Source organism: Lutra lutra, chromosome 6 (genome assembly GCF_902655055.1).
Source record: "Lutra lutra chromosome 6, mLutLut1.2, whole genome shotgun sequence".
NCBI classification, from domain to species: domain Eukaryota; kingdom Metazoa; phylum Chordata; class Mammalia; order Carnivora; family Mustelidae; genus Lutra; species Lutra lutra.
In genome coordinates this window covers 58,657,816-58,801,994 of record NC_062283.1, presented here as the reverse complement: position 1 = coordinate 58,801,994, position 144,179 = coordinate 58,657,816, and the positions used below count along the sequence as shown (strand labels likewise).

The 144,179-nt window shown below is 42.4% G+C and overlaps 1 protein-coding gene across 1 annotated transcript; it reads right to left on the bottom strand.

Moving 5' to 3' along the window:
- Nucleotides 1-34,702: 34,702 nt before the first annotated feature.
- Nucleotides 34,703-100,606, bottom strand: TNFRSF21 (TNF receptor superfamily member 21). Its single transcript, XM_047733589.1, has 6 exons — nucleotides 100,072-100,606; nucleotides 81,567-82,215; nucleotides 79,539-80,033; nucleotides 57,111-57,376; nucleotides 37,494-37,722; nucleotides 34,703-36,150 (listed from the first exon to the last, which is right to left on the bottom strand). The coding sequence occupies exons 1-6, from the start codon at nucleotides 100,156-100,158 to the stop codon at nucleotides 35,921-35,923; spliced, it is 1,956 nt and encodes a 651-aa protein (XP_047589545.1). The 5' UTR covers nucleotides 100,159-100,606; the 3' UTR covers nucleotides 34,703-35,920.
- Nucleotides 100,607-144,179: the final 43,573 nt, after the last annotated feature.

Sequence of the window (144,179 nt, the reverse complement as noted above, 5' to 3'; positions counted from 1 at the left end):
AGGCACTGCATCTGCTTGGTCCTGGTTTTTACCAAAAAAGCTGTAAAAGTGTACATCTCCACTATAAAGTCAGAGAAAAAGAGAAATGCAGTTTAACAAGCTCATCCATGATAGTGCTGACTAGGAAAAAGGTTTCCTGTTGAAGCCTGGGTCACAGCAACAGTCATTCTAACCTTATCTTGGTTGCAAAAATGTCTTTCCACCCAGTTGTTCCACCTGTGGAGGGTGGAGTTGGGGGAGTTGTTGGCAGAGGGAGGGCCCAGGGCAGGGAAAGTGGACAAACCATGAGTGGTGTCTCGTCTGCTCATTACCAATAAGTCATTAAGGGTACCTTAATTCACAGTGTTTCTCATCCCGAAGAGCAAACCTGCCCACCATGTAGTCATCAGCCTGCTTACTCATCCATGTGAAGCCATGGAAGGAGTTAGGAAATTGTCCCATTAAAAACCACGCTGGTAATCTCAATATTAAAGAGCTTCATGCATGGTGTTCCCTGGGGGGAGGACACCCCTTTAGGAAATTGGCTCCTTGTAGGCTGGGTATTGAATGAAAACTTTCCTGGTCAGAGAAAGGACAGTCCAGGTTAGCAACCTAACCAAAGAAACTGCCATTTGCCAGAATCTGCTAGGTGTCATGTACTCTGTATCTTTGAAAAGTGGGCAAGTTTCTTCTTTAATTCTAATGTTAAACTCTCTTAAAATATTTTTACCCTGGGGATGCCTGGATGGCTCAGTTGGTTAAGCATCCCACTCTCGGTTTTGGCTCAGGTCATGATTGTGGTGAGACGGAGGCCTCCATAGGGGGCCCACCCACAGCATCTTTCTCCATCTGCCCCTCCCCTTGCTCTCTCTCTCTAAAAAAAAATAATTGTTTTTACCCTGACCACCCTGAATGTGGCTCAAAGACCCATGTTTAGCAAAACTAATTTATGGGGACACAAATTAGAATATTATTATACCTGGGTGGAGAAAAGGTTGACTAGAAATTGCATGAGGTAATTTTCTGGGGTGGTGAAAATAGTCAGGTCTCATTTGAGGTATTGGTTTTAGAGGGCATACATTTGTTAAAACTCATCAAATAGTACATTTAAGATCTATGCAATTTAGTGTATATAATTATACCTCAATTTTGAATAAAACTTCTTTTTAATTCCTGCTTTCTGATCCTACATCTCAGAGCCAGTTCTTGCCACATGCCCTTGCAAATCATCTCTCATCTGAGCCTGGGCTAACCCTGTGGCCCGGGAAAGAACTCAGCAAATTCTACAATCCCTGCAAAGCAATCCAAAAAACCTCTGGTAGTTGCAGTCCAGTTTCCTACGTTTGCTATGTAAATTCTTCCTAGCTATTCATTTAAGGTTTTAATCTCAATATTTTGTATTTTAACAAATTTTTGTATTTTAATCTCAATATTTGTATTTTAACATGTGTTAGCCAAACTGGCCCAGAAGTACGTGATTATACAGATGTTTCTTAAATGAGACTGATCCAGGTGATGGATTTTTCCACTTGCTTCGACTATCTCATCCTTTTCCTTTATTCACAGAACCCAAGTTTTGTTCAGGTAGCAATATTTGTAGTTAAAAAATATTCATCTCCTAGATCCCTCGCAGTTATAGGTGGTATATGACCCAGTTTTGGCCAATAGGATGTAAACAAAAGTCTACTGAATAAGAATTTAAGAGAAACTATTGTCTTCCTGATAAAAAGGGTCAGATGGTTGGCAGATGTCTTTTCTGTTCACTTCTCTTGGATCACCCCATCTCTAGAATCCCAGTGAAATGGCTAGAGGAGGTATAGATACCTTGGACCATGGACCATAATATTCATGGGAGAGGAAGGAAGAAGAAAAACGCTGTTTCATTGAGCAGCTGTCCTTGTCTTGAACTTTCTGATTGTCATCTCTTTATTACATGTAAAACTATCTCCTGTTGGGTTAAGCCACTGAAGTTGGGTTACTTTTATATCCAGCCAAATTCCAATTCTGTACTTAATATTTAAATTTTTCAACTAGAAAATTTAAGTTTCAGTAACCCATGATTATGCAAAAAATTTAAGTATGAGACTCCAGTGATGACATCTAAGTGTGATGATGTCATAAATATGAGACCCAAGTGATGACATCTATGTGTGATGATGACATAAATATGAGACCTGAGTGATGACTCTACTATAGACTGTGAGCTCCTTGAAGACAGGGACCATGTCTAATTATTGTTACACCTTTTCACGAGCACAGTACAGGAGCACGGTGTGTGTCCAGTTTATATTTGCTGGATGGAATCTCCCTAAAACCCCAAACAAGGAGCCACAATTCAAGAGTACCTATCTCCCAGATCCCCCAATTTGTTTTCTCTGTGGGAATCTGACCTAATAGAGACAGACCTAGTATTTAAGAACTTCCTTCAACCAAACTTGAATTCTTCCTGAGGCTATGTAAGGATTCTCTTGACTCTTTTCCTCTAATTTACTGAGATGTAATTGACCTATAATATTATATTATATTGGTCAAAGGCATACAATACAATGATTTGATAAATTTTTAATAAATCTATATAATGCAAAATGATCATCTCCAGTTTAGTTAATATCCCACACCTCACATAGTTAAAAATTTTTTTCTTATGATGAGAACCCTTAAGATCTACTCTGTTAGCAAGTTTCAACATACAATACAGTATTGTTAACTACAGTCACAATGTTGTACATTGCATCCTGGGATTTATTTATCTTATAATTAGAAATTTTTACCTTTTGACCACATTCACTCTTGATCTTCCCTTATTCAAGGCAGAGATCCTCCCATGCAGAAAATTACAAACTCCAACCCAGTGCAGATTCTGGAAGCAGGTTATTTCCCTGATGGTACCACTAGCTCACTGTAATGTTCTGGACTTCCCAGGTGAGGATTACCTTGAGACCATCCCCCGCCCCAGAAATGAGCATTTTCCATGCATTCTTTTTTGTGGTGGGGACAGAATCTGAGCTTCTATAGTCGTATAAGAGCTGATCTGTCCATCTTCCCCCAACTCTTGGCTCCGTGACTTCATGTTGTAGATTGAACTCAGCCATCATGGGAATATTTATACTGAGGTAATAGGTAAATGCTACAAATCAGTACCTAATCTTTGTCCCAAGAGCTGGTTATTGAATTTTTACCAACACACCACTCTGCTTATCCATCCATGGTTCCCATCTCAATTAATCACTCTAATGCTGAGAATGACAGGGCCTTCTATAGGTATCCCCCAGTTTGCAAAAGTTTGCATTAGGCCACTTGACTTTTACACAAGACCTATATTAGTCCTTGTTTTTCTTAACTGAAAGAAATCCAAAGAGAATTTTTGTATTTACTAAAAAAGGAGAAATGCAAAAATAGCATTCAACGTTTGTTTTTTTTCAACAAGCTGTTATGAAGACAGCGAACCCTGGGCAGGAAGAGTGGTCCCGCCAAGCTCCTTCCCCAGGAACTACACTCAACATCCCAGCACCAAGCTAACAGAACTTTGAACTGTGTCTGGGAGCATCTGTGCTTTATTTCCATTTACCCTTTCCATGCATTAGCAAGATGTGTCCTGAAGTATCAGAAAGGTCTAAGAGAGATTATCTGGGGCACCTGGGAACCCTCAAAAAATTTTGCATATAAATTAATGGTGATTGTTTCCTCCCTTTATGCCATTCATATTAGGAAAGATTTCATAGGAACTTTCCAGTTATGGGTAGCAGGGAAACCTGTATTTGGATGGTGGGTTACCATATTTAATAAAGTGATATCACATAAATGATTTCATTTGACTCTCACAGCAACCCTAAGAAGCAGACAAGGAAAGCATCATTCACCTCCTACATTAGTTTCACTGCTACTATCACAGACTTAGCAGGTTAAAACACAAATATATATAATCTTCCAGTATCTGTACATCAGAACTCTTAAATGGTTCCTAAGGGACTAAATCAAAGCTTCAGCAGGGCTGTGCATCTCTGGAGACTCAGGGGAGAGAATCAGTTCCTTGACTTTTCCAGTTTGCATCCCTAGGCTACCTGGGTTTCCAGGCTAGTGGTCCCCTCCAGCTTCAAAGCCAGCAACCCTATCACTCCAGCCTCAGCGACTGTGGTCTCATCTCTTCTAATGCAGACTCCTCTGCCCCTCTTTCACCTATAAAGACCCTTGTAATCACAACGGGTTCACCTAGTTAACATGGGATAATCTACCCATCTCAAGACCCTTAATCACATCTGAAAATCACCTCTTACCATTTAGTGTAGCATATTCACAGCTTCCAGGGATTATGATATGGACATTTGAGGGAGGTCATTACTCTATTTATGACACACCCTTTTATTACCCAGGAAGCCAGCTCTGAAAGATAACTCAGATTCATGAAGGTGTCAGTGGCAAGGAAGCATTTGGCCAAGGCCAGTGCTCTGTCCAGTGAAGTGTGCTGCCTCTCTTTGTAAATATTTGTCCAACAGCTGCCTCAGAAGAGGGCACAATTTGGGGCAATGGGTAGAGCACAGCTAAGGATAGATAGAGCCTCTGGGGGACTGATTTTAAGATTTATGAGCCCTCCCAGGCCCAATCTTCCACTAACCAAACATTCTTAATTTTTCCTTCCCAGCATCCCAGGGAGACTTGGAGGTCAAAGTACAGTGACCTGAAATCCCTAAAAGCTGGATTTTCTTTTTTTTTTTTTCTTTTTTTCTTTTTTTTTTAAATTTTTTAAATTTATTTTCAGCGTAACAGTATTCATTGTTTTTGCACCACACCCAGTGCTCTATGCAATCCGTGCCTTCTCCAATACCCACCACCTGGTTCCCCCAACCTCCCACCCCCCGCCCCTTCAAAACCCTCAGATTGTTTTTCAGAGTCCATAGTCTCTCATGGTTCACCTCCCCTTGTTGGTTGAGATATAACTAAGGGCTTGCCAAGACACATGAAGACATTTCCTTCCACCCACTCTAGCCTTTCTCCAATTTGATTAACCCCTTTCCTTTCTGGAGGAAAAGGGTTGCCTCCGTCCTCAGAATGCATCCATTGCCCCCTACTCTTTCCTACACAGCAACCATCACCTCCTTCAGTCAGATGAAATAATGGGTAAGTGGGGGGAACCTTTAGAATATCAGAACACCGTAAAGGCATCTGTGCCACTCACACGGATCAGAAGGTGACTGCCTTGGGAATCCAAATTGGAAGAGGGAGTGAAGTCTTTGCTTGCTCCTTGGGCACTGTGTCAGACATAGAAGGTAGCCTATAAGATCCTGGTTTAGGAAGCCTGTGTCCTCCTTCACGTTTGCCTTTCAATTCATTGCATGACTCTGAGCTAAGCACCTGGACGCAAGGAGAAATTCACCCTGGGAGGTCCTATGCCATCACGTGATTGATGGTGCCAGACCTAGCATCAGACCCCCCTGAGTTCCAAACCCTGTTTCCACCACTGAGTGGAAAGTGAAGTTGGACAAAAAACAACCTCTCTGTCTCGTTTTTCTTATAAATAAAATGGAGATCCTAATAACATCACCACCCTTAGATTATCGTAAGGATTAAATGACATAATGTAATTAATGCACTTAGCACAGTGCCTGGCACATAATAAGCCCTTGATGAATGTTACTGTTGTAGCAGATTTAGTGATTCTCAGAGTGTGGTCCCTGAACCAGCAGCATCAGCCTCATCCGGGAACTTGTTAGAAATACACATTTTCAGTCCCATCCCAAACGTAGTGAACCAGAATCTCTGGGGGGCTGGGGCACAGCAAACTGTATTTTAACAAACACTCCAGAGGATTCTAAAGCTACATGTTAAAGCTTGAGAACCACTGACGCAGATGGCTCTAAGATCCCTTCCAATTTTGGGATTCTATTTTTTCCTGCAAATGTATACATTTACCCAAGGCCCAAGGAAATCATTAGTATTTACCCACATCATTCCACAAGCATTTATTAAAACTTCTCTTCACACTGGAATCTAGGGATAAAAAGCAAAGCAAGAAATAGCCTGTGGGCTCAAGAAGGTGACAGTTCATCTCACTACCCTTAATTTACAGCTATAAAAATATGACTTGGTACATGTTTCTGCAGTTGTTCATGATACCTGAGTTTCACTGTATGAAAATGTTTTTTTTTTTTTTAAGATTTTTAACTATTTATTTGACAGACAGAGATCACAAGTAGGCAGAGAGGCAGGCAGAGAGAGAGGAAGGGAAGCAGGCTCCACGCTGAGCAGAGAGCCCAATGCGGGGCTCGATCCCAGGACCCTGGGATCATGTCGTGAGCTGAAGGCAGAGGCTTAACCCACTGAGCCTCCCAGGCACCCGGAAAATGGTATTTTTTTAAAGTATTTTCTTCAGGTTACAAGCAGAACAAGATACTAGCTAAGTGACCTTGAGTCTTGGTGTCTTTATTTCTAGAACAGGATTAATAATACCTATCTCACTAGTTTGTTGTGAAGATTAATATCATTAAATGTGATGACATGTATGAAATGACAGTTTGTTATCGATGTCCAGTAATGCTTAGTTAGAACTTAGTTTAAATCCAGTTCATAATTAAGTATTGTTGATTAGTATTGATTTGGATTTACGCTGAACAGTACTGATACACAGAATCTTAAAATAAATAAATAAATCCATTATATGTTGAAATCCAGGTCCTGAGTGCTGTAAGATGTGTTCATGTCTTTCACTTTCTCCTTTCTAGAATTCAGGCAGTGAGGACCCTGAAGTACAAACAGGTTCTTTGTATTTCAGAGATAAGTCAAAGAAGTGGCTGGTGTTTATTCAAAGGCAGCCCTGAAGGCCAGGAGTCAAAGCAAAGTTCAGACTCAGTTACAGGCTCCTCAGCTGCTTATAGTAAAAACTTTGAAATCCCTTTGGAAACTTCCCTTTTAATTCTATCTCAGAAGATTTTATCTAACCAGGCAGTCCACAGATTCTAGAAGAGTTTCAGCCCTCTTTGTGTAAAAGCCAGTATATGCCTTGAGCTTGAACTGGAAATGGGGCTCTTTTTGGTTCTCCAAATTTAATTCAACAAAGATTGAAGAGCTGAAAGACCACAAAGGACTGCTTTTGAAGTCTGTGGCTTCTTCAAGCAAGAAGGCTTGCTCAGGGCACAAAAACTTTCTGCGCATGCAGAGAAGGTACCCCACAGTGACACACGTCATAAGCACTCAGTAATTTTCTCGGGGGGAAAAAGAGTAAAGGTAGTATGACAGCGGTGTTTAAGAGAAAGACACCGGGGACACCTGGGTGGCTCAGTGGGTTAAAGCCTCTGCCTTCGGCTCAGGTCATGATATCGGGGTCCTGGAATCGAGCCCCACATCAGGCTCTCTGCTCAGCGGGGAGCCTGCCTCCTCCTCTCTCCCTCTCTGCATACTTGTGATCTCTGTCTGTCAAATAAATAAATAAAATCTTTTAAAAGAAAGAAAGAAAGAAAGCCACGGGCCCCAAATGGCTTCACTTAGGCCAGGTAACCAGACCGGGGCTTGATATCTAACCTAATGTCAGTTTCAACCTCCCAGAGGAATGTAATCTTAAGGGGTCAGTCAGGAATTTTCTGATCAGCTCCATTAGTCATATGTCATATGAGCCCTCCCAAAGAAAGAAAGATGAGGTAATCTACCTAATAAGACCCCCTGCCTTTCCAAGGTGACTTTGCATAGAACATCATTTTATTTTATTATTTATTTTGCTAATAGCTTCTTTGCCCTACACTCCTACCTATAAAAACCTTCCATTCTGTACAACTCCTAGGAGCTTCCTCTTCTTGCTGCCTGATTCACAAATCACTTAATAAAGCCAATTAGAGGGGCGCCTGGGTGGCTCAGTGGGTTAAAGCCTCTGCCTTCGGCTCAGGTCATGATCCCAGGGTCCTGGCATCAAGCCCCTCATCGGGCTCTCTGCTCAGCAGAGAGTCTGCTTCCTCTTATCTCTCTCTGCCTGCTTCTCTGCCTACCTGTGATCTCTGTCAAATAAATAAATAAAATCTTAAAAAAAAAAAGCCAATTAGATCTTCAAGTTTACTCCATTGAATTTTTGTTCTTTAACAAAGGGACAAATAACTTGTACAGAGAACAATATAGAAAGAGCTACCAAAAAGTTTGAGAGAAGAAGATCAGAGTGGGCTGGAGCACCCAGCATTCTCATGTAAGAGAAAACTGAGGCACAGAAAGGTTAAGTGAGGTACCCAAGGTCACACAGCTAGTAAGTGATGGAGATAAGATTTGCTGCAAGTTGTTGGGTGCCAGTTCCCATGCTCTACCTCTATAAACAGTTCGTATTTTAAGTTATGTACTTCATTTGTAGTGTATAAAAATGTAAGTATGAACCAGTAATTTCAGGGATATTACTGTTTAGAAGGATAAGAAAACAATAAGTACATTTAAAGAAAATAATAGGAGGATGGTTCTCCAGAAAAACTAGAATCAGGAAGGTGGAATGTTGATGACTAAATATTATCTTGATGAAGCATGTAATTAACTATGATAAAAGTTGACAGACCCATTATTTACATACCGGGGCAAATAGCTGATGAGATGCACTATGATGTCAGGTTGACTTGACCCAATGGAAATTTATTGACTGGTTAAACCTTGCTACTCTAACCTTAGGGACTCTTATTCCATTGTTAATAAATTCCTTTACACTTTGTGGACCTTTGCCCTGAATACTTTCATCTTTTCCTCCTTCTTCCGCTTAATTCCATTCCTGAAAACCTAACTCTCTCTTTAACCTGGCTTTTCACCCTCTTGAATAGAGTTTACTTTCTTCTTCCATTTCTCCTTTACCTCAGAGTCATGAAGGGGGCACGTTCTCATAGCCTTCTACTCCCCTGTTGCCTCCGGATCATCTTTGTGTTGCTTTTCACTTCGTACACTTAACTGTCTCTCCTCTCTTGAAACCCATATCAGATTATCACCTTCTCTCCATCATTGTTCTGCTATCTACCAACTTTCAAATTATTTTTCCGTATTCTGAAGATTCTGATCTCAACAATATTTGAATGTGACTACTTTCTCCTTTTCGAAAAACTCTTTCTTCATTCTCTGCTATCTTTGTGTCCCTCCACCAAAAAGGTAGGATTTCTTCAAGGTCCCATGTGCAGCCCTTAACTCTTTTCCTTTTGACTTCTCTCTCTGGTGAACTTCACAACTTCAACCATTACCTCTTTTCAAATGTCTCTCTAATCCACGTCTCTTGCCCAAAATTTCTCAGAACTACCGGCTGGAATTTCCAAACATCTCTATGCTATCCCCATAACATCCTACCAGGTCCAGCAAGTTATCTCAAAAATGAGCTCATTCATCCTTCTTCTGGCTCTCCCTCTGCATGCCTTCTCTCTGTGAAAGGTAGATGAGAATGATCAGAGTTACTTCCAATGCCCTTCTCTCTTTCATCGTTCCAATATACATTTGGTCACCATGCCCTTTCAATAAATCACTATTCTGTTTTTACAGTTGCCCAACCAGACTGTCCCATATGCTTCACCTCATGGGCTATACCAGCCAACAAAACAGACTACTAGGCTAATGCTAGACCATGTCATTTTCAGGCTGAGGGCTCTTCCAAGTATTTTGCCTATAAAATGGAGTTAAAACATTTTAGTTAAGTCCAAGATTCTCTCCTGACCTATTTTTCCCTTCACCTATTCTTACATACACCTTCTTTTAACCAGCCCAAATTTCTGGATGGCCCCTCAACCATTTATTCATTCAAGAAATATTTATAAAACACTTGGTAGCAGCCCAACACTGTCCCAAGTGTTAGAAATATCATGGAGGACATGACTTCTGTGTTTAGATTTAGATGATACAATCAGTGAAACAAGGCCTGGTAAGTACTGACCTAGGACATGAGCACTAACCTAGGTACCATGAGCAATCACCTGGAGGTTCCTAACTGCACAGGGGCAAGATTTGGGGAATAGGGAGGTAGGGAATGTTTCCTAAGGGAAGTAATAACTCAGCAGAGATCTGAAGCTGAATAAGAATTATTCAGATACGGTAAGGGGAACGGTTGTTATTAATACAGGAGAAAAAGTATGCAAAAAGACTTGGGCAAGAAAGGATGGCCAGAGAAAGGGGACATGAGAATAGGGATCAGAGTAAAATGAGGAAAAACAAGGTGTTGCAGAAGCCAAGGGATGAGTGAGAAGGCAAGTGGATGACAGTGTTGCCAAAAAGTCAAATAAGATGAGGACTAGAGTGTTCATTAGTTTTAGAGTGGAAATATCACTAATAACCTGTCCAGGAGCCATTTGAGCAAGCGATATAGGCAAGGGAAGATCACAGTGGAGAGAGAAATATATGGAAGGTAAGGCACTTAAGACTAGACTTCTAGACAAATCTTTATGGAAATTCAAAACTCACTCCATCTTTATGCCATTTGTTCATTCTGTACCAGTTTCCCATTATCCTGCCTCTTCCCTATTTCACCTATACTGTTATTCCCAATTCTCTTCCCACTGAAATGCTGGCTATCTTTCAAGACCAAATCAAAGACTATCACATCTTGAGCTTCCCTGCACTCCTGGCATTTCGAATGGATTACTCAATACTTGCCACATAAATTGTTGCTGCATTAGCAAAGTGTGTTCACTGATTACATGGAATTTACCTTGTACATCTGTTATAGCACTTGCTACTTACTAACTTGTGGTCTGTTGAGTTGCACACACCTGTTTCCCTGACTACATCACCTGATGGCGAGATAGCTGTATGTTAGTCATCTTTGAACTTCTCATGGTTTCCAACTGAGTGCATTGGGCACTGTTGTCATCTAAATTGAACTCAACTGACTGTTCTCTCTCTTGCATTGATGTAAGCACATGCTATGTATGACATGATTTTTGTCCTTGGACACAATGATTTCTAATAGTATCTATAATGAAAGTGGAAAATCTCAGTATTTGCTAGGGTTATCTTTAATCTTTCAAAATATGTCCACTATTATTCACATGTTTTGCATGTTCCAAATGCTATAAATCATTACCAGCTTGGTTTGCTGTATGAATGAATACACTACAAAACAACTTTCTGATTCAAGTGAAACAGCCCACTCAACTTTTCAGCTTAGTAGCCATTCATTAATGAGGTTGAGTTAATATTCACACATATCTCTCTTTTCAAATAACAACCTAGGAAATTGTTAAAACAAGCCAAAATAGAAAAGGGACATTGAGCTTTTGCCTTTCTAAGGAGTGATACCAAAAGAATAAGTCATATTATTAAATTCTAAGTGCCTGATGATCATTTGGATATGCTAATTTGTGGAAGGCAAGGACAACAGTTAGAATGATAGATGAATTTTTTTCTTGTAGATGGAAAGGCTTGCAAAATCTTTCAAAAATTTTAGTGGTTAGGGAAATTAAGATCCACTTAAACTCTGATGAATACAATTGATAGACTCTGTTAAAAATATTTTAGAATTTCTATTAACCATATTTTATAATTCTTCTGCAACAGAATATGGAACTTGTAGTTACCTCCCTTCCTCTCAAAGCCCAACCTTTTACTGCATTTAGTATCACGAGATAACCAGCTCATTCCTAAGTCACATCGTAGAATTGGGATTAAGTACAAAGCTCAATTTCTTTGAAAAACAAAGTTCTGAAGCAACTACAGAAAAACATTAATATCTAGCAAAACTGGATAGTGGATATCCAAGTTATTGCAATGTTACTCTCTATTCTTTTCTTTTGGTGTGAAATGTTTTTTACCTTTAGAATGAGAGAAAAATATCCATGCGGTCCAAAATAACTTGAGAACTCAATGACTGAAAGAATTTCTTACACCAATTCATAACTATCCCATTTCTCTACTGTTCCATGAATACTAAGATCAGAGTTAGTGTCTTCAATTTCTAGAGGAAGAAACAAATTTAGTTAAGAGAAATCAAATGATTCTGGAGCAAGAGCAGGTCCAAGCTCAAGTCAGAATTAAATGTCCTGCTGCATCAAAGGACGATAGGCTGCCTCCAAATACTGAGTGGCACAATAGACATTCAATTAGTATTTATTTGATTAATTTGTTACTTGTTTAACAGGAATAAGAGCCCAGCCCTTAGGGAAAGATGGCATATGTCACCTTCCATTCATTACTGACCATGGCTATGTTGGGCGGAACTCAGGAGACCCTTATGTGACTTCAATAGTGGTGACAGTTTAATGTGGAGCCAATCATATTCTCAGGGGTCCCTCCATTTAGAAAGTGCCTGGCCCAGTGTTATGGGTACTGCTAATAACCTTGGTGTGAAGCAAAGTTAATAAATCCAGGACTAGAAAGAACTACAGAACCTAAGGACAAGAAAGAGCAAAATTATCTCCAAAAACATCAGCTTCCTCCTATTGCCAGCGTTTCTGTGGCAATGGGCATGATTGCATGGTGCTGACTTGGTTGGTGAAGAGTCCACCAAACAAGGAAAGGAATATGGTGGTCCTAGCACAGCTCTTTAATTCTGCTATGTTTTTTAGTTCAACACAGCAGCATTTATTAAGCACTGAAATCTACAGATCATCAGCGGTAAGACACTACAATTTTTTCTTTTCTTTCTTCCCTTCTCAACCTCAATGTGTTATCTATCAGTCTCTGTCTCTGTCTCTTTCTGTCTCTCTCTCTGTCTCTCTCTCTCTCTCTCTCTCACACACACACACACACACCTAATATTGCTAGCAATTTGTCCTGCCCACAGGAAACCGATGTTCAAAATCTGTGAGGCATCACTTTAAACAATTGTAGTGACTGGAACGGACGAAGAAAGGTCAACCATACTCCGAGGCAAGACATTGGCTGAAAAAAACAAACTGACCTGTTGTCAATGCTCATTGCCTCAAAGCTGTCTTAGGATTCCTTAGCAGTGCTGATAACCAAGTCACTGCAATCAACTGTCCCATGAGAACCTTAGTAAAAACACACACACACCTTTCCAGAGGCGGGCTGTTCAGTGGGCTCATGCCCAGTGTCCTTGACAGATGCTTCTTCTCTCTCCAACATCTCTCCAACGTCATCTCCCTCTACCCATGAAATTGCCTCAAACCGACAAGTCAGGCTTGTCACAGACCTCCTCTTTCTGACATGTGCCCTGCCTCCTTTTCTTCTGGGAAATCTCCCTGTGACTACTCCACTTACCAAATCCTCCCAATCCTTCACATCTCCATTACAGGTCCATTCTCTGGAAAATGTCCCTGGGCCTGTCTGCTCCTCATCTAGGAGGAGGACTCTTGTGGCGTCTCTTCTTCCTGTGAATTTACCACAGAAACCACTATGTAAGGGTGAAGGTTGGTACCCATCTCCTTAACCAGACTGAAATCTTCCTTCCACCCGAAATCCTGGCTTGCGCACCTCTAAGACAGCACTCTGGATGTGCATCTCTTGTTGATTGTTGGGGCTGTGGGCTAAGAACAACAGAGAAGAGTCTGGAAATTCAAGGGAACGGAGCAAAAAGACCTGGCAGTGGTGTGACTTAGGGATCACACAGGCAAGTTCAACATAGAATTTCTCTTAGTTTTGTCTCGGCCAAGGGGTTTAACACAGGCAGAAGGATTCATGACAAGGGCCAGGTAATTTGTTCACTGAAGCTTCTTGGGGAAAATGTTATTCTCATTCATCCTTCCTGGAGAGAGAGGAGTCAGAGTTCACAGGAAGCAAAACATGTGTGTGTGTCGGTCAGTGTGAGCACATATGTGACTGTTGCTTGTAGAGGGGTTTCTACATGGTGGTCACTTTCGTGTACCCACACTGGGCAGCCACAGCCCCAGATGGAGCCAGGATTCTACCCAGCTAACAAGCTGAGAATGGGAAGGTGCTCAGGGAATCCTGAAGGCTGGGGATCCTGAAGCCCCCTACCCCCACCCCCACCCCCACCCCCGGTAGCACCAATGGAGAAGTGGGACCTGGAGATGGTACGGAGCTTGGATCAGGCTAGGGCTGAGCAAGAGCTATAACTCAGACCCACTCCCGACCTGCCTTGGGGTGGGGCACAAATGCCTGCCAGGAGCCTTCTCTGTCACCCATAAACCACTGCCAGTGAAGGAGAGTGGGTGGAATGAGACTCACCTCTCATTAAGTCTCCATCCTAGGCTTGGCAGGACACAGTGTCTTTCTAAACCTTGCTGCTGGAGCTGGCAGCACGATTTCTCCTCAGAGCCCCTAGAGGGTTAGAGAAGGCTGAAATAAGTACAGTGAATGAACAGGTGGGAGAAGGCCACACAAGAGGAGACGGGGATATTAGCTGAGCCAAAGAGGAGGCCAGGTCAGCTGTGGCCACATGACTGCAAAGGGCCCTGGTCCAGTTGAGCAATGTGTTTTCTCCTCTCTGTGGGGGAGAAAAGCCAGAGAAGGCAAATTCAGGGAGTTGCCTCTAAAAACCCCAGCCTCCTGAGTCCTCTGGTCTGCTTCAGCTAGAAATGTCAGGTGAGAGGCTAGGTGGCGGAAGGATGAGACCCAGAGACACACAGCAAGGTCCCCTGATCATTCCAGCCTTCTTATGAAGACTGCCATCACCACAACTGCGAGACCAAAGCTGGGCTAAACCTCAGAATAAGGTAGTTCCTTCAGGACTTCTTGTCAACCCTTGGTCTGAACCTGCCCAAGACCAAGTCATCTTGTGCCTCAGCCAGCTTAATCCTCCTGAAAATGCTTTCATCTCACTCCTCCCCGGATCAGAGCACTCCCTTGGCTCCTGTCTCCTGCTTCAAGTCCAAACTGCTCTGCCCCCAGTCCAGCTCTTCCTCCCCACCCTTGCATGCCCACTTTGGTCAGAAACACCCTTTACTCCTCCTCATGCTTTCTGTGTGCATTTCTCTTTTGCCTCATTCCCTCTTCTCTTACCTGAGGAAATTCTGTCTTCTCCCCCTGTCTAGAAATGATCTGTCTGTCCATATATGTGTGGCTTAGACTTCCTTCCTCTAGGAATATTTCTCTATCAGTCCACATTGACCTCTCCCTTCTCAAAATATCCTTGCAAAATCCACTGTACTCCAGGCAATGTCAAAGCTCTGTAGAAAGTTCACGCTAACTCCTGGGGGGAATCAAGACTCGAAACTCTGAATGCCAAGTCAACTGTACCTGGATTCACAAGGGCTTCTGCTAAGCTGTACTGCACCTGTGTACCCATCAGCAAGACCTGCACAAGGATACCCAGCAGCCCCGGTGCAGATCCCTCTTCTGCTGCCCACTAGCTGTGTGACCTGAGGCAAGTCCTTACCTTCTTCCAGTCTCAGCCCCTCACTTGTAAAATGGGGAGCATTGTGTCTACCCCACTGGATTGTTCTAAGAGCTAAATATAAATGCTATAAAGGGCTGGGCATTAGAATCCATTGAGCGGTCACTAAATCCTTGGCTGTTACTGTCATTAGCCTCCTCTACCTCTTCAGTGAACAGTCTCTTGAAAGAAGAAGGGGCATTGGTAAGATAACAGCTATGTCTCCTTCCTTCTCTTCCTCCTTTGCCATCCCAGCATCACATCTTATAACCGGAATTTCAAAGGCCCCAGAACCAAAAATCATTTAGCTGTGGGGAAAAATTATATCTGAAGGCTAGAGTAGTCATATTTAGTCTAAGGCAATCTAGGCATCAGGTATATGCCGGGGGCTGGGGGGTTCCATTCCTGAACCGAGGGTCTGGGAAAACCAGGATTCAGGTTGAGGAGGAAGCAGGAAACATAGGGACATTTGCATTCATCATGGTAAGTATCTTGTACCTCACCACATATCTGACACATTTCACATGTACATGAAATTTTGTGGAAGACAGGTATAAACATCCAATGAGTATTTAATGTAATCTGCTGGATTATTGAACTGGAGCAGAATCTGTGGTTCCTGATGAGAGTTTATTTTGTATTTTTTGTTATGAATAATTTACACAGAACTAGAAAAGTTTAATAAGCCCCAGTGTACCTGTCACCTGGCTTCGATAATAATCAGCTCTTGGGCCAGGCATGTTTCATGTATGTCTCACTCTCTCCCTGCCCAAACCCTGCCCAAATTATTTTGAAAGAAATCCCAAACACCATGTCATTTCATGATGAGAATATTTTTATTTTTATTTTTTTATTTTTTTTAAAATATTTTATTTATTTATTTGACAGAGAGAGAGATCACAAGTAGGCAGAGAGGCAGGCAGAGAGAGAGAGGAGGAAGCAGGCTCCCCGCTGAGCAGAGAGCCCGATGCGGGGCTCGATCCCAGGACCCTGAGATCATGACCCGAGCCAAAGGCAGAGGCTTAACCCACTGAGCCACCCAGGCGTCCCTCATGATGAGAATATTTTTAAGAGAAAGGGAAGGGAGAAGGGACACATACTTTTTAAGATTTTACTTATTTATTTGCCAGAGAGAGGGAGAGAGCACAAGCTGGTGGAGCAGCAGGTAGAAGCAGACTCCCCACTGAGCAGAAAGACTCGATCCCAGGACCCCAGGATCATGATCTAAGCCAAAGGCAGAGGCGTAACCTACTGAGCCACCCAGACACCTGGGACACATACTTTTTACATAAAGTTTACTTTTCCTAAAACAAGGGATGGGGATGGCTAAAAAGGAAAGCAAGACACCCAGTTGCCAGGATGGGCAGAAAGTGACTAATTCTACACCATTTTAATTGCTTCTCTGCCATGCATTTATTCCATTTATTCTTTATCATTGTTATATAGGCTGCCCTGTAATTTGTAGCTTTAATAGTCTCACTTGGCTTTGCCTCACCAACTGCAACTGAATTGGAAACACCTGCTAGCAAGGGCCACATTTTCTTCTCACTGAATTTAATATTGTATGTTCTGGTGCTCCATATGACATCTGGCCTACCTATCTCCATTCCTTCTTAATGTTCGGTCTTCCTCCTAACCTTGTAATGACTCCTAAGCTTCCTCTTGTTAATTCTATCAAATGGAATTTACTGGGCACAGCTCCTGCCACGCAACCGACAAAAATACGATGGGAACAGTTGGCGGACCACTGGAGTCTGAGAGGTAGCAGGAAGCTGGGAATGCAGCTGAGTATTGCTGGGGAAGGATGAATTTGCCCACAAAGGAGGAGGTTGGAGGCAGTTGAAGGTGCAGGTAGGGCATTTGAGGCAGAAGAAGCAGCCCTGACAAGGGTCAGTGAAGGAAATTTGGGGGCTATATAGGGGACTGCAAAATATATCATTGGGCTGGAACAATAAATTGGGGTAGACAAAGAGGGGAGAAGAATGAGGGTTGAAAATGTAGAATTATGCACTGTCCAGTCCGTGGAGGACAGTATTGACTGGATCCGGATGGGAGCTGGTTGGAGTTGGGCTGGGGAGAGAGAGGAGTCCTAGTAGGATGGAGACACAGCCATAATGCCCTCCCTAAGCTCCTGGATTCACCATGGCACTTTTCACCTTCTGCAACATCTCCTGTGAGAACATGGCCTCCCGGGACTAGCATATCTCTTGGACAATTTACTAAAGACTTATGTGTCTCCCAAAGAGGCTTCCTTGATATAGAACCTAGGTGCCTAACTAGGCATAGTATTTAAGCAGGCACATTTATTTAGTTTGCAAACACTTGTTTTCTCTAAAAATGTTTTCAAACAGAAAACAGACCAGACCTTATTCTTTTCATATATTTGTTTCACTTGTGCAACAAAACAACCGCTAATTCATATGAAAGGGTGGTAATGCAGACCAATTGTTTTTACTGCGCTTATCATTAGGTTCACGGTATTGGCAGTTGCACCTGTGGAAGTATATTTGGAAATACTCGCCTCATAACGCAAGAGCTATTTACTCACAGAGCTGAGACTTTAAGCAAGAGTCGTAGAGCTAGAATGAAAGCTAGAATTGCCATTTGGCAGCTGAATTGTGGCCCGTGGATAATCATTGCCATGAAATTACCTATTCTGGCTATCGTCACTGCCCCAATTTGCTTGGTACTTTGCACTTGAGTAGCTGCCCTTGACTGGTTTCAGAGCTCAAGGGGCTGGAGGGATGTTTGTTAGTTTCCGAGGTGATGAATTTGAATGGCAGTGAAGTATGCGATAGGGAGTTCTGGAGTGAGAACTGTGATTAAGTGACCTCTAATGTTCCTTCATTTACATAACCCCCTGTCCTTGGGCCGCAGATACCTGAGGTTATACTACACGTATAATCATTTTCTTCTAAAATAAAGTTAACCAAACTTCAGGCAGGTGAGTCACTGACCAGTTGGAACTGTGGAGGGGAGAGTTGGACCACGCTGAGATCTGTTTTCATACTTTCTGAGATTTAGAACCATGTTTCAGGGCAGTGCCAGGTCCCCTGCATCCAGACATGACTTCACTTCCACTCATTTGGCCCCCATTTGAGTCAGGGGCTCACTCCCCTAGTTTCCTCAATTGTGGCCCGTGGTTTCCAGTGCGCTGACTGTGTTGCCTTGCTGGGCTTCTGTTCACCCATCCTTCACCATCATCTTTAAGCTCAATTGTGTCCCCCAGGTATAGATCTAGTCTTAGAGAAGAAGGGCTATTTGGGGGTACTTGGAGCCTAAAATCCTCTTTAATGCCCCCACTCTCAGATACCACTATGGCAGATTTTGCCCCCATTTTCCATCTTTGCAGGGCTGCTGACCTGTCACATGCTGCTAGCCTTCTGGATACTAACACCCTTCTCTCTGGACCTTGGCTGATCTCCCACCCTACTCCTGCTCAAAGCCACCACTGGGTTTTAAACTGTGAGGCCTTATAAATTGTCCTTGTGACCTCTAAATTCTAGATCCCTGAGACAAATCCTATCTAGAACCATGCCTCCATATATCTCCGAGCTAGCCTCCCATGTGGACCTTCAGCCTGACTTGACATCTCAGCTTATACTCAGAACCACACAGATTCCCAGTCTGTCCCAGCCCCTGCCAGGCCAGGGGCCCCACTTAGGATCCTGGCCTTGGCTTCTGTTGGAAGTGAAGGTAAGATCTCAGGCTCTGTCAAAGCCTTGCCTCGGTTATCAGCACCACATTATTTTTTTATCACTTTCTAATTGGCTTTGCCGGCTATCAGTTTTTTTGCTGGTCTTTGACCAGAGCTTGACCTGACCATTTCATGCCTCTTGCTTCCGTGGAACTCTCAGGGCTTCTTCAACCAGCAGGTTATTGCCTTACTCCCACAGCTGGCTCACATGTGCTCAGACTGTCCCAGCCTTAACCAACCGCTACAATGGGCCCAGATCTTCTGATCCCAAATCACTGCTCTTTCCATATGCCACAATACTATGAGCTATTGCAGCATCTCCTACACTCTGCTCTGTAAAAATTACTATTCCAGGAGACAAAAGGCATTTGTAGAACAAGCAAATGAATTCACTAAAAGGCATTTATACATATGTGTTTTTGTGGTCATGTGACTTTGGAAAATGCTGTGTTAAAAAATATTAAATGGGTTACTTCATTACAAGAGTTTTAGGCCCCCTAATATGCTACTAATGGAGATTGTAATATTCAAGGCATGGGAGGAGAGAAGCAGAGTATGTGGCTTTTTTCAAACTTATTGGCCTACAGAGTTTTTTTTCTGTGGATCACTCTAAACATGTCACCAGACTTAAGCTTCTTTCTTTGACACTGACCTGGAGTCACCTGAACAAATCTCTTTCAGACTTAACATAACTAGAGCAGGGGAGTCAAGACTTCCTCCAAAATTAGAATAAAACTGGACCCTTACTTTACACCATTCATGAAAGCCAACTCAAAATGGAGTAAGACCTTAATATATGACTTGAAACTATACGACTCCTAGAAGAAAACACAGGGGAAAACTTGACATCGGTCTTGGCAATGATTTCATGGTAGCACACCAAAAGCACAGATAACCAAAGCAAAAATAGACAAGTGGAGGCACCCAAGTGGCCCAGCTGGTTAAGTGACTGTTAATTTGGGTTCAGGTCGTGATCTCAGGGTCCTGAAATCGAGCCCTGTTTAGGGCTCTGCACTGGGTGTGGCGCCTGCTTAGGATTCTCTTTCTTCCTCTCCCTCTGCCCCTTCCCTGGCTCATGCTTGCTCTCTCTCTTAAAAAACAAACAAATAAACAAGCAAATGGAACTGCATCAAACTAGACAGCTTCTGCACAACAAAGAAAACAGTTAACAGTGAAAAGGCAACAAATGGGATGGGAGAAGATATTTACAAACCATTTATCAGATAAGGAATTAATTTCCAAAATATATAAAGAACTCCTACAACTTAGTTGAAAAAATAACCCTAAAACGGACTAAAGACACAAATAGACATTTCTCCAAAGAAGCATACAAATGGCCAAGAGGTATATAAAAAGATGCTCAGTGTCCCCAATCATCAGAGAAATGCAAATTAAAACCACAGTGAGATGTCACCTCAAACCTGTTAGGAGGTTATTATCAAAAAGTCAAGAGAGATAAATGTTAACAAGACTTATTGTGGTGATCAGTTTGCAATATATACAAATATTAAATCACTATGCTGTACACCTGCACTAACATAACACTGTATGTCAATTATACCTCTATTTTTAAAAAAGGCAAAAGATAATATCTTGGTGAGGATGTGGAGAAAAGGGAATGTTTGTACAATATTAATAAGAATAATTGGTCAATAAATTGGTCATAGCCCTTAGGGAAAACAGCATGGATATTCCTCAAAAAAATAAAAAAAAAAAAAAGAATGACTATAGGATCCAGTAATCCCATCTCTGGGAATTTATCCAAAATAATTGAAATCAGGATCTCAAAGAGATACTAGCACCTTCGTGCTCATTGAGCCCTATTCACAATAGCCAAGATACGGAAACAGACTAAATGTTCATTGAGAGATGAATGGATCAGGAAAATTTGGTATATACATACAATGAAATATTACTTATATTTTTAAAAAGAAGGAAATTCTGCTATGAGTAACAATATGGATGAAACTTGAGTTTATGCCCAAGGGAAATAAGCTGGTCACAAAAAGACACTGTATGATTTCATTTATGTGAAGCAACTAAATACTCAGATTCATAAAATCAAAGAGTGGAATAGAGGTTGCCAGGGGCTGGAAGTAAGGAGGAAACTGGGAATTACTAATCAAGAGGTATAAATTTTAATTAAGCAAAATGAATAAGCTCTAGAGATCTACTGTATACATTGCACCTATAGTAAATGATACTGTGCTCTTAAAAATTTGTAGTGGAGGTAGATCTCATATTTAAGTATCCAATAAATGAAATTAAAAAAAAAATGAAATTACAATAATTAAAAAGAAGTGAAGATATTAGAGGCAAGATGATGGAGGAGTACCAGATTGAAATGACATCAAGTCCCAGGAGTTCAGCTAGATACTTATCAAACCATCTCAAACACTTACAAACTCAACAGGAGATAGAAGAAGAGCAGCAATTCTAGGAACAGAAAATTCACCACTTTCTGAAATGTAGGACCTGCGGAGAAGTGGATCCGAAGCAATAAGAAGATAGACTGCGGTGGGCAGGGCTGGCTCCCAGCAAGCTGTTGAGCAGCAAAGCACAAAATCAAAACTTTTATTTAAATTTTTTAAATTTTGGGGGGGATGTTGAACCAACCTTGCAGCCCTGGAATAAATCCCACTTGGTCATGGTGAATAATCCTTTTAATGAACTGTTGGATCCTATTGGCTAGTATTTTGGTGAGAATTTTCACACCTTTGTTCTCAGGGATATTGTTCTGTAATTCTCCTTTTTGATGGGGTCTTTGTCTGGTTTTGGGATCAAGGTAATGCTGGCCTTGGTAATGTTCCTTTAGAGTATCCTACTAAAGAATGAATGGGTCAACCAGAAAAATTAAAGAAGAATTGGAAAAATTCATGGAGAGGCGCCTGGGTGGCTCAGTGGGTTAAAGCCTCTGCCTTTGGCTCAGGTCATGATCCCAGGGTCTTGGGATCCCCGGGTCCGCATCAGGCTCTCTGCTTGGCAGGGAGCCTGCTTACCCCTCTCTCTCTCTGCCTACCTCTCTGCCTGCTTGTGATCTCTGTCTGTCAAATAAATACATAAAATCTTTAAAAAAAATTCATGGAAACAAATGAAAATGAAAACACAACTGTTCAAAATCTGTGGGACACAGCAAAGCCAGTTCTGAGAGGAAATTGTATAGCGATATAAGCCTTTCTCAAGAAACAAGGTCTCAAGTACACAACCTAACCCTACACCTAAAAGAGCTGTAGAAAGAACTGCAAAGAGAACCTAAACCCAGCAGGAGAAGAGAAATAATAAAGATCAGAGCAGAAATCAATGAAATAGAAACCAAAAGAAGAGTAGAATAGATCAACAAAACTAGGAGCTGGTTCTTTGAAAGAATTAATAAGATTGATAAACCCCTGGCCAAACTTATCAAAAAGACAAGAGAAAGGACACAAATGAACAAAATCATGAATGAAAGAGGAGAGATCACAACCAACACCAAAGAAATACAAACAATTATAAGAACATATTATGAGCAACTATACACCAGTAAATTTGACAATCTGGAAGAAATGGATGCATTCCTGGAGACATATAAACTATGAAAACTGAACCAGGAAGAAATAGAAAACCTGAACAGACCCATAACCAGTAAGGAGATTGAAGTAATCATCAAAAATCTCCCAACAAACACGAGCCCAGGACCAGACAGCTTCCCAGGGGAATTCTACCAAACATTTAAAGAAGAATTAATTCCTATTCTCCTGAAACTGTTCCAAAAAATAGAAATGGAAGGAAAACTTCTAAACTCGTTTTATGAAGCCAGCATTACCTTGATCTCCAAACCAGACAAAGACCCCATCAAAAAGGAGAATTACAGAACAATATCCCTGAGAACACAGATGCAAAAATTCTCACCAAAATATTAGCCAATAGGATCCAACAGTACATTAAAAGGATTATTCAACAAGACCAAGTGGGATTTATTCCAGGGCTGTAAGATTGGTTCAGCATCCACAAATCAATCAATGTGATACAACACATTAATAAAAGAAAGAACAAGAACCATATAATACTCTCAATAGATGCTGAAAAAGCATTTGACAAAGTACAGCATCCTTTCCTGATCAAAACTCTTCAAAGTGTAGGGATAGAGGGTACATACCTCAATATCAAATAAAAGAAAGAACAAGAACCATATAATACTCTCAATAGATGCTGAAAAAGCATTTGACAAAGTACAGCATCCTTTCCTGATCAAAACTCTTCAAAGTGTAGGGATAGAGGGTACATACCTCAATATCATCAAAGCCATCTATGAAAACCCCCCACGAATATCATTCTGGGGGAAAAACTGAAAGCTTTTCCGCTAAGGTCAGGAACACGGCAGGGATGTCCATTATCACCACTGCTATTCAAAATAATACTAGAAGTCCTAGCCTCAGCAATCAGACAACAAAAAGAAATTAAAGGCATCTGAATCGGCAAAGAAGTAGTCAAACTCTCCCTCTTTGCAAATGATATGATAGGTTACATGGAAAAACCAAAAGACTCCACTCCAAAACTGCTAGAACTTGTATGGAATTCAGTAAAGTGTCAGGATATAAAATCAATGCACAGAAATCAATTGCATTTCTTTACACCTACAACAAAACAGAAGAAAGAGAAATTAAGGAGTCAATCCCATTTATAATTGCACCCAAAACCATAAGATACTTAGGAATAAACCTAACCAAAGAGACAAAGAATCTATACTCAGAAAACTATAAAGTACTCATGAAAGAAATTGAAGAAGACACAAAGAAATGGAAAAATGTTCCATGCTCATGGATTGGAAGAACAAATATTGTGAAAATGTCTATGCTACCTAAAGCAATCTACACATTTAATGCAATCCCTATCAAAATCCCATCCATTTTTTTCAAAGAAATGGAAAAAATAATCCTAAAATTTATATGGAACCAGAAAAGAGTTTTCCATATAAAGTATCATGTCATCTGTGAAGAGAGAGAGTCTGACTTCTTCATTGCCAATTTGGATACATTTTATTTTTCTTTGTTGTCTGATTGCTGTTGCTAGGACTTCTAATACTCTGTTAAACAAGAGTGGTGAGAGTGGGCATCCTTGTTGTGTTCCTGATCTCAATGGGAAGGCTGTGAGCTTTTTACCATTGAGGATGATATTTGCTGTGGGTTTTTCATAGATAGATTTTATGAAGTTCAGGAATGTTCCCTCTATCTCTATACTTTGAAGGGTTTTAATCAAGAACTGATGCTGGATTTTGTCAAATGCTTTTTCTGCATCAATTGAGAGGACCATGTGGTTCTTCTCTCTTCTTTTATTGATTTGTTCTATCACATTGATTGATTTGCGAATGTTGAACCATCCTTGTAACCCAGGGATGAATCCCATCTGGTTATGGTGGATAATCTTTTTTTTTTTTTAAGATTTTATTTATTTATTTGACAGAGAGAAATCACAGGTAGGCAGAGAGGCAGGCAGAGAGAGAGAGAGGAGGAAGCAGGCTTCCTGCTGAGCAGAAAGCCCGATGTGGGGCTCGAACCCAGGACCTGGGATCATGACCTGAGCCGAAGGCAGCGGCTTAACCCACTGAGCCACCCAGGCGCCCTGGATAATCTTTTTAATGTACTGTTGGATCCTATTTACTAGGATCTTGTTGAGAATCTTAGCATCCATATTCATCAGTGATATTGGTCTGAAATTCTCATTTTTGGTGGGGTCTTTGCCTGGTTTGGGGATCAGGTAATGCTGGCTTCATAAAAAGGGTCTGGAAATTTTCCTTCTATTTCAATGTTTTGAAACAGATTCAGGAGAATAGGTGTTATTTCTTCTTTGAAAGTTTGGTAGAATTCCCCAGGGATTCTATCAGGTCCCAGGCTCTTGTGTTTTGGGAGGTTTTTGATCACTGCTTCGATCTTGTTACGAGATATTGGTCTATTCAGGTTGTCAGTTTCTTTCTGGTTCAATTTTGGGAGTTTATAGTTTTCCAGGAATGCATCCATTTCATCTAGGTTGCTTAACTTATTGGCATATAACTGTTGATAATAACTTCTGATGATTGTTTCTACTTCCTTGGTGTTAGTTGTGATCTCTCCCTTTTCATTCATAATTTTATTAATTTGAGCCTTCTCTCTTTTCTTTTGGATTAGTGTGGCCAATGGTTTATCGATCTTATTGATTCTTTCAAAAAACCAGCTTCTAGTTTCATTGATATGTTCTACTGTATCTCTAGTTTCTATCTCATTAACCTCTGCTCTAATCTTGATTATTTCCCTTCTTGTGTGTGGAGTTGGCTTAATTTGTTGTTGATTCTCCCATTCTTTAAGGTGTAGAGACAGCTGGTGTATTCTGGATTTTTCAATTTTTTTGAGGGAGGCTTGGATGGCTATGTATTTCCCCTTCAGGACCGCCTTTGCTGTATCCCATAGGTTTTGGGCCAAAGTGTCTTCATTCTCATTGGTTTCCATGAATTGTTTCAGTTCTTCTTTGATCTCCTGGTTGATCCAAGCATTCTTAAACAAGGTGGTCTTTAGCTTCCCGGTGTTTGAGTTCCTTCCAAACTCTTCCTTTTGATTGAGCTCCGGTTTCAAAGCATCATGATCTGAGAATATGCAGGGAATATTCTCAATCTTTTGGTATCGGTTGAGCCCTGATTTGTGACCCAGTATGTGATCTATTCTGGAGTTTTCATGTGCACTTGAGAAGAATGAGTATCCAAATAGCCAAAGCAATGTTGAAAAAGAAAGCCAAAGTTGGTGGCATCACAATTCCAGACTTCAAGCTCTATTATAAAGCTGTCATCATCAAGACAGTATGGTACTGGCACAGAAACAGACACATAGATCGATGGAACAGAATAGAGAGCCCAGGAATAGACCCCCAACTCTATGGTCAACTAATCTTCAACAAAGCAGGAAAGAATGTCTAGTGGAAAAAAAACAGTCTCTTCAACACACAGTGTTGGGAAAATTGGACAGCCACATGCAGAAGAATGCAACTGGACCATTTCCTTACACCACACACAAAAATAGACTCAATGTATGGATGAAAGACCTCAATGTAAGACAGGAATCCATCAAAATCCTTGAGGAGAACACAGGCAGCAACCTCTTCAACCTCAGCTGCAGCAACTTCTTCCTAGAAACATCACCAAAGGCAAGGGAAGCAAGGGCAAAAATGAACTCTTGAGACTTCATCAAGATCAAAAGCTTTTGCACAGCAAAGGAAACAGTCAACAAAACCAAAAGACAATTGACAGAATGGGAGAAGATATTCACAAATGAAATATCAGATAAAGGGCTAGTATCCAAAATCTATAAAGAACTTATCAAACTGAACACCCAAAGAACAAATAATCCAATCAAGAAATGGGCAGAGGACATGAACAGACATTCTACAAATACATCCAGATGGCCAACAGACATGAAAAAATGCTCCATATCACTCGGCATCGGGGAAATACAAATCAAAACCACAATGAGATACCACCTCACACTAGTCAATTAATGCTTAAAATTACAAATCAGGAGACGACAGATGTTGGAGAAGATGCAGAGAAAGGGGACCCCTCCTACACTGTTGGTGGGAATACAAGCTGGGTGCAGCCACTCTGGAAAACATCATGGAGTTTCCTCAAAAAGTTGAAAATAGAGCTACCCTATGACCCAGCAATTGCACTACTGGGTATTTACCCTAAAGAAACAAGTGTAGTGATCCGAAAGGGCACATGCACCCAAATGTTTATAGCAGCAACGTCCACAATAGCCAAACTATGGAAAGAACCTAGATGTCCATCAACTGATGAATGGATAAAGAAGATGTGGTATATATATACAATGGAATACTATGCAGCCATCAAAAGAAATGAAATCTTGCCATTTGCAACAACGTGGCTGGAACATATGCTGAGCGAAATAAGTCAATCAGAGAAAGACAATTGTCATAAGATCTCTCTGATGTGAGGAATTTGAGAGGCAGAGCAGGGGGTTTGGAGAGTAGGGAAGGAAAAAATGAAACAAGATGGGACTGGGAGGGAGACAAACCATAACAGACGCTTAATCTCACAAAACAAACTGAAGGTTGCTGGGGGGGAAAGGGGGTGTGGAGAGGATGGTTGGGTTATGGACATTGGGGAGGGCATGTGCTATGGTGAATGCTGTGAAATGTGTAAGGCTGACGATTCACAGACCTGTTTCCCTGGGGCAAATAATACATTATATGTTAATAAAAATAATTTTAAAAAAAGAATCAAACAAAACAAAAAGTAGTGAACATCTGAATTTTAAATTCTTACTCTTTTTGCCTGTTTCTATAACTATAAATTCAGGTTTGTACTACTAGACACACATACTAGAATGTCTAAAATAAAAAATGCAGAAGGTATCGAGGACTTGCAAGGATACAGAGCTACTGGATCTGTTATGGATCATTCTGGAATACACAACAGTCCCACCACTGTGAAAACAGTTGGTTGGTTTACTAATAAAGTTAAAAATACACTTAGCATTTTATATAACAATTCTACATCTGAATATCCTTAGGAAGTGAAATTTGTTTCCACATAAAGCTTGTACACAAATGGTGCAAGCGGCTTAATTGGTAATAGCCAAAAATTGGAAGCAGTCCAAATGTTTTCCAATGCATGAACGGTTATATGCCCTGCAGAACATCCCTACCATGGACTACTACTCAGCAATGAAAAGGAACAAAGTGTTCAGGGGTGTAACAATCTGGTTAGATGGCAATGGAATTATGTTGTGAAAACAAGCCTATCTCAAGTTACATTCTGCATGGTCCCATTTATATAACACCTTCTAAATGACCAACTGGTGATGGAAAACAGTGGTCAGGGTTTAGGGCGGAGGGGAAGGTGTCATTATAAAGAGGCAGCAGGAGGGAGCTTCTTTGCGGTAATAAAGTAGTTCCTGGGGCACCTGGGTGGCTCAGTGGGTTGAGCCTCTGCCTTTGGCTCAGGTCATGATCTCAGAGTTCTGGGATCGAGTCCCGCATCGGGCTTTCTGCTCGGCAGGGAGCCTGCTTCCTCCTCTCTCTCTCTACTCTCTCTCTCTCTCTCTACTCTCTCTCTCTGTGCCTACTTGTGATCTCTCTCTGTCAAATAAATAAAATCTTAAAAAAAAAAAAAAAAGCAGTTCCTGAGGTGCCTGGGGCTCAGTCAGTTGAGCTTCTGACTCTCGGTTTTGGCTCAGGTCATGATCTCAGTGTCGTGAGATCCAGCCCCCTGACAGGCTCTGTGCTCAGTGTGGAGTCTTCTTGAGAATCTCTCTCTCCCTCTCCTTATCCCATTCTCCCATAACCCTGCTCACACACACACACACTCTCTCAAATAAATAAAATCTTGAAGAAAAAAAAAGCAGTTTTGTATTCTGAGTATGGTTGTGGTTTCATGAATCCACATATGTAATAATTGCATAGTACCATATACACACCAAATAAATAAACAAACAACCAAAGCACATGTAACACTGGTATGAAATGAGTAAGGTCTATAGCTTGGTTAATAAAATTGTGTGAATGTTTTCCTGGCTTGGGTAATACTATGGCTATTAAAGATGTTATCATGGGGAAGCTAGGCAAAGGGTGGGTAGGAGCTCCCTATATCACTTTGGAACTTCTTGTGTTTCTTAAATTATTCCAAACTGGGAAAAAAAGAAAAAGAAAAAAAAGAAAGAAAGAACAGGGAGAAAGCCGAAAAAGAAAGCAATTCGACTTTGGTTGAATCCAGATGAGAGGCTCTGGAAGGGCAGACATCCAGTCCACTTTCTTTGTCATTTAGGACCATGCCTGACTCACACAGTTCTAGGACAGCTGTCCTGGCTCTGCCACTTAACTAGCTGTGTGATGTGGGGGAAGTCACAATCTATCTGTTCATTGGATTGCCCATCAGCAGAAGGGAAGTTCTCACAGTTCCTGTATCATGAGATCCAGGTGAAGATTAAAGTGAATTACACTAAGTGCTTTGGGTACTTTATTGGAGGAGGAGTTCTGTGATGGGCACATATGTTCTGTCCTCTGAAGATGTGATACGTACAAAGCAGTCACAAGACTGGCCTCATGTCTCATCATGATCATCAGCCAGGGTAGAAACAATATGAACTCCTTGCTTGTAAAATAATGTCTGCAACACCTAGGTGTGGTAGGAAAAGTGGAATGCAGATGATTACACGTATCTCTGCTAAGTGTTCACTAATTTATTTAAGATCAGAATTCTACCTTACCAAAGCCACTTTCAGCCTTGGTTTTAATTATCTTTAGGAAAAGATATTGGGGGAAGAGTCGGGAGGGACACTAAGCAATAACTTCAGAACATTCTCCTTACTCTTATTTAATTGCAAAATAAACACCTCCCATAGCAGCTTGTCATGTAGGGAGCACTTGTGTCCGTGTGGGGGAAAAATTAGTTTTGCCCTTTGCTTCTGCCAGACCTAGTCACGTAAGTAATTGCACTTCAACAAACCGAATAATAGGAATGTATTTTTTAGAGATCACGTTAAGAAAAACAAAAAGAAAAAGTAACATTCCTTTTATTTCTCAAATTGCTTCCTCTTTTCAAGCTATGTCACTCCCCAGATCTTTGAAATATATGAGACTGCAACTGTCAGCCCTTTGTTTTTGGTAGTTTTCTTTGAAGACCTCCGAGGTGCCTGGGTGCCTCACTGGCTAAAGCATCTTGCCTTTGGCTTAGGTCATGATCCCAGGGTCCTGGGATCGAGACCCGCATTGGGCTCCCTGCTCAGTGGGAAGCTTGCTTCTCCCTCTCCCACTTCCCTGGCTTGTGTTCCCCCTCTCTCGCTGTCTTTCTGTCAAATAAATAATATCTTAAAAAAAAAAAAAAAAGACTTCCACCAAAAAAGCTTTGTGATCTTTTTCCTTAATTCGTATTCAGTTTCTAACTCTCCTAATACCTCCTTTGTATTTCTATCATTTCACTTAGATACATTGGATTATAATGTCCATAGGTCTGTTTCCTTTCTGACATGTGAACTTGAGCTCTGGGCCTGCATGCTTTCATTTATTCAACATATGGTAACAGAGCACCTACCGCGTTCCAGGCACTGTTCTAGATGCCGAGAGTCAGCAATGAACAAATACCCTGGTGTGGATGGTAGCTTCTGTCCTGTATGGAATTCTTCTTTGCATTCTTAGCTTGGGACATAGTGCCTGACCCACGGTGGGTGCTCAAATGTTTCATGGATGGATGAGTGGAGTGGTAAAATGAACGCTTCTGTTGGTGGGGACCCTGTATTTGAACAAAATGAGCCAAACCCTAGTGTGAAATCAACTCTTCTAATTTCTTTCTTTCTTTTTTAAGGATTTTATTTATTCATTTGAGAGAGAGAGAGAAAGACAGAGAACAAGCAGAGGGAGAGGCAGCGGGAGAGGGAGAAAACATTCCTTGCCGGAGCTGAGAGCTGATGTGGGGCTCAATCCTAGGACCCTGAGATCATGACCTGAGCCAAAGGCAGACGCTGAACCATCTGAGCCACCCAAGCACTCCAGCTCTTCTAATATCTAAGGAGAATGAGAAACAATTGTCATAGGACTATTGGAAATGAGCTATCCTTTTGCCTCTTCCACCTCCCTCCAGATCTCCAGTTTGGCTTCCGGCTATGGAAACAGCAAGAGAGGAGTGAAAACCAGACAAAGCCAGTGCAGAACTGGAGTATCTCCTCTGTAGGGAATCAAGAACCACCCAAAGACTTTTAAGAAATCTCTGACCTAGGGGCGCCTGGGTGGCTCAGTGGGTTAAGCCGCTGCCTTCGGCTCAGGTCATGATCCCAGAGTCCTGGGATCGAGTCCCGCATCGGGCTTGCTGCTCGGCGGGAAGCCTGCTTCCCTTCCTCTCTCTCTGCCTGCCTCTCTGCCTACTTGTGATCTCTCTCTGTCAAATAAATAAATTAAAAAAAATTAAAAAAAAAATAAATCTCTGACCTTTTTCCTCCTGAAGCTATTAACTGCAAGTGATTCCTATATTGGGAAATATAAAAACATGGGCCAGAAAATCCCTGCAATGTTCCATGTCCCTAAATTTCTAAGTTTGAAGTCTCTCCATTTCAATTTTGCATTAATTATGTCTGTTTGGGAGCCAAGTCCAGGAAAAGAATCTAAAATCACAGAGGTTGGGGTTGGTGGTGGGCAGAGCCGGATGCCGTCTCCCTTTGCAGATTTTATAAAAATGCCCCTGACAAAACTATTACTGACATTTTAAGTCTGGTTCACATGACTCTTACCTTAGTCTTCGCGAGTATACATTCCCTGGATGCTTCAGAAATATTCTAAAAATAATTTTTATTTATAGTTTTTAAAATTCCACAACATATGCACATGGTGTAAACCTCAAGAGGCTGCAAAGAACAAATCATGAAAAGAACATGTCCTTCCTTTCCTCTTCCTGTCTCCTGGGTAGCCTGTTCTTTTCCCTGGAGGTATCTGCTGTTTTTGATATGCCATTGTAAGGTATTTTATGAATATCTGTATTTTGGAAATAATAAAGACGCTGGCATCCAACATGCTTCACATAGTCAGCTACTTGAAGTCAACTAGGGTAAAAACTGTTTTGGATTTCTAATTCAAATAATTCTTGTTCAAATCGTTACCTTCATTTTCTATCTCCTTTCAAGAGAAGAGGTAAAATAAAGATCTTGAAATAGCGAAAGAGTGCTGGCAGGGACTAAGGTCATTATGTAGCAGAAATGAGCCTCACTTCCCACCTGAAAACCACATGATTTCTCCCTAATGTCCAAGTTTCCTTACGAAGGTAAGGGCCACAAATTTTTTTAACCAAGAGATGGATCACGTCTCCTTTGCTCAAATCCAAGTTTAAGAAAGGTGCCTGATGCACCTAAAGGACAGCACAATAAGACTGATGCTCCCAGAGCCCAGGGGCTACAACAATCTGAGATTTTATGATACAGTCAGTGCAGTTTATGACTCATCAGATCTTACTTTATTTTTTGAAAATTGGCAAACCTTCAATCCAATATATATAGAAACACAAATCAGAGTAACGTCACATCCCAAATATTCTTGGTTAATCACACCTTATACATAATGCTCAAAGCCATGAAGAATTGATCAGTTGCATCAATTAGTTATTCATTAGTGCAATGAAACTTTAAGATGTTGCCCCATCCATGCTTGGTAGTATAGCAATTCTTAACAGTTACATAGAATTTTACAGTAGGGGTTCAGGTCTGAAAGTAAGTGGGACTATGTGTAGCAAAATCACTATTGTGGATTTCCGGGTTAACTCTCTGTTAAGATTTATCCATCAGATCTGGGGTGAGGATTGGTAAGTGTTCTCCTCACAGACTCTGAAATCAGTGGTCATCCAAGTTGATTACACATTGGCATCTCCTGGGGAGCTTTAAAAAATGCTCATGCCTGGGTCCCAGGCCCTTAGACTCTGGCATAACTGGTTGGGAGTTTAGCCCGGGGCACTGGATTTCCCAAAGCTCCCCCTGCTGATTTTGATGCGCAACCAGGATCAAGAACCATTGCTGTAGATCTTGACCGGGACTGCTGGATTCTGAAATCTCTTTGGTTCTTCAGAAATTGTTGACTTCTCTCCTTTGGAATTGGTGTCATCTTCTCCTATATGGGCACTACTCTGCATGAAACCGAGGCACAGTCTTGGGCTCCTCGGTGTGATCTAGAGACCAGTAGCATCCACATCACCTAGGTCCCCACCCCTCTCAACAACTGAAATTATCTGCATTTTAACAAGATCCCCCAGTGTTTCATTTGCTTATTAAAGTTTAAGTAGTGTAACAAAGTGGCGTCAAATTATGTATGCATTGTAACAAGCTCCCAGGTGCTGTGGCGGTCCACAGTGGCAAGGATCTCAAGCCCTTATCCCACCACGAGTTTCCAGAAAAAAAGGTGTGAGATGCGGGTTCTCTCCTTCACTGCAAACCTGAATCCAACTCTCTGGGACCCAGCCTTTACAAGACTGCTCATTCCCAGGTGATTATCTCCATGCAAGGTTGAGAATCACTGAAGCATGTCCAACTTCTCCCCAGAGTAGGAGTCATTTTCTCCTTTGAAAAGCAGCCTGATCTAATTGTTTAAAAGCTTCTCTGCATTTAACCTAAATTGGCCTAGAGGAAACAATATTACTCTCTAAAGAAAAAGAAATAGTCTCTTCCTTAGCCCTGCAAATAACTGAAGATAATCTTTCTCCCGCCTAAATGATCTTTGCCGTGAGGTTTATATTTCTTAACAATTGCTCCTGATTCTGTTTCTTACTCTTCTGGTGATCCCTCCAACCCCCACATTGGAAACCTTGTAGTTCAGCATAGCCCTCAAAGTCGGGCAGAAAAAACCTCCAAAGTGAGCCACAAAACTATATAAATCAGACTGTTGTAAACTCTGACTCAAACATTTTAGAGAGAGAGAGAGAGAATATAATGCAGCTTGGGGTTGCTTACATTATGTTAATTCAATATTAAGCTTCTGTTTAACCACAACTTCTATGTCCCTTTCCCTTGGATCATCAAGAGATACTGCCCCACTTCTATACTTTTGCAATTATTTACTGAATTTTAAGTATCAGGCTTTCCTTATAAGCCAAATAAATTTCATCAGTGTGATCTTGGTGCTCACTGGCTCAGCCTGACAAAGTAGTTCTGGTTATCAGTCCCGAGTAAACAGCCTGGGATTCAGATTCAAGTCTGATCTGTACAACTGTGTTGTAGAGCCTTAAGTAAGCTCCTTAGCCTTTACAAGCCTATTTTTTATCTACAGAATGGGTACAACAATGGTACCTGTAAGATAGTTATAAGGTTTCAACGAGACAATGTAAACAACACTTTGTAAAGTATAAAGCTGCATAAATGGTTAAGAAATAATCCCCAAGCTATGAATAACTTACAAACTTAATAACCACAACACTGATTTATGTTTTCAGCCCCCACAAAAAGAAGTAGCAGTCTTGAAACCATCTGAAAAACACACTCTGTCTCCTCCCCCACTATCTCTAACCCATTCTACTTTGCTTTTATGTTTGTAAAGGGTTTCTGCCATCTGTTGACAAAAGAGGAAGGGAAACCTGGCCTGAGAACCATAAAACCAAATGCCAGAAGTATTCTCTAGAAACCAGCCACGTGGAAGTGGTTGAAAGCAGAAAAGCTCTTTAATGTCACTGACAAGGGAGTCAAAGTGTTCAGACAGGCCATCTACTTCTACTTTCCCACTGAAAGAGGAACTCAAAATTGCTGATGGCCTGGCCATTGGAATTCTGCAGAGCTGGGGTTTCTCAGGCTAAGGCAGTTATGTGATCAAATATAAGATACAATGTAATATAAAACAATACATATAAGATGATGTAATATATTCCTTCAACATAAGACTTTACCTGGCCCAATGGCCAAGAAAGCCCCCCGAAGCTACTCAGGGAGAAAGAAGGTTCACACAGAAGCCTGTGAACTGGTCTAGACTCCTCATGAGTTGTAAACTTCCTAGATGGACACAAGTAAGAATATACTCCTGCACCTGGTCCTCATTTCCGCCTCTCCACCTCCAAATCCTCATTTCCTAAAATAGGGATGAACTCCAAACCTAGGAGCCTCCGATTTACCCTCAAAAGACTCATGAATGTTTGGTCCTCTTTAACACTTGGTCATCCTTCTCTACGTACCTCCAGATACTCTTCCAGACACAAAGCTTTGTTAACTTGCATGATTTACAGATCAGGAATGCTGAGATTTCTGGAATATACACATTCTTTTCCAAGAGACTCATCAAAGGGTTACAACTTGAGTACATGTAGAAGGCAAGTAGTAAACACACTCAAACTACTCAAGTAACAAACACCTAATATTTATTAATAAATTAGTACACTTGAAGGCATTTTTCTGATATCTGTCCCTCACCACGACCCACAATCCCCGCCCACACAAAGGGAGTCCACACCACCTTTGCATGCGAGTCTGCCAACTGAACATTAGAGAGCGCGCAGGTTTATAAATGGGAGCAGAGTTGCAAATATATTGGACAAGAGTTCTTACAGCTGCAGCCGTTTTTAATTAAAGTGATTGAAGGACGAAGGAGACCCACCAAGACCAAGGCCTTGAGGTGGACTGGACCTACTGGCAATGTGTGTATAAAAAACAAGACATCTTTTAAAGCAAAGCTGGGCAAATTCCCTATGGAAAAAAGGTGCCACTGGCTCTCAGTTGTGACTTTCCAAAGTGCAGCAGTATGTTCCAGAACAGCTCAATTCCTAAAAAGATGAAGTTCAAGTTCTTTGGTGGCCCAATTGTCAAGCCACTTAAATAGCAAGTTCTGATGGCTTGAGGATTTCATGTCTCCAGCCCAGAGCATATTAGCGTAAGAGGAGCACAAGTAATCAAGCATTCTACACGGTGCTCAAGTGAAAACCATACGATCAGCAACAGTGTGGTCAAGTTTCAGCCATGAATATGAACTGTACACCAAGGCATATTAAAAAGAGAACTCAAAGTCTAATTGTATTACAGTAACTCAACGGGGTATTACATTTCTTCAACCCTTAACAAAATTTGTAAATTACAATTAATAATAAAAATAGTAATCATTAATAAAAAAAAACCCAGACGTGGATGTTGAGACATGAAGACTGCTTAGGAATTCACAAGATGCCATTATACTTTTAAGAGGTTAAGAGCCTCACAATCCAGTGTGCAAGGAAAGTCACACTGCATTTGGGGTCCAATAAGTGAATTTAAAGTGCACAGAACAATTCGGAAAATACATAAGAAATCGAAACGAAGAAAATATGGAACCCAAAAAACTTTAGTGGTGGGTATTTTTCAACAGTTACACCTCGAGAAGGCTTATAGACTAATGTCCTAGAAGGGTTAAAAAAGGAAAGAACTCAAAACACTGGCCAGATACTCTGTTAAACACACACACACACACACACACACACACACACACACACTCACACACACCCAAAAAGCTAGAAAAATGAAAACAAAACCAACGAAAAACCACCCTGCCACTAAACCGAGTCACTTCCAAAGCGTAGCAGACCTCGGGTTCTACAACAGGTCAGGAAGATGGCTATACACAGAGTCCAAGAGGGTCTGACTGGCTTCCTGGCTCTTGACTCCGATAATCTCAAACAGCCGGTCCAGCTTGTCCTCAGCCTGAGGAATCTCTTCTATCACCCGCAGCTCCTCAGGATTCAGAATGTGGAGCATGTCGTCAAAAATAGGCTGCAAGTCACAGGGGTCCAGGCGTACCTGCCGCAACACTGTGTCCTTCTTTTCTGCGGGGAGGAGAAGGGAGGGAAGGGGACAGAGGTAAGGGACGGTACTGGGGAAACCGAGGAGAGGAGGAGAGCTAGGAGGGACAGCTCCCCACCTAGAAGGCTGTCCCCACCCCCTACCCTCAAGGTGAGTAAGGGAACCTCTGGCACATTTTAAACAACCCAGTAGTTTTTGCCTTGCACTAAAGATAACAAACAAGATTTGAGTCCTGGAGATCAAACAGGGAACCACTTGACTGGGTTGTTGATTGTCATTAGCATGACTTTGCCTCAACTTAAAAGATATCTAGATTCTTCCAAAACTCAGGAGAATGCTGGAATACTACAGAAACTTAAATAAAATGAAAACACAACGAAACAACCCTCTCCCATCTGTAATGTGTTTACTAAACAAAGACATCAGTCCACCCTGGCTCTCAAAAATTCCAGATCAATGTAGTCTGCTCATCTGACTGCTAATGACACTGCCAAATTTTAAAACTAAACTGCTAAGAGCAAAAGCACATAAATAAGAAAATACTGCTTCTTGGGCCAGACCTCACACAATGTGGTGAAGGACTGTGACTTTTATTACTATTATAAAAAAGTTTTCTCCAAAATATAACATGGAACATAAAATACAAACTAAAATACAAATCTTTCATATAAATATAAAAGAGATAATCTAAATAGGTAAGGTATAGAAAATAGAACATATTTTATAAACATAAAATATAACCCTTTCACAAAAGTATAATTGGAATTCCCCAAACCGGGAAATTCTGAACAAAAATTTGTCATCAATACAGTGTGCGTGCCAATCCCTATCATGCTATTAAAAACCACAAGTGGCAAATTATTTACTAATTTTACTAATTATTACTAATAATACTAACCTACAATGCTTAAAACATTGCTATTTGCAACGATTCTTAAGAGGATTAATTTTAATTTGAGTTACTGAAACCTACACTTCTGACTCTCAAGATAGGTTATACTTTAAATCCTTGGATTCTACAAACCTGGTAAATAATTTTCAACAAAACTTGCCAGACTGCATTTTATCAGACCTTCCTGAAACACCTTTGATAGAATCATGAGGATAAAGGGCGACCAATGCAGACTGTCCGCCAGATAATCAGAGCTGTAAAGACCTTCAGGGTGGGTGGTGGCTGACGAGTGACATGGTTTCTCTCAGGCCCAGGAGACCCATCATCCTGGGGTCTATGATACATCTTCCTGGGCAGGTCACCCAAAAGACTCAGCTACCCCTGGACTGTGCAACTGTTGAGGGAGAAACCTCAGGGTCTCCTCTGGGGGAGGCTTACAGAATACGCCTTGTAACCATCCTGCCAAGCCCATACCTTTGGTAATAAAGGAGCCCGTCCTGCTCAGTGCCGAGGAGCCGCTGGATGTGGAGTCACAGCGAAGAAGGGGCTCGGACTCATCCACGAAGAAGCCCTTGTTCTTATCCAGCGGGGAAGGCTCCACCGTCAGCAGAGTGGAATTCTCTAGTTTCGTGTTGGGGCTGGGAATGGGGCTCGGGCTAAGGGGGCCGGGACTCATTGGGAGAGCCAGCTTGTCAGTTTCCAGCTGGGGGAGGAAACAAAGAAAAATGTTTTTTATTACATACTTCAAAAATTAGAGAGAAAAAAAATGAAACTGAAACCCCAGGTGTTCTTTTTGTTCCATTTGTTTTATATATAAATTCTGCTGTTTTGACAGTCCATAACTTACATTATTGCTAAATACACACACACAGAGACTTTGAAACCCTTCAAATATATAAATGGAGCTATGTGTAAGCATTAAAAATTAGGAAGCAGGGACACCTGGGTGGGTCAGTCGCTTAAGGGTCTGCCTTCTGCTCAGGTCATGATCCTGGGGCCCTGGGATCGAGCCCTGCATCAGGCTCCCTGCTCAGCAGGGAGTCTTCTTCCCCCTCTGCTTCTCTCCTCTCCTGCTTGCTTTCTCTCTCTCTCTCTCTCACATAAAATCTTACAAAAAAAAAAAAAAAAAAAAAAAAGGAAGTATATATGCACCAAGCTGTTACCTCAGAGGAGTGGAACTGGGAACTGGACAAGGGAGTAAAGAAGAAGATCTCCAACTTAAAATATAATTTGATAGAGTTGGAAATGGTCTTAGATAATACCTAGCACATTCTCCTCTGTATGGATTGAATTATATCCATCAAAATTCATATGTTGAAGTCAAAACTTTCTGAACCTCAAAATGTGACTGTACAGAGAGACAGGGCCAACTAAGGAACTTTAAAAAGACGGGATTGGGGACGCCTGGGTGGCTCAGTTGGTTGGACAGCTGCCTTCGGTTCAGGTCATGATCCTGGAGTCCTGGGATCGAGTCCCGCGTCGGACTCCCAGCTCCGCGGGGAGTCTGCTTCTCTCTCTGACCTTCTCCTCGCTCATATGCTCTCTCTCAAATAAATAAATAAAATCTTTAAAAAAAAAAAAAAAAAAAGACGGGATTGGGGGATAGTTGGGTCCTATACCAAGATGACTGGTGTCTTTATGAGAAGCCATTAGGACACAGACACACACAGTGGGATGACCATGTGAAGACAGAGGGTGAAGGCTACCATCTTCTACAAGCCAAGGAGAGAAGCCTGAGGACACCTTTACTTCAAACTTCTAGCCTCCAGAATTGTGACAAAACCCGTCTCTGTTTCAGTCTGTGATACTTCATCATGGTAGCCCAAGCAAACTAATACACCCTCTCTTTACAAGTAAGGAAACTGAGGTCTAGAGAAATGATGTGACTTTCTTAATGACAGGCTCCTGCCCAGTAAGGGGCAGAACTAAGGCTAAACCCTAGGCTTCCTGACTCCCTCTTCAGAGCAGCTCTCGAGAACACCAGAGGCAAAAGCATCTGGATGGAGAGAGTGAGGACCGCCCCCAGGGAGCCAGGGTACAGCTCCAAGGGATTTAATGGAGGCCTTCATGAAGTTTGCATTCTGGAGGGGAGGGTCAGAAAGACAGTAACAAGTAAGCAAACAAACAAGGTTTCAGATGGAAATGGTGAGCTTCATGAGCATCAGCTGGAATGTGGAGAATAGATTTTAGGGGGGCAAGAAACAAAATAGAGATACCAGTTAGGATGCTGCTACAGTGACTGGGAGAAGTAAAAACCACAGCTTGCACCCAGTTGTGGAATGGGGAAATAATAGATCATATCTCCCCATTTTACAGGTGAAACCACTAAGGCCCAGAGAGGGCACACAGCCATGGGAAGAAGGCTAGTGCACAACTCAAGTCGGCTTGATACCTCTACTACGCTTGTCATTTGCCGCTAGGCTTTCAAACTCTGGCAGGCACTTGTGGCATTGACCTTAATGGACCAAGTCCATTGACCTTAATCTTTTTATTGTCTCTTCTGGCAGGGATGCAAATCCGGGAGCCAGGTGGCCAGATCCCATGGGGCAGGGTTTAGGGAGTGTTGATCACCACTCATTAGAACCCTCATGACTTCACTCACACGTGACAAGCAAAACATTTTCGAGTTCCTCAATCGGGAAGACATTGACCCTCATTTCAAAGTATTGGGTTGAAGGGTTGTAAAAAACACAAAGCAAACACAACTCTCTCTTTTACAACCTTTAAGGCCTGAGAAATTCTTACAACTGACTGCAGATTCCAAAGACCACCGATTACTGCACGTGTCTACCGTTCCAACAGCATTTGTCCTCTGAACCACCACCCATATCCTGCTTCTGCCTTCCGTGCAAGTTTAAGACTTGGGTAATGCATTCCCAGCTGCCCCTTCCAATCCACAAAGTTTTATGTATGTGCTTTTAAATTTTTTAATTCAATAGGGCCCTGGCATGTGCCCCTCCTCCCTGAAACGCACATGGCCATTCATGCCAATACACATTTTTTATTCACTCAATTAGACAAAGAGCACTTGTCTACACTTTGGTTCTCAGGAACAACATTACATTGGACAACATGGTCAGTCAATATAGTGCACTGTTCTTGCTTAAAGAGAGAAATTCCTGCCCACAAATCACATGCCAACAGACTAAGGAGTCCACCCACCCATTTCCTGAATTTAGTTCAAAACTTTAAATATTTAATTTTTCCCCCACTTTTGCCAAAGGACCCTATCCATGGAAATTAAGTACATGATTTCCAATGTCATTCAGAAAGACAGACTGTTGCAGAATGCTCTCTTGTAATTAACAATGAGTCGAGTGAATATGAAACTGCCCCTAAGAATGGTTTTAGTGTCACCACAGTGGGGTTAACAACCATAACCAAAGCCCAAGATCATGTGACAATCATCTTTCTAGAAAATCTATTCAGCTACTAAGTATAGGCATTCCCTGCTTTACCCAGGATACACAGCAGCCAGCTGCATTCCAGATTTTTCAAGTTATCTGCAGTTTTTTCTTATAGGAAAAGAAAACCTGGCTCATAGATACTTAATTTCTTTCCTCCCTTTACCTTACTATTTATAATATCCATCAAAATTGCATTGCAGCACAGCAACTCAAGCATTGTACGACCTCTGATAGCTCTAATCGGAAGTAAACTCATCAGGACATGTGGAATGAATTAATTCTTTATTGATTCAGAAAGTTCACTGTTGAGTTCACAGCAAATAAAGAATACCTCTAATAAGATTTAGATACTGAAAGACAAATATTCTAAACAAGAAAGCCAGGAAAGGGTCTCATCCTCTTGCAAAAGCTATAAGCATGAACTTACCCAAACATTCACAAAATAGATTACAAGTGACTTAATTTATTCCTTATGCATCTTTGGGCTTCCAAGTTCTCCACAGGGAAATATTAACTTTCATGATTATAAAAACAATACATGTTATTTTTAAAAGTAGTTACCACTGATAAGTATGTTTTCCCTTTGGTAACTTGAAAATGTTATGGCTGCTGTGGCTCCTACTGGTAGCCAAGGAACAGGAGAGTCTGAAGATCACCTACTTGGCTGAGTGCCTCTCTAGACTTTTCTGAAGAGTTCACAGGCCCAAAGGGGCAACACTGCCCCCCAACTTATTGCAGTGAGGTAGATACTAAGCCTTAAGAGAAAGGCCTCTCAGGAAACTTGGCCAGTGGGGGCCATCTATCCACCAGATAATCAAAGTCCCTTTGCAGGAACTTAAAAAAGCCAATTCTTTTTGCCTTCCAGCCATGAGCTCATCATGCTCACTTGGAAGCCTCACTGGGGAAATGAGGTAGAGATGGTAAGACACAAAGAAAGGGGAGGAGGCAGGGATAATGAGGGGAGAGCTCCCCAGGGAGCCAATACCAGACAGGTGGTTCTATTGTGTGACCTTAAAGAGCATGTGATTTATTTTGGCCCAACGAGCCCCAAAATGTCCTCCTGATTACTCTCCATGCAAGTCCACTTAGTCCTTCCAGATACTAGTACCAGGTGATAGGGGAAGAGAGATAAATGGTTCACCTCAACTCCACGGCTGGGTCACACCTAAACTTCCTCTGCTGACCTATTTTCCTTTCTGATTTCCAGAACCACTGAGCACATGGAACCAGCCAAATGGATGAGGTCAACAAGGAACTGATTGAAATTTGGGGGCTTGAACACCCCTGGGCTACAGAGGTTTGTAGTAGTGTTTGTGAGAACGGTGACTGAACTTGTATTTGGGCTACACTGGAATGAGCCATTTCCAGCTGTGCCCCTGCAACCCTGTGTTCCTACAGGTTCCAAAGCCAAGTGCCCACTCTGGTGCTTGGCTAAATTACAGCTCGAAACTGAAGCTCAAAAATAAGTCTTCTCTTTTAATATCAAACCAAAAAGCACTTCCCCGTTGACCGGCCCTTCCTAAGAGGATACACTGTGGAAGGCTGAAGAGTTTTCTAGTCCTGGGGGAAAGTCCTTGGCTTCCTTTACCACCAATAATGGGTGGTAAAGGAACATTCTTGCAAACCTTGGTCATGGCAAAAGTGATTTACAAATGAAATGAGGTTCTAGGACTACCTTTCCTCCCTCCTGTGATCTAGCAGCTTTCCTAAGTATACACTTAGGGAAATCTTTTCCAGCGTGCATTGGATGTTCCGCATAGCCAACTCCTAAACATCAAAGTCATTAATATCCTGGGATTTCACTGCAAGGGAAGAAAGGAAAAAGACTTCTAACTAGCTGTGTGGTTTTAGAAAAACCCCTTCCCTCCTTAGACCGGTTTCCTCATTTCTGAACAAAAAAGATTAGACCAGGTCTTCTCTGTTCAACTTACGTTTCATTTATTGTCAGCCCTGCTAAGTCATTTTCCCCACGCCCAACCCACCCACCCCAACTCCCTCTCTCCTTCCAACTTACCCCCAACTGGTTCACTCAACTAAGGTTTACCACTGAGTTATTTTCAATTACTACCCAATTACAATCTCCCTGTGGTTGCACAATCTGTTTTCATAAAACTAATTAACAACTTTGACGCATCAATGACCCCCTGAAATGAAGCATTAATTACCCAGCCTAGATGCTCCTTGCCAATCTGCTAAAGTGGTTCAACTTAACCCTTTGGCTCCTGGCACTACCCAGCTGGATTCCACAAGGCCCCTTCTCCCCACTCTACAGCCAGATATGCCTGATAGACTCAAGAAGAAGCTTCCTTACAAGCCAAAGCTTACCCTTTCCACCGAACTTTCCCTCCAGATCTCACCCAACATGTAAAAAGAAGGGAAAATCCTATGCCATGTTTGTGAAATTTTCCATCACTTTAATAATGGTTTTTAAAAGCCCATTTGCTAAATTCAATGAAAACTAATTGCTATTCCATCTGAGCTGACCCACTTGTTGCTCAGATCCAGTAGACAACGGAGACTTTAAGAAATAAACCATTACCAGTACTGTGCAAAATGATTCATCATGAAATATAAGTAATCCATTTGCTGTGAAGGTATCTCTTCTGAGCTTCATCTGACAGATGAGAAAACTGAGCCTCTAAGAGGTTTGCTAACCTGCCCAAAGTCACAAAGCGAGGATTCAAGATCAGGCCTGTCGAGTTTCCAAGCGATCTTCTTTGCTGAGCTTTTGTCACTTCTCTGTCTGGACCCACTGGACATTTACAGGAAATGTCAAACCCCTGTAAGCCCAACACAAGCAACCACATGACCACAAGGAGCTGCTCTGGCTTCTGAGGGAAGGGACAAAAGGCAGGGCCTCCACTCTGGCCCTGAGATAAAGATGAGAGATTCTGCAATTATCAGACACCTCAACTGTGGCCCAGTAACTTGGTTTTATATTTGAAAATATTCCAGATCCCAACAGACCAGCGACTGTTTAAAAAAACAAAGACATTCAACTGCCACTGAAGTTTCATCTCAAAGGAATTACAGTCACAAATAAATACATAACTAAAATTATTTTAAGGATGATGATAGCATCTCATGCTTGTTTCCCCTGTTCTCCCATATGGTCATGTAATGGAAATCAAATTCGATTTCATGACCTCCTATAGGTCTAGTAGGTGTATAAGAACTGGCTCTGATAAAAGCAAAGGCTATCTCCCTTGCCATGAGTATCTAACTATCTGAATCTATGTAGTTCCCACATTTAGAGAACAGGAATGTAGATAACAAGGAGAGCTTTGTTATCTCAATCTATGTAATTTCAGGATTTCAGACATAAACGAGGGTTCAGATGATGACAGTTACCAACTGTCTCTCAAAAAATTACCTGAATCTATTCAGTTCCTAAGTTCTGATAGTGAATAATACCTGAGATATACAATGATTTCTCCCTTTAAAAAAAAAAGGGGGAATAAAAAGGAAACAATGGGTAGGAGACAATGACTTAACTCTTCTAGTGTGAATTCTTATTAAATCCAACTCAGGGTAAGAGGTCTTGGCAAGAATAAGCCAAATTTTCAGAATAAAAAATTTTTTTTTTTTTGCAAACAAAAAGTGAAAAAAGAAGGACATGGAAAGATGCTGATTCCTTAGCCCTTAGAAGAAGTGATAGCAGTTTGAAGACATTTGGAGGGAAGTCTTGGAAATGGAAATATGAGCTAGAAATACACATACATGTATATAGATAAAGCAAAGACGTTAAATGTGAATTAACTGTTAAATCTCGATGGTGTTAAGTTTAGGAGTGTTTACTATGTTTTCAACTTTTCTTATTTTTTAGTTTGGAAAATAATTTTACAAAAGGGTTAAGAGCCAAATAACTATAAGACAAAAATTCCCCAAACTTCCTAGGCTTCTGATTCTTTAGTCTGTTGTCTTTCCATCTTTCTTCTCTTGCCCAGCCCCTGCTACAGGAAAGGGAGACAAGGAGGTGCTTCCATTGCATACGCAGGGAATGGGCTAACATTTAAAATAAAATCATCAGTTGCTAAGTGGACATTGCTGGCCTTATGTGGTCTAGCTGCCCCCAGGGCCCCTGGAGGTCATGGGATGCAAGCAGGAAGAGGAGTGCAGTGCCAAGAAGCCCTGCTCAGCTTTCCTGGGAAGCCCTGTGTCAGACCAAGGCCGTAGTGGAGCTGAATGGACACTGAGTCTCTGAGAGCTTGGAGCCCCAGCAGAGCCTGCAGAAAGAAGGAACTCACCCTTGGGAGGCTCAGAGGATTAAATTGGCCAAAAATGGCAAAGGCATTGGGAAATTATTTTAAAAGACACCTCACACACACTCCCTAGTTCTATCCAAGCATAGCATAATGAAAGTATTTTGTATCAGTTGCCACCTCACTTAAGGCTATTTTTAAATTTTATCCCAGGTTAGCTGGCCAGAGTGTGTTTCTCCCTTAACTACCCCAAGCCCAAGTCAAGGTAGTTGCTAGTCTTGAGTGTATATGTCATCCATCCATTCTGTTCATTCCTAAGAGTTAACTTCAAAACTTAAATCCACCCACATTTAAGTGGAGTGGCTAATCGTTGCCCTAAACAAGGGATCTGTTCCTCTCCTGGATACAGAGGGGGAAAAGCCACAGGAAGCCATAAGTAGTGCTGTCTGAAGCTGCCAGAGCTGGTAAGAACCAGCTGGCTCTGGAGGGAGAAGGAAGGGAGGGTGAGCCCCGCCCAGCTGCTGGCGCATGTGTCTGCAAGCTGTCCAGGCTGCTGACATCAACAGTAATGTTGCAGCCCTGAGCTGACTCACTGACTAGCTTTCTTGAAAAAGGATGTGATGATAGAGTAAGTGGGCTCTCTTGGTTCAGAGCTGGAGCTCACTCTCATTCAAACATACTGCTGAGCCTTACAAGAGCTCAGTCCCGTGGACACATGAGGAGATCATGCTGCTGGAAATGACGTGGGCTTCCCTAAATTTCACTCACTGAGAACCCATTAGGAAGCCTTTCCCACAAAACAGCCTTTGAACAATTCTAACCATGAAAAGAAGTTGCATGAATCTTACAAGCTTGCCTTAAGGCACTGTGGAAGATAGAAAGTAACTTCATAATAGGAAACCTATGACCTTAAGGTAAGAAGGCTCACGCTCATCTCAGTGACTCAAAGTGTTTCTGAACTTGCTCAATTTGATTAAATTAGTATTATTTAATAAGATCATTAGTTGGATGCATACCATTAGAATCAGAATATACCTGGTATATAATTCCACCAGTACGAATGGGCTACCGTGAAAAATAGTTCTCCCTCAGCTACTCAGTTCCCCTGCCAGTGGTGACTCTTACCAATTCCTCGTGTCTTCCTCCACACAGTCGATACGCCAATAAATAGGTAATATGTATTCTCCACCCAATCCCAGCTCTTTTGCACTTATTACATTTTTTTAACTTTCACTTTTTATTTTAACACAATATGGCAGCCGAGCACACCCAATGTTGTACACTCTGCCTTTTTATCATTTAAAAACAGTTCTTGAGGTTAACACATAAATGGCTGACTGACTCCTTTCGACAAGTGCAGACTGTTCCACTGTGTGGATGTTCCACAACTTACATGACCTGTTCTCTGTTGAAGGGCATTTATGCTGTTTCCACTCTTTTATTACAAAGGATGCTACGAGGAATACTTGGGCTTGCAATCTTCTACACACATGGCGGAGGTAGGCGGGACGATAGGTAGGACATATTCCTGGGAGTGCAAGGTCAGTAGTCAGCTGCCATATACTTTGGGAGAAAATACCAATTGGTTCTCCAGAAAGGCTGGGCTGAAGTGTACACACATCAGGACGAACACTGGGCTTCTTTTCCTATACCCTCACAACACAAAAATGGTGTCATACCTTTCCCTCCTTACCATCTCAGAGCTTAAAACCGCATCTCAGTATAGGTTCCCATTTTAATTCTTCCCTATTCTGAACAAGGCTAAAAAACCCACCTTAAAGAATCTTCAGTATTTCCTTTTCTGTGAACTCTCTCGTTCACAGACGGCCCATTTTTCTTTGGGGCCATCAGTCTCTTAATTCATTTGTAAAAGCTCTTCATTTTTTTAAAAGCCTATTAACCCTATCTTGCAAATGACTTCTTCCAGTCATTATTCTGTCTTTTGATTTTGCCTATGATGGTTTCTGGCTTGTACATGTAATGTTAAGAAGTTGATTCTTTCTTGTATGACTTTAGTGTTTTCTATTATTGTCAGAAGAGACTTACCTCCTGTTCTGAGAATAAAAACAAAGAAGAATTTCCCCATGTTTTTTTCTAGTTCTTTTTTTGGTGACAAGTCATTTCTTTTTTTTTTTTTTTTTAAAGATTTTATTTATTTGACAGAGATCACAAGTAGGCAGAGAGGCAGGCAGAGAGAGAGGAGGAAGCAGGCTCCCCATTGAGCAGAGAGCCCGATGCGGGGCTTGATCCCAGAAGCCTGAGATCATGACCTGAGCCGAAGGCAGAGGCTTTAACCCACTGAGCCACCCAGGCGCCCCGACAAGTCATTTCAATGGTTGGTCATCCCAACTGTCCCCTGACAAAACCCAATTATAAATAAATCAAAGTTTCTCTGTGGAAAAAAAAAATATATTATGGGAAAATCAGGAGTCACAGCTGACGCTCCTAAAGAATATGAGGAATATGTACTTAAAATGTTGAAATCAACTGGTGTATCATAAAACCTGCTGTTGACCTTGATGCAATTTCTCATTATCAATTGTATGTTATAGGCACATGAGTTATGACAGATCAAGAGACAATCTCATAAAAAAAGGATGGAGAAACTAGGCCCAAACTGGAAGCTATGAAGCTTTATCCAGATACAAGTTTTGGCCTCAAAAATAAATAAAAATATGATATCCAGTACTGGTAGTCAATGGAGAAAATAAGCTTATTTTCACAAATATTGATTCTGATTTCCTCTCAATGGATTCTTTGAGAAAGCCAGCAAGGGTGTGGATTAAGGGGTTAGAGGTGTCATCGACTAATAAATTTGGCCTTTTCTGAACATGGAGACACTGTGTCTCAGGAAAAAAATAAAAGCCCACTTCAAGTCCACAGAATGTCCTCTACATTGTGGTTCACATACCCATCCCTCCTATAAAACTCCCAGCATCTTCAGGGAGGATTCCCTGTTTTTGTGTTTTGCTTTGTGTGTGTTTGGTATGGGTGTGTTTTCATCTAGTATCTCCAGTGTCTGGTACAGGGCTCGAAACATATTGGGTGTTCCATCAGTTTTTACTAAATGCATTGCTTATGTTAATCCCATCTTATCCTTAAAGACAATTTTAAAAAGGAAAAAAAAAAAAAGCCTGTGTGAATACATGTTAGGAAACAGAGTGTATCACTCTCAAGACCCCAAGAATCTGCTTCTAGACTTTTCCTTATAAACTGTACACTCAACCTCAACTACATCATATTTGATCAATTCTATGATGTGAATTTTTTCACATTTTAACACCTCCCAAATAGGGATCTATCTTACAACTATAAATGGTAATGTTCTACTAGCTTCTTTAGTCTTGTGTAGAGTGGTGCCTCAAACAGTGAACATGGCCTTCAACACAATACAGAAATATGTCTGAATTCCAATGCTGACCAAAACCTCTCAGGACCTTTCGTGAAAGCTTGCTAGGTAATCACAGGTGTCAAGCACCAGGACAGTGTTTGGGACACAGCACGTACTCAGCAAATGTTGGTTCCCTTTCTTCTTAATGTGCAGAGGGGTACCATTTGCTCTTGAGTCAAAAAAGGAGAACGCAGAATTCAAATCTCAATACAGAAGATAGCAGCAAACATGTACCGAGCCCCTGCTCAATGTCAAGTGCAGGAGGAGGCATTTATCCTCATGAACTCCAGTATCTACGCTCTGTCTCTAATCCTTCCCAGATGCCTACAGGCCAGCTGTGAATTTAAGAAGTTGAAAGTCAAATTGTTGGATCCGCCAGTCTCTTCTATTAGTTCTTAGAGATTCAAAGTTCAAACTCCAGCCTTTCGAGTGAGACACTGCACCTTTATTCCTGTACTTTTCATACTGCACAACAGTGAAAGCTTTCTGAAAAGCTTGCAAGTGAGCAGAACACAACAAGGTTCTCAGTAAAACAAGTGTTCTTTGCAGAGTCAAAGGCTTCTTCTGGGGGCAGAACCTCCTTTCCCTGAGATGGGAAAATCTCAGGGATGAGGACCAAAACCTGGTCTCGAAAGAATCTACGGTCAGGTTTTTTTCTTTAAAAAATGACTTTCATGGGGCGCCTGGGTGGCTCAGTGGGTTGAAGCCTCTGCCTTTGGCTCGGGTCATGATCCGGGGATCCTGGGATCGAGCCCCGCATGGGGCTCTCTGCTCAGCAGGGAGCCTGCTTCCTCCTCTCTCTCTCTCTGCCTGCCTCTCTGCCTACTTGTGATCTCTGTCAAATAAATAAATAAAATCTTAAAAAAAAAAATGACTTTCACATGGACAAACACATGTCTGCTCTTGTTTTCTCTGTGTTTTCTGGTGGGTCAGTACCCCTGCCTCCCACTACAACCTGGTAATTTCCTGTGTACCCTTCTGTTCTAACACCTGCTGATCACACTGAATTGTCATTATTTGCCTAAGAGTCCTCATCTCGGTGACTGAGCTACTGAAAGCCCCAGAGATCATCTTCCTTCTTTACATAGTACCAGACACACAGGTGGTGCTCACAAAAGACTGTAAAGATTGTTGACTAACTGAATGAAACCTTGGAATATGGTAATAAGTAGAATGGCCTGAAATGACATCAAACACCTAAAGGCTTAGTCACAGATCTCACTTCTTTGTACTGATGACCACCCTCCACACAAGCACCGCTGAATGGACCTGGACCTGTCCTGTGGCAGCAATCCCTTTATAAAGTCCCCTTCTCACCACACCAGGGGTTCCCCAGAGCCCACAGTCAGGCCCTGCAAAGGAAATAATTTGACCTCAAATGACCCTCAGCGCTGTGGGCACAAGATCCAGGCGAGTTCAGCTTACAACTTAGGGCCTGGGGATAATAATCCCCATTTCCTCAGAGATGACCAACTGGCAAATTAAAGACAAAGACAAATTTGAATAGCCAAAAAGTCAGCAGTAAAACGTACAGCTGCTATTTGCCTCAACTCGCCCTCACTGTATTAAATTTCTGAAAATAGCTGGTCTCAGTCAGACCGTAGATAAGGACAGCTGCATCCTGCAGCTGGTAAACAACAGAAAAATCAGCAGCCGTAGTTCCCTCTGTGCTTCTAGAAGCAGCGGTGCTGTCCTTGCCAAAACAGAATGCCCGGTGCTCTGGGCGCTGTCAAGATTCTCCCAGTTGATTTTACAGAGCAAAAGCCATCCAGTCTCCAAACACTGACTACTCTAGTCGGGGGGCAGGGGGAAGACTCAGTCTCTGGAACATAGGTCTCCTGCGTGGTTTCTGGGAGGGTTCAAGAATCTCTAACAAAGGATCATTCCACTACACAGCAGCCCACAACAACCACCTTGGCTCCAGGCCCACTAATTAAATTATGGTGGAGTTTTACTCTATCTAATCTTATGGAAGGAGGGAAGGAGGGAAAAGATGCCCAACTCCCCTGCCTGATGAGCCCCAATTCTTTTTTAGAGTTAGTTTATTTATTTATTTATTTATTTGGGGGAGGGGCAGAGGGAGAGAGAATTTCAAGCACATGTGTGGCTCAGTCTCACGACTGTGAGATCATGACCTGAGCTGAAACCAAGAGTCCAGACGCTTAACCAACTGAGCCACCCAGGCACCCCCAACCAGCACCAATTCCTTACATTTGTGAATCTATGGTCAGAGCAGACAGCTGGAGTAACACTTTATGTTATTTTAAATCACTGTGGTTGTTTTAAAGATTATCATTTTTTAATGTAGATAAAATTCCTTTTTCCATCCCTTATCAAAATGAGACAATGGAGGAATACTGAAATTCAGATCACAATTACTGCCGGAGCTAGCCATAAACATCGCTTTACTACCTCACTTTCTTATATCCCACAGTTTAACAAAACAGTATCTCATTTAATTTGGATAACCACTTGATTTCCCATGTTAAATGGAAATATCTGAATCCAAGAAATCATTCATCCAAGGTTTCCTATAGAGAAAAAAAACAAGCCCACCCCCTCGAAGTAGCCGAAAAAAAGAAAAGAAAAAGTTTGCACTGGTTAAGCTTATTTGAATATACCCAGTCCAGGAGAGAAAAGAAAGTAGAGGGAAAGGTGGGAGGGGGGGTAGGGAGGGAGGAGGGGATGAGGGGACGAGAGGGGAGGAGAGGGGAGGGAAGAGTAAACCTAGAAATTAAGTTTCTCAATTTTGTTGCCCTTTTTCTGACAGCCAGTGAGAAAGCAGACCATTATCTTCACACATACCATCACCTTTGTTTCTTCCCGGTGAAAACATTCCTAGCCTAGGAACATTTGCTCAGGCACTAAGAAATAAATATTTACCATTAGCTGGAATTTCCAGTTCTTAGGCACTGGACCCAGATGGCAACCCCAATGTCCCGCCGTGCCCTGTAAGCAGTGTTGCATGGAGGTACCTCCCCACCAGTCAGTAACGAACCCCTCGGTGTTCAGGATTTAAAGGGCCCATTATGTGTATGCTTTGGGGCTACTCAGAAGCATTCTTCCACCTCTCTTGCCTCTAGAGCCAGGAAATAATTGCAACTATGAATAAACATTCACCAGGTACTTACTGCGGGGCACACTCAACTAATTCTCACAACAGCTCATAGGACAGGCACTCATGGTGTTGGCACTTCCTCAGGGGCAAACTGAGGCAGAGAGGCCAGGTAACTTACCAGAATGTTTCCCAAGTGATATGTTGCCAGGGCAGGAATTTAACCTGGCACACATCCCCACACTCATGTTCCCATGTGGAGTCATAATGGCCGATTAGCTCTATATCCAGCACTTTCCCTCATCCCACCCTTGTGGATTTATTCCCTTAAACTATGTAAGTAGATATGTTTCTTCCATTCAACCGTAAGCTTCCTTGACCGCAGTGACCCTGTCTTATACTCATCTTTGAGTTGCCCAAAGTGTCTGGTATAATACTATACACCTAATTTGTTATGTAATATGGATATGAACAGAAAGTCCCGTCATCCTCTTTGCTCTCTAGCAGGGGAAGCTTAAATCCAGATATGAAAGCAACAAAAGGAAATAAGTCAAACTCAATTCTTTTCTCCAGCTATCCTTCAAAAACAAAGGGGAGGGGCACCTGGGTGGCTTAGTCATTGAGTGTCTGCCTTCAGGTCAGGTCATGATCTCTGGGGTCCTTGGATGGACCCCTTGGATGGAGTCCTGCATCGGGCTCCCTGCTCAGCAGGGAGCCTGCTTCTCCCTCCCCCTCTGCCCCCGCCCCTGCTCACGCTCTCTCTCAGAACTCTCTTTCTGTCAAATAAGTAAATAAAATCTTTAAAAAGGGGGAGGGGAAATAACATAATTTATTTATTTAGTTGGCATTTTCCAGACATAGAAAAACAGAATTTATTGCTGGAAACCTGCACTAAATATTCTTGAGGCCAAAGAAAAATGACCTCACGTAGAATTTGAAGCTGTAGAAAGGAATGAAGAATGACAGAAAAGATCAATATGCAGGTAAATCCACATGAACCCCGACTGTGTACAATCATAATAATTATGCCTTTTGGGAGCTAAGAAATGCGTGGTGTTAAAATTCATGACAATAAAAAATGTAATGCAAGAGAAGGATAAATAGAATTAAAGTCTCTTAAGGCCGTTGTGCTGTTTGGATATAGTAAGAAGTACACCTTGAGGAAACGTCTCCCATAATTTATGTGTGCAAGTTGTCATCTCTATGGAACCATTAAAAGTAAAGTAAAACATTTATAACTAACAAGCTGAAAGAGGAGGAAAGTGGAATAATAAAAAATACTTGATTAATCCAAAAGATGGGAAGAAAGAAGAAGGGGAAAAAGAGAGGGACAGGACAAATTAAAAAAAAAAAAAAAATCAGCCAGTAGATTTAAACCCAAATATATGAGGAATTACATAAGAAATGTAACCACGCTCAAATTTTCTAATTAAATGACAAACACTGTCAGATTAGATTTTTTTGAAACCTTAAATATATGCTACTTACAAGTCTTTCTTTAAATAAAGCCTCAGGGGGAAAAAAAATCAAAGTAAAAGGATGGAAATAAAGAGAGAGCATACAATTTGGAAAGCTGTATTAGGGTTTTTAAATAGCTTTGGCAAAGTCCCAGTAACGTCCAACTATTGTCCCACTGCTTTGCTGCTTCTACCAAATGCTGATGCCCTGGATGGGAAGAACGCGTATGATTTTGGAAGGCTTCAGAGGCAGACCTCGAAAAATACAACTCATACCTCTGATAAAGAAAGAGGCAGGCAGGTGAATGGATAAGTAAGTAAGTGCAAGAAGCCAATCTGAAAAGGCTACAGGCTGCATATTCCCACCATATGACATTCTGGAAAAGGCAAAACCATGGAGACAGTAAAAAGATAAGTGGTTGTCGGGGGTGGGGTAGGAGGGAGAGATAAATAGGCAGAGCACAGAGGATTTTTAGGGCAATCTCAATATTCTGTATGACAGTTTAATGATAGATATATGTCATTATACATTTGTCCAAACCTATAGAATACACAACTTACTGAGCTCTATGGTATGGACTTGGGGTGATTATTATCCGTCAATGTAGGTTCATCCCTGGTTTAAAAAAAAAAAAAAATGCACCATTCTGGTAAGTGATATTGACAGTGGGAGAGGCTACGCATATGTTGGAGAAGAAGGTATACGGGAAATCTCTGTAACTCCCTCTCAATATTGTTTTAAACCTAAAACTGCTCTTGAAACTTCATTTTTTAAAAAAGGACTCAACAGTACACCCAAAAGTGAGTATTCCTATATAATATTTTTAGTCCATAAGTAAATTTTTTAAAAAAAGAAAAAGTCAGACTCTGGATGTGTTTAATTAAAAAATGGCTAATAGGCCACCGTGGTTAATGATGGACCAGCTGTTCTTGACAGAAGTAGCTAAAAGGTACCACCAAGCTAATCCTTTGAGTGGAACAGAACGTGGGTGCTCTCCGGTTCATGAATAGAAAAAAACATTAACCATTTTCAAACATACACACACAGTCATTTTTACACATTAAGCTTCCATTAACTCCTAGGGCCAAGTCTCAAGTCCCCAGCAGTAGCACAATACATAAAGAATATAAATCCATCATAAAGTGGGAAGAATAAGTCTTGATTATGTCCCCGCATTCTGTGTCTTGTTTGACTGAACTAATCTCAGAGATAACCTGCAGACAATTACATACTGTGCGACTAATAAGAGCTGGAAGCCAGAAATCCATGCTCATTGGCTATTCCAGTTAGAGTCAAGAGCTGGGTCCACAGTGTTGCTAGACAATGATGGGCATTATTAAAACATGGACCGAGAAACTTAATATTGGCTTCTTAGCCTCCGTCATCACACACAGGCTACACTAGGACCACAGAGAAACACTAGGACCACAGAGAAAGCTGTAGGATGCATTGATGCCACTCTCCCTTGAAAAATAAATAACAAAATAGATATTAGAATCTTGTTGGATATAGACCAGATAAGAGGGAAGAACTGAAGGGTACAAGAGTTTGGCACTTGGGGACTACGTATTTTGTTTTGCTTCTCCTTCACCATCTCCATGATTTTTGTTATGAATCAGTCTCTTTCTTTTTTTTTTTTTTTAAGATTTTTATTTATCTGACAAAGAGAGATCACAAGTAGGCAGAGAGGCAGGCAGAGAGAGAGGGGAAAGCAGGCACCCCACTGAGCAGAGAGACCAATGCGGGGCTCATTTCCCAGGACCCTGGGATCATGACCTGAGCTGAAGGCAGAGGCTTAACCCACTGAACCACCCAGGCGCCCCTGAATCAGTCTCTTGATCAGTCTCCTCTGCAGAGACTTTGAGCCCACCTTTCCCAGCACCTATAACACTGCCTGGAATAAAGCAGGTGCTCAGTAGACATTCATGGACCGCAACAGAATCATCAGGGAAACATACAAGTCATGTGCTTCAGTCAATACTCTACCATCATCACCACCCCCTCCAAACAAGAAGTAACCCCGAAGACGAGAACCACACTCTAAATACTGAGTGTACAACCGAAAAATGAGACAGACTTGCAGAATACAAAAACGAAGTAAATCTTAGCAATTTTGAGGGGTGGGGGACCAAATCTGACCCAACATCACAAACTTCAGTCAATCCTAACAAGGAAGAATGGATTGGCACACAAACCGCTGTCTGCTCTCCCGAAACCGCAATGAGGAGGGCCTTGCTCTCTCAGTTTAGCACAAAGCCCTACCTATCCTTTCTCAGGTGCCCCTTCAGCTCAGTCATCTGAAGAAATACTTTAAATCACAAAAGTAATGTGTTTTCATTGCAGAAAATAATAAAAAAGAAAAATCACTTCTAATCGTACCACCTGGATTTAGTACTAGAACATGAACATTCATGCTTTTTCATTTCCCCATGCTTTTGTTTTCCCATGGTTAGATTTATACTGAGATACTTCCTTTTCCCTTAAAAATTCATTATGATCATCTTTCCACTTTATTTTTTTAATCTTTTTTTTAAAGATTTTATTTATTTATTTGATAGAGATCTCAAGTAGGTGGAGAGGCAGGCAGAGAGAGAGGAGGAAGCAGGCTCCCCACCAAGCAGAGAGCCAGATGTGGGGCTCGATCCCAGGACCCCGGGATCATGACCTGAGCCGAAGGCAGCGGCTTAACCCACTGAGCCACCCAGGCGCCCCTCATCTTTCCACTTTATCAAGTATTCCATGTTAACGAAATCCTAACGTTGCATCAACCACATTCTCCCTTTCTTGTAAGTATTGTCGAAAAGACGGAATGACTTATTCTCCAGGATCTCCATCCTTCTTCAGGTCTGCTGCTCATCCTACCAGCTCCTTCCTTAAAAGTCAGCATTCCAAGGCAGCCCATTCACGTTTGAGCCATACTTCTGATACCGTCCTCAGGAAGTCACAAAACACTGGTGTGTGCCTTTGCATGTTTACCACCCATCTATTCATAAATATTTTTTTTCTGAAATTCCATATCTCAAAGAAGTTAAAAATAGGCCAGGAGTTCAAAGACCACTTTTGGCATCAATTAACACCTGTAAATTTTATCCAGTCACTTAAATAAAAGATCCTCCTGATGAATGTTTCCTTCCATAGTGAAGAAAGACTACAATGTTGGTATAAAAATATAGAAGCACTTGGACCTCTCAAATATATAAAATTGAGTCCCTTGATATACAAAATTTGGTACATAATGGTCGTGAATTAGAGTTGATGGGGGAACGTCTCTCTCCAGCTCTTTAGGTAATGAATTTAGAGCCCTGAAAAAAAACAGCGACAGAATGGCCTTTTAAATTTTAAGTGGGGTTTTATCAGGTCTCAGTGGCAACATTTCCTTTACTTTGGGAATTTATTTGGAAACTTTAATTGAAGTTTGTGAGACATAGAAGCCCATACCCAAACTTGTACTTAATGGATGGCCTTTCAGGGATGCATACCAGGATTAAGGAAAGGCTAAGAAAAACCAGTTATGCTTTGATCATAACTACCATTTAAAAAACACCTTCACTGCATCAGGCATCCCATGTAACCTAATCTTAATTAGCCTATAAGGTTGGCTTACACATGAGAAAATGGAAGCAGAGAAAGTTAAGTGACTTGCCCTTAGTAACCCAGCTAATCAGTATCAGAGCCAGGATTCAAATCCAAGGCTGTCAAGTTCCAAAGCCAAAGCTAAGTGATCAGTTACTTAAGTCACCACTATTAGTAAATCCCCCTCTCCTGGGTCCCGTCACTTCCCATGTGATGGGCAGAATGAACAAGCCCAAGAAGAAGGACCAATCAATCCTGTTACCCTCTGCTGTGAGCACCACCGCCATCCTCAGAAGGTAAGACTGAGCATCTCTAAACATCACAAGAAGTATCCTGGGGGCATTGGCCGGGGAGCGGGAGAGGGAGTGAGAATAGGAAAAAAGACAAAAATAAAAATCTTCCTTCTTAGATGTGTTCCAAGTGTGTTATGCAAAATGAGACTGTACATGAGATAACAAGATGCAGATCTGGCCGTACAGTCTGATGCTTGAACATACCCCAAACACGGTGATTCTCAACTTTGGTCATCAGCATTATTTAGGCAACTTTTTCAAATGGTGATTTGTGGTCCTTCCCCTAGAGATTCTGATCTGACTGGTCCACAGTAGGGTCCAAATTTTTTTAAAGATTCTAGATGGGGGCGCCTGGCTGACTCAGCCAGTTAAGTGTCTACCTTCTGCTCAGGTCATGATCCCAGGGGAACTGGGATGGAACCCCACATCAGGAGAGTCTGCGTCTCCCTCTCTCTCTCTCTGCCCCTCCCATCACCTGTGCACCCTCTCTCTCTCTCTTACTCCCTCAAATAAATAAGTAAAATCTTTAAACAAATCCAAGTTTAAAAAAAATAAATAAAGTTTCTAGATGATTGTAACGGACAACCACTGAGAACCACAGCCCTCGAAGGGAAATGTGTGTGAATCAAAAGACCTAATACCTGTATTTTTCCTTATTATATATCAAGGAGTGAAAGGTTAGTTGGAAAGACCAACAACCCAGGTACAATACCTGGGCCGTATCTTCCATCAGTCCCCGAATCTTCTCCACTACGTCGTTACGCCGGTGCTGGCGCAGGGCGCTGATGAGCTGGGCAAGGCTGGCCTCGGGCCCCCGGATGGTCCAGTGCTGCAGGGCGGCATAGGCCCGCTCATGGTCAGCTGTGTACCCGTTGGAGAAAGCAGCCACTTCTCTCTCACTGGCATTGCACAGAAACTGGTAGATGTCCTTCCACTGGCTTCCAACCTGGGCTGCGACGAGTTTTAGGATGTCAATCCCTAAACCAGAAAGAAAATAAAATTCAAGACAAATCCAAGCACGGGAGGGAAGGTCTTTATATAGATAGCTATTCTGTTCTAATGGACTCAAAAAAGAAGCATGTTCTCCCATTGTTGTCGGTCAAAGGAACGGACTACCTTCTCTAAGCACTTAGCATCCGAAGCCCCTCCTGGGGACTAACTGGGTTCCCTCCTGCAAAGTTCACTTCCTGAATGAGGGGTGAGAAGAAGGACCAATCCTGGAAAGACAATATACAGCCCCCGAAAAAGCTGTTTGGAAAGCCAAACCCGAACAAAATAATCAGTGATTCCTTTGTTACTGCTAAAAACAAGAGTAACCCAATAGAGGCCCCCAGACCAAAAAAGTGGTGACTTCATGAAATTAAGGAAAAAGTAAACCACAAATTAAAACCGGCATGGAGTTGATCCAACATTGTCTAGTTACGTAAAGGGTCTTCAGATTCTAGCAATAATGTCCTTTATGTCAACCGACAGTACCCAGACATTCCAGCCCCAGGGAGGCACTCCTGCAGGACTTCTGGCTCCTGATGCTCTAATCCTATGCTCAACAAGCAACTTTCTGATCTATTATTCAGTCTCATAAGCTGACCTGTACAGTTATAATGGAGACAACAACCCAAATGACAGTATAGTAACAATCAAGAGTCTCCTGGCTTTTATGTTAAGGCATTGGCTCTTGGAACATCTTTATAAAGCATTAACATTCCAAGTGCACAGATAAGACATAACACCTAGAAAACTAGTGATTTGCCCAATATCACAAAGGGAGCTGGGTGGGAATGCAAGCCAACCCACTGGATAGTGTACTGTCATTCTGTCATCGAGAGCAGATTTTCTAGATATTTTCACCAACAACTGATGGGAGCACTTGTAACTGTCACTTGTAAACTGGGTCAGTGTGGGTCTGCAGTACTCAGATCTGATGAGTGCAGTGTGCAATGCCAAATCCAATCCCGAAGCTGCAAGCTCAAGAGGAACCCTTGGCACAGACCCTCTGTGAGGTACGGCTTTCCCTGAGTGGCACGCTGTGGTGTCCTCCTCTTCACAGCACCTTCTCTCTGCATTAGACACTGGCTTTGCCCAAACTGATACATGCGGTCGTAGAGAACCTCACGGCCTGGGATCTGGCAGTTTACCACATGACGGGGTGGGGAGCGTGGTGAGTCCTCTCAGCCAATACCATGTCTTTGAATGAAGCCATACCCGCATGCCCAGATACCAGAGTTATAATAGTTAACAATGTCTTTAAAACACTAACAATTAAAAAAAAAAAAAAAAAAGAGTCAAGTTTCCAAGTGAAGTGGGGGAGGGCGAGGAGAAAAGAGAATAAAGAAAAGCTTCTTATTATAGATAACTAAATTTTTCAATTAACTAGAGGGGAACCAGGGGAGAACAATCTTTTTTTTGCTCCCATCAGTTGGTGAAAATATCTAGAAAATCAGCTTTCGATTTTTGCCTAAGAGCAATGCTAATTTCAGAAGTTTCTTTGGAAATGGAGGACCTGGTGTTTCCTCAACATAAATCCTCACTCTGCGATGCCAACCTGTAAAGGTGGATGACCTCCAAGAGTGTATACACATCCTGAATCAACCACCCACAAATGGCTATTGAAAACTAAGTTCCTAGGAGAAGGCTGCTTCCTTGTCAACTCTAAGAGTAGAATGCCACAGAGGGAAGCACTGGTGCACTTTCACATGATTTTCTCTGGCAGTGTTAAATACACTTGAACTAGCTGCTTTTCAATTTTCAGGGCAATGTTTGGCCAGATACAGAGCTTTTGATTTCAAGCAACAGGCTCCTCTTAAAAAAATAAAAATAAAAAAATAAAAATGCCATGTCCTACTTGAAACCCTGCAGGTAATGTTAAGGAACAAACTAGCAATTTGTGACTGATGTGGTAGGTTCTTCCAAATACCGAAAGGCATGTTAGTCCCTGAATCTTAATTTGGGTTAACTTAACGAAGGCCCACAGTGACTTACATGAAAACATGACTGCATTTTCTTGTACATGGGACCTTTCTTACATCTTCATAATGCCAATGACAGTGTGGCTTTGGGCAAACCACTAACTGTCATGTCCATTTCCTCATTTGTACAATGGACATACTCACTACAGTCCCTGGGGATGAGCTGATTAACATTTTCTATAGACTTGATTTATTTTTAGAAGTACCCCATCATTATAAATGATCCATATACTGAACACTAAAACTTAAGACTAAATGCATTTCTGAGGCAAATACCCAGCCTTTATAGAGTAATTACAGAGTTTAAAGGGCTCAAACATAACAACAGTTCCCTCTTCCAAAACCCAGTATTTATACTTTCTTTTCAGCCACAAAATAAAGAAAAAAGAGGAAAAAAGAAAAACACGAAGAATGGATACAATGAGATCTTCCATCAACCAACACTGACTGGAAGCTAAATTTAAGGCCCACAAATCAGGTCTCATCTTATTTTTTTATTATGAAAACACGGAGTCAATGCGCAGAAACTGCCCCCAGGTCGGCAGTGTCCTTCTCCACACCCCCTCTCATGGCACAGTTGATAAATCCAAAGATGCAGAGAGAACAGCTAGAGACAGCAGCCTTCCAACGTGGCTCAGGGTCCCAACAATGCAGCGGGGGAGGGGCCCCTGAGTGTGCTGTTCCTTGTCCCCAACCACCAAAGGGGAACGAAAAGCTTGCAAGGTATTTCAAGAATATTTGTTGAGCAGTCACCGCAGGTTACTGGGTTTGCTGGACTGATAACCTTTACAAAATTCTAATGCAGAAATAATTTATCCCCAAGAAAATCAAGTAATGCCAATGAAACAAAATTTGTTGGGCTCTGAAAGTGTTCTTTGTTCAGAAAAAAAAGTTTTAGGCAAAACTAAAGAATACAACTACAGAGAAAAGCAGGAAGATAATTAAACCAAATTAAGATAGTAACCCGGGGGCGGCGGAGGTTACTGGGTAAAGAAACAGAAGGGACTTTAAAGGCGGTCACAAGGTTCTATTTGCTAAACTGGATGCTGGGGAAATGGGTCTTCCTTTTATCTTATTACTTTATGATTGGTTCAAGGTCAGCTAGCTAGTTAATGGTACCTCTGTTGGCGGTACATGTAGTGTAGTGAGGAGCTTTATTACGCTGGAATTATAAATGCACTTGGGGTTGGATATGGTGTGTATGCTTCCTCCTGTCCCGTTATTACTGACCAAGCAGATGTTGGGAAAGCTTTCTCTGGGACTAAAAAGTTTATTTCTTTTCTTTAAAATTATAGCATGGTACCCTTAGGGGGGAAAAAAGAGAGACAGGTCAAACTTTTTCTGTAAAGGGCAATAGTAAACGTATTAGGTTTTGAGTACAGGGAGGTCTCTTGCAATTCCTCCTGCAATACGAGATGGTTCACCAAGATGATAGTTCACCAACCCCTGAAACTTGCAGTTTTAAGGGACCATCGCTAAATTATCAAATTGCATAAAGATTTAGAAAAGCATTGTGTTAAAAAAAAAAAAAACAAAAAAAACCACCCTTACACACACACACAAGATAATGCAAGCTCCTGCCCCAATTATGACTGTGACGTGAGGGTGAGGGAAATGGAGACCAACTCTCTGGCTGCCAGAGTGCCCCCATCACCTGCCCCATCAGAGTTCCAAGTTTTCATCCAGACTAGAGACAGATGTGTTGAATCCATCTGACTCCTTTACCTGAAAATGAAGCCAAATATCTTTTTTCTTCGGTTAAAAAAAAACACATCCCTCAACCCACCGAAATGCAGACATGGGTGTGTAGCTTAACTTTGCTTTTCCTGTGATGTCAGGTCCTAGAGCTCCGAGAAGGAGTCAAGCAAGCCCTCATCCACAAGACGCTATTCTCACCAGGAGCTGCATGCAAGAAGGTGGCCCTGGCCCCAGGATTGAGCTTTTGAATTGTAAGGTGCTGGTCGTGGAAAGATCATGAACTTGGCCATCACGACATATGGTTTCAAATACCATGACTTGTTAGTCATGATCTCTAAAGTTTCGGCATCCACATCGATAAAAGGACAACACCACCTGTCCTCTCATAGGGTAGGAAAGGTGATTTATGGGATCAGTTAGTAAAACCGGTAAGCCAAGAGCCTGAGTACACACCGCTTTCACTTCCTCCATCCCCTCCATATCTGCACAGACAAGTCGTCGGGGCAATGGACCTAAAAGGTGGAAGGAGTTTTGCAGAGACTTGGGTTTTAGCGCCAGGACTGTAGGTATGGAATGATGAAGGCAAAAACCACAATCCTGGCTTGCTGTGCTTTCTGGAACCTCACCAGGACTGTCAAAAGTACCACCACACAGAAAGGCCCCATTCAGAGAAAGGCAAAAGTCCAAGAAAAAGACATGCAGGGTGTCCCATCAGTACTCACTGCTGACACTGCCCAGACCCCTATCAGGGAACATAAGAACAGAGGCATGAAGTCATCGACTGGGCTATTGTGAATGAAACGGCATTTTTCTTGTGCATTATAAAATCCTGAATTAGATAGCACCTGGGTAACAACATTAACTTGAGTCTCATTTTTTTTTTAAGCTCCATGTCAGCTCCAGTATGCAAAAAAAAAAAGTTCCACGTCTTTTCATAAAAACCTGAATTGACCTTTATCATCAGAGAGGGTATTAAAGCTCTTTCCTTTTAGAGATAAATATCCAAAATGAGTGCCTTCCTTAAGAATCCATATTAAAGCCTCACTGGATGAGGGATGAAGGCCAGGGATGACGGAGCCAGAGGAAACAAAGGCCATCTGTAACACACAACACAGCACCCAGTCCACACTCCACACCCAGCTTCACACAGAACGAGTGCATGGGAGAGTGAGTAGGTTATAAACTCTGTGATGGTCCCAAATTCTCATCATTTAAAAGATTCGAACAGGGACGCCTGGGTGGCTCAGTTGGTTGGACGACTGCCTTTGGCTCAGGTCATGATCCTGGAGTCTCGGGATCGAGTCCCGCATCGGGCTCCCGGTTCCACGGGGAGTCTGCTTCTCTCTCTGACCTTCTCCTAGCTCATGCTCTCTCTCACTGTCTCTCTCTCAAATAAATAAAATCTTAAAAAAAAAATAAAAGATTCGAACATTCCCACGGCATCTCCTATACTCGAAATGGAACATTGGTTCTCATTATTCTTCTAGAAAGAGAGATAGAGGGGCAAATAATGAGAAAATTCCCATCGAGGCAATTACTACACAACCTCCTTCCAAGACAGATGACTCCACACAGCAGTCTCCTGTGAGGTACACAAACAACAGGAGACAATGATCTCAAGATTCTCGCCCTTCTATCATCACCCTAATTCCTGCCCCCCAGACATTGCTGTTAATCAGCACACGCTGGGGCCTCAGGCTTACAAGTTGCAAGTACAGGGCAGCGCATTCAAAGTACATACACAGCAACAAATGTCAAGTTCGAAATCTGAATACAAGAATGGCTTTAGCCTTCCTAGAATTGATATTCTTCCCAATACAATGGCAATGTCTTCATTGATGACTTTTCTGACCACCCTCTGCCCAATCCCCATGTTGACTTTGACTACCATTATCTCCAGCACCTAGCACATACTAGGAATAGGATGGATGGATGGATGAACCCCTTTTTGTTAGCTTCCCCTCTTTCCTGATCCCCTACACCACCTTTTATCATCTCAATCTCTATAACTGCAGCCATTGAGAAGCTGGGGGGCCACAGGCCAACACTCCCTTGTCGTGAAGCCATGCCAGATCTCATGTGGTCCCTGATGGGTGGAAGCTGGGCTTCCTGGCACAGGAACCAGTTCTTATGCAAAAGTCTCTCCCTCTGGTGGTGCCCTCTCCCCCATCAGGGTGGCCCACCACATCCATATCAGGCGCCAGAGGAAAAGTCTCCCAGATTCTGCCCCTGCAGAGAGGAGCTGTCTAGACCAAGATCTGTCTGGCCAGATTACACAATAAGTGCTTCTAAGAGCAACAAACCCGAAACATGCGCATGTGTTTTGTAATAACTAGTATATCATAGGATGATTTAAAAATGGGCTATCAACAGGGATCACTCCCAATGCATCACACAGGAAACTGCTTTATCAGCGCTTGGGAGCTCAGAATGCCCCAAGTTAAAAATAGTCTTTGCCTCATTGAAGTACAAATGTTAGAGGAACTGCTTAGACTTCATTTTAACCCTAAAGGTGACTTCTGAAGCTGAATTAATCACTATCTTATTTAAGGTTCAATGGGCAATCATCATAAGCTCAGATGAAGCCCAGAAGCTACTAAAACCACAGTGCAAAGGTCTCATAAAGCTAATGATGGACTGTTTACCGATGACAAGTTCTATCAAAACAATAGACAATTTTCCAGATGGAAAAAACAGATATCACTGAGGCTGTGAGGAAAACTAATAACCTCTTATTTCATCCCATGGAAGAAAACAAAAAGAACAAGGTCAAAAATGGCTCCTATCTCCTGGTCTTAGTCTATGTCTGAAGCTGTTCATTTATTTATCTAACAAAAATGTACAGAGCAGTGACCACCCTGACACTATTCCAGGCTCCGGGGGCATGGAGGGACACACAACAAAACCAAAGCCTTTCCTTGTCCTGGGGGACACAGGAAGTAATAAAATATTTAGGGGTAGATAGTGAGGCATGCTAAAGAGAAAAACAGATCAGAGACCAGGGATGGGAGGGCAGGACTGACATTTTAGAATTGGGGCCTCCTCCCTCCGAGCTAAAAGAAGGCCTCGCTGAGGTAACATTTAAATTAAAAAACATTTAAATCATGCTGAAGTGAGACAGCATGTCACGCAGGTATGTGAGACAATGGACTCCTAGGCAGAGGGAACAGCGGGTCTGGGGGAAGGAAGGGCTTTGGCATTCACAAGGAGGAGCAGGGAGGCCCGTGTGGCAGAAGCCAGTGGGCAAGGGGGAGGGTGACAGGGGTCACAGGCTGAGAGACAAATGTGAGTATGGATTGTTCTGGGTCTTCAGGCTGCTACTCTGGGTGCAACAAAAAATCACTGGAGACTTTTAAACAAAGTCTCAATGTCTCAGTTTTGAAGGACATCATTTGACTTCCATGTGGACAGGATCATTCTGGATGCTGTGTCAGGAAGACGTGGAAAGGGCCCGGGCAGAGGAGGAGCCCACAGACATCCTCCAAGGGAGGGGACTGACTTCATTTGGGGCAGAGGGGTCACAGTGGAAATGATAGGAAATGGTCAACTTCTGTATATATTTTGAAGGAAGAGCTGATGGGATTTGCTACCGGGTTTGCTTACTACGGGGTGTGAAAGAAAGGGAAGGAGGCTCTCTCTAACATTCTGGCCTGAGCAACTGGAAGGCTGGAGGGGCCTCTTTCTGCAACGGGTGACTGACGTGGGGGTGTTGTTTGGAATTTGGCTTAGACATCTTAGCTGTCAAGCATCTAGATGTCTGGGTTGGTCACACAAGTGAGAGGATATTTGCATGTTGCATCCAGATACAAGAACCAGGTTGGATCTATGCACTTGGGAATAACGAGCAGATGGACGGTCTTTAAAGGTCTGGGTCACCACAGGAAGGAGAGTGTGCAGGCAGAAAAGAGGTGCAAGTCCTCAGCCCTGGGGCCATCTACTGTTCACAGGTCAAGGGAAAGAGAAGGCGGCAGCCAAGGAGATGGAAGAGGAGTAGCCAGAGAGGTGGGAGGAGGACCCCAGAGAACAGTGTCCTGGAGGCCAGGGGAAGGAAGTGTTTTGGGCAGAAGGGAATCAAGTGTGTTAAATGCTGGCGACAGGCCAAGCACAGGAAACTAAACTAACAGTTCAGTTACAATCATGTTGTCAGACTCTATAGAAAAGATGCAAGATCGTGGCTAAGATCCTGCCATATTTCACGGATTCCAAGACATCTGAATGTGTATTTGAATCAATGCCTTTTCATAGCTTGGTCACAGTGGGTTTTCTTCCTTAGTGGAATATAAAAAAAATGGTATGTCACCATCAGTGGTGTCTTAGATCTGATAAAACATAGTAAGAGTCATTATTTTTTTAACATATAAACTTGAACCCAACTACGTTTTAAAAGTCGACATAACATCAACACACTTAATGTGTCAAATTCTGTGCATAGCCTTTGATGTTAACAACCAGTTACTGTGACACCACAGGGCAAACGCCCCTCTCTGGCCACTTTGTGCACGAGATGATGCTTTTTAGGCTACAGTGATAAGAGGAGCTTTTCTCCTGCAACAGTTCTATCCGCTGTATAATTGACAGACATCCTCAGAGGTTAAACAGAAAGGTGCTGTCTGCCGGAAGTGACATCACTGGACACAAAGGTGGAAAAGGCAGTGGGGTGAGGGGTTCATGGGGAAAAAAGCCGCTTACAGCCGCGGGAAAATCACTGTGGTAGGGTAGCCCCCGGGGAGGCGGCAAAGGACACGGGTGGCCTCTTCAGTGAGACATTGTACTCCCTTTGGCCCAGCTTCCTGGTGTTTCCACTTCAAGTTCTCATAGGAAATGTGGGCCGACAGTAAGGTGACCGTCTGGAATTTTTGAAAAAGGTGGCTTCAGGCAAAAAAGGAAGGTTTCTCTGCTCGCAGCCGTCTGCTATCTGAGGCTGGGAAAACCCAAGTTCAACAGATATGACTTCTGATTAGCAAAGCATCTCTGACTTACTGGTCACAGTCTTTATTTATTACAAGAACCCTCAGAGCCATAAGCCCATTGGGTATCTGGCTTTCGAATTTTCTCCTTTTAAGCAATCGAAGAAAAAAACCAAAAAGCAGGAAATCAGTGTGACTTCTACAAAGGACAACTCTTTACTGATGACAATTTTGTAGTTGTTTTCCTTCAGAACAAGCTGGGCTTTGCTAAGGGCAATAACGTTTTCTTAATGCCGCATAATTAAAAAAAAAAAATCAGCCATAGAAACCTAGCCATTTCCAGCCTCAGGTGACTCATGGGAAATCCAGACTGTAAGAATCACGGGGCAGTATCTAGAGTCAGACTGGCGCCCAAGTTTAAAACCTGGCTTTGCCACTTCCTTGCTGCGTGACCTGGAGCAAGTTACTCCCTCCACCTCAGTTTCCCCATCTGTAAAATGGTAATGATAGTGGTCTACCTCCCAGAGTTATGGAAATTAGGTTAATATTTAGAAAATACTTGGAGCAGGATATGGCGCTCAGTCAGCATGAGATAAGTCTTTGTTGAAGAAAAGTAAACAAGATTTAATGGCAGCAAGAGAGAGACCTTTCTTATAAGGTTAGAAAAATAGATTTCATAATCACAGTATAAGAAGTCATCTTTGCATCCCAGAATCACTTCATGATCTTGCCTATGTCAATACTAAGAGACACCCCACACTGTCACTTTAGGGGGGAAAAAAAAGGAGTGGAGAAGTACTTATTATCCAATTCCTAACACTTCATTTGTTCTTCTCTGAATGCTGCATAGAGAAGTTTTCATAATTCAATTGAAATGTTCTGAGTCATTCCTGAAACCTGATATAAGAGAATATTGATACTGTTCAAATGGGGCATATGGGGCACAGCTTCTGGTTACTGGACATCTGTCCCCTAACCAGTCACTGAAACTTTGGGGAAAGACTCGTGCCAGAAACACCATCCTCTAAACACCATTAGACTAAACATCTAAACACCTATTAGACTGCCTCCCTGGAAAGAGGAGGAAGGCTGCAGAGCTGGGAATCCAAGAAAAGGGTTTCTTTCATAAACCCCATAAAAACCAATTCTCCTACACCTGACCCATCCTAAAGGAGGAACCACAAGTTGGGAAGGAAGGAAACACATTTCCTAAACCTATCATTGGAATTCCTAAGGACTAGAACCAAGAACGCTGTTCCTGAGTAAAACCTAAAGACAACGCAGATGAGAAGGGATAGGTTTTGCTTGTTTGCTAGGTAATGTGGGACGATGTCACATATCATTCTGCTTGAGCAGTGGCTTGTGGATAGGGGACAAGATGGAAGAAACAAAAGATATATTACCAGAAATTCTCCGTACCTAAAAGGTAACGTGGGTCAAGGACTATGTCTGAACTTTACACAAGCAAATTATTACTGGTTCTGAAGCAGCACTGTTTCCCCAAAGAACAGTCTTTACATCCAGATTGGGATACCCATCTTATACAAATAAAGTTATGCAATTGAGTTATGCAAATACGAGGTTTAACCCCCAAGCCAGCTAGTCCACACTTGAACTTCATCTTGGGGTTTCAAGCCTGAGATACGGAAGCAGTTTGGCTCTGGACTGTGTTTAACTTCACAATTCAGTTTTTGCAAAAATGAAGGATAGGACTTCAGAACGGAAGATGTTAGAGATACTTGAATCCAAGTCCTTTGTCACATCAGTGAGCACCACCAGGCCCCACAAGCTCCATCCCTTTCCACAGCTTCCCTGTCAACGATGGCCCACTGCACTTGTCCCCCGGGCATAGGGTGCTCTCCGCCCCCCCATGGCCCCAGGCCACACTATCACCTCAGCAGTGCTCCTCACACCATGAGGGCAGTCTGGGTGAGCAAAAGCCCTTTGTCTCACCCTCAAGAATGCTGAGAACCAAACACCATGTGCCACACCGTCAGTTCCCTTCAAGCTCTTCTTGTGCTGCTCAGTCAGGCCTTGAGGCATGTTATGGCCAACATTCTTAGTATAGATGTTTTCTCTGTAGCCATTTTTCCTGGCCCCTGTGACTCACTAAGTCTCACACTTAACGGAGTTCTACTTGTGTTGAACATCAGATACAACTGTCCCTTACCCTGACATCAGCTCTGCATAAATGCTTAGTACAGCTCAACTTCCTGACTATCCTGTGAGGAAAGGGACAAAGAAAAAAAAAGCCGAGCTGGCAGCTTGATCAATATTACAGATGATCTCATTTGATCTTTAGAAACAACCCCATGAGACAGAGTTCCATCCACATTCCAGATAGAAAAACTGAGGAGAGGTTCAGTAGCTTGGCATAGTTGCCTAGTGAGGGCTGAGAGTCAAAATCAGAGAGTCCGACCCATCAGCCCTCATCCCTCACAGCACCATGCTGCCTCCTGGGCTAAGCACAGAGTTACCAACCCCGTCTTTCCTGAGTTTTGGTTGCTTCTTTGAACATACATCTTTTGAATATGTCTTCCACCAACTCCTACTTCCCTTCATGGCATCATAGAAAAGGAGAAAATGGAAATAATGGACAAATGTGTTACAACAATATATTTGCAATAGTGTAGGCTTCAACTGTCTGCCCACACCCCGGCTCCTCCTCTTCCAAACACTGGAGGGATACAAGTGAGCAGCGGTGTTGCACACTCGTTACCAGATCAGAATTCAAGGCCAACTGCCTGAGTGCCAGTCCTGGCTCACCATGGACTTGAGGTATGATCTTTGTCAGGTCATGCAACCCTTCTGTGCCTTCTACATTCTTAATATGTAAAATGGGCATGATCCTGACATTAGAAGGTTGTTCTAGGAATTAAATAAGAAAGTACCTATAACCACAGAATAGTGCCTGGGACACACTAAGCATTCAATAACCATGAAGTATTATTTCTCCCTCTTCCCCCAAACCAGTGTGTCAATAATAAGGCTTTACACAGATTCCCTTGGAGCAATTTGCTTAGAGAACAATTCTGGACAAGTAAAACGAGTTCAAGTCAGAGAATGTCAAGAGCAACCAGGAAGGTGCTCGAGTGCCTGAAAGACAGGCTAAGAGGGTATAAAGAAAGGATAAATGAAGGGGGGATGATTCTGCCTCTTCAAGGTCAAGGTGGGAATGTTCCGCGTAGACTTTAAGAGCTTTAAGCATTTCTTTACTTTCACCTGTAGCCCAGATCTAATTCATCTCCAGCCATCAGCTCCTTCACTTCTCCCAGTCTGAAATTACCCAATTAAGATAATTAATTAAGCTGAACACCACCACCACCTCCAGCCCCCACTGAATGACCACCTAGCGGCCATCAGCATTCCCATGAAGGGAATCCAGGGAGAAACAAGCCAGATTTCCCCTCCGAAACATGCCTTCATCTTTCTCTCCCTCATTCACTCCTGAGTCCCAGAGGCCAAAGGGCTAACTAAGTTCTTGGGTCCCACAGCCACAGCCTTCAGTAGCCTCACAAGCAAACAGCCTCTCCACTTTATCATTCAAGAAACTGGAGTAAATGCTTTCAAACCACAACAGCCTTTGTACTGGGCAGAACCTTGTAGTCCTCTGAGCAGAGAGGCAACATGGAAAATATAAAAATCACCATCCCAGGAGCTAAGTTATGGCCACATAACCCTGGGCAAGGCACTGTTCTTCCCTGAGATTCAGTTTTAGCTTCTGTAAAATGATGGATCAAACACACACACACAAAACACACACACACACACACACACACACACACACACACACAATTCTCCATGATCTCCAACTTGAAGCTCTCCCCAAAGAAACTAAAACAAACACCCTTTATGTTACACTAGAGCCTAGTCCTAGGACAGACAGTACCTTGAACTTGGTGTTCACATACATGTAATTAAATGAAAAATAACAGAAGTTAAGCAGTTTAATAATGAGTCCTGTTTGAAGTTTCCTTATCTTCTCTTTTCTTTTTGCTGTAGGATTCCTTAAAGGTGAACCTGGTTACAAACAGGAAAATTTACTTCAGATCCTATCGTCCCCTACTTCAGTCAAAGAATCAGGCAGATTGACCAGTGAGTTTCTCTTTAGGAAAACAATTCAACATCTGGACAACTCTCAAACAGGAGATAATACAGCAAAAGACCATAAAGAGAGAGAGAAACATGTAACTAAGATGGAGAACAGCTCCTCTTCAGTCTAATATCTCTCACAGCACTTTTCCCTGAAGAAATTCATGGCTGTCCTAGCTAAAGACAAATCCTGTGCACAGTAAAATAAATTCTTTCTGTAACGCCTGCCTTCCACTCTTTTTTTTTTTTTAATTAATTTGTTTATTTGACAGAGAGAGATCACAAGTAGGCAGAGAGGCAGGCAGAGAGTAGAGGAGGAGGAAGCAGGCTCCCTGCTGAGCAGAGAGCCCGATGCAGGGCTCGATCCCAGGACCCTGGGATCATGACCTGAGCCGAAGGCGGAGGCTTTAACCCACTGAGCCACCCAGGTGCCCTCCGCCTTCCACTCATATATGAGTAACATTTTCCCCCATCCTCAAGGATTATCTTGTAAAAGTTCAAGCATAAAGTCCCAATGAATTACAAAGATACATGGATCTGTGGTAAATGTGTAATTTAAGAACTTCTTAAAAAAAAAAATTTACTTGACAGAGACTGAGAGAGCGCAAGTACGGGGAGCAGCTGGCAGCGGCAGAGGGAGAAGCAGCCTCCCCGCTGAGCAGGGAGCCTGGTGTGTGACTTGATCCCAGGACCCTGAGATCATGACCTGACCCAAAGGCAGATGCCTAACTGACTGAGCCACCCAGCTGCCCCTAAGAACTTCTTTACAGGGGAGAGCAACACTGACACTAACAAGCTAGTAAGAACTAACAAGAATACATGAAAGTGAAAGAGGGTTTCAGCACAGTGAAGGTCTGAACTTCTTTCCTTAGACTGAGAGGAGGGTACTGCCTGAACATGTGTATGCTAGAAGCCGCCCACCCCTGACAGCTGGATGTGAGCCGCTGGCTTCCCGCCAGCCAGTACGAGTGGAGTAACTTTTCCAAAGCAGGAAAGCATTTACGAAGTGTGCCTTCCTTGTGACCAGTGCAAAGCTGTTCTCAGGAACTCTGTTGTGGCTGGGGTTTCCTGACCCATAGGAGGAGACCACGGTCTCCCTCTGCATAAAAATTCAGAAATGCACGAGAGCCCTGGACACAGCTTCTCCACTGCAATCGAGGTGACACACTTGAAGGGACTGAAAGACCCAGAAGTAGTTTTCTAACCACTGCTTAGTCTCTACCATGCTACCAAAATGTCTCACACTCTCCCTGAAAGCTCGCACTGTTACTGCACGTTCTCCTGGGACTCCCCAATTGTGCATCCTGGCTTAAGTGGAAATTTTTGCTGCCACGACCTTACTCTCATGCAAGCAGGAGGGCAAGCTCTCCTGTGCGGCAGCGAGCACATAGGCCTTCTTCGGCATCGGGCATTGGCGTGGGGCTAAGTCCGGCCTCTTATCTCTGTCCTGCAGCCCCTGCACTCTACTCTCCGGCACCCGCAGGATCAGTCAGGGCAGTGTTTCCCCGGACAGACTTTGATGGGACAGCAGGGCACTTGGTCACAGCAAAATGGCCACATAGATGAAAATCAGGTGATCCTGTGGTGAAGGGTTCAAGTTCCCTTACTTTACAAACCAAGTTGAGATTCAAACACAGAGCTAGTCTTCTGCCGGAGATCATGCAGCATTTGAGAAGAACCAGATCTGGACTTCAGGTCTCACAGGCCAATGTCATTTCTGCTGCCACAGCTCCTCCTGTGGGCTGCAGCCCAGACTCGGAAGAACTAGCCCATGGCTCCACTCAGCCAGCTCATCCTTGTTAAAAGGATGGCATCTGGTGAATGGATAAAGAAGATGTGGTATATATATATATACAATGGAATACTATGCAGCCATCAAAAGAAATGAAATCTTGCCATTTGTGACGACATGGATGGAACTAGAGGGTATTATGCTTAGCGAAATAAGTCAATCTGAGAAAGACAACTATCATATGATTTCCCTGGTATGAGGAAGTGGGGATGCAATGTGGGGGTCTTGGGGGGGTAGGAAAAGAATAAATGGAACAAGATGGGATCGGGAGGGAGACAAACCATAAGAGACTCTTAATGTCACAAAACAAACTGAGGGGGGTGGGGGGAGAGGTGGGGTAGGGAGAGGGTGGTGGGGTTATGGACATTGGGGAGGGTATGTGCTATGGTGAGTGCTGTGAAGTGTGTAAACCTGGCGATTCACAGACCTGTACCCCTGGGACTAATAATACATTATATGTTTATATAAAAAATTTAAAAAAAAAATGGATGGCATCTGGGATGTCCTGATCCTATGTGGTAATCTGGCATGCCTCCCTTCCAACTCTCCTCCACAGCACTAGTCAGTCACTGAACCAGGATATTCACAGCCATTCACTCTCTCGGTTTCCCTTTGAGGACAACAGGGGTGCGCTGGAGTCTACAGCGGGTTGCATCTGATTCCTGTCCCTCTCTCCACTCTCTCCACTCAAAGTCTATCAGTTCCCTGAGCAAGCAGACGAAAGCGGGGGGGGGGGGGGGGGGGGGGGGGGGACAGACCACTCCCCAAGCAACTCTCTCCCTCCACGGCTCTGGTGTGCCTGAGAGACATGTTGTAGCAAGTGCATGGTACCTCTGTGGGGCAGACCCGTGAGGTAAGACCGAGATGTCCTGGTAAAAACTAGTCTTTTTTCAGGAGGGCACGAAGGAGAAATGGAGGTATTTTTAAGCAAAATACAGGGTAACTGTCGCCTTTTCCTCATTCCCACATGTATCTCATGGTCCTGTTTTGTAACTCATCCCTTCAGCGGACTGGGCAACAGTCTAATAGAAATATATTAAATAACTAAATAATCATGTTAATTAATTAATATTAATTAATATAAATATACGAAGGAACACTTATGGCTAGAAACTCAAGAAGTTCTCCAGGAAGAACTAGACTGCTTCCTTAAGTACAGCTGCGCGCATGATAAAGGTAAATACTTCAGCCTTCTTCACAGTCATCCTTTCTGGGGGTGAATCAGGAAACAAACAGAGAGATTACCGGAGGGGACAGTGGGGCTCATGAGTCGTCTCTACCATCATCAACCGCCCTCATCACAACTACTACTTGCAGACAATTGGCCCCGCAGCCGGCACCGTATTGCACGCTGGGCACACACTCAGTTCAGTCTCACAACAAACCATGCACTATTACGACTCCCATTTTACCCATAAGGAAGATGAGGCACAGGGGGTTAACTAATGGGACCTGGATCACGTAGCTAGGAAGTAGAACCAGATTCCAGAGTCTTTGCTCTTCAGCGCTTATGGTAACACCTTTTATTCCCAACCTTCTAAACAGAGGCCCAGAGAAGTATAAGGTCTTCACTGAAATGAACAGGGAATGGAAAATCCAGAATTTGAGAACCCAGCTTTAGTGCTGTCATTTCTAGTTCGTGCAACTGCTTTCCCTCCCAGGCCCCCTTATCTCTTGCCTCAGACCCAACCACAGGACTCCCATACTTAAGTCCCTGCTTAAGGTCTCCCCACCAGACCAAGCCCTCTCCATTCTACTTAAACACAAGCACGGAAGCATTCGCGAATTAGCGGTTTTCTCCCTCTTCCCGTCTCCCAGCTCCCCGGTGTCCATGGGTCCAAGTTTCCACTTTGAAGAAGCGAATCAGATGGAGGAATACCAGCAGGGTTTGTAGCTGTTTTTTGCATATTTTAAAGCACAGCTATCATGGAAGCCTCCTTTAGCTCTGAATACTAATTCTTGGTGTCTGTGGCAATCTTGTGTCAAGAACCCACCTTCAGATCTTTATGTTAAATCCCTAACACTAAATATTATCACAACTCGAAAGGAAAAAATCCAATAGTTCAATGGGTTGAAAACCAACCAACCTTGAAAAGGATTAAGTAGATTAATTAGCTCATGGGCAGAACTTTCTATGATGGAAATGTTTTCTATCTGTCCTGTCCAATACAATCATTACTAGCCACATGCAGCCATCAAGCCTTTGAACTGGGGCGGGTACAACTGAGGTACTGAATTTTTTTATTTTCATTCATTTCACCTTTAAATTACACAGGGCAGGTGGCTCCCATATGGGCCAGCTGGGCTCCAGACCACCCTTCCCAGGACCCTGTACAACTAACCAGGCATGGGGTCACACAGTAAAACCCAGTTGTCTGCTAAGGACTTCAAAGCAATGTGGGGAGACAAACCACATACACACACAGAGGTCAGCAGTGACAGTAAGAGCTTCGGGAATTATAAAACAGCATCTTAGAATCTAGTTCTACAGAAAGAGCCCTTTATCCTTTGGCTACTGGGTTTACAAAACAGGCAACTACAGAAAGAACGTGTCAGCTGCTTGTACTATAGCTTTTGCGGTCCTTATATGTCCTGTGCTTGAAGTAGCTACACGCAAAGGGTCACCGCCCCTGCCAAATGCTTACTATCTCCCCAAGACACGGGAGGAAGAATGCGCTAATCAGGAGCTAAGCTCAGTGCAAACGAGATAAATCCAATTCCTGTTTCTCTCATTTTATTTTCTCTTCATAGCCTTAAGTATGAAAGAAAAAGAAAAAATGATCAGGGAGAAATATTGTCCACCTCTTGCTCCTTTTGTCACTTTGCAGGGCCCTCCTCCTTGGATGTTCCTCTCATCGGCACGAACATTTTCAGGTGGATTTCTACTACTCAACCTGTTTTTCAAATTTGCCCTCTGAAGCCCTAGGCCAACTGGTTGGCCTGGAAGCCAACTTCAACCTTCTGCAAATAGTCGAAGAGAACAGGGAATAAAGGAAGGAAGAAGAGAGACAGATAGAAAAGGGAGAGAGAAGAGGGAAAAGGGAAGGAAAGGTAAATAGAAATGGCCCATAAAGGAACAGTGAAGACAGAGCAGCAGCTGATGGCCGTCCTCAGCATCCCTGTTCTCAAGGGGGCCTGCACCGCAGTTCTCTATCTTCTGTGGTTACCAGGAAGCGAATGGCATGACTATTTCGAGATCATTTGAGCTTCTTGCATTGCAACGTATGGCCGGTTAAGTACAGACCAAATTTCACTATCTTCACTTTTGTGCCTTTTGTGACAACACAAACAAAACAAAATCTACTGTTTCCCATGTAACCTCCCAATTAATGTGAACCCACACTCGTTCTTAACTTCAAATGGACTATTTTGGATGCACCACCTGCCTCATTGTGTTGGGCTTTACTACAGAAAGAACTAAAGTTTTTTAAAAGTGACAGAAACATGGCAATGGAGCGTTAACAATAGACGTACATCTTGATGACACTCAGACCCAGTAATGAACTCTCACACAGGCTCTTGTGTCTAAAAATTCTGAAGGGACTTCTAATTCTGTTGCTGCTGGAGACCTATTACAGGGAACCACAGTACGGTCCCAACCTACCAGACGCAACACTGCAATGACTTCAGAAGGGAAGGAAGCACACAAGGTACCACAGCACGTCCACTCCTCGATCCTCCTGGTTACACAGTGTCTCACCCACTGTTGCCAACACTAGCATTCTGTGAAAGTAGGATTGCAGTTTCCTAGAGTTCAACTTTAAAAAACCCGAAGTCCACAGTAGGTAGAGAGGGGTGAGTGGGGCCTAACAGAGAAGAGGCTGTCATTGGTGACAAAGATGGGAACCAAGACCCCAGTTTCAGAGTGCAGATGGTCTATAAGGCACTCAGGATCTTGGGCACGTCTGCTGAAGGCAGGCGGGGGTTAGGGAGGTCCTGCACACCCTCTTATAAGGCACACCCCAGAGCTAGGTGATTGTATCCCCACTCTCATCCTCATGAACAATTCAGTGGGAAATGGATGAGGACCCCATTAAGACCTTATTATACAGGATCATCGGCTGCCCAGAACTCACAGTGATCAGATCAAACAGGTAGAGTTTCTAGAGGCCTCTCTGAGCCCCTGGGACGGTTTTTATGAAACAGAACCTCTCTTTGTAATAGGATTTTACCTGGTTGTACCTTTGAGAATAGCAATTTGGAAAGAGGAGACCTTCCTCCAGAAAAAAACAAAACAAAAAAACACCTTAAATATAAACATCTCAATGCAAAAACCTGGGGGAAAGGTTAATCTATGGGAAGAGGGGGTTGCCCCTGAATGAGACTATTGTGATTTAGCTGGAAAAGCATCTCGCCCAGGTCCTGCTATCCTAAGAGGCATGGTCCGGCTTTGTTTGATTTGGCACTGGTATTCTTTTTACAAAACAGGATATTGTTTCAAGGACACAGGCACGAAAGTTTACAAGGTGACAGTGGTCATAGGAACGTCTAAGTTCCTGCATTAGGCTGCTTTCTGCTGCTGGACCCAGTTTTACTTCTACGATTCCCAGTGTTCTCAAGAATTCTGACAACTAGGCTGCAAAAGAGCATTTAGAAATACAGCTGATCGAGATCTAATCTGTAAGTGCAACCACTAGAGCAACAAAGTCACTTCTTTAATAAAGTGGGAGGAGAGTTCCAGACATTTACAAATCCAGCAGGATGTTCTAGGCTAATTTTCTCCTAATGAGATAGATCAGAATGAGTGTTCTGACCGGTCACTTAAAGGGCAATTCAATGAAATACCCGATCCTGGATGGATCCTAGACCAGAGGAAGAAGAGATGCTATCAGTCAAGGGCTTTACTGGGTCAATCAGCAACATTGGAATACAGACAGTGAATTAAAATATCATATCCATATTAAATCGATTGAGTTGAAAATGACCACTTTTTTTTTAAGGAGACTGTCCTTATTGTCAGGAAATACATACCCAAGTATCTAGGCATAAAGTGCCATGCAATGATTTAGAAAAATTACTGTACATATGTACAATAATGACTTATGATGGGGCAGCATCCTGATAAATGCAGCACAGGCTGAAAACACCATTTAATACAGTAAGTCATGAGTGCATCTAATACATCTAACCCATTATGCTCAATTAAAAAAAAATACACCTCATCTACCAAACATCACAGCTTAGCCTAGCCTACCCTAACCATGCTCAGAACACTCTTATTAGCCTACACCGGGCAAAATCATCAAACACAAAGCCTATTTTGAAATAAAGCATTGACTATCTTAGGTAATTTACTGAATGCTCTACTGAAAGTGAAAAACAGAACAGTTATTTGGGTCCATAATGGTTATAAGCGTACTGGTTGTTCACGCATGGGATCTGATGGCTGACTGGGAGCTGCTATTGTCCAGCATCATGAAAGAGGATCATACTGTGTATCACTAGCCCAGGAAAAGATCAAAATTCATAATCTGAAGTACGAATGATTTCTACTAAAGGCATATCATTTTGGCATCATCACAATATTAACAAATGTTAAAGTGAACCATCATTAAGTCGGGGACAGTCTACATATATATACTGTATATCATGTATTATAAAACATCAGGCGCACCTGGGTGGCTCAGTCTGTTAAGCGTTTGCCTTCAGCTCAGGTCATGATTCCAGGATCCTGGAATCCAGCCCCACATTGGGCTCCACACTGAGTAGGAAGGCTGCCTCTCCCTCTTCCTCTGCCCTTTCCTTCACTCATGCTCTCTCTCAAAGAAATAAAATCTTTTTAAAAAATTATATTATACATACTATATAACATTATGTGTAACTAATATTATATGTAACATATTAGTCTATATTATATATATGTCATAATACAAAATCTGTATGTATTTTTATGTAAAAAGTGCGAAAAATAAAGCAAAAGGGCAGAATTTAACAATAGTTCAATCTGGGCAAAGATATACTGGTATTCTTTGTACTATCGCAAATTTTTCTGAAGTCTGAAATTATATCGAATCAAAAATATACTTTATTAAAAAGGAGGGGAAAAAAAAAAAAAAAAAAAAAAAAAAAAAAAAAAAAAAAAAAGGAGGGGAGAATTGAAGCCTTTCTTCCCCAGCTGGGTTGCCAGCAAAGAGATGTCTTATTCAAGTCTATGCAGGCTCTATCCCAGGTAGGATGTTGGCCTCAGTCTGATTTTCACTCGGTTTGGTCATTCACACAGACTAGCAAAAGGAAGCAAAATAAAGGTTGTTTTTTTTTTTAACTTTCTCTAAATATCTGATTATAAAAATTCCATGTGATTATAGAAAATTTGGGGGAAAGAACAGAAAACTAATAAAGAAAATGAAACATACATAAATTCCACCATATCCCACCAAAGTGGAAGAAACATTATTTTTATTTTGGTGTATTTCTCTTCAGTCTTTTTCCCAAAGTTTTCAGAATTGGGATTATATTGTATGAAGTATGTAGCCTGTTTTGGTTTTATTGTTTTCCTTTAACCTAGTATTAACATTTTCCTATGTCATGGGTAAAAAAGGAAAAAAAAAAAAAAAAACCTGATTCAATCTTCAATGGCAACAAGTTTTCCACTATATGGATATGCCATAATTTACTTATTCACTTCCCTAAAACTGGACAATCGATTATTTTCAATTTTTACTTATTACACATAATGCTGACTTAAATGTGTAAGACCTTTGTGCTTAAATCTTTTTTTACTATTTCTGGTTTATACTTTTATGACAGAGTCACAAAAATTAAGTTACTGGGGCAAAGGGTATAAACATTGTTAAGATTCAATGCAAAAAAAGGTCAAATGACTTTTTTTTAAAAAAATGTGGCCTATGCATTTGTCTTTAAGGAAAAAGGAGACACCTGAAGGGGATTATCAAAACTTGGGGCTGACAGCTCAGGGAGGGTTTAAAGAAAGGGAAGTTACTGCGTCAAGCTCAAACCTGCAGTCTTCAGACCAAATTTCGCTGCGGGACGAGTTCTGTAAGCTGTTGCTTGTCTTCAGAAAAGGAAAAACTGAAATGTCCTGGCCTGTATCAAGGCTGACTGCTGGGCAGAAGATGTAGGGTCCGGCCTCAGATGATAACCAGTATATTAAGCTTAGAGTCTCTACAATCTAAAAGATCTTTCTATCCTCCTGATAGAAATGGGATCCTAAAAATTCAAGGAGGGGAAAAGCACATGTGAGAAAGTGATAGGAATCTCTAAGCAAGGTTCCAATTCAAAAAGGCAGACTTAATTTAAAAAGTTGGATTTTCAGCCCTCTAACTTTTCAGTAGTCTGGTATTGTAGAAGCAAGCTACCCAACAGTAAGAGGAGACGTGGAGTCAGGCCCGTCTGTCCTGAACAAACCACCAGCCTGGGTCAAGGACACTGCCAAACCTCCAGGAACACTACCTCCTCGCTTGTTAAATGACACAGTTGAACAAAGTCCCTAGGTCTCTGGTGTGTCAACAGTCTCCTTTAAATGTGCCAAGGGGAGAAAAGGGCAGAGTGGTTATTCTGCCCATATAGCCAATGCTGACCATGCCACTTTTCATAACACAACTAGATCAAATGGCCTTTGGTGGATAGGAACACCTAGAAGCTTAGCATTTCCCCCTCTTTCTGGCAGCAAGGACTGAGAAAGGAAAGGCAGGGGGATGTGTGAGCAAGGAGAAAAGAAGGCTCACCGTGGCCATTGCAGTAGTAGATCCACTTCTCCCGGTTCTGGGTTGGGGTCGTGGATTTCTTCAGTCCTGCCTTTTCCACAATGGCGCTGGGATCCTGCCGGGGCCCCTTCTTCAGAGTCCTTGAGCTTTTCCGGATACTGCATACCACTATCACCACAAGCACCAGCAGCAGGAAAAGCACAATCATCCAGGGCAAGTGTTCATTGATGTCAAAATGCTTGTGTAAGTTCTGTCTGGGGTGACCCCTCTTGAGACCTTTGATGGGCGTGCTGGACTTCTCACCCCCAGTGGCCTCCATGGACGGCAGCAGCTTCAGGATGTGTCTATGGTGGGGGCCTTGCTGGTGGCTGACTACCTGGAGGTTTGGGAGGGTCTTGTTCACGCCTTCCTCACCCCTCGCTGAGCTTGTGTTGTCGGGGACTGTCCCTTCCTGGATGCCACTCGGTACCTTTGGTCTAACAGAGGCAGAAGAGTTGGATTCTGTTGAGTTCATGCCTAGAAAAAAAGGAGGGGGGAGAGCTTTTCTATATCTGGGGATCTGTATATGCCTCCTCTTCCTGCTCATTGCCAAGCCAGGCCAGATAATGAAAGAAAAGATGAACTTTGGAGCTTAAGAATAAAGTATACTGCACATTTTCGTAAAGACTCTAACAGCACCTTTATGTGGAAGGTAAGAACTAAACTTCAAAGCTAAACTTGCTTCCTCATGGCCAAGTCAACAGCATCTCAGGGACCCACCATCTGAACTCCACAGAAGCTTCCCCTGTGCTTCACACGCAGAGCAGACTCATGTATGCTCAGGGCTCTAGTCAGCTCTTCAAATTGGGTCAATTATTCACAAAACTAGTTCCAATTGAATCCCTTTATTCTTCCTTTCCTGCTTTTGGGCCATTTCAAGATACAATGGTAAAACTGACAATATAACTAAGCTAGGGAAAAGAGCTCAAACTTAAATCCAAATCTGACCAGTAAAAGCTCTGGTGATACCAATCAGTGAATAAAACAAGGCAGGACTTTCTTAGGATTTATTATTAAGAGATAAGTTTTGGGCTGACAGCTTAGTGGACTTCCTTCAGAGAAGCTTCCGCAGTAGTCTTCACTAAGGAGTGTGAGAGCCAGGTATTTCAAGTCCCAAGAGACAGGACCTGGATTGCATCATTCCGTGAGAAAACCTGCACAGGTCATTCCAGCTCTCTGGGCCTGTTTCTTCATTTCAAAATGGCGGTCATAAGGCCCTCCTTACAGAGTTACCATGAAGGTCCAATGTAATCACACATGAATAGTATGCTAGAAAGCACAACTCAAGTTGGCAATCACCTCAAGAAAATTAACCAAAAAGGATTTGGGAAAAAAAGAATAAATTTTATACTCTGCCTGAGACCCAAAATCCTCAAGACAGCTAGGATACTCGATGAAGGGCATAAAATTGAAATCGTTCAAAAAAATTAAACTTATTATTTTCCAGATGTGAATACTAGTTATCTTCAGCAGGCTACAAACGTGTTTGTTTCCCAAAGCTTCTAACTTTCTTTCCCCTTTTTTGCCCCACCTTGGTTCCCATATTTATCCCTCCCTTCCAGGCATCATGGTATTTTCTCCTCCTCTTCCTTCTTTCCTTCTGGCTCTGCCTATCCAGGATTGATTCCATGTTGGAAAGCTTTGAATCTGGAAGGAACCTTGAACATCTAAATCATTCATGTATTTGACAAGTTTGAAACCAGGGCCTGAAGAAGTGACTTACATAAGGTCATGCACTGTCCTTATTTCTCTCAGTTATTTATTTTTTTTAAGCTTGATGTGACCTAGTTTTTAGATATCTGATCCCCCCGAACAGAAAATCTGAGTCTAAATGTTTCTAATACATCCAAAGAAGAAAGATTAAATTAGCCACAAAATGGAGGCCCCTTCTACAAGGGGTGACTTTGGAATATACAAAATGGAGAAAACATCCTTGATACAAGCCCATGTTGGGTAGTTCCATTGGGCTCAAAGACTTTTTCAAATAATTAACACATGAGGTTAAGTTACCTTTGGGAACATAAGTGGAGGAAGGGACTTCATGGGATTCCATGTGCTCCGGGTGTGAAAAGATGGCTGTGCCAGGGGCAGGTGAGGTCGTGCTGGAGGACAGAAGTGGGCCACAGACATTGTCTGCTTCCTTGGTCCCCGGCTTGATCACCACCAGGTTCTGACTCAGACAGTCTGTGTATACTTTGCATTTCATCACACTAGAAGGCACATCAGAGAAGGTACCCCGAGCACACTGCTTACACCGCACATCCTCGGTCTCCGTCCCTTTCTTCCGCACACCCCAACCCACGGGACACACAGTGTGGGGGGCGCAGGTACCATTAAACTGGAACATGCCAGGTGGGCAAGCACATTCTCGGTCAGTCAAGGCAGCACAAGGTAATTTCTCAACCATTGGCCGTGGGCATGGCTGACTACAGTCATGGCATTTCTCTATGCCATTCTCATGCCTGGTAAAGGTCCCCACAGGGCAACTGCTACAGACACGCAGGCTCGTGTTGGTACAGTGCTCAGACACATAGGTTCCTGCCGGACACTTGTCACAGGTTAGCACCTGGCCGGTGGCATGGTCAACATGGCGGTATTTGCCAACAAGATTTGGGGCCTTCGGGTCTGGCTGAGCGGTGGTGATGCTAAGGAATCCGAGCTGAAAGAAAGAAAAGGGGAGGGAAAAGGAACAAAACCGAGAAGGGGTTACACAGGAACAGAGGAGAAGAAAGGATGGAACAATCCCAACACCACCACCATCATTCCCATTAAAGATCTAACCAGTCCTGCAGCCTCCTAATACTACTGAAGCAACACAGTAGAAGGAGAGAAATACTCCAATTCCATCCTGGGGCCTGATCTACTAGCTATGAAGCTTTGGTTTTGTTCCATGACCTTTGCCTCAACTTCCTTCTTTTCTGTCTGTTCAATGGAGCTGAGAATACTGCTCAAATAGATTATAAAATTCAATTGAGAATATGAACATGTAAGCACTTTTCTTTATTTTCAAAATGCTATACAGAGGGTCCTGGCTGGATCAGTTGGTAGAGCATGCGACCCTTGATCTCAGGGTCATGAGTTCAAGCCCCATGTTGGGGACATAGAGCTTACTTAAAAAAAAAAAAATCTTTTTTTTTCAAAGTTAAAATTTTTTTAAAAAATTGATGCATAGAAGAGAAAAATCCTAATGCAAGAAGAAAATAACTTGCTGAGTAGCTGTCTTCCTTCCCATGGTGCAAATGCTGTCATTTCTTAGTACCAGGATGAAGTAATGGAGAAGTGGGATGGAATACGGTCAGGCTGCTTCTGCTAGAGCACCAGATTACGCACATGGACTTCAGTGATAATGTCGGAGTTTTTCAAAGGTTTTGTCTATGCAAAGCCAAACATCTTTCAGTTTTGGTTTTGTTTTACTTGCAAAACAGAGGCAGGCCCTTGGAATTCTTAATTTTCTTTAAACAACAGTGTTGTTGCTTTTAGAGGTATATCCTGTTCGCTCAGCCCCTAAAGGCCATGGTCACACTGGAACATGGACCTGCAGACACCTAGGAGGTCCGGGCACAAAGCTGGCCCCAACAGGGACTCCACCCAAGTAAATTTAATTCATAGGACAGAAACTTCTCCCAGCTAGACAGGATTTTATAGTACCTTCCCAACTGAAAAGTTGGGAGATAGGAAATTATATTTGTGGTAGTAAATCCTGAGGTCCCTCTGAGGGCGGGGGGAAAATGTTTAAGAATGAATATTGAGAGAGAGTTTTTCTGCATGAATGAAGATTGAGAGGTTCCAACGGGGAAGTTTCCATGGTCTTCTACAAAATGGAGAATGGTTCTGTGTCAAGAAAATAGTGGCCATGGGGTGCCTGGGTGGCTCAGTGGGTTAAAGCCTCTGCCTTCGGCCCAGGTCATGATCCCAGGATCCTGGGATGGAGCCCCGAATTGGGCTCTCTCCTCAGCAGGGAGCCTGCTTCCCCACCCCCGTCTGCCTACTTGTGATCTGTCTCTCAAATAAATAAATAAAATCTTTAAAAAAAGAAAATAGTGGCCACCCTGTACAGTCAGATGTCCGTCAGGGCAAGCTCCTTCCAAATTAGTACCAGGAACTAACAGAATAAAACAAGAATCTCTTCCAAAATTGATCAGAGCTCCCGTCTTGTTAGCACTTTGAAAGTTAACCCAAGATTCAGTTCCCCTCCACCTCAAAATTTAACAATTTGAGTCAAAAGTATCTCCCTTGAAGTCCCTTATCCTGTCTCATACCTGCCTCCAGTTAAACAATACCAAAAACAAATTTCTGGCTTGCGAGAATCTATTCATCCTTTCCTTAATGTGTGACACACAAAAAAGGGCTAGTGGTTGATTTTTCTCAGTGAGAAACTTAATGGCATTTTGGACTGAAGGAAAAAAAAAATCTCGTTTGATAATGGTAAATTTTGTACTATCTCCCCTTTCTGCTTTCTGGCTTTCTTTCCTGTTCTTGGTCCCTCAATTTCCAAAATGAGCCCAGCCACCCTCTTCTGCATCTGGCAGGTGTACTAGATGGAGGGCACAAAGCCACCGCCGTCATGTGGAGCCCAGTTCCATTTGGCAAGCACCTAAGGAAAATCTCCTCCCAGTCTCCTTGATGTTAAGGACCCCCCAGGAGGTCGCAAAAGGGCCCCTGTTCCGTATTTCTCCAAATTCCTTCCCATCTAGTTTCTAAGTGCAAAAGCACTTTGAGATGGCCACAGGGTTCTAGAATTTGAAAGATGTATAAATAACCTAAATGGCAGGTTATTACACTTGTGCAAGCGAGTTAAAAGCAGAGAAGGTAACGGGAGATCTGGTCAGAGGGTAGAGGTCGGGGACAAACATCACCCTGCTTTGCTGTGGGCTCTGAGTCTGGCCCCCTACCTGTGCTGGAGGCTGGGAGTCAGCCAGGTACACACCCCCAGCACAGGGTGGTGGTGAACAGCACCATGTGTGCACTTGTGTGTGTGTGTGTATGTGCTTTGAGTGTGCATGTGTGCACGTGCACATGCCCAAGCATAAGGTTGGGGCTTGTCTTCCTGCAGCTTCCCTTCTTTCCCCAGGGCACACACTTGTTGGGGATCCATCAGCCCCCCCAACTACCAAATTACCAGAAGTCCCCGCAGCAGCACACAAAACCCACCTCCAAATCCCACAGCACCCACACTCTTCCCCGCTCATTAAGCAAGATTTATCAGTTCCTGCTTCATTTAAAAATAACCAATCAAGTTTAAAAATCTTTTTAAAAAAATGTTCCCTACAGAGGCCCCTGCGTGGCTCAGTGGGTTGAAGCCTCTGCCTTCGGCTCGGGTCATGATCCCAGGGTCCTGGAATCGAGCCCCGCATTGGGCTCTCTGCTCAGTGGGGGGCCTGCTTCCTCCTCTCTCTCTGCCTGCCTCTCTGCCTGCTTGTGATCTTTCTCTCTGTGTAAAATAAATAAATAAAATCTTAAGAAAAAAAAATGTTCCCTACAAAATGTAAAAAACAAGTTTAGATGATACCTAAAAGCAAATGTTAGGAAGACTCCTGAATCAGGAGACACAGTCATTGAAAACTTCAAGAGAGGGAAACAGAGCACTTGAGGCTGGTTCCACCAAATGAAGATCTTTAATTCTCTCATTTGTACATAGGCAGACAAACTAAATCAAAGATTCACCCCAAAGCCTCAGGCTTCAAACACAGTATCAAAGCAGTTACCTGGGAAGCTTTTAAAAAAAACATCCGTATCCCCAGTCTCACCATCTGCGACTACTGTGGGTCTGCAATAGAGCTGGGAATATATTTTGTTTCTAAGCTTTCTAAGTGATTCTGATGCCCTGGCCAAGTTTTGGCCTCCATGAACTAAGGCAGGACCCCTCTGGCTCTAATCTTCCCTGATTCTTAGAACTCCTCTGGAGAACCCCCAGTTCCAACGTCAGTCTTTTTCTTTTTCTCCTACCCAACCTGCTATACTTTTTACTGTTTCAACAACAAAAATCAACCTTCTTGGAACAATTCCAACGATTATAAAATTGAGTAAAATGCTTAAGTCTCTACCTAAACCCCACTCCTCCTCAGAGAAACTCACAGGTAATTTTAGTGTGTATCTTCCCAGACCTTTACCTGAGCTTTCACACATAATACATACCCCTGAACTTCAAGTTGGCCGTTTCCATTACCTTTGGGTTTGCTTTGTCTCACATACCGAAAAGGAACAGGCCATACAAACTGCTCTGTGATTTGCTATTGTTCATCACTGGAATCCTTCCCTATCAGAATACAAAGTCTATTTTATTCCTTATAATGGGCCAAGTTCTCTTCAACAGGATGGCTGCATCTTAATGTAGAGATTTTTTCCGACTGAGAACATTTGTCAGGGTATCCATACATTCTTCTACATTCCATATTCCTCTCTTTGCCTTCCCACTCCACACCCCAATTTCCTTTCTCTGTCTTTCCCATCCCAAGTAACAGATACCACCATGCTGCTCTCAGTCTTTCAAGAATCACTTCCTTCAAGGACAAAAGAAACCTCCATATAACCCACACCTTGGAAGCTCTCACTCACACCCCTCCTCCCTATTAAGATGAGTCTACTGTATTAGTATTCGCAGCCTCTGGGAGGACCAGAACTGAATAAGAAAGAATACTTGGGCAAAGATTTAGAAAACAGAAGACGCGTTTTTGTCCAGGCTCTGCCTTAAGATCAGTTGGACCTTGTCTTACTTGCATGTAAAATTAGTATGTTGGACTAGGTCATACTGAACTCGAACCTTCAAGGTATCTATGACTATTGGTATGGTTCCACCTTCTCCACAAAGGCTTTACAATTCATCCTAGACACCCAGATTCCAAGCAGATGAGTAAACTCTTTCTCACATTTCCTGTTTCTATTCTTCATTTTGGTGCCTAATTACATCTTGCTGATAATGTTTGTTGATGGCCTCACAGGTGCATATATTTATCTTCCCATAATGATTATAAGCAGCTCAAGGCCAGGGACAACCAGGTAGATTGCATTTCCTTTCTTGCCCAACCACCTCAATAATGAAGACCATAGAAATCATAAACAAAGCAGCCTGGGGTCACCAAACGAAATCCCATGTGCCCTTATTCTTGTAAATAAGTTTTATTGGAATGCAGCCATTCATTTAAGTATCACCTATAGCTGCTTTCACACTACAATGGCAGAGCTGACTAGTTGCAAAAGAGACCATATGGCTCACAGATCTAAAATATTTATTATCTGGCCCTTTACAGAAAAAAAAAAAAAAAGCCAGCCAATACCTGCTCTGAGTAGTCCAAAGAAATGTCAAAAAGTACCAGGACCAGGAGCCCATTCATTCAAAGGAACCCTCAGCCCTCCTCTAGAGTCTACCAATAGGTATTGAGTTCTTGGCTTCCTTTATTGGCATTCCAACTCACACACCAAATCTGATCCTTTTATCCCCTGCTTAAAACTCACTGGCTTTGCATAGGACTTAAGATGAAATGCAAACTCTTCCAGGGAAAGATCCTCCTTGCCCTCCTTTTCCTAACTTGAAACAGGTTTCCCATTCTCCCCTCCCTTTTCTTCCCCTACATCTACCATCATTTTGTAGTTGTACATTATCGGTGTGCTGTGCATTCCCATCTGGACTGCAAACTCTGTGAGGGCAAGGAGTCTATTTTACGTACTGATGCTATCCAAGTTCCCACAGCCAGTACCCAACTCGTGATCTACCTGACAAGTCTTTCTTGACTGAATGAATGGATTTTCAGACCGTAAATAATCAGGAGCAACAAATTAAAGGGTGATGGCAGAAGAGGTTGCTGGAGTACAGGTATAAGAGCAAGTGTGAGAAAACCAAAATGCCTCCACAGTGTAACCATAATAATTCAAGGGGTAAAGCTGCCTGGCACCCTTCAGTAGAAGGCCAAACAGTGTGTTTCACCTTCAAACACCCTAAGGCCACATCACTGTTTTAATAGAACCATAACTGGTGTACAAGAATTACACTCAGCAGGGTGCTTTCGATGACAAGCACATGTAATGAAAAATTTAAAACATCCCCCCCTCATCCTGTAAGAAATGACACTAACTTGTTACTTGTAATTGTGAGAAATATAATGAGATTATTCTTCAGAAGTCATTTATGTTCCGTCCTGGTTTAAACTTCAGTTATTTGGAAAATTTGATTTATCCAGGACAACTGATTTCACGGACAACAATGGATAAACCACTAAATATCAGTGTGCCATCCCAAACTCTACAGGATATAGGAGGGCTCTAAATACTTGTTCAGCAACCAAAAGGTAAACACCAGGACAAAGCAAATTTCAAAAGAAAGAAGAGGTAGCTCTAGAATGACCAGCTATAAAGGCAGGAAGACAGACTGTGAGTTTGCTACAGAAAATGTTTAATGGTGCATAAAACTAATATTTTAAGAGGGATCTCAGTTACTGTGATATTATAACAAAGATAAGGCAAGCAAATTATTCCTGAGACGTGACCATAAAATATGCCCACTGATGATCAAAAGGCAAAAGCCAGGCAGAGCGAGGCACCCCCAGAATATCTGGCCATTTTATTATGAGAATCTCATTAAATTTACAATAACAAGACCTGGACTGCTAGGAGTTCTCCAGATTCGAAGGGAAAAGAGAAGGGTACAAAAAGGAAAACTCCAAGGGTAAAAGCTTCCCCAAAACACAGACCACACTGTTCCTAGGTATGTTATATAAATTTGGTCAGATCTTGCATTTCCTATTATCTTCCGACTTTAAAAAAAAAAAAAAAAAGTCTTCTGTTGCTAAGGCAAAAGCAGGGACTGCTGTTAATGCCAGAGAATATAAAGAACGCCAAGGCTAGAATGTGCTGACTCCAGGACCGGAAGGAGGCAAGCTCAGGGCACACTGGGAAAAGGAAAAAAACAGGCACAACTTAACCCAGACGCTGTCTTCCCGGGAACCTGCAAGGCAGAGGAGCATGCGCACCCGGCACGGAGTCCTGGGATCACAGACTTCGTCCTTCCGCCCATGCCCACCGCTACTTCTATAAGCTAAGACCCCCACTTACATGGAGAAGCCACGTTATAAACAAGACAGCCATAAAGCTTTGGGGGAAATACTCTTCTGTGCTAAGAATTTATACAATCTTTCTATAAGCCAAGGCAAAACTACCACCACCAGCCAGCGCAGCAGTTCCGCCAAGAAAGCATCAACAAAACCTCTTTTAGCCTGGCGTGTGCTCGGCAGGCTCTGCCTACCAGGTCCTAGCTGGGCGATGTTGGGGAGTGACCCAACCCGTGTCTCCGTTTCCTCATCAGTAGAGTATAGACAATGGTAATACCCACCCTCCTAAGATTGTTTTCAGAACTATTAAGATAGGTGAAGCACGTGGGACATGCGTGACACAAGTCCCCTATAGTTTAGTTATTTCAATGATCACTCCTTCTTAGCATATTACTGTAGTGTAGCTTCATTCCCTTGGGATTAGGCAATCTTTTTTTTTTTTTTTTTTTTTAGATTAGTGTTTTTGTTTGAGAGAGAGTGTGAGAGAGCGAGAGAGAAGCAGACTCCCCGCTGAACAGGGACCCCAACTCTGTCTTGATGCCAGGACCCTGGGGTGATGAACTGAGCCCAAAGCAGACCCTTCACTGACCGAGCCACACAGGTGCCAGGGATTGGGCAATCTTTTAAAACACCCCAATTAAAATGCAAATGTCCAATTCCCGAGAAGTGTATCAGAGACTCCAAATTTATAAAGCTATTGCCCTAAAACATCCCGTACTAGACTTGGAGCATTCTACAAAACAAAACAAAATACAGACTGCACGGTGATGAGTTAAAAGACAAACAAGGGCCAACCAACACTTCAAAAAACGGCTAACAAGGGTGGAGCAGTCAAGCGACTGACTCCGGATTTTGGGTCGGGTCAGGATCTCAGGGTCATGGGATCAAGCCTGGCGCAGGGCTCTGCGCTCAGCGTGGTGTGTGCTTGTCTTTCTCCCTTTGTTCCGCTCTCTGGATCTCTCTTTCTCAAAAAAATAAATAAGTAAAACCTTCAAGAAAGGCTTAACATATAAACAACATGTAGCAAATGAGAAAGAACAAGAGAGAAGAAAGGATTTCCTACTGACAAAGTACACTCGAAACAAATGGAGCAGAATCTCAGCAAGCACTTTCCGGAGAGAGTTTTCCTGACTGAGTCCCACAGGATGCTGAGGACCCCTGGTACAAACACTGGCGAACACACTCCCCCCACATGCCTGCGTTTTTATAGCCCGCAAGCGAAGAATGACTTTTACATTTTAAACAGTTGCAGCAGGGGGTGGGAATCAAACGAAGAATAAAATTTGGGGACACGTGGCAATCTGAAATTCAGATTCCGGGCTCCACAAATAAAATTTTATTGGAACACAGCCACGCCCCTTCTTTTAGGTACTGCCCAGCGCAGTGTTCAAAGTACAAAGGCGGAGGTGAGCAGTTTCCACAGAGATCACATGGCCCGCAAAGTCAAAAATACTACCTAACTCTTTACAGATAAATTCTACCAAGCCCTGGCCTACAAGTTGAGGAAAGGCTTCTGACGGTAGCCCTCAGAGAGGCACAATTAACATTAGCTGTTAAGGGGCTGATAGCTCCAGGAGGCCCAGCAGGGGAGCTGCAGAAAACAGTGACTTTGTTGACTCCAGCATCTCCCCAGCATATTTGGCCATGCAATCCTCTACTCGTGCAAGATGTATGAACATCCTGCAGAACACACGGACCCAGCTTCCACCACCAACACAATGCGGACGGCCAGAAAAGTCAACGAACCCAACATTAAAAAGATCAGGACCTACTTTAAAAAAATGTATATCCTATACAGCTACTAAAAGCTTATTACAAAAATGTTCAGGAGGTTAACATAAATTCCACTCAATAGTTGAGACAGAGGGCAACGTGAGTAATCACAAAGGTAATTATCACATGGATAAACTTAGGACATCCCTAGCAACTCATGAGATGTACATGGGCACAACCAAGGACCCTTACCTATCTATATTAAAGCAGCCTAAATAAATGAAAATTATAAACTCCAATGCTGGCAGCCTTGTGGGTTAGAAGGCACATTTATGGTTCTGGTGGCAGTCTAAATTAATTCAGTCTTTCTAAAAACAATCTGGCAATGTGCTGCTAGAGCCATAAAACCATTCATTCATTTCCCGTGACCCAGCATCCATTTTGGGCAATATACCCCAAAATATCTCACTTCTGGGAACAACCCAAAAGGCACAAGAGCGAGTGATCTGTACAGAGACAACTTCATCAGTGCTGCCAGCCTGCAGAACAATGACAACCCAAGTGTCCGACAAGAGCAGGATGGCTCCACACACCCACCACCAACCCAGGGAAGAGGACATGGCAGGCCTGAAGCTTGAACTACAGGAATCACAGGCACCTCAAATTAGTAACACGCACGCAAACTCTGGGGTCCCCAAGCCCACCCACCCTTTCCCCAGCTTTGGCCTTCATAGTAATCAGACCACCAGCTCAGGAACCAGGGAATCAGCCTTGACTACCAAGTGAAAGTGGTCATGCTCTCCCTCAACTCCTGCCCTCTCACGTCTCACCAGCAGTAGACCTTGTTCAAAACCTTTAAAATCTATCTAGTAATCCCCACCTTCACTGCTACTCCCCCAACAGAACCATCATCTCCCCCGACTCTGAGCTAACTGCACAAGAATTCAATTGGCCTCCTGCATCTCCACTTCCCCTTTCAAATCCATTCTCCACTGAACTGCCGGAGGGATCTTTAAAAAAAAAAAAAAAAAATCTTATTAAAACCATATTATATGGGCGCCTGGGTAGCTCAGTTGGTGAAGCATCTGCCTTCGGCTCAGGTCATGATCCAGGGTCCTGGGATAGAGCCCTGCATCGGGCTCTCTGCTCTGTAGGGAGCCAGCTTCCCCCTCCCCCTCTGTCTGCCTTTCTGCCTACTTGTGATCTCTCTCTCCCTGCCAAATAAATAAATAAAATCTCTAAAAAAAAAAAAAAAAAAAAAAAAAAACCTTGAAAAAATAAAATAAAAATAAAAATAAAATCATATTATAACCTTGCCTACAATTGTACACCCAACAACATCCTGACATGTTCAGGCCTCTAAAAGTCTTGTCCTATCTGGCCCCTGCCTACTGTGCAACTTCAATACACAGTCCTTTTGCCCCCATTTGCTGAGCTCCAACGGCGGTGGCCTTCTTTCTACTCTCTGAGTACGTAGGTTCTGGCCCACTGCACATGCTGTTCCTTCTCACTGGCATACTCTTCCTTCTGCTCTTCTAGAACATCACCCTTTCTCTCATCCCCGATAAACTATTAACTCCAAAAGGGAAGGACCACGAGGGGCCTTTTACTATCATATACCCAAAGTCTAGCAATGCCTGACACTTTGCGAAGTAATTTAGCAATGCACCAGAAATATTTATTAAACTGAATGAAAAATATATCTCTATAAGATAAAATAGCTACATAAAGAAAAGCAGCAAGCTTTTTCTTGCTACAAGCTAAACGCTACAAGCAAGCATGTAGACATTAGTTTTTACCATAAACAAATGTTTGTGTAGTGTCAAAGAATAAAAATGAATGGGAAGAGAAATCCATATCCACTAGGTTCTTCTAGTTGCCAATTTGCTTGAGTTTAAAATGTTCTTTGGTTTTTTTTTTTTGTTTTTTTTTTCAAGTTTATTTATTTTTTTTTAAATTTTTTTATTTTTTCAGCATAACAATATTCATTATTTTTGCACCACACCCAGTGCTCCATGCAATCCGTGCCCTCTACAATACCCACCACCTGGTGCCCCCAACCTCCCACCCCCCACCCCTTCAAAATTCTCAGATCGTTTTTCAGAGTCCATAGTCTCTCATGGTTCACCTCCCCTTCCAATTTCCCTCAACTCCCTTCTCCTCTCCATCTCCCCTTGTCCTCCATGCTATTTGTTATGCTCCACAAATAGTGAAACCATATGATAATTGACTCTCTCTGCTTGACTTATAAAATGTTCTTTGTTAATAACTCAAATACCCTTCAGCTGTAGCTCAAAGTATTGAGATGTAGCTCAAGATCCAACTACCTTTAACCTGTCTAGAATGAATGAACAGTTAGTTTAGAGCAAGATTCTTCTGGAATTCATTCAACAATCATTTATTGCTTAACTAGTATGTGTCAGGGCATCAAGCCAAAAACACGAAGATGAATAGCACATTGTATGTTGTCTTTAAGAAGCTGAAATGGGGGGGCGCCTGGGTGGCTCAGTGGGTTAAGCCGCTGCCCTCGGCTCAGGTCATGATCTCAGGGTCCTGGGATCGAGCCCCGCATCGGGCTCTCTGCTCAGCAGGGAGCCTGCTTCCTCCTTTCTCTCTCTCTGCCTGCCTCTCTGCCTACTTGTGATATCTCTCTGTCAAATAAATAAATAAAATCTTTAAAAAAAAAAAAAAGAAGCTGAAATGGGGATAACGATATTGGCCTTGAGCATTACAAATGAGGAATGAAGCACATCCAAACCTTGTCTAATTTGGTATTTTTCTCCTAGACCAGATACACAAGATTCAAACCAAAAAGGAGAGAGGAGCCATGGACTCCCAGAAGTAAAGGAAGAGCAAGGAGTGAATAATAACCAGTTAAATTATTCTGGAAACCTATCATCATGTGCCTTTGGATCTTCTCCACCTCCTGCCCTCCATTTCTCTTAATCCTGGTTATGCTGACCTGGCCATACCTAGGATGAAGTCAAATAATAGTCTGGTCTCATGTGTTCCTTGGGAAAGCAGAATTCCATCCTCTTTCCCAGAACCAATGATTAAGTTTCTTCTCACTCTTTGCCTTTCTTTAGTCTGCTCAGCATCTGCAATCTAGGAAGAGACAAGTTTAAAAGCCTGCTGACAAGAACGCTAATAAACCATGCACAAAAACATGACTTATGGGACCACGCACATCGGGCCGTCAGACCAGTTTCTATGAGACCCAAAAAGTTAACAAAGTAAATACTAGTAACAGATGAGACAAACGTATGCTCTAATCCCATACAAATAATCAGGCTGGCAGCAAAGAAAGCCCTACCCGGGTCGTCAAATTCTCAGGAGAAGTGAGGGAAAACTCCTTGCTAAGCAGAACCCCATGTCACACTGTTACTCACTAAGCAAATATTTTTCAAAATGACCCAACTAGCAGTCAAGCAAAGCATCCATTCCCTATTTTTAACCTTTCAATTTGCAAGAGTATCTTTCCATCTTCACCATGGCACCACTGCCTGTCAGAGTCACACCATAGGAAAATGCTTGCCAGTGGCTCCACACCCTCAGCTTTCAATCCGCACCCGCAGGTTGCTCTCCCTTACAGAATTGGCTCCTCTGGCCAAACTTCCAGGCGCCATCATGGAGGCGAACTGCTTCCCAGGGAGAAAGGGAATGTTCAGCTCTCAGGTAAAATCAGCCCCTTAACAAGAAACAAAATTCCAGGGGCGCGTGGGTGGCTCAGTTGGTGAAGCATCTGCCTTCAGCTCAGGTCTTGATCCTTGGATCCAAGCATGGAGCCCTGCATTGGGCTCCCTGCTCAGCAGGGAGTCTGTTTCTCCCTCTCCTTCTGCCCCTCCCCCCACTTGCGATCTCTCTGGTTCCTGCACTCGCGCACTCTCTCTCTCAAACAAATAAATAAAATCTAAAAAAAAAAAAAAAAGAAAAAAGAAAAGAAAAAAGAAAAAGGAAAAAAAAATCCAGTAAATTAAGGTTATTTGTCTCCTCCCACAACTTGGCAGAAAAAAAGCAATGTATATCAAGCCCCTGGGACCTAGATGTGAATCCTCTCTCTGGAAGCTGCTGACTGCTTAACTGACTCCTCTTATACCTCAAACCCTCATCTACCAAATGGGGCGAATACCATTATATCATGGACTTGAAAGATTTACAGGGATCCTTTGTAGAAGGTATTCAACACAATGTCAGTGGTAAGGACTCAATAAATACGAGCTCAGTAATTCAATATAAATGATTAATATTAACAGCCATTAATATTCCTCCCTTCTGGGCTTCTGTTCCAAAGCCCTCTTGAATCTACAGTGGCTCTCGTGTGATCCAGGACTCATAGACTCACTCCTCCCCTTCCTCCTAAAGCCATTAAATTCATGTTTCTTCTCCCAAAACGGATCTGCATACAGCTCCAAGCCGTGGATCCGCCAAGCCCTTCCGTTGGCAGAAGAGCAACGGGAAAATTCTGTAAAGATCAGAGAATGAGCCTTGCTAGGACTTCACTTACCAAGCCCCCGCTCTTTTTCTGTGGATTTGGTTTTGTTCTTTAGTTTAGAACAAAGCCTTTGACACAAATTTCAAATCTTCTAAAGAGGAGATGGGGCTCCATTTAGCTCAGTGGCCTAACTCCTTCCCTCCACCAGGCCCAGCCTCCCCCTGCCTGAGGTCACTCTGAGCAAACCTTCCCACCACTGTAAGGGTCAGTCTCTACCTTCCATGTGCTGTCATCTGTTGGGGAGGGGGAGGAATCTGGATAGTCAGAACCCAGGAAGATTGGACCATTCCTGGCGGCCTTTCCGCCTCTGAAGAATGAGGTCAACAGCCTCATATCACTGAAACCACAGCTTTGAATCAACAGCCTGAATACGAGTGCGCTCCACCTCCCTGCAGCGTCAACGTGAACACACGCTCCCTGACATCTACCAGGTGCCTCCCGGCTTCTAACCTCTGCCCGGCTCCTCGCCCCTGGGCTCAGCCTGGAAATGGGAGCTGGGGGCAAAGCCAGAGGGCTACAAGCATAAAAGCCAATTTAGGATTCTTTGTTTATTTTTTGGTATTTGACAAATACAAACACTGGGGTAAGGCCCATATTTATTCATGATTTGCACCCCCATTCCTAACAAAAACAAACAAACAAACAAACAAAAAATCAAAGCTCAATAGCCACTATCCCAGCAGCACCAAAACCCAGTGTCCTCACGCCAAACGGGGATTCAATTTTGGGGGATAAATTGACTCCTATATTAAGGCTTCAGGTTTCATTCCATCAAACACACGAATCTGCGCCTGATGGTCCAGACTGAATCAGCTTCAAATGGCCATCGGGCACATGCCCAAAGGCGATGACATACTCAGGGCTCCTTCTGTCACAGAAGAGCAAGCATCTGAGTTTTCCAGGAAGTTGCCGGTGACCCGGCCTCCGCAGAATTTGCCAGGCCTGTTTGGGGGAAGAAGGCCAACAGCGTTGAGGGCTTACTGGAAAACAGACACCACCACTTATGCAGTAAAAAGTCACTCAATTCATGTGGGCTCCTGAATAGCCTGGCGACGCTTCTGACCATTTCCCAGCATCAATCAGTCAATCAGTCAAGTTTCCTTAAGTCAATTATGCTTTATAAAGGGCCAGCAGAGTACAAAACCAATTTACAGCTTATCTATGGAGTCACCAAAGAAGCTTTACCCTTCATCTTCGCAGATGGGAGTCAAAGGTACAGTTCAAGTGTGATGTCTCCATATTCTGATCTACGATGCACTAAGCACACAGACCACCGGTTACTTAGGCCATGCCTCCTTGCCTCTATCCAATCAGGCACACCTGGAGGCACCTTCTGTGCCCAGTCCTGAAAACAGGGCATTAACCCTTTGGACCACATCAAGCTTGCTTGCCTTTGTGCAAATGTGGTCACACTAAAATATGTCCTTTAGCTGGTTGGTGGATCTACATCTATTCAGTCTCGGGTTTTTTCTTCAATGTAAAGTAGTATAATATACATTCCATCACAAGGAATTTTTTTTCATGCTGATTTGGTTTGATTGTGTATTTGACTTATACTGGAGGTCTGTGGGTTGGAGGCTAGCTCTGGGCTAGTTTAGTTAATTTGAAAGCTTGATCCTCCATGTTTTGGCAACAGGGATGGCGGCTTCATGGCATAAGATAGAAACCCTGCATTCCAGTACATGTCAGCCCTCCCTATTCTGAGTATAAGTGGCTTTCCCTACCAATGCTAACGCATGTTATTCTGAGATTCGGGAAGGTTTTTCTTCTGCCAGCTTTCAAATTAACTAAACTAGCCCAGAGCTACTGTAAGTAGTTTAAAGATTTTAACATCAACCACATATTGTATTTTACTTTGAATACATTCATCCACTGATTCCATATCAGCTCATGAAACCCAACCGCCCCCCGTGATAGCCAGGTACGTTTTACATACCATAAAAACTGTGCCTGTGGGGTAAGATCCAAATCCTAATTCATCCCTGGGTTCCCACTGCCTAGTACAGTGCCCCTGTCAGAGTGGGTGCTCAGTGTAGGTTTGCGAACATGGGACTTTATCCATATGGTTCCCTTCTCTTCGGACTGCCTCACTGCCAACACTCTATGGGTCCAGGCAAAGCAAGCCCCCCAGGGGCAAGAGGCATCTGAATGTGTCCTGTCATTCTGGACAGCCTTTCTAGGGCATTTCTGAGCACTGACACAAACTTAGGGGCTTCCCTTATCTCCCCTCCAGACTTTTGGCCTGGAACACATAAGTTTTTATCTTTCCATTTGTGGTTTACTTCCCAGTATCATGCAGACACCCCAACTCATCAGAAACAGAAGTACGAGGAGCAAGAACACTTTCTTCCAAAAGCACTCATGTAATTCTCATCAATATTCTGCAACAAACCAAACCACCAGTCTCCACTCATGTAATTCTCATCAATATTCTGCAACAAACCAAACCACCAGTCTCAACTTTGCTCCAGTGAGCCTTCTCTGCCCCTACATTTCATCGTCTAGCAATTTGGAGTTGTGAAATAGGCAATGTGGCACAGGAGGGAGCAAGGGCATGAGCTGAAGAGTCAGGTGCTCTCGGCTCCTGGCCCGAGAGTCATCACTGGCGAGCTGTGTGGCCAGGAACAAACCAAAGAAGTCTGCCCAGCCTACATCTTCTCATCTGTGAAATGGAGATAACACTTTCCTGCTTCACAGAGATGTTGGAAGTAAATGAGATACTATATATAAAGCACAGTTATTTGCTGACACATAGTAATATATATATATAATATATGGCATTATATGTTAGGTAGCATGTGTTTTTTTAAAAGCTTATTAAAACCATATGAAAGTTCTCTTTCATACAGTTAGCTGGTTGTCACGAGAAAAAGGTGTCAAAAATGATGACAATAACAAATATTGTCACAAAAAAGGAAATACTTGAAAAACGATGGTAACTGGAAGCCATAATAAACAGGACATTTTATTGAGTTTTGTTTTTTTTTTTTTAATCTAACTGTAATAGATGGGTAGGGCACTAACGTCCCTGCTATCCCGCGGTGTTCTGAGTACTTGCCGTATTTAGCTGGGCTCCAGTGCCTGGTGTCTGTCATTTTCACATGGCTAAGAATCCCAGTGGGATAAATAATCCTTATACCAATATCATGACAGCATTGTTTTATACATGAACAATGTCTATCCTGAGGACTGGAGCTTGTAGACTGGGGATGGAAAAAAGAAAAGAGATTGCCTCCCCATCCTGGTTACATCAAGGTTACAGCAAAATCCCTGGTGATCCCTGGTACATCCTCTCCATCACCCTTCAGGACAACAGGGTCAACCCCAAACCATTCCATGGACTGAAGTAGAGCCTTTCTATTAGTTAGCAGGAGAAGGAGGACTCTTATATTAGTTAACAACATGAGATTGCCTCTAAGCTCCATTACAAACTTCATTTTTTAAAAAAGACAGCCAAACTTAAATTCTCAGGTCTTTAGTTGCAAATCCAGTGCACAATTTTTAGATAAACTGAGTTTAATGATTTAAGAAAAGGAACTGAGCTCTTTCTCAGTTGGTTAAAGCAACCTACACTTTCTTACATGGAGACTTTACTTTGGAACATCTATCTCATGCTCAATTGTAAAATGAATGAAATATCACACTGACTTAGGATTTAATCTAGGAGTACACTCTGTAGGGCATGTAATGATCAGTTATTTAGAGGAACTGGATAGGCATGGGTGGGGGAGGCGGGGTGCAGGTAGAGTAGTAGATGGAAGGAAGAAACTCAAGGATTGATTTAACTCCACTGATGTTAGGGTCATGGACTGAAATGGGTTTCTCTACACACCAACATTGTCAATCCAGATGCATTACTAGAAGAGACTCCCCACTTACTGTTCAGCAGCCCCCCACACTTGTTTCAAGGATACAGATCTTGACTTTGCCATTACTATAAATGGGCAGGAAAGTCTCTGAAAGGCGACTGGGACTTGCCTAATTATAAATGCTAACAGCACCAAACTTTTCTTTAGTCTCTCTTTGCCCCTTAAAACCCACACTCACACAGGGAACCAGAGCGTCTGTAGGATGAATTCCCAGGCCATAGCAACTGCAATGCCCTGGGATCTAAGAGATCTTGGCTGACCAGGCATTAAGCCCTTTTTGGGAAGGAGACAGCAAGCCTGCCTTTCCCTTACACAGCTCTGCCATTAAAATAGGCTCTTGTCTTTTGTTTTTGTGTGAGTTTCAGCTAAGAATCTCTGTTCTCCCTGCAGAGAAAGATAGGCATGGGAAGCTTATGGTGGCTTAAGGGTTTGATCTCATATAAATTTTCTTCCACTTAACCCGGACCCTCCCCTCTAACTTTTAGAAAGGGGAAAGGATCTGGGGGAAGTTGGGGATAAGTTCTGGGTCAAGGGTGGTTTCAGGCTTTGACCAGGTAGGTAAGTGAGGGAGGACGAGGCAGAGAGCACGCCTTGTAACTAAATGCACCTTGGGTGCTTAAGAAGGAACCTGCTCCACTTTGCAGGGTCACCTGCCTGGCCACAGGTAAAGAAGGTATAGGACAGACTGGAGAAATTCATCTTCCTTTATGTAGAGCCCTCTCCCCCTCCCCCCACTCAAGGGCCCGCGTGCTGGCTGGCTGGCAGCCGGCGCTTTGGAGGCGCCTGAGAGTGGGTCTAAGGGTTCTTTTCTTGGCGTACAGAAACTGGGACCCACCCAAGCCAAGGAGGCGAGGTGGGGGAGGGGCTGTGCGCCCTGCTCGGGAATGCACCGCGCGGGCGCTCCCGGGTCCCCGGCAGCCGGCGCGCACCGGTACCACTCTCCCACTGCGGTAGCATCCCGACATGACACTGCAGCTGCAACAAAGCGGCGGCCGCCGCCAGCCCTCGCAGCCCCGCACCGCAGCTCCGGCCCCGCACCACGCGGAGTGGGTAGCGGCCGGTGGCTGTGGGGTTGTGTGGAGGGGGGTGGGGGCACCAGAGGTCCGAGTAGGGGGGAAAGCTCTGAAATGCGCAGGAAGCCGGCTGGCCACCTCTAGCGCCTCCTCCAGCGCAGCCAGACTGCAAGGAAAACAGTTCGCCTACGTTCCAGAGTCCCGGCTGAGTCCGGTGGCTCCCCCAAACGACCCGGATACCTTCCCCGGTGGCAAGCCCACCCACCCCCCACCTCAGCCGGGTCGACCCTGCGCCTCCCGCAGCCCGGGCCCGGGGACCCGCCCCGCTCCCAGAGAGCGGCGCCTTCGGCTGCGGTGCGGCCGTCCCCGGTCCCCCAGCGCGCTCACCAGGAAAAGCGAGCCCGCGATCATCATAGCTCCGGCGACGCGGCTGCAGGAGGCGAGGGCGGTGCTGCTGCTCGCGGAGGTCCCCATGGCTGAGCCCGGGGCTCGCAGGGGCACCCGGGGCGCGTGGCCCCCCGGCAGCTGGAGTCGGCGGCTGCTTCTGCCCAGCGCCGCATCCACCGCCGCCTCCCGGGCCGGGAGCCCATCTACCTCCAACACCCCATGTGCACTGCGGCAGCCGGGCGGCCGGGCAGAGGAGGGAGGCGGCGAGGGAGGCTCCGGGGGCGCTCAGCACCTGCCCAGCGGTGCGGCCGCCCGGGCGGGGAGAGGCAGCGGCCGCTGCAGCCCGCGCCTCCCCGTGCTCTCCTCCGACAGCAGCTGCGGAGAACCAGGGAGGAGGGCTGGGCGCGGGAGAGCAAAGGAACAACTTCCCATAGCGAAGCCTCCAGCCACTGCCAACCACCCTCCACCGCTGCCCAGACCGGCCGGCGAGGGACTGAGTCGGGCGGCCGCCGGGCGCGGGGACACACGTGGTGGCGCCGAAGGGGCGGGGGATCGGCCCTTTGTGATGTCACCCGGGAGGAGGCCGGGCTCTTTGTGCGATCGAACTGGGAAGGCGTTCCAGGTAGAGCGAGGAGGGAGAGGGTGCCCCTTGGCGTTGGCTGAAGAAATTGCAGCTGCCTTTTGACCCAGGCAAGCCGCTGCGGAGGAATGCATACCCCTGACCCAAATTTACTTATTTTTTCTAACATGATTCTTAGTAAATTATTTCTGCGACAGGCACCGTTCTGCTGTTTTTGACGACAGTGATTAAAAACAGCCAACGACCATGGAACACCTAGGTCAGAGGCGTGCCAAAATTATACCAGTGACTTAGTTCTCGAACCTGGCTCCCCTTTTGAATAACCTAGAGGGTTGAAAACATGTGTATGTATGAATAGACCCACCCCAGAGATTCTGATTTAATCGAAAATGGGGTGTGGTCTGAGCATCGGGATTTTTAAAGGTTCTCGGGGTGATTTTTAATATAGAGCGAAGTTTGAAAACTTCTAGGCTAATAAATGCAGTTAAGGAAATCCAGACTGAGAGTTCCAAACTCAGAGGCCCTGGAATTGGGTCCGTGGGTGGTCTTCAAGAGGCCTTGGAAATCTTTGAAATGTATGGGCAGGTGCATCTTTCTAATTAAGGATCCAGTGTTTTGAATCTGATTATCACAGAGATTAAAAAAAAAAAAATTCTTCTCCCCAAACAGTGTTAAAAATTTTTGAGTTGAGTTTCAAATGCCTTTGTGGGTTGTGGGCGGGTGGAAAGTATGTTAGCACCCTGCTTCAGAAGTAAGAACAACCAGAACATTATCCTGGCTGGTTGACATCTTCTACATTTCAGAATGTGAGCGAGGACCTGACATCCTTTTCTTTGTTTCACCTGAAGGGAGTCAGTCCCCTGACTGTGACTACCATGTCTGGGACAGTGGTATCTATCATCTAGCTTCTGACCCTTCAGAGTCAGTCAGTATATTGAAATTACCACTTTCACCATGTCAGTTCCCCAGTCCTTCATGAGCCTTGGTGGTGCGGGGCTTATTCCAGCTTTCTCGACCCTATTTCAAGATAAACACACTTTCTCAGTTACCTGTTTCAAGACTCACTATCCAGTACTCCTGAAGATAACCTTCTATTAAATACAAGTGTGAACTATTCATTTTCTGATGAATATAATTGCTTTGGTCTTTGTTCTGTGCATGCTTTGAAGATAATAAAAATATGAAAATTTATTCCAATCTTTTATTTCAAACATCTATTAGTAAAGAAAATGATTATCCATAAATATTGGAGGTGGGTGATCGCCATAATATATCAAAAATTCTCCTCGTTGCTCCTCTTCTATATCCCTTCCGCCTCTTACTTATACACGAGCCTCATGATTGGTATCCCTGCTTCTGGTTTTGCCCTGACCTCTCAGTTCTGCAGTAAATCTCTTCTTCACACCCTAAGGAAAATGAGCTTTTTACAACCCATCTGATCATGTCATTCCCTTGCCGAAAGCCCAACAAAGAACCCTCATTATATCCAATTTGAAGTTCAAAGTCCTAATAAAACTATTCATATTCTGAACTCTGGTTATGACTCAACCCTCGCCACTGCCACAAGGTTGAGTAAACATCACAAATATGACACACAGAGCCTTTACTTCCTATATCCAGCTCAGTTTTCTATCCCCATTGCTGCCAAGCCTTACAGACCCCAAGGTCGGCATAGCAATCCCCTTAGATCACTGTATTTCTTGACTACATCATCCCTGTGATTCTTCCAGACCTTTGTTAGGTGTTGTTTTCTTTTCATTTCCCCTCCTCTGCTTTGGAATTCCAATGAATCCACCCTTTACGACCAAGCTCAAGCGGTACTTCATCTAGGAGCTTCTGTGATGCCCTCTTTTCACCTTCTCTACCCTCACTTGGAAAGACTTAGTTGTTTGTACCTCTCGTTTTTTTCCCAGATGGCTCTGTTACAGCATGTATGACATTATACTATAGTTCGCTTACCTCTCCATGTTCCTACCCAAATCTTGAGCTCTTTGTGGCCAAAGTCTTTATCTTAATCATCTTCAAATCTCCATAGCCATAGTCAAGATTCAAGATATTTACCTAACTCAGTAAATATTGGTTCAGTAAAACAAACTTGGAAAAGTTGACAATCAGCAGAATAGTTAACACACCTGATTGTACATTTTCCTTTTCCAAGCCTTAATTTAAACATCCTGAGTTGTTGGATGCAACAGTAGGTATAATCTCATATATTATCAAAATACCATGTCCCATAGTTAGGTTAAATACTTTGTCCGCAGCTCTGTTTCCTTCAAAAATTCATTTACGAGCTTGCCGTTCGTTCTTTGGCCTACGAAGGCATTTCAGCCATTCAGCAACAGATTACAAGATTAAGTGCATGAGCATGAGTTTGATCAGGTCTCCATGGTGACATTCTACAAAGAAGGCACTCTTGGATAAGATCAAATGGGAATAGACTTGCAAAGTAGACACTGTTCCAGAATCTTCCTTCTCTCTTGGATGATAAGAGAGGGATGATTTGAAAAATAAAATAGACAATCCTTTGAAGGTATGACAACTTAGTCTTACTCCCAAGAACAGTGAAGTGATTAAGTTAGTTCATGTCCCTAAAAGAGAGAACGTCGGCACTGGGAAAAATGGGACTCACCTTGAATTGCCCATTGTCCATGCATCTTAGGAGTCCATGCCTATAATATCTTCATTTTGCCATAAGCTTTTTTTAAAAATAATTTTTCAGTTCATGTGAAAGTTGCTAAGAAAGTTTAATAGTTTTATATCTAATTTTTTTATTTTAAACTTATAATATTATATAATTTTAGATATATATTATATATATTTGTTAAATATATTTATATTTTTATATTTAAAATTTACTAGTTTAATCGAAAAACAATGGGTTTGGGGCACCTGGGTGACTCAGTGGGTTAAGCCTCTGCCTTCAGCTCAGGTCATGATCTCAGGGTCCTGGGATCAAGTCCCGCATTGGGCTCTCTGCTTGGCAGGGAGCCTGCTTCCTCCTCTCTCTCTCTCTGCCTACTTGTGATCTCTCTCTGTCAAATAAATAAATAAAATCTTAAAAAAAAAAAACACAATAGGTTTGAGGAGTCACCAGATATAGGCTCAAATCTGTTATACCACTTACTAATTGGGTGAGTATGAGAAAGTACTTCAATCTTTTTGAGATTTTCCAGTAATAAGATATAAAAACTATCTCACAGTGGTGATATGAGGAATAAATGGAATAAAATGTGTAAAATTCCTAACACAGTGCTTTTCCTTTAGTATGTACTCAATAAATCAACTCCCCTTCTCCAGTCCCCTTTTGAGAGGATAATCTTTCACAAACTATTCTAATTACAGAAAGGTGGGGAAGTGTAATATTTCTTCATAGACACATTAGAATTTGGGGTTAGAACAGATTTTTTTTTAAATTGCTTATTCTGATATAATGCAATGTAGTGTCAAGAAAGGAACAACACGCAATCTGACTCCTGGGCTTGGTTCTGGCATTAGCCAGCTGTGTAAATTTGGACAAGGCACTGCACTGTTCTGTGTCTGTTTGGGTTTGTTTAAGCTTCCTGATGTGCAAAATGATAAAGATGGACTAAGTGATCATTTGTGGTTCTCTCGACTACCAAAGTCCTAGGATTCTTTTTTAAGATTTTTATTTATTTATTTAAGATTTTATTATTTATTTGACAGACAGAGATCACAAGTAGGCAGAGAAGCAGGTAGAGAGGCAGGCAGAGAGAGAGGCAGAAGCAGACTCCCCGCTAAGCAGAGATCCTGATGTGGGGCTCAATCCCAGGACCCTGAGATCATGACCTGAGCAGAAGGCAGAGGCTTTAACCCACTGAGCCACCCAGGCACCCCAAAGTCCTGGGATTCTAATTGGCTCCAAGAACATACTTTCTCTTGGCCCAGATGGGTTCAAGTTGTTTAAAGTCTGAAAACGTGGAAGATTGAAGAAGAAAGTATTTGGGGAGGAGGACATCCGATCTGATGTGGGGAGGTGTGGGAGGATCACGTTGGAGCACAATTCGCTTCTGTTCAGGAGTTGCTCATCCATTTGGGATTTATCAAGTCACCGGCTTGTCACCTTTCCTCACTTGCTCGCTCTCTGCCTGACCTTTCACCCACTCAGTGACCACGTCCTTACGGTGAGCAGGCTCTGTGGCGGCGATTAGGCTTCTTTCTTTTCTTCTCTTTCCCTCCAATCCTCTCCCTACACCTCGGCCCCTTCACCCTCACCTGACCATCTTGCTGATAATGGTTCTGCAGTGTGAGCTTTCTCTGATCCCTTCTCCATGAGCCTGAATTGTCCTCCGACTTCACCTCTTTTTCTTTCCTTACCTCCTTTTCACCGCTTGAAGCACCTGTCCTTGCCAAGGCTGATGCCCCTGTTCATGGTCTTGAGTTCCCCTTTTTGGCTTCTTAAATTATCACTCTTTCTCCCCCTGCTTCTCAAAAATCTCTCTTTTCTGGTTTTCCCCATCCCATAACATCCAAGGACCTTCATCCTTAAGTACATAAATAAAGTAAGTAAATGTATAAACAAATAAAGAAACCCTTTCATTTCTGCATTTCTTTCCTAAATAAACCAATGCCTCTTTGTGCAATCCCTGTTTTTATTACTGGCACCACATTTTTCTCATCCACAGGCCTGGATTCCCAAACCGTCCCTGACTCCTCCTCCTCTTTGCCTTCTCTCTCCCACCTCCCAACCTTCCCATCTACTTTGCTGCTAAGACCTGTACTTTAGCAAAGTCTCTTTCGTCTTTGCATCTATTTCCATTTCTCTCTACAAACAATCTAATCGAAGTTTTTAACATCTTGGCTTAGATGAACTAATTAGTTTGATTATTGGCTTACTTCTCTTTAGCTCATCTGCCCAACACTCTTATACACCATGGCCAAAGTCTGCTTCTTAAACCACGGGTTTTGTTACTCCTCACATCTGCTGAAGAACAATCAATGGCTCCCCATTGATTGAAAAATTAAGTATAGGGGCGCCTGGGTGGCTCAGTGGGTTAAGCCGCTGCCTTCGGCTCAGGTCATGGTCTCGGAGTCCTGGGATGGAGCCCCGCATTGGGCTCTCTGCTCAGCAGGGAGCCTGCTTCCTCCTCTCTCTCTGCCTGCCTCTCTGCCTGCTTGTGATCTCTCTGTCAAATAAATAAATAATATCTTTAAAAAAAAATTAAGTATAAAATTTTTGTTTAGGGGCACCTGGGTGGCTCAGTGGGTTAAGCGTCTGCCTTCAGCTCAGGTCATGATCTCAGGGTCCTGGGATTGAGTCCCACATCGGGCTCTCTGCTCGGCAGGGAGACTGCTTCCTCCTCTCTCTCTCTCTCTCTCTGCCTGCCTCTCTGCCTACCTGTGATCTCTCTCTGTCAAATAAATAAAATCTTTAAAAAAAATTTTTTTTGTTTAGGCTTTAAGCTCTCTACAGTATGGCCTCAACCTCCCTTTTCTGCATCATCCTCCAGCACTCCCTTAGTTATGGAGAATAAGAACTTCTCACGTTCCTAGCACACACCACGCATTTTCCTAAGTAATTTTGTAGAGTGCATTTTCCCTGCCTGGAATCTCTACCATTTGAAATCATCAATCAAGACTCATCTTAATGTTTTGCCTCTGTTATTTAATTCCATCCAATTCAGCAAACATCTATTGAAGACTATGTTCAATGCATTATGCTAGACAAAGTAAGTCATACAATAAAAGTGACTTCTGCCTTCAAGGGGTGACACTATTATTGAAAGACGTGTTACGGGAAGTATATAAATACGTCCAGATTTTGACACTCTGCCTTAAATACCTAGCCAGAGCCGGGCACACAGATTATGCAATGCATGTTCGCTGAATGACTACATAATTGTTATATTAGATGCAAATGTAGAGTGTCAGTAAAGTATAAGAAAGTTTAATTTCAAGTGGGAGCCCATCTGGGAAAGGCCTAGAGAAAGAGTCAGATTTCCGGCAGAGGGAGACCCTGCAACGTAGTGGTTACCATCCAACACAAAGTTAGATTACGTGCTTTTGTCCTGAGGTCCATTTGCCTGTTAAAGGGAGCCTGAGGAAACAGACTTCTCTCCCCTGAAGATTCCCACCTTGCTTCCTGGGCCAGCCCTCTCTACAGAGGCCTTTATAGCATCTTGCCTCTTCCTAGCCTCCCTGCACTTCCCCAAACCTTTCTAAGGTCTATCTTAAGAGAACCCCAAATTATTTTGCATGGAAAAATCTATACATCCTAAGGAAGAAATCTTTCACTTTTTATGTACAGCCATTTAGTTTCCTTTGCTTTGAGACTGAGAACCTTGCCTTTCAATCGGGCATTTTACAAAATGAAGGAGCAGTTTTCTCCTTTTGCCAACTTCAAAAGGAGAAACATGATTCCATTTATGATGGGACCAGAGACAGGGTTTGGGCACTGTAATCAGAGTGACACTAACAGTCAGCAACATGTATTGAATACTTCGCATGTACCAGATGCCACAGAAGCCCTTCCCATGCATTATTTCCTTTGATACATATAGCAGACTTCTGGGGTATGTATTACTGATATCATTATCCCCTTGTTGTTGTTGTTGTTGTTTTAAGATTTTATTTATCTATTTGAAGAGAGCAAAGTGAGAAAGAGAGACAGTCCAAGCAACAGGAAGGGGTAGAGGGAGAAACAGACTCTACGCTGAGGAGGGAGCCTGACCCTCAGGGCTCTATTCCAGGACCCTGGGATCATGACTTGAGCTAAAGGCAGATGCTTAGCCACCTGAGCCACCCAGGAGCCCCTCATCATCCATCTGTACCAATTGGCAAATTGAGTCTTATAGAGCTTCTGTAATTGCCTGTGGTCACATACTCAGACATTGCTGGACACAGGATTTGAACCCAAGTCTTATGGCTTCATAGCTCACCCGCTTAGCCAATACATAGATTATCTCACTAGAATAGGTTGCTGGTTGTAGAAAATCGCTTGGATAAACAGACACGGTAGCACGTCTCTTGGGTAATTCTTTCAGCTTCTATAAATGATGAGGGCAGCATTAACTTCATCCAGAGAAAACTGAATCCAGGGTCATTTAAGCGATGGAAATGTCAGTAATATGATCCCATATCCCAATTCCCCACCCCACACCACCCTGCCTCACCCCTTCAAAGGCCTTTGTGGTTTTCTAGATGATTGGTCTTTGGTACCCTGCCTGCAGCAACTGATCTGAAGAAAAGGGGATTTTTTTTTCCTTGAGAGGAAATTTCCCCTTCTGATTAAATCTTCCACTTTTATTCTTCACAGCACTTACTATACAGAAACCCTTTTCCAAGGGGTGTCCCAAAGGTCCTAATGTGGTTTGAAACGTCAGTACTTGCAGAAGTATACATGTTACAAACTTACCAAGAAAAACTTGAAAGTTTAATTTTTAAACTTTTTTTGTATAGTCACAACATTCTGGGCGGGGGGGGGGGGGATAATACACATTTAATTATAATTTTTGTCCCTCTAACTGAGGATGGTGAACATTGACCAAAACAAAAAAGAAAGTTAAAATAAAACATTGATTATTCAAACTTCATAAAGGCAAAAGAAGTTGAAATAACATTTTCGAAAGATTTGTTATTGTTGTTTGTAACATATACACTTTTCCAGTAATTAAAGCTTAAAACTGTGTTAAGATTTTAGGACATCCTACCTGTATCATGCCTTAGGTTAAGTTGAAGTAATTTATTTGAATCTAAAGTCAGTTCTCAAGCAACATGGACAACCACAGTTGGCTTGGGAAAGAATCATTTTACTGAAATATTTAAAATATTTAAAAGGCTGGGGTGCCTGAGTGGCTCAGTCAGTTAAGTGGCTGCCTTGGGCTCAGGTCATAATCCTGGAGTTCTGGGATGGAGCCCCACTTGGGAACCTGCTTCTCCCTCTCTCTCTCTCTCTCTCTTTCTCTGTCTTCCAGCTTGTGCTCTCCCTGTCTCTCTGTCAAATAAAATCTTTAAAAATAATAAAAACTAGAATAAAGTATTTTAAAAGCTTAGTTTAAACAAAAATGTTGTTTCAGCCCTCCCTCTTCACAGCACTAAAACTAATGCTGCATAAAGAATTCATAATGATGAACACTGTAGACATTTTATCTTAAAGCAGTCATTTCTAGAAATGACTTATGAACGGTGTTGTTTGAAAACCTATCTTACTTACATGCCTACTCCACAAATCAGTTAAATTCTGTCCTTAATATAGAGCTGTTTACTATTTTAAAATGCTAAGGTGTGCATGATTTTATTGGTTGTTAATTGGTATTTTATGCAGATTTTCTCTTCAAAGTAACTGTAAAATGAGTTTTACCTTACGGTATTAAATTACCATTTCCCTAATACAGTAATTTATCTATTTACAAGCCCTGAAAAAAAACCACACCTTCATTTCTATTCCTTCTTTTTCAAATTCTTCTGTCAGTGGGCTGAGATAGAAGGATTTGGAAGGCAGAGAACAAGACTTAAGGATGGGGAAGGCAGGGTTAAGGGGTGGAGTGTTATCTCTGTAGAGCTCTGAGAAGGGTATAACTTGAAATTTCATGGGTCAGAAACTTTAGCTTGAGTGAAAACTATATGCCAGACATTTTCACAGATATCTTCTATTAATCCTGTGAGGCAAGAATCCTAAACCATATTTTGCAGATGAAGAAACAGATTTTCAGAGAGGCAAGCAACTAGTCCAAGCTCACGTGGCCAAGGGATAAAGCCAAACTCTTTCCCAGCCCCTTGGGGAGGACACCTGTTGGTGGCAGGAACAAATGACACAATTTTGGAAATGCAGTGCTATCCAGCCAAGAATCAGCTAAGATCAGAGAAGAAGCTGAGATCTGTCTCCCCGTCACCAGTTGACCCTCGCTGAAGACAGCTCTCTAAATTGCATTGCCCCCAGAGATTCCATAGCCAAACTATTGAAAGATTATTTTTGCTTTCTTGTCTTTTCCTTTATTACCTATTCATTTCAAATGTTGGTTAATCATCCCTGATGCGCCAGCCATTTTTCCGAGTTCTGGGTACATGGCAACAAACAAAACTCATGATAACCCTTGCCATCTTAGAACTTACTAAGAAACAGATGAAAACAAATACTTAAGTTATTTTTATGACTGAACCCCAGTGAAACTTATATGTTAAAATTCGGCCCGCCAGTACCTCAGAATGTATTTTAAATTAAAGAGATATTTAAGGTAAAATGAGGGCATTGGGGTGAGCCCTTCTCCAATATGACTAGTGTCATCATAAGAAGAGATGACGACACAGACGTGTACAGAAAGAAGTCCAAGTAAGAACACGGGGAGACAGTAGCCATTCCTGCAGACACTTTGCTCTCTTTCTTTGGACCCTAGGACTGTAAAAAAATAAATTTCTGTTGTTAAGTCCCCTAATGTGTGGTACTTTGTTATGGCCACTCCAGCAAACTGATAGAGTTCTACAGGATGATGGTGACAAGACAAAACAGAGAGAGAGAAAGATTGCAGTTTCTGAATAAGATCATGAAGGAAGACTGTATTTGCATAAAGAGCTGAGAAAGGAGAGGGAGGGAGCCAAGCAGGTGTCTGGGAGAAGCAACACTTGCCAAAGCCTTGGCAGGAGTGTTCCCATTATTCTGGAGGAACCCTAAGAAAGCCAAGTGTTAGGGTGCCTAGGTGGTTCAGTCTGTTGAGTGTTTGCTTTCGGCTTGGGTCGTGATCCTGGAGTCACAGGACTGAGCTCCGCATTGGGCTCCCTGCTCAGCCAGGAGTCTGCTTCTCCCTCTGACCCTCTCCCCTGTTTCACGCTCTCACTCTCTCTCTCAAATACATAAGTAAATAAAATCTTTAGGGAGGAAGAAAGGAAGGGAGGGAGGGAGGATGGGAGGGAGGGTGGAAGGAGGGAAGGAGGGAAGGAAGGAAGCCAAGTGCTAGAAAGTGGTAGGAGAGAGGACAGAGTGACAACGGGAACAGGATCCCACACGGCTTTGTGGACCATGGATAAAATGTTGGCTTTTTCGCAGTGAATCAGGAAGACATCAGGCAGAGTTTCATGATCTGAAGTGTGTTTGTCTGGATCGGTCTGGCTGTTGTGTTGAGGATAGACTGTGGAGGAGTTGGAATGCCAGTTAAGAGGTTACTGAAATAACCCAGACTAGAGAGGGGTGTGGATTGGACCAGGGCTGGTGTCAAGAGTGCCAACTTTGCCCCATGTCCTCATACCCTCTGTAGATATAAAAACCTCAAACACCTGTAGAAAGGACAATTAGGTTATTCGGTTCTAACACATGCTCTTTTTATGCATGGCCGTCTGCATTGCATTATAGTTACTGTACTTCCTGTAAGATCGTATGCGACTATAGCTAGAGTACTAGCCCCTTGAGAGAACGTTCTTATTCATGTTTGTATCACCTCACAGCACCTGGAACAATGCTGTCCATACAGAGGCTTGAAAAACGTTTGCTTACTTAACTGATTCAAGATTAACAGTAAATCTATTTTTTTTCTGGAATACATTACTTGTGTTGATATAAAAATATGTTTGGAAAACTTGCCATCCGAGAATGTATATTCTGAGAGAAAGAGACAGAGGGAGAGCAGGGGGCAGGGGTGGGGAAGAGAGAGAGGAAATTATGTAGGTTTTCCTTCCTTTTCTTCTCCCTCATCTTACTGCTATGAGTTTCGTATGACACCTGCAATAAACACTGACATGTTTCCTAAGAAAAATATCCACATTTTTATTAAAATTATTTTTGTACATTCGTACTTTGTAAGTTTCTTTGGAATGCCATACAGCTCTTTAAACAATCAGAAGGAAGAGGGGGAGAGAGGAGAGAGTTTTATCTTTAAGTCCTCAATTTTGACCAGCTTGATGGCCAAATTTAAAACCGAAGGCACAAATATACAAACATCTGTTGCATTTCTGTAACAAACTATCAAGGAGAAATTAAGAAAAAAATCCCATTTATAATTATATCAAAAATAACAAAATATCTAGGAATAAATCCAACCAAGGAGGTGAAAGACCTGTACACTGGAAACTATAAGACATTGATGAAAGAAATTGAAGACACAAATAAATAGAAAGATATTCATGCTTATGGATTGGAAGAATTATTATTACTAAAATGTCTATATTACCCAAAGCAATCTACAGATTCAATGAAATTCCTATCAAAATTCCAACAATATTTTCACAAAAATAGAATAAACAACCCTAAAACTTCTATGGAACCACAAAAGAACCTGAATAACCAAAGCAATGTTGAGAGAGAATAAAGCTGGGAGCATCACACTTTCTGATTCCAAACTATATTACAAAGCTATAGTAATCAAAAGAAAAACAGTGGAGTGTTGGCATTAAAACAGATACATTGATGAACAGAACAGAGTCCAGAAATAAACCCATACATATATAGTCAATCGATTGACAATAAAAAAGCCAAGAATTGACAATGGGGAAAGGACAGTCTTTTCAGTAAATAGTATTGGAAAAATTGGATAGCGACATCCAAAAGAATGAAACTGGACCACTATCTTACACATACACAAAAATGATCTCAAAATGGATTAAACACTTGAATGTAAGTCATGAAAACATAAAACATCTGGAACAAAAAAGGTAGGAAGCTCCTTGAGATTGGTTTTGGTGATGATTTTTTGGATTTGACACCAAACAACAAAGACAACAAAAGCAAAAATAAGCAAGTGGAACTACATCAAACTGAAAATCTTCTCCACGGGAAAGAAAACCATCAACAAAATGAAAACGCAGGCTACCAAATGGGGGACAATATTTGCAAATGATATATCTGATAAGGGGTTAATATCCAAAATGTATAGAGAACTACGCAACTCAATGTAAAAACAAAAATAAAAACAACCCAATAAAAAGAAATGGGCAGAGGATTCGAATAGATATTTTTCCAAAGAAGATAGACAAATGGCCTACAGGCACATGAAAAAATGCTCAACATCACTCACCATCAGGGAAATGCAAATCAAAACCACAATGAGATACTACTTCACACCTGTCAGAATGGCTAAAATCAACAACACAAGAAACATGTGCTGGCGAGAATGTGGAGACAAGGGGAAGCCTTGTGCACTGTTGGTGACAATGTAAATTGGTACAGCCACTATGGAAAGCCAGTATGGAGGTTCCTCAAAGAATTAAAAACAGACCTATGTCACAAGGCTCCAAAATTGTCAAGAAAACATAAGGGACAAGGTCATGGTGTCAAACACTCGTTGCCCCCTCATCATTTGTGGATTATTTTAATATTGGAAGAGATTTGAAATTATTAGGAGTTTAAAATATTCCTTTGGCAGTTCTCCATTCACCTCAGAGCCCAACATGGGGTTCAATCCTACAACCCCAAGATCATGACCTGAGCCAAATCAAGAGTCAGATACTCAACCAACTGAGCCACCCAAGAGCCCCCAGAATGTCTTTCTTTATAGAGCTATGGTCCTAGTTCCTATGAAACATAAGAACATAGGAACAACATAAAATCAATAAAACCTTGAAGATTCTTCAAGCAAACAAGCAAAAAGCAAACCCATAAGGTCCATTTCTCATCCACATCCTTGAAGATAAGCTCTGCAGCCCTCTGACGTTTCAGCAGCAGGAGGCAGGCCATGCCAAGCCACCCCTAGTGGAGACAGTCAAGGACATCTGCTCTATCCCCTGGATCAGGAAGAAGGCATTAGCAGCAATGGTGTGGAAGCTGATTTCTCAGGGGTGATCAGACTCCTCCTTCGCTCTATTTTGTTTTTTTACCCTTGCTTTAGTCATATGATCTCACTTGTCCTTCTATGTTCCAACCTCTTCTCTCACCTCTCCCTGGTACCTGCTACACCTGAAGACTTTCTGTCTTCAACCTATAGGCAAAAAACGCAAATCATAATATGAAGGAAAAAATATGAGAAGTAAACTAGAAAAAAAACTAGACAATGGAGGAGACAGCAGAATTTCTTTCCAAATATAATAGAAAGAAGTAAATCCTCTAAAAAATCTGACATGTGATGCTGACTCATATGTTGGTACTTGGGAAGAGATGTGTGTCATTTTGACTCTCACAGAAATGTAGAGCTGATCCAGTGCAGATGCCGAGATCTTGAGAAGCAATGACTTGCCCATAGGGAGGTACTCCAGAGCCAAGGGACAAGGCAGGAGGCTGTGATTAGTTTCCAGGGCATCCAAGAGAGCTTCCCAGCAGGCAGGACAGAAAACTAGGCATGGCTGAAGGCAGCACGGCTCTCTAGTTGAGAGGAGGAGATGGGGCATCTTTCTCCCTGACCAGAGGAGTAGCAGGAAAAAGACATCAAGTCCTCCAAGAAGACCTTCCTTGGAGACTCTTCCAACTCCAGGCACCACTCCCTCCCATGCCACACTCACTTCCATGCTATTTCTCAACCTCACCAAGCAAATCCTGCCTCAGGGGCTTTACAATTGCTGTTCTCCTTGCCTACCAATCTCTCTGTGAACTCCCTCACAGCATCCTGGGCTCACATGCCACCTCCTCAGAGAAGTCCTCTCTAACTCCTCTTTCTAAAGTAGCAATCCCTCAGGGCACCTGGGTGCGTGAGTTGGTTAGGCATCTGCCTTTGGCTCAGGTCATGTCCCAGAGTTGTGGGGTCGAACCCTGCATTGGGGTTTCTGCTCAGTGGGGAGTCTGTTTCTCCCTTTGCCCTTCCCCCCTGCTCATGATCTCTCTCTCTCTCTCTCTCTCATAAAAAAATAAAATCTTTAAAAAAATAAAAATAAAATAAAATAGCAATTCCTGCTATGGCCCATCCTCCTCCCTGTTTTGTTTTTATCAGCATTTTTCTCCAACTGGCATTATTTTTTATCCTCCTCATGGTCAGGACAAACGTTCCTCACAATTGATTTTTAATCTATGTGGATCATCTTATCCCCCATTTAAACTGCTCTATCTTTTTTTCCCCTTCTATTTACTAATTGTCTCAAAGTGAATGATTCTCTCCCTTGTCTGTCTATGCCCTGGACTATGTCAAGAGCTCTGCCATAATGCGAGGGCCCGCTTCAGATCTGAGGGAAAGAAAGAAAGAAAGAAAGAAAGAAAGAAAGAAAGAAAGAAAGAAAGAAAGAAAGAAAGAAAGAGAAAGAAAGGAAGGAAGGAAGAAAGAAAGAAAGAAAGAAAGAGGAAAGAACAAGACAGGAAGGAAAGGAGGGAAGGAGGAAGGAAGAAAGGGAAAGAAAGAAGAAAAGAAAAGAAAGAGAGAGGCAGGGAGGGAAAGAAAGAAGAAAAGAAAAGAAAGAGAGAGAGAGGCAGGGAGGGAGTTTCTTTTTTCTTAGAAAAAGAAACTAAGGTGGGATCTGCTGGCTCAATTGCATGTTTCTCCAGACTCATAGAGCTGCTTGGATGCAGGCACATAGTCAGTGGAGGGTTCAGTTACCCAGGGATGAGGCTCACAACAAAAGTGAGAACAAGGGTGTTGAGCTTATATGCAATGGAGGCCTCACAGATCATCCTAAATCTACACTGGGGAAGTGGGAAATGAGGATATGATGGGCGGTTGTGGTAGGCTGAATAATCCCCCCCAAAAAATATCCACAACCTAACTCCCAGAACCTGTGAATGTTCCCTTATATTGTAAAAGAGACTCTGCAGACATAAGGTTCTTGAGTTGGGGATATTATCCCAGCTTATCCAATAGGTCATAAATGTAACCACCAGCATCTTATAAGAGGGAAGCAAGAGGGCAAAGGAACAAGAAGGCAATGTGATGAAAGAAACAGAGACTGGAGTGATGCACTTTGAAAATGAAACAACGCCATGAGCCCAGGAATGAAGATTGCTTCTAGAAGCTGAAGAAGCCAAGGAACAGAGTGCCCCCTTACAAGCTTCAAGAGGAACCAGTCCTGCTGACACCTTGACTTTTAGCTCAATGAGACTGATTTCAAAATTCTGACTCCAGAATTGTAAGAGAAGAAATTTGTGTTGCTTGAATCCCACCCCCACCAAAAAAATAAAGAATTCTCCCTTAAGGCTGTATGAGAACTGTTAACTCCAGGGGTGTTCTCTGAGTTCAACCAGGAAGCTAGTCTTCTTGCATCATCATCTTCATCATCACCATCCTCATCATTAGCATCTTCAGGCTCACCAACACAACACCACATGTCCGCAGTGCTTAGGTTTACCTAGCACTTACCTTATACCAGGTTCCTTGATAAGTATTTGACACGTGTTATCTACTTTCATATTTAGAATAACCTTGTATGGCAGGTACTGTAATTATGCTTCTCTTGAAGATGAAGAAAATGAGGGGCACCTGTGTGGCTCAGTCAGTTAAGAGTCTGACTCTTGACTTCAGCTCAGCTCATGATCTCAGGGTTATGAGATGGAGCTCCACATCGAGTTCCCCACTCAGTGCAGAGTCTGCTTGAGGTTCTCCCTTCTCCTGCCCCTCCCCTCCACTCTCTCTTTCACTCCCTTTTTCTCTCTCAAATAAATAAATAAGCATTTTTTTAAAAAATGAAGGGGTATTGGCTGAGTCATAAGCATCTGCCTTCGGCTCAGGTCATGATCCCAGGTTTCTGGGATTGAGCCCCACATCCGGCTCTCTGCTTGGCGGGAAGCCTGCTTCTCCTTCTCCCACTCCTGCTGCTTATATTCCCTCTCTCGATGTGCTTTCTCTGTCAAATAAATAAATAAATCTTTTAAAAAATTAAAAATTATTTTTAATGAAGTAAATTTTAAAAATTAAAAATAAATAAAACCCTTAATAAAATAAAATGAATAAAATAGAGCACCTGGGTAGCTCAGTTGGTTAAGCACCTGCCTTCAGCTCAGGTCATGATCCTCAAGTCCGGGGATCGAGTCCCACATCAAGATCCCTGCTGGGCGGGGAGTCTACTTCTCCTGTGACCTCTCTCCTCTCATGCTCTCTCTCCCTCTCTCTCAAATAAATAAAATAAATCTTTTTTTAAAAATTAAATAAATAAAAAATGAAGAAAATAAAATTGAGAGTTAACTTTCTGCACTAACGTTTCATGGGCTTTCTGCCAGATAGAGAAATACACGTTTCCTATTTCATGGTTTGCCAAATCAGGCTACACAGGGTTTGAGGTTGGGAATAGGTAGGGGAAGGATGGGGAAATGGATTTTACTCCTTAGCATATTTCTTTCTTATATCTACTCATTTATATCTTATATCTGTCTCACTGCTACAACTGGCCAAATGCATCAGAAATTCAACAATAAATAGTCAAGCAATGCCTACTACCTGCGAGTCACTCTGTTAAGCTCCAGGTTTTTTCCAGATTTTACATGGTATGCTCAGAACCTGCTCTCCCATCATGCATAGGAAGCAGAGAGGGGGAAAAAATCAGTAACAGAGAAATAAGTAAAATTATTGCACATTTTAGTAAGTTCTGAAAAGTAGACGAAGATTGAGTGCCATGGTCAGGTAAGAAACCTCTGAGAGGGAATGCTTAAACTGACTCCTAAAGAAAAAGAGAGATCTAAGTCATATAAACAGTATGGGGAAGAATCTTCCAGACAGAGAAAAAAAGCTGAACTAAGGTTTTTTAAGAGAGCTTGGCATGTTCGTGCCACTGAAGGAAGCTAAGGAAGGGAAAAGTGTCACAAGGTGGTGGTAAAGGCAGTCAGAAGGCAGGTAGTGTGGATCTTGTGGGCCTTGGATGGTATTCTAAGAGTAGTCAGAAGGCTATTGAAGGGAGAGTATGGTTTAAGCAGAGAATGGGAGGTGGCCAATGATGTTAGAGGACTGACTTATTTTCCAAACTCTGGTCACATATTTCTCCCAAAAAAGGTAGACAAAATGGAAGTAACACCCCAAGTGGGCTCCCTTCCCATGATAGAGGAAACAGAGTATTGACTCGTAAAGTTTTCTCTGTACTTGAGATGAGGGTCCTGGCATTGTTCCTAGATCAGCCCCTGCATCTTCTTTACAACTCAGCCTCTAAGATAACTTTTTTTAAAAAGATTTTATTTGTCAGAGAGAGGCAGTACAAACAGGGAGAGCAGCACACAGAGCGATAAGAAGGCTGAGCTGAACAAGGAGCCCGATGTGGGATTCAATCAAGGCCTCCCTGCTGAACAAAGAGCCCGATGTGGGATTCAATCCTAGGACCTTGGGACCATGACCCAAGCTAAAGGCAGCTACTTAACCGATTAAGCCACCCAGGCGTCCCAAAGACAACTTTTTTTTTGCTTGAAAGATCATCATGCTTTTCAGCTCACTATTTCTAGATCTGAGAATCTATCTTAAGGAATAATAATTAATGCAAATCAGGATGTTTTACAGCATCATTCTAATAGTGAAAATTTGAAAATGACCTAAATATCCACCAAGAGGGAAATATTTAACTTATAGAGTATATCAAAATGGTGAAATACTATGTAGTTTATTAGGATAACATATTTTGAAAATAACATCTTTCACATGTTCAGTCACATAAAAATTCCTGTAATATAACATGAAATTAGATAAATAGAATATTAATACACACATATGCATATATATACACATACCTATTCTCAATTTTACTTGAAACATGTATAAAATAAATGTAAAAATAAAAATATTTACAGTAGAGGGCACCTGGTTGTCTCAGTTGGTTAAGCAACTGCCTTCAGCTCAGGTCATGACCCTAGAGTCCCAGCATTGAGTCCTGCATCAGGCTCCCTGCTCAGCAGGGACTCTGCTTTTCCCTCTGACCCTCCCCCTTCTCGTGTGCTCTCTCTCTCATTCTCTCTCTTTCAAATAAATAAACAAAATCTTTTTAAAAATATATTTACAGTGGATTCTCCATGGGGGCTACTCACTCTATACTGGGTGCTAATGGGCTCTTCTTAAATCTTACCAAGTCCATAGAAGGCATGAGGATAATGATTAATAACGCTATCCTGAAACACAAGACAACTAATTCCAGGTCTGTGAATGACTGTACCTCTGCCTTGCAGGAGAACGCAATGGGTAATAGAAAGTTTGAGAATTCTTTAAATTAGAAAAATTTTTCCCTTATACTGGGACTTTTCATCCTTCACCTTGTGTTGCATAAGCTTCTTTTGGAGCATAAAAAGTGGTTATCTGTGCCAGTCTCAACATCCTTCATCTGGGTTGTGCCCAGAAAATTTATTAACTTCTTAATCTTCATCAGTGAAATAAAGGTGGTGGTGACAGAGGAGATGATGTATGCAGAAAGGCTGGAAGGTCTGTTTATTGGCACACAGAGTAAGTTGCTGTTTATATGGTAATTGGAGCAGCCCTGGAAAATTTGCTCCTTCCCAAATTCTTCTTTCCTACTTGAGCACTCTGAAATGCCACATTAGAGGGTAATTTGCTCAGCTTAAGACATTATTAAAATGTAAATACCCAAGGAAGGAGACCAAGCCATTCTTAGTTATAATTACTCTATCGGGTCCTTTTCAATCATTCTGGGATCTAAGTGTGGACCTTGCTCTATGGGAGAGTGAATGCAATGGGGTGCTATGCACAGCTTGAGAAGCTAAGGGACCGGCAGGAGGTGAGGAAGAAATACACAGAACCATCGAGAACCCAGGCCAGTTTGGCATAATGGAAAGGGCACTAAAGTAGGAGTCTGAACCTGGACTCAAGCCCTACATTAGTCACTAAATGTTACGGAGAGTCTACTTGGAAAGGAGTTGCAACACTGCCACCTGCGCAGTCCCATCTTACAAAAGTGAACTCCTGCCTCCCTGGTCACAGGTAAAGGGCCAAGGACAGTGGATCCACAGGCCAGGTGGCTGTCTCCAAGAAGGGCTGGTACAAGAATTTTGTCTACAAAGAATAACTATGAGACTAAATGAACCAATCAGTCCCTCTCTCCTAGGGAGTTTGAAGGCTAGACTGAAGGAGAGAGAGTTAGCAATGGGCTCCAACTGAATTATCCACAGAGAGAACCAACAAGCAGAAACCACAATCAGAAGAAGCCAAGAGGCATAAGGCATAAAGAAGACAAATAAGGTTTTTCTCAAGTCATTATCCTGAGATAGAAGAAGCAGCTGGAACAGTAGAAACAGAGATCTAGAAGAATGGGGATATCACAAGGTGTAACCCTTAAAGAGGAATTAAGAGTTTCTGATGCTGAGGGCATGGCCAGATGATCTAGATTTCGTGCTCATTCGACTCCTGCAGAACTTAAAGAATGTTCCAGCATCTATAAAGCCTATCTGTGTGGCTGTTGAGATTGTGTCTTACCTTTTCCACTTTCCCACAAAGCCCCAAGGCTTTCTACCACACACTCCTCTTCAACACACACACGCACACGCACACACTCACACTCACTCATAGATGCTCACACGTATCTCCCATTAATTAAGAAACTAGAAAGAGCTTGTGTTGCTTTCAACTCCAGAGCCTTCTTAACTTTGGATACATTCCTCTGAGATCTTTTTTTTTCCCCCTAAAATGAAGGAGATAGATTTCACTAGACAGTCTCTAAGATCCCGTCCAGATCTTGCCTTTACAATTTCATGAATCTAATAAAAATGTAAGGAGATTAGGATCAGGCTATGTTTTTTATTTTAGTACCTTCCCCTACATTAAGGGAGATAGGTCCTAAGAATTTACCCCTGCCTTGCTATGGCAATCCAGTGAGTATTACGACTTGCCCTAACAAGAATTAAGATAACAGGAGGGAGACAGAGTTGGGCAAAGTGTGTGTGTGTGTATGTGTGTGTGTGTGTGCATGCACTTATGTAGGGGAAAAGGGAAAGAGGAGTGGGAAGCTAGGAAAGTAGAAGTTTGGTAAAGGGAAAGACTGAGCAGCAGAGTGGGCTGAACCAATCAGGACTGAATTAGAAAGGCCCGAGGTTTGCTGCTTTCAAATGTAGTCCTAATCGTGTTATTTGAGTGTGTGTAATGGGTCTGGTGCCTTTTCTCCAAATGATGTTGACACATGTCTGCTCAAATAAATTAATGCTCCCATCTCCACTGACTCATTTGGCGGGAATGACAAGCATGCATGCTGACTGGAATACAGAGGAGGAGAGGGCACAGCAGCAGGGGGAAGAGGAAGGTAGAGACATTGCACAATTAATTAAACCTTCCCCTCACCACAGGATAATACCCAAGCTCCCAGCTCTGTGCCTGACTGGCCCTTCCTCATCTCCTTCCACTTTTGCCATTCCACCACATATCCTATGAGCCAACCATATTAAGTTTCTTAGGGCTTTAATTATATTTTATGCTATTTCTTACATTTGGGCCTTTGTATGTCCTATCATTTCTACTGGAAAAGTCTTGACTCCCTTCCCTACACAGTGAACCCCTATCCTTCCAGCAAGACATCAATCAAAATTCATATCTCCCTACTAGAATATAAACCCTGGTAGGGCACAGCCCTTGCTGTCTTTTTTTTTTTTCAGTGTTCCAAGATTCATTGTTTATGCACCATACCCAGTGCTCCATGCAATATGTGCCCTCTATAATACCCACCACCAGGATCAGCCCTTGCTGTCTTGTTCATGACTATATGCCCAATGGCTAGACCAGTGTCTGGCACATAGCTGGCTCTCAGTCAGTGTTGGATGGCTGGATGGCTGGATGGACGATGGATGGATGGATAGATAGACCGATGGATGATTATTCATACCCTTTCCCACTGTAAGTCCTCCTGCCCAGTAGAGAGCACATAGGAGGACTTAGTAACCAACTGTATGTTCACAGTGCACATATTCTCCACCATCTCCCCCCACCTTCTCTTTCCCACACTCATGGCCCGAATTTAAGACCCCAGTGTCTCCCATCTTATTCTCAGAATGCTATCATAACTTCCAGACTGGACTAACAATTTATCTCCTCACAACTGATTTCCATCCTACCATCAATAAACTTAAAATGCCATCTTGATTCTGCTTTCACCTGTGCCCTATTATTTGAAGAATTAAGATTAGACTCTGCCCTTGGTGTGTCTCCTAGGCTTGTTCTTTAAGTCTCTACTACCTTGGGCAGAGTTTAGTCCTTTCTGTTCTCTATACAGAGTGCTTTTCACACTTCCCTACTGTTAGAATTAATTGCTTCTGCATCTGCTTCCACACAAGATTGTGATCCCCCCAGGACACAACCATGCCTTAGCCCTGTGCAGCTCTGTGGCTCTGGTCCACTGTATGCACCCTGTGACTATTCATTGAGTCAAGGATGGGCATGAAATAAGTATTTTCTAAGTAATTTGGAAGCTCCAGTATCCAAAGCTCCCTATAATTTAGAGTGAAACAATTGTGATGTAGTGGAAGAATCAAGATTTGGGAATAGACAAATTCAGGTGTCCATCTAATCTTTGAGAATGAGCAGCTATGTTGAGCAAGTTCCATACATCTTGGAGCCTCAGATACTTTGATTCAGTTGGTAAGAGGATGGGGCAGAAGTCCGTTTTCAAATCCCAGCTTGACCACTTGCCAGCTACGGGATCTTATACAAGTTACCCCACCTCTTTGCACTTGAGTTTTTTTCATCTATAAATGAGAAAATAATCGTATTTACCTCACAAGGTGGTTTGAGAAAATTAAATAAGATGATATATGTAATATGCTTAGGACAGTGTCTGTCAATGTAAAACAACATTAGCTCTTGTTACTATAATACCCAGGCACAGCCTCCACATGTAAGCCTCTTACCTTTGTTTATGCTATTCCCTCCTTACTATTTCTATTGAAATCCTACCCATTTTCCTAATTTTCCAAGCCAGAATTTTTAGCTAGCTTATTTCTTATTTAACACTTATTTAGTATTTATGAGAAGTACCGTAACAACCACCCCCAAACTTGGATGTTCATAGAAATCATTTGTGGTACTTATAGAGGATACAGAGTCACAAAACTTCTGAATCTGTAGCTGTGCATTTTTAATGACGTACCAGGTGGCTCTTCTGATGAGCAGGTTTCAGAAGTACTGTCATAGAGCATAGCTCACAAATATGCAGACCCATCTGTTTCTTTAACCTCCCTCTTTACCAAACACCAAGACCTCGATAGGTTCATCAGTTTTGACTCTAAGTTTCAGCTTAAAGACGTATCCAGATGTGTAAACTAGGGCTGATCATTATGCAGAATTAATAAGATTGTAGTAAAGATGAAATGCAATATTATGTAATGTATTTACCACAATGCCTGGCAGGGTAGATGCTTAATTAATGTAAGACTCTCCCAAGTGCCTACTGTGTGCAAATTCTTGGTGCACTACCTCTGCACTTCCTGCCAAGGTATCATTATCTTCATTTTGCAGATAATATTAAGCTACATATATCCTGAATGGTTACTGTGAGAAAATAGGTTCGTAAAATTTGGCTACCTTATCCAAGATCATAAAACCAGTCACTGGCAGAGCTGGGATATCAGTCTAAACATGTGTTGCTTTGAAGCCCACCATCTTGACACTGTAGCACACTGAGGCACACAGGAGATCTTTTCTTCTTTAAACTGCTATAGCTTTGTTTTTGTATCTTTCATGGTATTACTGTTTCTGTCAAGCTTTTGGCGTATTTCTAGTTATGTCTTGTTGCCTTTGTAAACCATCGGTTCTCAGTTGGGGCCAATTTTCTCCTGGGGACATTTGACAATGTCTGGAGATATTTTTGGTGGTTTCAATTTGGGAATAGGGGGAGAGAGTGTTACTAGCACGTAGAGACCAACGATGCTGCTAAACACCATACAGTGCACAGGAGAGCCCTTTCACAAGAAAGAATTATCCAGCTCAAAATGGCGCTAGTGCCTAGGTTGGGACAGTTGTAGACTCTAAATTCTGTAAGAGTGGGAACTAGGAAACACCTGTATTTGTATCCTCTGCGACAGTCCTTCTCCACATTCTGCATTCCACAACCCCTTGGGAAGCTGCATATATCACCCTCATAAAGTCTGACTACAGGGGCACCTAGGTGGCTCATTGGTTAAAGCCTCTGCCTTCAGCTCAGGTCATGATTCCAGGGTCCTGGAATCGAGCCCCGCATCGGGCTCTCTGCTCTACAGGGAGCCTGCTTCCTCCTCTCCCTCTCTGCCTGCCTCTCTGCCTACTTGTGATCTCTTGTGTCAAATAAATAAATAAGATCTTAAAAAAAAATTTAAAAAGTCTGACTATATGGGTCTGGGTGTCCTGGGCATCCATAATTTTTTAAGACTCCAGACATGACCAGAATGTTCCAAAATTGGATTGTGATAATGTTCACACAAATCTGCAAACGTCCTATAAGTCATTGAATCATACCCTTAAAATGGGTAAATTTTATGAGTATGTAAATTAAACCTCAACAAAACTGTTTTTAAAAAGGAAAAGAAAAGTTTTCCAGGCCTTCTTCTATTCCCTCCATGAGTGAGAACTACTTTTCCTAATCATTTATATAATGCTTTATTCACAGTATCTACTCCACAAATACCAATAGTGTAAATTGAACTATAACTGGATTGATGTAAATGTGTGGGACAAATGGCATCTATATTAAAGCCAAAACAGAATTACTTTAAGTTCCTTTGAGAGTTATAAGCTTGTCATAGAAATTTGTATTACATGCAGAGGGGTAAAGACCCTGACTGGAGAGCCTTGGCAATAGGACATGTGGAGCTGGCTGAGTTACTGGCCCTCTGGGAACCACTGGCTCTCTGGGAAGGACGGAAACTGAAAGAGCATCCCATGTGCATTCCCACCAAAGAGAACGCCTGGCTTTCTGCACCCGAAAAATAGGAAGCATCTCTTTTCCCAATGAATCTTAAGGATTCACTGGAAAAATTCACTGGGAAGATGGAAAGTCATGAAATCATCCATATGGCTTAAAGATTTTGTTATAAAACATATTTATTTGAGAGAGAGAGGGTGTGTTTGCGTGAACAAGTAGAGAAAGAAGCAAAAGGAGAATCTCAGGCAGACTTCCCGCTGAGCGCGGAGCCCGACACAAGCTTAACCTCACTACCCTGAAATCATGATCTGAGCCACCCAAGTGCCCCTGGCTTAAAGATTTTATAAGAAATTTAGCTATCGCTACCCTCCCTTACCAATTAAACTCTATTTTCCTGATTGGGAGCAGTAGGATAAAACTGACCTACTTCTGTAATTTAGTGTATCATCATATGATGATCATATGAGTTTAAATGAACTAGAGGGACACCTGGTTGCACAGTCGATTGAGTGTCTGCCTTTGATTTGGGTCATGGTCCCAGGGTCCTGAGATCAAGTCCCGCATTGGGCTCCTTGCATCAGGGAGCCTGCTTCTCTTTCTCTCTCTGCTGTTCCCCCTGCTTGTTATCTCTCTCTCTCTCTCGCTCTGTCAAATAAATAAATAAATCTTTAAAAGTAAATAAATGGGAAAAAAATAAAAGAAATAAATGAACTAGAAAAAGAGAACCCTTTTGACTATAAGTGTTGCCTTATTATCTGGAGAAAAGAGTGATTATCTACTTTAGATTTATCATAGAAGAAATAAATTGTTCACCTCCCTTCATGGCAGCAGGATAAGGAGAACTTGGGGTCTTAAGGGATGAGAAAAGAGAAACCAGTTGGTTTCTCTGGTTGCCTGAGGTTGGCACTATAAGGCAAAGTTCACTCACTTAGTACTACCTCTGCATTGAGATTGTCAGTCCAACAGTGACATTTTCCTTCACTTTCTGATAATGAGCTTTTCCCCCACACTCATCCAGACATTTTGCACCTGGCTGAGATGTTTTCCTGGAGGCTTCTAGGAAGGCTGAGAGCATCCTTATCATGATGGCCACAAGGTTTTAATAAGTATCAGGTCTGCTAAGCACAGGAAGGGGGAAATGGGTTGAGGAGGCAGCAGGTAAGGTGAAAAGAAGGGAAAGAAAATTCATGCCAAGATTTTCCTGGTGAGATAAGACTTACACCATGAAATGAGATTACAGTCAAGATAGGAAGTTATTGAGGGGCGCCTGGGTGGCTCTGTGGGTTAAGCATCTGCCTTCTACTCAGGTCATATTCCAGAGTCCTGGGATCAAGCCCCATGTCAGGTTCCCTGCTCCATGGGGAGCCTGCTTTTCTCTGTCCCTCTGCTGCTCTCCCTCTTTGTGCTCTCTCGCTCTCTCTGTCAAATAAATAAATAAAACCTCAAAAAAAAAAAGATAGGAAGTTATTGAGTTGCACCTGCATATTTTGGGGAAGTTCCAAAAAGAGAGACATGGACAGGGACAAAAGTAATCAAGGCAGGTGAAGAGGAAATAATGTGTAAATATGAGCTCAAGCATCTGCTCTGATTTTTTCATTCTTACAACAACTTGAAAGTTAGGTATTCACTACACCCCTGCCATTTTACTCGGGAAATCACAGCACAGTGAAATTTAAAACTATGCCCAAGTGGGGCACATGGATGGCTCAGTCTATTAAGCGTCTGACTCTTGATTTCACCCCAGGTCATGATCTCAGGGTTGTGAGATTGAGCCCTGTGTCAGGCTCTAGGCTAGGTGTGAAGCCTGCTTGAGGTTCTCTCTCTCTCCCTCTTCTTCTGCAAACCCCCTGCCCCTCTTAAAAAAAAAAAAAAAAAAAAAAAACTAAAAAAAAACCCTCAAAAAATAAAATAAACTTATGCCCCAAGTTTATACAGCCGATAAGAAGTTGATCTAAATTTGAACCCAAGTTTGTCTGTATCCAATGCCCTTTCTTATTCTACTCTCTCTTGGACCTGAGATGAAATTTGAAGAGTGATTATGATTTGGATGGGTGGTGGTAATCAAGTAGGGACATTCCTGGATTTAGTTCAGTAAAAGTAAGTTTAGTTTGGGCTGGTGTTTTATGAGGGAAAAACCTCACTTTCTTTACTTTCAGAATTGCTGTGCAGAAACAAGACAAGAAGAGTGAAAGCATCCCAGTGGCCTTCTTCCCTTGGAAATGCTCCTGAAGATCTGGTGCCACAGAATTCGGTGGAGACCATCCAACCCAGTGCTAGAAAGTTCCAACAGCCTTTCCATGATTTTATGAGCAGATGGCACTATTTGGACCATATTTCCAGGTTTACAGATTTTGTCCAGGAATTTTTTGTTTTCATTTTCTGTGTCTAATTTATATGTGCCTTGACCGCTTTCCTTGTTGAAATATTTTCTTTTTAAACTCTGTCCTCCCAGTAGGTCTCTACTTGACTCAACCACTGGCCAGCTTAGAGGAATGAATAGTCATTTTTACAGCAATAATTCATGCCTAATTTTTACTAAGGCAATTCAAACTATAATTTTTGCAGGAATCTGAAAAGTCTATCTTGAGTGTTTATCTCCCTGATTCTGCTGCTCTACTTGAGAGGTATTCAGAAAGGGAAGGAGAACTAGCAAAGATGGTAGCACAGCTAGTCACTTATACATATATCATCTCATTTTATTGTCCTCAAAAAACACTACTGGACTCATGGGCACACAGAATTGCATTAATGGGACCAATCATGCTTCTTAGTTTAGGACGTATTACTGACAGCACTACATGCATAGTCTTTTTTTTTTTTCCTGTGTCCTCATATGGTCCATTTTTAACATAATTTTTACACATTTATTTTTTTGTCATCTTCACCTACCCTACCCACTGCCACTTACCATCTGATCTCCCACCATGCGAACCCATGCTCTTGTATATCAGGAATATCATTCCATCATCCTTATCTTTATTCACAAATCTGTGTAACAATGAACAACATAAAGTGTTATTTTATGTTCCACATCAATTGTATTAGGCTAGACATTTCATTTTGCTTTATTTCACTTTTTATACTCAATATTGCATCTGTGAACTGTCCTTATATATATATATATCTGGTTCATACTTGCATCTGTGAACTGTCCTTATTGATATATCTAGTTCATTATTTTTGACTAATATACTGTATTTGATAATATGCCTATACCACACATGTTCATCCATTCTCTGTTGATGCACTTTGAGGCAGATTTCAGATCCTCCCTCTGATGAACAATAATAACAATGTTGCCATGAATCACCTTCCCCCAGTTTCTTTGTGAAGATTTTCTAACGTATTTACCAAATGCTTTTGGTAAATACTTGAAATTTACCAAACAAAATTTGAAATTTCATTTCATGAAATTTCTAGATCATAGGCTAAATGCAGAATCAATTGTATTAAATGCCACCAAATTGCTCTCCAAAAGCTTACAATCTCACCAACAGTATGTGAGGTTCTTGTTCCCCATTTTTCATCAGTATTTTTTGTTCATTTGTTTCAAAGATTTTATTTATTTATTTGACAGTGAGAGAGAGAGAGAGAGCACAATCAGGGGAAGCAGCAGTGGAAGAGGGAGAAGGAGGCTCCCTGATGGGCAGGGAGCCTGAGGCAGGACTCGATCCCAGGACCCTGAGATCATGACCTGAGCCAAAGACAGATGCTTAACCAACTGAGTCATCTAGGCACCCCTCATCAGTATTTGACAGCAAATAACTTAATTTTCCCATTGTTGAGATTAAAGTGGAATCTTATTTTAACCGCATTTTTATGACTACTAATGAGGCTCTCTCTCCTCATGAACCTATTAGCTCTATGAGTTTCCTCCTCCTGCGAGACGGTTATTCCCATCCATTGTCCATTTCTAGTTTCCCCATCATTTCCTTGAAGATCTACAGGAATGCCTATATATTCTGTTTTTCCATTAAAAATATGCAATATTTTATTTATTGATGTCTTCGGTAAATATTTTATCACAGTCTGCCACCTGGTAGTGACCCATTCACTTCTTATAGACTACCCATTCTTGAAGAAAAACCTTTTATTCTAATATAGTACCAATAAATTGTACTGTTTAGGTTTTGGAGTTTTGTTTAAAGAAATTATTAGTATGTCCACTTCCAGAAGGGCACCACAAGGAACTCTGTGGATTCATTCCACAGGAAACACCTCTGATTTTGGTGAAAATTGCATATAAACAACTACTTATGGTTTCTGAAAGTTACATTAATGGCATAAAACAAATGAAACATTTATTCAAGAAAATCGACTAAATCTCAGTAATCTCAGTAGTAACACCAAGGGTCTGCAGTGTTGTAGTAACACCAAGGGTCTGCTTGAGCCAACACCTCTCCTTTCTTCCCTCATCTCTATCTCGGTGCCATGACAGAAGCTCCAGTCCAGATGGGTGTGGCCCAGAAGACAAGGCTCCCGGGGCGCCTGGGTGGCTCAGTGGGTTAAGCCGCTGCCTTCGGCTCAGGTCATGATCCCAGGTCCTGGGTTCGAGCCCCAAATCGGGCTTTCTGCTCAGCCCGGAGCCTGCTTCCTCCTCTCTCTCTGCCTGCCTCTCTGCCTACTTGTGATTTCTCTCTGTCAAATAAATAAACAAAATCTTTAAAAAAAAAAAAAAAGAAGAAGAAGAAGACAAGGCTCCCTTTACCAGAAGGGGCAAAGCATCAGCGTTTTTCATCCTCTCCATCTCCGAGATGCTGAAGTTAAATTCCTGGTGAGTGTGACCCAAAGAAAAGGGACTCCCTTCCTCCATTCATCTCACACTTACAGGGCCACAGGCTTGGCCCCAGAAGTGGAAGGTGGAAAACACTGGGGCCCTGAGCAGCCTTGCCCTAGCTCACTCACAGGGCGGAGACTCCATGCTGGGAGAGATGAACTAAAAAGACCAGAAGGTCTCACCCTCATCCAGTCCCCTGCTCATTTTTTATTTTGTTTTGTTTTGTTTTTTCAGCGCCCTGCTTCTTAAGCAGCAGTATCATGACAGGAGAAGGGAGCCACTGTTTCTACATCCCAAGCAGAAGCTCAGAGATTTTGCCCAGGAGGAGAGGCAATCCATAAGGAGAGAAAGTTCCAAACTATTCCCAGAGGAACTGACTTTCTTTGAAACAGAATATGGAGAATCTCAAGCCTAAAATCACTCTTAAAAATGTTGGAGATTTGGGGGGTAGCAATGAAGAGGAGGCTGGTAGTTCCATTAGAGCAACAACTTAAACCATCGATCAGCTGGTTTAGCAGGAAAACACACAACTAAGGAGAGCCTTCCAGGGGTCAAAACAAACCTCAAACACTTGCCTCAGAAGCCACCTTTGTAAAAGACTCAAATTTAGCTGGTTCAGAGGGAGAGCTAGTTGACAACCCGACATTGTCTAAGCAATAGAGCAATCAGCCAGCAATTGGAGGAGCACAGAAGCTGGGTGTGAAACTAACAGAGGCAGACAGCTTAACGGGGAGATTAGAGGAAGGGGTCCAAGCCAGTCCTGATGAAATCACTATCATCCCAGTGTGACAATTCCATTAACGATAGTATTGATAAAATAAACAAAAATTCTTAGGAAAAGATACAATCAAGTTTTTGTGTACATTGAAAGCTACATAACATTGCAAGAATGAAGTCAAAGAAGACCTAAATAAATCTTCGTGGATTGGAAGACTTAATTTTGTTAAGATAGCAGCATGGCCCAATATTCTAATCTACAGATTCAGTGCTGATCCCTATAAGAATTTCAACTGCCTTTTTAGCAGAAATGGACAAGCTGGTCTTAAAATTCACGTGGAAATGCAAGGGACCCAGAAGAGCCAAAGCAATCTTGAAAGGAGCTTTGGGGTTCCTGCGTGGCTTAGTCGGTTAAGCGTCTGACTCTTGATTTTAGCTCAGGTCATGATCTCAGGGTTATGAGATTGAGACCGAGTGGGGCTCCATGCTTGGCAGGGAGCCTGCCAAAGTCATAGAGAAAATATTTTCAAGTCATTTATGTGCTAAGAGTCTAGTAGAACACTTATAATTTAACAACAAAAAGACAGACAACCCAATTTAAACATAGGCAGAAAATTTGAATAAACATTTCTCCAAAGATATAGGAATGGCCAATAAAAATATAATGCAAGCACAGATGCTATTTTAAATTTTCTAGCAGTGGCATTAAAAAAGATAGAAAGAAACTTAGTGAGATTCATTTTAATAATATATTTCATTTAACTCAATATGTCCAAAATATTAATATTTTGACATGTCAGTAATATAATAAAATTATTTATGAGTTGGCTTACTTTTTTTTTTACTGAGTCTTCAAAATTTGGTGTGTTACATTTACAGCACATCTCAACTGGGATAACCACAACTCAAATACTTGATAGCTACATATGGCTTGTGGATGCTGCATTAGCCCACACAGTTATATTGAGAGGCATCTGTGTTCACCCTTGTCATAACACTTAACACACAGGATTGTTATTCTGCTTTCGTAGCCTAGTTTGCCTTGGTCCATAATACCCCTGAAGGCAGAGACTATCTTCACCGCTGTTACATCTTTGGCATTTGGTATAGGGTTTACATGTTTGTTGACTGTATTTGGTTAGAAGGTAGGTATGCCAACCTTATTCTTCTTGAGATTTTCACTCTGTGGTCCTTCTACCTCCTCAGGGTACTCAGAAAAACTGGGACTTGAGAGCCCTTCTGTGGAGGAAATGCCATTACCACCTTCTCTGGCTGACATTAATATTAATCATTACTACTCTCAGTCATTTTTGGGTTTTCATTGTTATGTGACACAAAATCCCTGTGAGATGGGTAGAATGCATTTATTCTCCTTCACCTAAAGGTGAAGGAACTGAGACTCAGAAATATTAAGTTACCTGGTCAGTACCCAGGGGTAGGCTGGTAAATACCTACCAACAAGCTTTCTAGGGAGGGGAGTAGATAAGAAAGCCCTGCCTGATGGCATTTGCCACTTTCCATGGTGTAAATAATGCCACCATAGCAAATTTCCAGCTACAAACATGATGTCCCTGAAATGAAAGTGGAACAGAAATTCATGCAATGGCCCTAGCTCTAGTGTGAGCCAACTGCAACACATCACCATACAAGAAAGAGGATCAGTGGAAAGCATGTGGCAGTTGATATTTTTTAGTGCCTGTTAAGTGTTGGGTAATCTATAAGGCACTTCACTAACATTATCTTACTTAATCACAGTAATAAACATTTAAGATAGATATTCATTATCCCCATCTCAAAGCTGTGGAAAATAAGACTTAGGTTAGGTAACATGCCCAAGGTTACTTGTTAATATATGGGGTGATATCTGGGCTAAACCAATGGTAACCCCCCCCCACTTCTCCTTGACTTTTCAGCTCACCCCTTACATCTTTGGGTTCTCCATTCCTGACCTTTGTAACAGTTTATTTTTACCTGGACTTCATTTCTACATCAGCTCCCTCAAGGCTCTGCCCAAGAGCAGTTTGTCTCACAAAAGATTCTGACAGCTCCAATTCTTGCCCCAGGAAACTTCATGAGTTCTTGTAAGACATTTTAGCATTTCCACAGAACAGAAGGCTCACAGACACTAGGGGTGAGGAGCCCTCAAGGCAAATAGAAGAGCCTGTGTGGTCGCTCAGGCTCTAGAACGTCCTTATGCAGGCTTGAGTGCATATTTAGTGGCTGCGTGAGCAGGGACATGCAGAAGAAGACACCATCACCGAGGTACTTGGAATGGGAGAAGAAACTCATCAGGATGAGACAAGTTTACATTTCATTTTTCATTCCTGCCCAGTGACTTTAGCCACAATCAAGGGTGAGTTTATGAGAGATGTTTCAAGAGAAAACCAAAACTAAACAAAACTGATAGGTAAGGGAGGCAACGGACTATTTTTGAAGCAAAATTTCATCTTCAAAATCTAGCTACCAGTAACTAGTAGATCATAGTTTCTCCTAGCATGTAAGAGAACAATGGGCTACTTTCTTCCACCTGAGCTGTACGTACAAGGGGAATCATCAAACCATACCTTCTCTCTCCCCAGAGTGTCAGAAACAGTATCAGCTGGTAATTATGAATGATACAATGGAGTGTGTGCTTTACATACACATCTTGGATTCTCATGACAACCCCAGAACCTTTGGATGACTATCCCCATTTTAGTCTTGGAAAGAGTGTTCAGACCTTTAAGTAACTTACAGAAAGGCTCTCATCTGGGATTTGAAGCTCAGCCTGCCTAATCCAGATCCAGAGACATGATGTCTCAATCACACTCTCCTGAGACACAGAACCCAGACCAAAGGTCTGATACTCAGCAGCCTCTCTGGGGCTCCTTCTTCTGCTTTTTGTTTCTATTGTTCCATGTTTCTTTCCTTGGCTGGTCTATTTGATGCCAATCTCCATCTGAAAGCTGGATGCATGGCATCTGGCATGTGAGGAGACAGATAATTAAAAAACACTTTCCACCTCTCCTATGTTCTCTTTGGCTGGGCAAACAGCCGCTAATGAAGCTTGCTGACGTCAAAGTTACAGTCCTTCTGGAAGGTGTGGTGTTCACACGCCCATTTCATAGATCAGGCAAACAGAGGACTAGGGAAAGAACCAGACACACTCAAAACAAACAGGTGGAGAAAAGCCTACCACTTTTTCCCATTGCCTCATCATTACATGAGTACCTGTTCACATAGATTACCTTTGAGATAATGTCATTATTCTAAAGGTTGATATCTAGAGGTACATTTCAGAACTTTTCCTGAGGGACAAATTGTCTCAGCTAGATGAATGCTTTTTGCCCAGACTGTCCAAGACCTCGCTGATATGATTCAGTGTTCCCTTTCATGGGAGAGAATGGTTTATTTATGCACGAAGGGGACTTCAGATATGCACTTTTCTTTGCAAAGAAACGAAGATAGCAGTGGCACTGGAAAACTTATAAAGGCAGATGAGGACAAACCCTTCCCAGGGATAAAGAAAAACAGTCACGAAACACGTCGGGGTCCGTAAGGATGCATAGAACAGTTTGCATGATGTAGTGGTGACAAAGCCTATGACAGAAAGAATGGTATGACATCAGAGTATGAGCTGTTCTCTGACTTTGGTGTTAAGAGCAGTCCTGTACTTCTGTGTCCAGGAGACCAAAGATGTATGTTTTCACCCATTTTGACTTCAACCTCCTTGGGAATATGAAGTGATACCTCTTTCATTTATTCATTGAAACAAGTGTTTGTTGAGTCTCTGCTGTGTGCAACACACTCCATTAATCTGAGAATTCAAGAGAGAACAAGGCAGACAATATCTGCCCCTGTGGAGCTTATGGTCCAAGGGAGAGGCCAGATATTATTCAAGCAGGAATACTAAATTTGCTAAAGAGAGCCACACCTGATCTCATTGGGAGAGGGAGAGTAATCCTTTTAGAGATCGACAAACTGAGACTCAAGGAAGTTCTGAGTCACAAGTCTAGAAAATCGAATTGACCAGGACCTGACCCAGATTTTTGGACTTTTGTATCCAATGCTGTGTCCAAATGTGGGGAAATCGGGTCCAACTTATGTCAACTTAATTGACAGGCTGTACTAGGAATGTACCTACAAAATAAATGAAAGGGTTACACTATTAATTTGTTATGTTGGGTCAGGATCCCAGTGCCTGCTCAGGGTAGCACGGCACAGCTGAGATCAGTAGGTGGAGGGAACAGAACATGCCACTTAGCCTGACTGCAGATCAAAACTGGGTTTGTCCTTCTCACTTCCTTTCTGGGAAGGTAATTAAGTGGCGCCCATCTGCCACCCTCCAGGTGCTCAGAAAGAGATAGGTAAACAGAGTGAAAATGTAGGCTGGAAACTCCACCCAGACCTGCTTCTTCTGCTTTTGATTCTGTCTGCATAACCAAAGCCCCAAGTGAGCCTCCTAACCTCAGACACAGCTTGATTGAGTAAGGCATTTAATGGTGACCTACCAAGTACAGTTGGCAGGGGATGCAGCTCAGATCATAAGCCATCTAAGGCCTAGAATGCCCTAGAATGCCCTTTTCCAATGCCTTCTCTCCCTAATCCAACCCCTGGTCCATCATTTGGGACACAGGCCAAGTATTTCTTGATAGACTTTTCCAACGGTTCTGTGGAGGCCACACTGATCTCTCTGAATTAATATTCCTTACAGTGAGTTCAGGCGGATCCTTCATTCTGAGTGTCCACTTATGAGTTCAGCCAGGGCAGCAAAAGAGGTTATAATTTGACAGTACTTACTGAAGAGTGGATCATTATATAAACATAAATTGTTATATAAAATTAATCTTCACCTGATCACCCCACCTCACTGAAAGGAAACTGCTCACATCCCAAGCCAAAGCCCTTGGTGAACAGGCCCTGGCAGGGCGCTACTGGTTTACAGTGGGAGAAAAAAAGATCAACACTGATGACAGGATCAGCCTGTCCAAAGAGATTGATCAGAATGCCAAAGGATTAGGAAAGACTCTTAGGAAAACTGATGGCAACTCAATTTTTTAAAAGATTTTATTTATTTATTTCTCAGAGAGAGAGAGAGAGACAGAGAAAGAGCACAAGTTGGGGAGCAGCAGAGGGGGAGGGAGAAGCAGGATCCCTGTCCGCTCAAGAAGGCCGGATGCAGGACTCGATCCCAGGACCCTGAGATCATGACCTGAGCCGAAGGCAGATGCTTAAACGACCTAGCCTCCCAGGCTCCCCTCAGTTGTTTTTTAAAAAGAGCCTCTGGTGCATGCATTCGCTTCCTATGGCTGTAACCAATCTTCACATGTGAGGTGTCTTAAAACTACAGAGATGTATTTTCCTACAGTTTTATAGGCAAAAATCCAAAATCAAGGTGTCAGCAAGGCCACACTCCCTGCAGGGGCTCCAGGAGAGAATTCATTCTTTGCCTCTTCTAGTTTTGAGTCACTGTTGGCATTTCATGACTTGTGGTCCTGCCACTCACTGTCCCCTCCTCTCCTAGGTGTCTCCTCCTCTGTGTTTCTCTCTTACAAGGAGTGTATGGGAGTATATTTAGAGTTCACTTGGATAATGCATGATAAGCATTAACTTAATCACATCTTTTGCCATAAAAGATAATAATCACAGCTTCTAGGGATTAGGACAGAGAAATATATCTTGGGGTCCATCATTCAACCTATTACAGTGATCATGGTACAAAACTTGATCACGTAGTAAAGAATACTTTTATTGTTCTAGCACAAAATCTTGTGAAGAAAGAATTTCAATAGTAACACTCGAAGAGTTCCACCCTTCTTATTCTGAGATGATTGATACTATTAGCTAAGTTTTTCCAAAACTAAGGTAAAATACATCAGTGAATCTAAGAATGTGACGATAGGGCTCTGAATTATTCTGCTGATAATAGAAGTGTGAAAGAAAGGCATATACATAAGAAATATTACCTGTATTGGGGCACCTGGGTGGCTCAGTTGGTTAAGTGTCTGACTCTTGGGGCGCCTGGGTGGCTCAGTGGGTTGGGCCGCTGCCTTCGGCTCAGGTCATGATCCCAGGTCCTGGGTTCGAGCCCCACATCGGGCTTTCTGCTCAGCAGGGAGCCTGCTTCCTCCTCTCTCTCTGCCTGCCTCTCTGCCTACTTGTGATTTCTCTCTGTCAAATAAATAAATAAAATCTTTAAAAAAAAAAAAGTGTCTGACTCTTGATCTCATCTCAGGTCTTGATTTCAGGGTCATAAGTTCAAGCCCTGTGTTGGGCTCCATGCTGGCCATGAAGCCTATTTAAAGAAGAAAAGAAAAGAAAGGAAAGAAAAAGAAAAGGAAAGAGAAGAGAAGAAATATTACTGCCATTACTTTCCACAGTATCTTTTTGCTCCCTTCCCAATGGCAGTATTCCTTCTTTCACTCAGTGATGTATTCAAAACATCTATTGAACCCCAACTCATATACTAGACACTGTTCTAGGTCCTGAATACACAGAGGTGATCAAGATAGACAAGATCTCTATCCTCATGGACTTATAGTCTACAGTCTAATAACCAGTAATTATACTATGATAACCAGTAACCACTGTTTTTCCCAGTACAGCATAAATAATAAACAGTTCAGGCAGTCCACATTCCCATCATCTGCTGTAAATCCCCTTACAATATTCTATTAATCTTGCCCATGTTCAATGGTCTCTGGTTGCAAAATCTACATAATGAATTAGCTGAGTCATGTTTGGAGGCCTTCAAAACCTAGCTTACCTCTATAGCCAGATTTCTGACTAGTTCTTTAAAGCATAACCAACAAATTGGTTGAATGGAAATAAAAGCTGATCAGACAAAGCTATTTATTAATTATCAAAAGGAAATCCATAAATAACAAAAATGAAGACCAAATCTCTTGCCCCTAGAGAAGAATATCACTTAAATCACAAAGAAAACATGCAGAAGGGACTTCTGAATAAGTATCAACCTGGAATTAAAAAACATATGTAAAAAACATAAATTAAGAAAGAAAGATCAGGGACGCCTGGGTGGCTCAGTGGGTTGAGCTGCTGCCTTCGGCTCAGGCCATGATCCTAGGGTCCTGGGATCGAGTCCCGTATCGGGCTCCTTGCTCAGCAGGGAGCCTGCCTCTCTCTCCGCCTCTGCCTGCCTCTCTGCCTGCTTGTGTGCTTTCTCTCTCTCTCTTTCTGACAAATAAATAAAATAAAATCTTTAAAAAAAAAAAAGAAAGATCAAAAATTTACTGGGAGCTCACCATATGCCATTCTGTTCTGGGCATGAAAGATAAAGCAGTAAAGTAGGCTATGTCCCTGCCCTTGTGTGTCTTCCATTCCAGTGGGAGACAAGAGCAATAAACCAATTATCGAATAAATGTATAATGAGATGTCAGCTGTTAAGATGAAAAATAAAGTAAGGTAAAGGAATCCGATTGATTGGGAGGGCTATTTAATGTAAAGAAATCAGAAAACAAGGGTACATGACATAAAATATGGGGCATGAGGAAATATTTGGGAGATGAGAGTTCCAAGGGGAGACATGGACCATAAACCATGGTTGACTTTCAAGAAGCAAGACAGAGACACTGAGGACTGAGGGAGACAAAGAAGCAGGACGGGGGAGGATATGTCAGGAAGCCAGATCTGGTAGAGTCTTTTAGGCCATGGTAGGGATTCCATTTGAAGGCCACCATCCATGAGGAGCTGCATGTTGGGTTCCCTGGTCTTGGGTTCCCTGGCACTCCTTTTCCAATTCTTTCAAAAGATATTGTTTTGACACTCAATGTGAGAGTAGGAGAACAGATGTTAAAAACATAGGTCATAGTCTACCATTAATGGAGTTAATTATAGGGGAGCCACTGGAGAGTTTGGTTTTGAAGTATGGACTATTATCCTCCCCCACTTTCTTATCTCTAAATGTCTGCACTGGTAGGCTGTGGGACAGAGAAACATATAAGCCTTGATGAGCTTTCCTTCTATTCAAAGTGTTCCTAATTCTCAGTATCTCATTAGTATTTAAATCCTCACAATTTATTTGGGGATAATTTGATTAATCAGATTTATCTTTAGATAACGATCACTGGATATATGATATTTCTGTATGAAAGATAATAAAGTTAAATGTCAGAGAGGGTGGTCACCATGTTCCTAGGTCACCCAACAGAACTGGGGAAGAGGTCTCGTTACATAGTACTCCGCTTCCCATGCTAGGAGCTCTAGATGGTTTCCAAGACACTGCCATGAACTGTGGTTGGATCCAAGTATGCCTCAGTCAAGGAGAGGCTGACAGTTGTAATTACTTTAGGAAATGCTAATAAAATGCTCCCAACTAGAAAATTCACTTAAAAGATTTGAGAACAACACCTTAGGGGGATTTTTTTTTTTCTGTAAGTGACTTTCAGGCCTATCAGACCCAACAACTCCCTTTTACAATAAATATTTTGTAATGCCCCTTTCACTGCTCTGAAGTCAAATCCACAGATGATCTAACCTTCTTGTTGTTCGTAAGATGAAGTTATGTGCTCGACCCCGATGACGGTAATAGGTTTTTCACCTACATCAGTGACCTAGGGGACTTACGTAAGTTGGGTAGGATTTTGAAAAGTTATATAGAACATGGGTCAGTACTTTATGCCGGAGTGTCCCATACATGGCAAGGCAGCGAGCATGCCAAACCCTTTCCATTATACCAGTAGTGCCCCAATAGTGGTCACTCTCAAATTTTCAAAACTGACCCCCAAGGTGACATTGCATTTCACATCGAAGTTCCTTCCTTTTGAAAATTAGCATATTTGATCTATGGAAGGAAGCTGGATCGTTTACCTTTAACCCCTTGTAAGGGGTTAATTGTTGCTCCCCAAAATAAACATCTGGCTCCCTTCCTCTAGACCCTGTGAATGTGAGCTTTTTTGGGGGAGAACTCAAGATGGCAGAGGAGTAGGGGACTCTAATTTCTTCTGGTCCCTGGAATGCAGCTAGATAGTTAGCAAATAATTCTGAACACCTGCAAAATTAACCCGAGATTTGAGAAAAGAACTGCTGTTCTACAAATAGAAAACCAACCACTTTTTGCAAGCTGTTTTCTTATTTTATCAATTCTAATTTTAATTCTTTTTAAATTTTTATTTTTACATTTATGTTATATATATATTTTTCATTTTGGGTAGCCTTTCATTGTATTCAATCTTATTTTTGTATATACATGTTTTTCTTTATTTCCTATTTTGGGGTCTAGTTTCTTGTAGAATGAACAGACCAAAATACACCCAGGATCCAGTGTATTGTGTTCTGTTCTACTTCTGGTTTCACCTGTCTCTCTCTCTCTCTCTTTTGTTTGTTTCTGTTATCTTCTGATTTGTTTAATGGTCATTTTCCTGGTATTGTTGTGAGCTTATTTGGAAAAAGGATCTTTGCAGGTCCAATTAAGTTAAAGAATTTGAGCCAAGATCATTCTGGATCATAAAAGTGGGACCCCACATCCAGTGACAAATGTTCTTATAAGAGACAAAAGAGATGACACAATTAAGAAGAAAAAGGCCATGTAATAACAGGCAGAGATTGGAGTTATGCTGCCCTAAGCCAAGAAATATGTAGACCCACCAGAAGCCTGGAAGGGGTAAAGAAGGATTCAACCTCAGAGCCTTTAGAGGAAACATAGCCTTGTTGACACATCAATTTTGGACTTCTGGTCTCTAGAACCATGAAGACACATCAAGAGCCCTCAGCTCTCAGCTGTCTCTGATACCAGCCCTCTGCTAAAAAGAGCTACCTCAACCCAGATCACAGCATTTCTACAGTCTACAGTCAAAGGCAGATTGGCATAGGATTTAAGGTCTGGTTCCCTTCCTCCAGCTTGGACAACTCTGAAGGGTCATCTGAATTTGGAGCCCTGTGGAATTGGCTCTGGCCTTTCTTGAATCTGAATCACACTCTGCCAACTTCTCCCTCTGCTTAATCCTCCTTTCTTCCTTTCTCTCAACAATTATTGATCCCCAAAGAACTCCCTAAGGAAGAAGAAGAAGAAAGAAGAAGAAGAAGAAGAAGAAGAAGAAGGAGGAGGAGGAGGAGGAGGAGGAGGAGGAGGAGGAGGAGGAGGAGGAGGGGAGGAGGAGGAGGAGGAGGAGGAAGAGGAAGAAGGAGGAGGAGGAGGAAGAGAGGAGGGGGGGAAGAAGAAGAAGAAGGAAGAAACACACACACACAGAACTGTACAGCATCTTAGATCTGAACTTCAGAGAATGACAACTGCATCACAGGCATAAAGGATACACAAAGATTAGTGGGTAGAGCCAGGATTGAAAGAATATCAAATGAACTGATTTCTCAAGTTCTTTTTTTGCTACGAAGTAATGGATTCTAGACTGAGATCTCCCTACTACAACAAATGAAACAATCATAATGCTGAGCATACATTTACAATGTATTAGACACAGTAGTGATTTTCAGTCAAAGGCTGTACCATCCTTATGAGGAGCCTTGGAAATTTATAAGAGCATTTTTGTGGTCGCCATGACTTCCAGATGCTACTGGTATTTAGTGTTGAGTTTCAGGGATGCTAAATGTTCAGGAATGATAAAAACAGTCCCAACAGTGGACAAATCTTCTTTGCTGAAGAGGACATAAAGAGTTATAAGATATAGTCTTTTCTATTAGCCCCTATGGGGCCTATTTTTTCATCATGGAAAAAAGGAAAAATGATAAGTATACCAACAGTATATACATTATGTGATGATTAATTTTATGGTCAATTTGGCTGGACCACAAGGAGGCCAGATATTTGGCGACACATTATTTCTGGATATGTCTGTGAGGGTATTTCCAGATCAAATTATTTCAATCATTATCTGAATCAGCAGACTCAATAAGCTGGTCCCCTCCTCAGGGCAAGTGGGCATCACACAATCTGTTGAGAACATGAACAAAACAAAAAGGCAGAGGAAGGAAGAATCTGGTTTTTCCTGCCTGATTGCTTGAGCGACAACATCAGTCTTCTTTGGTCCTTGGTTTCCTTGGTTTTCAGGCCTTGGTGGTCAAAATGAATTTCACCACTGGCTTTCCTAGGCCCCTGGTTTGCAGAGTACAGATTGTGGAACTTCTCAGCCAATTACCTTATAATAAATCTTCCTATATATATCTAGGCTGGTTCTGTCTCTCTAGAGAATCCTTACTAATTTGTATGAAGAGTCAAATGGTTTGTGTAGATGCTAAATACAAAAATGACTTAAAGGTTGAAAATATTAACAATGGGTTGGTGGGTGCAGGAAGAGCTATGACATTTTAGAAATTGACGGAAGAGTGAAGTCTTAGGGATTTCACTCGGTGAAAATTTTGTGTCTCAAAATTTGTGTCTCATAATTTTGTGACAAATTATATATGATGCTGCTAGTTATTGGGAAGTCTAGCTGGAATCAGGGCTGTCTGATTCCAAAGCCCATTCATGCCCTCTCTACTCCACTCTGCTGCCTTTATTTATGATACTTCAGTCTTGAAAATGCCCACATTCATTTAACAGTGAACCTGTCCCCTTCCAAATTGAGAAGTGACTGTTCTTCAGAATTGACCCCATTCATTTCTGTTGACCACCACAGAGAATGTCAGAGGCCAGCTCTCCCTAGAATGCACTGGCAGAAAGTGTCCAGCTGTCAGCTTGGATGCTTGCCATGTCCTGCCTCCATGATCTCTGTAGTTTTTTCCTGTCCCCATAGATATCAAGATGCTGGAGGGATGGCCACAAGAGTATGTTCTTCCTCACAGCAAGAAATCAAAGTCACTATGGTTATTCTAGACTCCAGCTTCCCACACTGCTATCCACCTGAATTTAAGAAAAAGAAGTTGTTGGAATAACAGGAAGAGCAAAGATGTCTGAGAGTGGGAGTACAGCATACCATTATGCCATATTTTTAGGTTGTTAACTTAATGCCAGAAAGGTTATTTCCTCTTGAGCTATGTTGCTTACTGAAGGTTTCTAGACACCAGGAAAACAGTCATGGGTTTGGTTAAGCTCCTGGAGAAATAGGAATCTTTTTGCCATGGACGTGGTTTGCTCGAGTTGGAAATTTTGGCATAAATAAAATAAAAACAGAACTGCATATAAAAATAGCTAACTCCATCAAGTGTCACTAAACTATACTAAGTCTGTCAACAAGGGATTAGGAATAGAAACAAATATTTTGTCTTTTCTTCAAGCATTCTTACTAAATTCTGGTGATCCTAAATCATTTTCCTTTGGTCCACTTTTCTTCTTAGATTCCAAAGAGAAACAGTTAACCCTTTGTTCTCCCTCATTTGACTTGATTCTCAGAATTTTTCTCAGTTCATTACTCAACTCTGTGGAATTCTGGGGAGTAAAGACTCAGATTCTCCAGAGCCTTTGCAATGAGCTAGCCCTCAGTTTCTCCCTCCCTTCCTGGCAGTAGATTCACTGGGATAAAGATATTTCCTCTCATTGCTGGAGTGGAAGGGGGTAGGAAGGATGGGGTGGCTGGGTGATGGACATTGGGGAGGGTATGTTTGGGGAGGGCTGTGTATTGTGTAAGAGTGATGAATCACAGACCTGTCCCCTAGAACAAATAATACATTATATGTTAATTAATACTAAAAAAATAAAATAGACATTGCCTCTCTTCTGTGACTCTCTCTTAGACCTTTCTTAGTCTTCCTTTTCATGACAGAAGCTAAAAAGCTAATAGGCACATGGTACACAGAAGTACGGGACACTCAGGCACAGAAGAAATTAGATTACCTTCCCTTTCCACGGATTTCCTGACAGTGTGCCACCTTGGAAAGGATCAAATGACTTCTCCTCTTGGTTTCTAGATGCCATTAAGAGCCCTGCATTGGGCTGAATGCTCAGTGTGGAGAGTTCTTGTCCCTCTCCTGCCGCCCCCCTCCCGTTCAGGAGAGCTCTCTCTCTCTCTCTCTCTCTCTCTCAAATGAATAAATAAAATCTTTTTTTAAAAAAAGAGTTTATTGGTCATGTAAATACTGGTTTTTTCCCCTCTGATGACAAGATTAGGCCTAGCAACCTGTTTTCACATATTAACAGATACAGTTACTGTTTGAGGCAACTTGTCCTTAGGACCAAAATCAAGCAAACACCATAACATAGCCTTTTACAAGACTGTTGAAGTAAAGTTTAACAAAGTGTCTTTTTTTTTTTTTTTTGACAGATGTCTGGGGTTTCTCATACTTTGCTGCCAAGCAGTTATCTTGTTAATTTGTTTTATTTTTTTTTATTTTTTTTAAAGATTTTATTTATTTATTTGACAGAGAGAGGTCACAAGTAGACAGAAAGGCAGGCAGAGAGAGAGAGAGAGAGGGAAGCAGGCTCCCTGCTGAGCAGAGAGCCCGATGCGGGACTCAATCCCAGGACCCTGAGATCATGACCTGAGCCGAAGGCAGCGGCTTAACCCACTGAGCCACCCAGGCGCCCGTTAATTTGTTTTAAATTCTAAATCTGCATACTTAGGCAAGTACCACCTAATATTTCTACCCTTTCCCTGAGTTAATTCAGTCAACCACCATGCACCTGAATGTGCTGTCAGGTTACAGAATGTCTAGCTCTTTAGAAGTTCTACATGGTGTCTCATTTGGTTAAGTGTCTAACTCTTGATCTCAGCTCAGGTTGTGATCTCAGGGCCCTGAGTTCAAGCCCCACACTGGGCTCCAGAGAGCCTATTTTAAAAAAAAAAAAATTTTTTTTTTCCATTCATACCAAAGCATCTTGTGACTTCAGAAACTACAGGCAATGCCTCATCATGAACTGGCCAACTTCTATTAAGGCATACGCCATTCTTGAACACCCTCCCCACCATTCTCCCTAGCTCTTCAGCCCTGGAGCGATAGGTACACTTTCCTCCTGTTTTCTGCAGAATAGTGCTTTATTCAGCTTCTGGAGGTTCTTCTTCATTTAGGGAGTGGCTTTAATCTAGCATCCTCCCAACAATGGCAGATTTCACCCTATAAGGAAACCTGCACCACCTACTATAAAGCTACTATAAAAATAACGATCCTCCAACTCACTGTAAAAAGTAGAGAGGTTCCATGATGGGAGGGTCTGGATCTCTCTGTGTGAAGTAGAACCAGCAGGCTCTTTTGTGTAAGACTGGATTACACAAATGTAAGGTGTGTCCTCTTTGGGGGTGTAAAACATTTCTTCCACTGCTCTGCCACAACATCTGTAGATCCCAACTCTATGTTAAAAATAATAATAATAGAGTTAAGTTATTAAACTTAATAACTAAGGTTATTAGTTAAGCCTCTGCCTTCTGCTCAGGTCATGATCTCAGGGTCCTAGGATCCAGCCCCACCAGGGGCTTTCTGCTCAGCAGGGAGCCTACTTCCCCCTCTCTCTCTCTGCCTGCCTCTCTGCCTACTTGTGATCCCTGTCTGTCAAATAAATAAATAAAATCTTTTAAAAAATGAATAAAAATAATAATAATATATATATATGACAAATAT

Bases quoted from the DNA above. Each gene is read 5' to 3' on its own strand.
- TNFRSF21 (XM_047733589.1), bottom strand. From the start codon at position 100,158: ATGGGGACCTCCGCGAGCAGCAGCACCGCCCTCGCCTCCTGCAGCCGC. The intron at 80,034-81,566 runs GTAACTTAACCT...CTTTTTTTCTAG, and splicing joins CTCCACTTATGTTCCCAAAG to GCATGAACTCAACAGAATCC. The intron at 37,723-57,110 runs GTATTGTACCTG...TTCCTCCCCCAG, and splicing joins TGATGGAAGATACGGCCCAG to CTGGAAACTGACAAGCTGGC.